This window comes from Porites lutea, chromosome 9, assembly GCF_958299795.1.
Source record: "Porites lutea chromosome 9, jaPorLute2.1, whole genome shotgun sequence".
Classification (NCBI taxonomy): domain Eukaryota; kingdom Metazoa; phylum Cnidaria; class Anthozoa; order Scleractinia; family Poritidae; genus Porites; species Porites lutea.
This window is the reverse complement of record NC_133209.1, coordinates 11,367,691-11,484,664: the sequence shown is the minus strand read 5'-3', so window position 1 is coordinate 11,484,664 and position 116,974 is coordinate 11,367,691. Positions and strand designations below refer to the sequence as shown.

At 39.3% G+C, this 116,974-nt stretch overlaps 7 protein-coding genes, 1 long non-coding RNA gene, 2 other non-coding genes and 1 pseudogene across 10 annotated transcripts; 5 read left to right on the top strand and 6 right to left on the bottom strand.

The window, feature by feature from the left end:
• Nucleotides 1–4,201: 4,201 nt before the first annotated feature.
• LOC140948668 (rho GTPase-activating protein 24-like) lies at nt 4,202–23,699 on the top strand. Its single transcript, XM_073397937.1, has 13 exons — nt 4,202–4,357; nt 6,085–6,189; nt 9,341–9,443; nt 9,552–9,670; nt 9,751–9,871; nt 11,437–11,514; nt 11,811–11,945; nt 17,295–17,388; nt 17,916–18,012; nt 18,753–18,889; nt 18,980–19,089; nt 20,712–20,859; nt 21,792–23,699. The coding sequence occupies exons 1-13, from the start codon at nt 4,310–4,312 to the stop codon at nt 21,880–21,882; spliced, it is 1,386 nt and encodes a 461-aa protein (XP_073254038.1). The 5' UTR covers nt 4,202–4,309; the 3' UTR covers nt 21,883–23,699.
• A 202-nt stretch (nt 23,700–23,901) lies between these two features.
• Nucleotides 23,902–44,862, bottom strand: LOC140948667 (uncharacterized). Its single transcript, XM_073397936.1, has 11 exons — nt 43,971–44,862; nt 41,260–41,454; nt 40,293–40,383; nt 39,027–39,117; nt 38,011–38,123; nt 36,919–37,058; nt 35,503–35,733; nt 29,385–29,941; nt 28,352–28,644; nt 27,579–27,697; nt 23,902–24,406 (listed from the first exon to the last, which is right to left on the bottom strand). Exons 1-11 carry the CDS (start codon nt 44,136–44,138, stop codon nt 24,347–24,349), a joined length of 2,058 nt encoding a protein of 685 aa, XP_073254037.1. The 5' UTR covers nt 44,139–44,862; the 3' UTR covers nt 23,902–24,346.
• A 1,838-nt stretch (nt 44,863–46,700) lies between these two features.
• Nucleotides 46,701–64,712, top strand: LOC140949267 (uncharacterized). Its single transcript, XM_073398491.1, has 9 exons — nt 46,701–46,835; nt 50,772–50,930; nt 52,600–52,809; nt 53,782–53,886; nt 57,773–57,957; nt 58,777–59,148; nt 60,173–60,633; nt 61,158–61,336; nt 61,653–64,712. Exons 3-9 carry the CDS (start codon nt 52,626–52,628, stop codon nt 62,000–62,002), a joined length of 1,836 nt encoding a protein of 611 aa, XP_073254592.1. The 5' UTR covers nt 46,701–46,835; nt 50,772–50,930; nt 52,600–52,625; the 3' UTR covers nt 62,003–64,712.
• A 144-nt stretch (nt 64,713–64,856) lies between these two features.
• Nucleotides 64,857–66,916, bottom strand: LOC140949269 (vesicular inhibitory amino acid transporter-like). Its single transcript, XM_073398493.1, has one exon. The coding sequence runs from the start codon at nt 66,676–66,678 to the stop codon at nt 65,362–65,364; it is 1,317 nt and encodes a 438-aa protein (XP_073254594.1). The 5' UTR covers nt 66,679–66,916; the 3' UTR covers nt 64,857–65,361.
• Nucleotides 66,917–71,973: 5,057 nt separating this feature from the next.
• Nucleotides 71,974–74,463, top strand: LOC140949268 (vesicular inhibitory amino acid transporter-like). The gene has a single exon (XM_073398492.1). It carries the CDS (start codon nt 72,329–72,331, stop codon nt 73,643–73,645), a length of 1,317 nt encoding a protein of 438 aa, XP_073254593.1. The 5' UTR covers nt 71,974–72,328; the 3' UTR covers nt 73,646–74,463.
• Nucleotides 74,464–79,619: 5,156 nt separating this feature from the next.
• LOC140948616 (vesicular inhibitory amino acid transporter-like) lies at nt 79,620–81,437 on the bottom strand. Its single transcript, XM_073397882.1, has one exon. It carries the CDS (start codon nt 80,958–80,960, stop codon nt 79,620–79,622), a length of 1,341 nt encoding a protein of 446 aa, XP_073253983.1. The 5' UTR covers nt 80,961–81,437.
• A 1,292-nt stretch (nt 81,438–82,729) lies between these two features.
• Nucleotides 82,730–84,815, top strand: LOC140947951 (uncharacterized). The gene has a single exon (XM_073397177.1). The coding sequence runs from the start codon at nt 82,975–82,977 to the stop codon at nt 83,710–83,712; it is 738 nt and encodes a 245-aa protein (XP_073253278.1). The 5' UTR covers nt 82,730–82,974; the 3' UTR covers nt 83,713–84,815.
• A 1,622-nt stretch (nt 84,816–86,437) lies between these two features.
• Trnag-ucc (transfer RNA glycine (anticodon UCC)) lies at nt 86,438–86,509 on the top strand. The gene has a single exon. It is a non-coding gene; the product is annotated as a tRNA-Gly (tRNA).
• Nucleotides 86,510–87,265: 756 nt separating this feature from the next.
• Trnas-cga (transfer RNA serine (anticodon CGA)) lies at nt 87,266–87,347 on the bottom strand. The gene has a single exon. It is a non-coding gene; the product is annotated as a tRNA-Ser (tRNA).
• A 14,213-nt stretch (nt 87,348–101,560) lies between these two features.
• LOC140948894 (uncharacterized) lies at nt 101,561–106,122 on the bottom strand (annotated as a pseudogene).
• Nucleotides 106,123–113,013: 6,891 nt separating this feature from the next.
• Nucleotides 113,014–114,196, bottom strand: LOC140947323 (uncharacterized). Its single transcript, XR_012166957.1, has 3 exons — nt 113,917–114,196; nt 113,439–113,509; nt 113,014–113,233 (listed from the first exon to the last, which is right to left on the bottom strand). It is a non-coding gene; the product is annotated as an uncharacterized lncRNA (long non-coding RNA).
• Nucleotides 114,197–116,974: the final 2,778 nt, after the last annotated feature.

Below are 116,974 nucleotides of genomic sequence, written 5' to 3'. Positions count from 1 at the left end.
GTGCGCAATTTATACGGACTCTTTAATTGTGTAAATAACAATATAGAGGATTTTCCACTTGCAATCTTAAAGGTCATCATTTATTATACTTTATTTACAGTTTAAACGAAGTACCATGTTTCTCAGCTAAACTATTTTATTGTATTTAATACTCCACAACATTTAACTCCTTAGTGTTCATGTTCATAAGCGTCGCCAGGAACGTATGACCTCTGAACTTTTGCGAAGAGTGATATTTGTGTCCAGTTATGTAAGTCTGGATTGTTCAAGTATTTATTGGGTTATTTTTAAAATTTACTGTATACAACGTATGTACCCTTGTATACCAAACTAAACACCATGTGCCTTTGAGGACGAGATGTACGTAACGAATATAATGACGAGGAGGGAACGCTGCAGAATGATTATTGCAGGTGTCTGAAGCGAATTTATTGCCTTTCTCTTTTTTTCCTTTTTATTATATAAAACATTATATTTATACTTTTTACTTTATTAAACAACAAATATAGTACACTACAAATGTTTGGGTTATAAGCCCCACTCGATTAAGGATAGAAGCACTCTCCAGTTATTATTAGTTGATAACTCGAAAAGTTATGAGAAACCCAAAGCTGTTCAACGCCACCGTGAAAAGCGGTTTAAACTGTGCTTAGTTTTTTTAGTAATCTTGCCTTCCTTGTTTGGAAAATTCACTTGGCGCCGGCTCCTGAAGCCTGCTGGCCTAGGGAAATGTTGAAGGGGACTCTTGGCCACCGTGAAAGGGATTCAGTTCATCTTATTCTCCCTGCCGGCCCACCTAGGCGAGGCCACAATTCCTTTACAAACTATATCTAATCTAACTATTTATTTGCGTTCGCTGTAGTTAATACCTGAGCTTTGAGTATTTGTCACTGTTACTGCAGATGTTTGTTCTCAATAAAATATAACCTTTGAGTTAATTCAGTTTTTGTTGACTTGTCTTCACGTTTGTGTAAGACCGACAAGAAACTTTTTTGCGTTCGTTGTAACTGAAAATGAATTGATAAGCCAAAACGTTGGAAGATGGTAAATTCCTCCATCTCTGGGTATAAGTTGTTTTCTTTTATCCCCGGAATGAAAGGATCCATAATTTTAAATTTTGCTGTTACATCTTTTAAAACAACGTTTCGTGAGATCTCGGATGGTTTGAAGGTGATTAGCCCTTGTTAGGCCTGTCTCAAACGTCGTGCTACTGCCGTGCTAAGCTGGCTCGACTGAAGCTCGACTGCAGCACTACTTGGTTTCAGACGTCGAATTTATTTATTTATTTATTTATTTATTTAATTCAGTCGAGTAGAACGGCTGTTGCTGAAAACAAAACGCAAAAATAAAGAAACGGTTAACAAAACTTTAAAATGTATTCTAATGTTTTTATAATTTATGAATTGAGTTCGGCATATGACAGTAGCGCGACGTTTGAAACCAAGTCAAGCTACTGCCCTGTGGCACGGCAAAGCTTGTCGTGCAACATAGCAGTAGCACGACTTATTTTCAAACGTCGCGCTACTGCCGTGCTAAAGGCGAATTTGATTCGATCAATTTATCGAAATTTAGTTCGGCACAGCAGTAGCACCACGTTTGAAGCGGGCCTTACATAGAGACATCAAGGAATAAACTAAAATAAAAGTTTGTGCACATTGCTTTTTAAAGCGATCCTATGAGCATCTAGTCTGCTACACAGCCGTTTTTAGTGTCGTCACGCAACGCTCCTCCCCACAAGGGGAGGAGCGTTGCGTGACGACACTAAAAACGGCTTTGTAGCAGACTAATGAGCATCGACCATTAGCGAATGTAAATGCCTAAATTTTATTCCCGGGCTATTCCGCCGTAAAGTGCTAAATTTTGTTTGCTGTGAAATTTTTCTAAAGTCCGCCGTAACCGCTAAAACAAATCCGGGACTCAGAACCTCTATTCTTTTCAAGAGGATCTTGAATGATTGTTGACTTTATTTGCCTAACTTGTACTGAACATTTTTATATGAACCTGTTTCAAATTGTAGGCTAAACAGGTTCTTGTATATAGAAATGGCCTTACTGGCAAATTTTAGCCTAACAGGTTCTTAGTCGCGGTGTTTTACATATAACAGTCTTATTTTAGTCCAACTCATGAAAATCTCGTACTTTCATTTTGTTAATTTGTGAAAGACGTCTAGTAGTAGTACTGATGAGCCAAAGATGCATATATTACCACTTACGAAACCAACAAACAGAAGCCGGGAGGGATATGGGATGTTGCCATGGATTATGCGGCTTCGCTAGTTAAACGTTTTAGTTTCCTTTCTATTTACGGTGGCGTGACGCTGTTTTCGATTTTTTTTGGTTGCTTTCCAAATGGATTTCCCTACACCAAGTTTTGACTGTATCTTGCGAAGATTCTCGCACTGCAAGACAACTTGTACTAATCTTCAGTTTTTCCGCCAGAAAGAAACGCCGTACGTCGGTTGGTTTAATGTTGTTCAAGTTTCGGTAAGTAAACGTTCCTTGCCATCTGACTCTGGCCGGCGGCCGAAGGAAAAATTATACCACAATGAACTAACTATTTGTCTCAGAAACAAGGAAGAATATACCCCTAAAATCCTTCTCACATTTAGTTACAGCCTTAATAGCTAGCTTCAGCCGTTTTTTAATTACACGTGGTACAATACTTGTGAGATGCAGACCGTTTTGCGCTGAACTTATATGGTGCGTTTCTAAAATTCAGGTTTACTTAATGGTTTAGCCTGTGCCAGGCTCTCAGATAGTATAGTGGGAACATATTAAAACGAACAAAGCGAAAACAAGACGTGCACGACTTGTCTCTCCCCAGCCCCTGCGCGTTTGTTTGCATTTCTTATTACTGAACGACTTTCCACCACCATCTCGGAGCCTGGAACAGGCTATAAATGGTTAAGAGCCAATAGCACTAATTAAGCGACATCCACAGTCGGTCACAGTTGTGCGCCGATCAATTTGAGCCCCCAGGCATTTTCCATCACTGGTGCCAGGGGAGTGGGGAATTTGACCATTGCCTGGCTGGGTGGGGTGGGGAATTTCAACTTTATCTACGTCTGACAACCTCGCTCATTTTAAAGGTAAAGAAACAGCTTTTCTAAACGAATGGCTTGTCCGGCAAAGACTTCAACAGCTACATGTTTGCATTTTTGAAGGTATAATGAATGGAAACGAGATCGAGTGTTCAATTTTTGTACTTCCTGATTGCCGATCAACAAGTGAAGTTTGAAAAACTTCATTACATGAGTCTATTTTTTGGAATTCACAATCAGCAAAACATGTACATTTCTTCTCTGAGTGAGACATTAAGGGCCTGTTTACATGGAGGTGGGGGACCCCAGGTAGGTGAGGTAAACCGCTTTGGTGTGTAACTCGCCTGTCCACATAATCTCTCATTTTAACTTGATCACGTTTACATGATAGGTGGGGTGACTCGCCACACGTTACCTCAATTAATCGCCTGCCTCGAATAATCGCCCCCCTCCCTGTCAAGTTAAAGTGGAATCTGATTCAGCAAAACTTATCAGTGACGATTCAAGTTCTGAAAATTAATCACTAGGAACCAACTTTGGAACACTTAAAAAGCCCATGTTCAGTTCATTTGATGTAATAATTTTTTTTTAATAAAACAAAGTATTTAGGGCACGACTTCCAGTGAGCAAAATTTGAACTAATCGCCCCCTTCTGATGCGAAAAAAGGAAGTAATCGCCTCCGGCTATTATTCGAGGAATAATTAAAATTGCCTGGAGCCCATCAAACTGAAATTGCTCATTTGCCCGTTAATAGTTGTCATTTCGATATGGCAACAGTAAGAGTAATATTGGAAGGTTTTTGTCAACCGAAGCAAAAAATAAGGAATTATTCAACCTCGTCCCCAAGGCTTTTGGCTAAAAAAATGAGGTTGGGACTTATTAAGATAGAGATAGCCGTACCCTCCCCTGACAAAGGAAAAACGGAGAGAGGGAGCTCGGTTTTTTCTTTGTCGGGGGGAGGGTTCGACTTCACGTAGACATTGTACTCAGCCCAAAATGCTAAGTAAGGGGGGTGGCGAATCATATAATTAAAGACAAAGTGCGAAATATTTTCAATTCAACATACACACCAGCGTGAAAGTGACCTTTCGAAGTGCAAGCCCCAAGGTTGTGAAACACTTTCTCGACTCTACTGGGGGAAAGTCGGCCCAGTGCTCTAGCGAGAAGAGGCGTTTCAAAATGGCTGACCATTTCAATTCTCCGGGAAAGAGCCGGAAAGCGAAGCTTGAGTAGTTTGCAATCTATGGAATAGTTTATTTTGATTCACCATGCAGAAACAACCCATACCACCAACCAGAAGACCCAAGCAGAGGATTGTAAGTTTTATTTGCTAGCATACCATTTTATGTGTGGTATCAAATGACGCTAAATATTTCGAGCCGGCTGGCTATAATGGTTGGTTTAAAGTCCTTTCTATGGTTAAACCAGAGTTTCCTTTGTCTACTGTGAATAATTAGAGCTAAAAAACAAAGGAAATTCTGAATCAAACTAGACTGAGTGCTGATTTAACCTGAGAGCGGATTTTACCTACGATGTTTCCATGATAAACAAATCATGCATGACTGCAGAGGAAGTGCCCAGCTCGCAGCTGTACTTGCCCAGCAGGAAAATCATTTGGAAAATCTTCTGGTCCCGGACAGGACATTATTAGGATCCCTGTAATCTTTTGTAGTTTTTTCTCCCTGAAGCATGAAGGTGCTTATAGACATCCCCAGTTACTTTAGTGTACTTCTCGATGCATCTGGTCAACTAAATTTTATCTGCACTTCTTCTGTAACCATCTTCTATTTAGACGATTTTCTTTAATATTATGTGTTAATAATGGTTATGTTGAATTTAGGGGTTTCTAAGGTTTGCTGTGAATTAAGTGAAAAAATATAAGTTCTAGAATATGTTATGGCTACACTGTAGGTGACTAGACCAGCGGCTGATTACTGCTGTGAGACAGTCACCTTGACCGTCAGTCTATTGTGACACAGCTTTATTGGAAAATGAATCATGTTCAGTCCACAGTGCCATTTTGGACGAATGAAAATAAAGTTCTACTGACTACTGCAGACTACTCCAACAGAGATGGATTCTTGTGGATAGACAAAAATGAGTTTTAAGTGCAAAGTGTACTTGATGATATCATTAGTAAAATAATAGGACATGTCGAAAAGGCTGCATTTGTTATGTATTCAATTGTAACTTCAATTTTCTGTGTAATGCACCTGCAGTCACTGTAAAATACTTGGGACAAATGTGCATTTAAAGTACTTTTTAGACCTCACATGCCATCTGCTTCCCTCACCCCACATACAAGCCATAGGTCATGTGTACCCTCTATTTTTCCACGCTGTCAACATTGTGTAGGGTGGGGGGAGGGGGAATTACAAGGCATTTATCTCTCCTTACAGGCTAATCTTTGCTGACGTCGTCGTTTGCATTTTTCCTCATTAGGGTATGACCTAGCTTGTAGAAGCCGTGGCCGTATATATGAACTAAATGCAAAAGTTGAAAGAGCTGATTAAGTTGAGCAATTTGTTCAATTCTCAGCTCTTTGCAAGCAATATTGAAGGAAATATCAGCCATCAAAAACTGCGAATTTGCTGTGTGGCAAAAAAGTTAATGAGCTATACATTCTCTGTAAAATTTCAAGTTTTTAGAAGAGAATTTCTCTCAAACCATTTGGTGTATTGAGCTCAAATTTTCAGGTATAACTGAAACTGTTATGCCTTTCAATATTCAGAGTTTTTATTTTATTAGCATCATCATCATATACCGGTAGTGATAAGCATATGTTAATGAGGCAAAAAGTATAAACAAAGATTCGGCTATAGCTTTGCTTTAAGAAGGCCTTCTTAAAGTTACAGGTAATTACAAATAGGGCATGACTGTCCCAAGGAGCTTTTGTCCAGGATTGCAGGTCTCATATTTATCAGCAACTTCAATGCAAATGTTCACAGGCTTGAATAAAAAAATGCAGAGGAAAAAGTGTATGCTTTAACACAATATTATTATCTACTTTGAAGAACACTTGAAATCATTTTGTTTTGGACAGGAACATTGTGGTTGGCTTCGTAAGCTTGGTGGCCGATACAGAAACTTGAGATCAAGATGGTTTGAACTTAAAGGGGATCAGCTATATTACTTCAGAGATAATAATGTAAGTAAACACAAAACAATTATTTCCTTGTATCATTACCTCACAAACCAACAGTGCAAAAAGGGAGGGCTGAATATTTTGGATTATCATAATTTTTATATTATCAGCTTGAATATACTCACTTTGTCATGTACTTAAATCCTAATGAAGTATTGGTAGTTGTGTACATAGTAAATATAACAATGTCATATCACTTAACACTTTTATTGTACACTATTGATGAATACTATGGGTAGAATGTTCATAGAGGGTCCACAAAATAATGTAGCCTGAGAAAACAGCCAACATTTTGCGATGCCACCACTGGTTTCCCGTGAAATGACGTCTGACAATCAAGTGCAGAAATTCCAAATCCCAATCCTGCCAAAATGTTTTCACAAGCTTCTTTGTTGAATATTGAACTACAGTCTACATAGTGGGCAGCTTCTCAACATTGCCACTAGTGCCTGTAACCTTTTTTGTTTGTTTTGCTTGGTTTTTTTCTATTTTGAAAATAAAAATTTTTTGCTTCCATATTCTAAGTGGAGCTAGAAAACAACAAATGAAATAGTACCAAGCCAAGAATAATTATTGAATAACTCGGTTGATGGTTTTGAAAGGAGACAGATTTGTAGAGAAAACGTCCAAGACATCATAGCTCAGTTAAGTCCAACCAAAACCTTTCAGTGTATACATGTTGTAGTTAATTTTTTATCTTAGGTAATTTTTCTTTTTCCTTTGTTTCAACTTCATTAGCATAGATTACCATACCCAAAAACAAAAGAAAAACAAAAATTACCTGAGATAAAAAATTACTGTGAAACTCGCAAAACTGTGAACACCAGAAATATTTATGGAATGTTATTGTTTTGTAAGAAATAAGCCAATAAGGCAAGTGATAACCGCAACAGCAATGGTAATTAGTTTGTGGTTTTGAGGTTTGTTCGTGTGTGCTGAACTTTATGGTGGTTGGCCAGTACACAATCAACATTCCTGAAATTTGTCAGGTGTTCACCGTTTTCTGAGTTTGACAGTAAATACAACATACACATTGTATTTCCCTCCTGGGGCAAAAACAGAGTTTCTATTAAAGGCAAAGTGATAAGATTGCTTACAACAAACTCTTTGAAAACAACATTTAAAGAGTGTCTTACGAACTTTGAATAATGCATCAGTGTATGCTGGTATTTTTTTTAGCCTGGGTGCCAGAGACTTTTCATGGGCAGTTATCAGTTTTGGTCAAGTCTTAAAAATAGTGAACTACGTTAAAATTCTTTCTTGTTCCCTGCTTGTGGCATTGGCCAGTGGTTGTGACGTCGAGGCATCATCCTTTTGCTTACAAGGAGAAAATCGGAACTACCCAGGGTGATATCTAAAAGCATGTTGAAAAAAAGAGAGCAGGGCAAAATCTTAAAAAATCATGATGGAAAATTGGAGCCTGGTAGAAAATCAGCGTCTGCTGAAAACAATTTCTAAAACGCCTAGCTCTGCTCATATCTTGTGGAAGAGGTAAGTCTCTATTAAAGACATGCTTGTGAGAGCAAAAACATAACTTAAAGGCTTTGATAACTCGATACAACCAATTAAACATGATGTTGAAAGTCCTTGTACCCCTATTTGTGACTTCCTTTAAACTTCCTTTTAAGGCAGTCACAAAAAAACTGAATTCCTGAATCCCACTACTTTTCCCGTTGATTCCCACATCTCAACCCCATTAAAAAAAAGGAAATCCCACTCTCGCTCATTATTGAAATTCCCACTTCCCTGATCCCGCTTCTGTTTTTAGCACACATCCCGAGTATCACAACAAAAATCGCCAAATCCCCCATCCCGCTAGAGCTACTGAGGACCCTCCTTATTGTGGCCGACGAAAGGAGCGTGCCACCTACTCTTGGTCAGCAGCACTCGAGATTTTACCCAATTCTGTCCACATTCTTGGAATGCTCGTGTTGTACTGACTAATTTGCATGGTTTGTGGCCGCAAAGGCTTTGGTATTGAGTTTAAGGTTTGTCTGATGTCATGGTAACCATGTAAATGCACTTGCAAGTGATGCAACAGTCATTATAATACATTTGATTCGCAAGCACACATAATTCAGGTACACAAGGGAGACTGTTTGATTGGCCTTGCCGACCTGGAATCTATTTCCCCAGGAAAATGAAAGTAGGCCCTGATCTCAGCTTTTAATAGTGCAGGACAAGTTTTTGGTAAGATACAAGTGCTAGCCAAGTCTAGAAATCGATGTAAATTAAGTTTATTCAGGTTTCACTACAGTGAATGGTTTTTATATATTTGTATGTTTCCAAGCATGTTTCGTTGCTTGTCATCCGAAAGCTTCAATAAGCTTTAAACTCAAGTGGTAACTTAAGTTTTTTCATTATTTTCTATTGCATATCAATGGGCTTTGGTCATTTTTTTGGAGTAATTTATCAAGCATGAGATGTAGTGTTTCATCACCAGATGAATCAATGACAAGAGAGTTGAAAATATGACACCCAGGGGAATATTTTTGACGAGCTTCGAGGTGTTTCATCTGGTGATGAAACACTGTGTTGAATGCTTTATATTGCTTCTCAAACAAAAGGATTTTAGATGGAGAAATTAAGGATGCAAAAATGAGCAGTTTTTCATCTGATTTCCAAACACTCATTGAACATTAATTTCCTTTGTATTTTCTTTATGAATTATCAATGAATTATTAATGAACATGGATTGAATATTTTGTTGAATAATAAGACTTCGTGCATTCATGACTGTATACATGTATACTTTTGTCATGCATAACTGTTTCAATATATCTTTGCAGGCAAATACACAGCCTTTTTCATCGCTCCTCACCATTCGCAGGCTAATAATAATTTTGTGCCTCAACTGTGAATAAAATCATGATCGTTGAAATAAATATGAGTCTTGTTTTCTGTGTTGTTCAATCCAGCTTTCATGATCTGAAGTGATTATTCCTTTTGTTGACACTGGAACTAAAATTCACCTACACAATTATGAAAGTGCTTTTCATCAATCTCATCTCCAAGTTATGACATCAACATGTTCGCACTTCCTAGCTAAAGGCTACTGCTAGTATGCTAATTAAATATTGAATGAACTGAAGTCTGGCTGGAACTGCGTAGCTGTTATTTTGTGCAAAATCTTAATTCTGTTCTTTCAATTCAGGAACCCAAGACACCCATTGCTGCCATTCCTTTGGCAGGAAATGAAGTTATTAGACATCCACCCGAGCCAGGAGAGCCTGGAAAATTCAAATTTGAAATCATTTGTGAGTAATTCATACAATGTACATAAAATACTGTTAGATTGAGATGATGGAAAAAAGTGCCAGTGTCAGCGTAAACCAGACTGATCTTTTAAAAATGTTTTATTTCAGCTGGGAAGGACAAGGAAGGGCGACCAGTTTCCAGCAGCCATGATACCTTTGTTCTAATTGCTTCTTCTCAACAGGAAATGGAAGAGTGGATACGGGCCATAAACAGAATCATTTATGCAGTAAGATGATGTATTTAACTTGATGAATTTTACCTCAACACATGAATGCTGGTAAAGAAAAGTTGTTTTTTTTATTGCAGCCGTTTGGTGGTGGAATGTTTGGTAGAAGTCTGGCTGAAACAGTAAAGTTTGAAACAAGACGTGGTGGAGGATATGTACCACTTATTGTTCACAAATGTGTGGACTTTATTAGAGCTCATGGTAAAAGTTTTCGTTTTTGTTGCTAGATACTTTAACTTATTTTTCAATGCATTAAGCTGCCTACTTTTTTGTGCATTTCGCATACATGTATACATGTACTGCAATGGACTTTACATTGTTCAATATACAAATATAATGTTATTTTACAATGGAGGGGCATTAACCAGGATGAGCCGTAGTAAAAACTGTTTTGAATTGCAGTCTCTGACGGAAAAAATGAAATGAAATTGGGACAAAAAAAATTCTTAATTATGTAAAAAGGCATGATTACAAAAGAAGTGATTATGAATTCTTAATGAAAAAGATGTTATTTTGTCAAAGGAAGTGGGAGAGATTAACAGAAAACTGTTGTTTCCACATTGAATGATGGCAAAGTTCTTAGGCCTTCAAACTGTACGATATGAAGTTTATTAAATTGTCCCTGTGGTAAACACTCTAGCTCAGTTATTAATTTTTGAGTGCTACACATCAAATTTAGTTTGTGATTGGAGGGACAAAGTTGTATATTGCGAATGACGCACCATGGACTATGAAATGCATACATTTAAGGTGGCCGAACACAATTTTGCGGGCAGTCAGCGGTAACTTGCCTGACGGCGCTTGTTTTAAATTAGAGGAACAAACATGGCAGCAAAAAAAGCAATGGAACACAGAAGACGATTTCTCAAAATCTACTCATTAAAATTTTGTGACATTTGGCAGAAATTTTACTTTCATCATATTTTAAATAATGAGAACTTTGAAATGGAAGTTGAACAAACGAATTTTGTGACACATTTAATAATTACAGTACAATTATATTATTGATTATGTAAAAACCAGTCTGTTAAACTTTGGTCAAATAAATTTCAAATGGTAATGATTAATAACAGAAACTCATAAGGAGTTGAACAACCCCTTATGGGTTTCTGTTAATAATTAATCATACTATAATTATTATAGTAGGCTGTGTGCAACTAATGAGTGAATTTTAAGTAAACTGAGCAAAAGTGAAATTTTAAGGTTGTATTCAGTCGTTCATGTTGCCACAGAAACTACGAAAACGTCACATTTTACCTGTCAATAAAAATCTTTCATCAGTTTTTTTTCACTTGGCAAGTTTCACTTGTGAGCTGCAACCTTTCTCTTGCTATGATTTGGCAAATGTCATATACTCACAAAGTGCCAAAACTGTGTTCAGCCACCTTAACGGTATGCAATTGCCACATTCAAGTAACCTTACAGTGAGCACATTAATACATTTTTTAATAGGCACTGACGTGAAGAAATTCCCTGTGTGAATTTCTTGTCACACAATGTTATCCAATGTACTTCTTTCATGATATATTCCGATCATCAGGTGCTGGTTGTTCAAAAGGTGGATAACACTGTTCACTAGATAAAATATATTTCCAGTGGAGACTGGAGAATGCAATTGGTTTTCCTAGTACTTACTGTCACCTGTTTAAAGCCCATTAATTTTTTATACAGCACTTCTGTAATGAGAGACTGGGGCAACAGTCCTCAACCTTTTTGCAAGAACAATGTATCTCTTTGACCAAGATAATGTTATGTTTTACTTTTAGGTTTAGTAGAGGAAGGATTATTTAGATTACCTGGACAGGCAAAAAATGTGGCAGACTTAAAAGATGCCTTTAATAGAGGTACTAACAAGCTAGACTTCTTAGTTAACAATTTCTTAGTTAACAAACAATTTCTTAGTTAACAAATTCGTCTTTGTTAGTTGAGTACCATAATTTCTGTAATAGATCTTTCGAAAATCTGAGGGCTTATTTTTTTCAGAGATTTTTTAGGTGGGGTGAGAGTTCTTACTGAAGAGGGGAGCTTCTTTAAAATTGTAGAGGGAAGGCTAGGGTTTGGTTTTTATTTCATACTAAAAATAACTGTGTAATAAAGGCAATCAATATCTTGTACTAAACCTCTGAGTTTTTGTTATCAGGAGATATTCCAGAACTTGGGGCCAATAAAGCTGAGGTTCACTCTGTGGCATCAGTGCTCAAGTCTTACCTTCGAGAACTTCCTGAACCACTTATTCCTTACGACTACTTTGAAGTGTTTCTTACTGCCGCTAGATGTAAGTCATACTGAACTAGTTGGTCTCACTGTAGCCGGCTGCGCCGTGCAGGCAGTACCCTGGGTACCAGAGGCTTTTCATGCCCGGTTTCCGGTTTCGGTCAAGTCTTGAAAGTGACCCGCGCGACCGCCGCTTTGATTGACAGATTAGAGACAAGGCCAAGGTCCATCTAGCACGGTAAATCAAGGCGCTCTGCTTCGCCGCTCGTGTCTTCGGCCTTCGGCCGAACACGTGTCGGCCTGCGGCCGACGAAACGAAGCTCCCCGTCGCACGCGAGAAAAAACCTCTGGTACCCAGGGTATGCAGGCAGGCGTTTGAAAGGGAAATAAGGCCCATTAATTAAATGCCTGACACACAGACTGGCTGGACGAAGCCAAATTAAGTACAGGGGTTGAAAAGATGATGTTGATAGTGATGGCGCCCGTACGATAGCAGAAACCTCGCAACCTCTGGAAAAAGGCTTATTTTAAGGCGCTGTAGATAAGTTTGGTTTTTCTAAAATCTAAAGTGGCTTAATGTGTCAGTTAAGGGGGCGTTACGGTCAAATGCCTTGTTCTTTGGATGTACATAAATCACGCCAATACAATATTATTTCCTTTATCGAAGTTTGGATGAATTTAAGAATGTTTCTAAAATGACGAACAATGGAAAAGGTATTACAAACAGCTGTACAAATATAGATAGATGTGAAGTGAATAATCGCCTGACAAGACCAGATGTGAATTGAAATATATGAAATTATTCATATTTTGAACTGCGGAGAAAGAACGGCTTGGAAACTAAAATTTCGAGGACGTTTTTGGACTTTTTACATTTAGGGCATGAATTTTTCGTCATTTCAGGCCATGGAACCTAAAAATGAGCCTAGCTAGCTGTAAAAAGGGGCAATACGGAGGCAATACGTCCTAGCCGGCATGATCACATGCTGTTTACGGAAAATTTGCTCATCCATGTCAGGAAATTCTGTATTTTAAAGCCTCCTCTAGGGCATGACTCAGCAATTGAGGACATTTCTGCTACGTTTTCAATGTTGGTTAGCATGCAAGGATTTTTGCCATGCCTATCGTCAATGATTTGCTCACTGGTAATAGAGGGGGTGGCCCCAGAGTGGTTTTGCATTGAAATTGGCATGCAACTGAATTTCGCCTGCCCTGTAAGCATAATTTGAGGTTCTGTGACCTTCTCACCCAGGCCGCGAGAAGCCTAGGTTCTAGTAATAAGTAATTCATACCCAGCAAAATCCCCGGCATGCCGGGCATGCCAAATTTTCTGACATGCCCGGCATGCTAAATTCTCTGGAATGCTGGGCGTGCCATAATCTGGGTCAATGCCGGGCATGCCAAAATCGGTCTCTGGCATGTTTCAACGCACAGGTTATAATTCCTTGAATCTTCAGATATTTTAAGCCTGGCTAAAGGAAAAAATAAACAGATCACAGTGCTTATCTTTTGATGTACGGTTACTCGATGACGTCATTGCTATTCCTTTCACTTTCATAGATTTGGTTGTCCCAGCGAAGTTTAAATAACAAAAGCTCTAATTTTCACAAGAAAGTAAAACCCTGAGGGATTCTGCCGAAGTAATAAAACAGCGTCATCGTGGAGATGACCTGTTGGGGGATTGTAAAAACTCCTCACCCCTTTTAATGAGTCTTTAATAGGATTCCCATTTCACATTGCGAATAAAATAGAATTGACTGAAATCAGTAAAAAGAGAGACAGAGACTATTTTCATTGTATAATAAAATACATCTATGTTCCATGAAAGCTTTTAAAAATACAAGGTTATAGAATATCTTTCAAAGTTCATTACAAACTGAGCTAAGCCCCAAAATCACTGTTCATTATTCAGTAAATTATGATGTTTGACAATGCAATGTGCTTGAATATAACGTTGCAATTACAAATCTCTCGAACGCAATTTTCCCTACGTTAGAAAAGCTCTTTTTATCTTGTTTCACATTTTGATAAGGAGTCTGAGTTCCTCTTTCTTGTTTTGTAGGCTTGCTAGGGATTAATGTTTTTTTGTCATTACCAGTGTCTGTGTTCTTCGTTTTTAACTCAAAGTAAGTCAGTAATAACTGACGGTATCAAAGGATTGCTCTCTAGAAAAGTAATTATCTCCTCGTCATGTCTGGAAGTTACCTGTAACAAAAAAGAAATGGAATCTTAACACATGCAAGGAAATAGAACATGTAGAGCTCAGCTTCTCTTAACATATTTTCATACTGGCTTGTTAAGTCTGTTAAAGGTCGCAACTAATTGTCTGAGGCTAATTTCACAAGAGTGTGCAATTGAGATAAATACATTGTAAATAAAGTGAAAGAAACGTGGTTTCACATTAGCCAATTTACATTGCGCTGTTCGATGATGTTTACAAGCTTTTCTACTGCGAAATAAACCTTTGCATTTGGATTTGCAAGTCAAGATTATACCGAGTTTGACTGACACTTAATTGAACAACAGTTTCATTTTTAAGCAGGCAATTGGGGTGTAGACCCATATAAAGCCGCAATATGTAAAGGAAACTCAGCGAAAACTTTTTCGCATCTTTTTGTGGCGATGTTCTTTCACGGCCCGTTAACTGATTAGGGGTTGCGAAGAAAAAATAAATTAGGACCAAAGGTTAAAGCCTGTCCGGTTACATCATTTCGTATGTTACCTAGAGTTCTAATAAATAGGTCATAAAATAGGATTTAACGAGAGCGAATTTGTTTCTCAATCGGCCAGTATAAAACAGTGAGGCTATCAAATGAGAAGTTTATAGAGTATCAAAATTATTAAATTAAAAGCTCATTTAATTAGGAAAATTCCTATACGAAAACAATGCTAGTGACATTAAATTGATCAGATAAAATTCTCAGAAAATATGTCCAATAAAAGCCTCATTATTTGCTTTTGTTTTTGCGTAAAGGTAAATTTTTCGGCCCACAAAGCAAAGTTGAAAAAGCGACTAAATCTTAGTTTTTTACATTGAACATGTTCATTAGCTTAGTTTTCGTCCGTTTTAAAAGCTTTATAACCCAATCATAATTTTCGGGTTAAAATATTACAAAATCATTTCAAAAACCATGTTCATTTAAAGTAGAGCCGGCAAACCTGAACATTTTGTAATTCAAAAGTCGGACCCAGCCAGGTTGTTTAAGCTTGGAATTATTTGCATTTTAGCGTCCTATAAATTTACCAGAATCGCCTCTCAGAGGCTTACTGTAGCAAAGCATTTTGTAGTACACTCGTAGACAAGCAATGTAAGCCTAAGTCTTTGCTTGGATGAGATGTCGAAAAGAAAAATTAGTTTTGTGGACCTAAACGCACATTCCCAGACTGCTTATATTGAGTTGTTTACAACTTTGCATTGACACGCGCAGCATGTTCATTTTTTTAAAGCGAAATCCAAATCTGATTTTGGCATTTAATTTACGGATATTTTATTTTGTCTCCAAAAGTGATTGTAATATCCGTTTGATTGTCTTTCAAACAACAGTCAAACTATGCAGCAAAAATAAGTAACTTTACCAGTACAGTGGAAAAATATGACCGTACGTGCCAAAAATAATTATACTCGAGCTATAAAATTAGAACTGACTTTTTTTAGCTTTGGTTTCTTATGCCGGAGTTCTTAGGCATGCTCAACAGCAAGATAAACTGAATGCCAAAAGGATAATTCACGGGATTTGTTCGATATTCAGGCTTTTTCTTTACCAAATTAATACTAAATTTGTACTTACAGTCTCTCGCAGAATCCATTTCTTGTCCAGCATTCACCAACATCTCAACCATGCACCGCAGAAAAAAAAGACAAACAAGTGCGAAGAGACATGACGACATCGTGACGCCACAACTGCCACGCTACAACAAACTAGATTCCTCGTCATCCGCGAAAACACTTCTGCGGAAATTCGGCCGATTTCGTGCGTGCTCGGGGTATCTTCGGATGACGCAGATGACGTTGCTCAAAGGACTATCGTCAGCAAGGAGTAAAACAGTTTGCGAGATTCGCATAGCCGACAAGGAGCGCACTGAAAAACTAAGCAAACTCTCTCTGAGAAGGCAGTCCAAATTCACCAAATCAGAACGTCTTTGCAGTATTAACGTCGTGCTCTCGTACTGACTTGAACGACCTGGTAAGCTTCATTTTCACCAGTCTTTTAATGCTGTTGACCGGGAAACATTCCGACACGATAAAACTTAAGCATGGATAAGTTTATACTGAGAAGATTTGTTATCTTATTGTTTAAGACGCTTTTCCGCGATCAAATTTAAATGTGGACCCAGAAATGTCAGTATCGGTTTGAAATAAAAGGATTAATCTTTGATTGCAAGTTAAGTATTCTATTTTATGTATGAATAATGTTGTTTTGTTGTGCTTTTTATTTATAAATCCAGGCTTCTGTCTTCAGTTTTGCCAGTCGATCCCGTGACACACATTGTGACAAACATGACTTTTTTTGTTATAATCTGCATTTATTGTCAGGCATGAAACCTGTAACTTCAAGCTCCCTAAGATATATTTGGCGATTATATGTGATTCTCAGGATATGATGCTGGGCTGCGAGGGCATGAACCCATTTTTTCCATGCCTATGAGATGTTATTTCTAAGTACCAATGTTCCCTTGAATTTTGTCATGCCTAAATATATAAAATTTTCCCTCTCTCATTAATCCTCAGACTGGATGCGATTTTTACGCTCGGTAGGCATGTTCAACTGAAAATCATGCCCATACCCTTATTCAAAACAAAATGCTATCAAATTTTAGTTTCCAAGCCGTTAAAGGTATTAAAGTGGAAATGATCCTTGCTCCAGCTGGCTTGAATAGCTTAATAGATAGAGCATTGCGTCCTGTCATCGCAAAGGTCGGGGTTCGATTCCCGGTCAAGCCTGAATTTTTTCAGGCTTTTTTTTTTAAACCGCTTAAGTTGTTTTGTCAACTGCGAGGATCACTTCCACTTTCAAACACCAGATTGTCTGCCACCATAATAAGGTGCCCGTGGCGGACTGATTAGTTTATTTGTTCCTTTTTTTCTTGCATCACCAATTTACTGCGGCTCTATTTCCATAAAAAAATTAAACTATAATGACCCTTTACTGAGTACTAGTGCAAACCATTCGCGCACTTAAAAATCCCCTCAGGCGAGGAAGATGATGCGCGGAATAAGAAGAGAAAATGAGGGACATTCTGCGTGTCACTTTCCTTGCGGGAGGCGATTTTCACGCGTTCTCGCGAATTTTGCCTGCTATCCCGGAGAAAATGAGGTTTACTACTCATAGTCTAACCAAAAGGCTGGAAAAAAAGGTTGGAATTAAGGTTGTACCAATAAAAACTCACCCGCTGTTATTTTTATAACCAGGTTATGAAATGTATGAAGAGGATGGTATTGTAGCAATCCAGAAACAAGTAACAACACTTCCTAAGCCTAATTACATTCTGCTCGGATATCTTTGGTATGCCGCTATGACTTTCTTTAAGTTCTGACTTGTTTTTTGAAGGTTATGTCGCATTTTTTCCTCTCGTGACAGGGTTCGTACAGGTCATGGAAAACCTTGAAAGTCATGGAATTTAAGAATTTTATTTTCCAGGCCTGGAAAGTCGTGGAATTTAATTGTCGGTCCTTGAAAGTCATGGAAAATTAAAGTTTTGTTTGGTAGTTTAGTTACTGCAGATGACAAAGCAAGGATAATATAAGATAGAAAGGAATAATTAAACAGCGCAAACGGCACGCATTTTGTTGGACCCCAGGGTTTGTCTGTTGAACATTTAATGGTCAAAAAATACCCCAAAACAAGGGAAATTTTGAAAATTTTTGGTTGTGACAACTAACCCTAAGGTCTTGGAAAACTTGAAAAGGTCATGAAAAAAATCATGGAAAAGAGTACAAACCCTGCGTGACCTATCCATAATGTTGATTTAGAGTAGAGAAGTGTATGGCAGGCTCCTCGTTACATTGATCGTTTCTTGTTTGTTGTTACAGCCGTTTTTTACACGAAGTACAGGAACACAGCAAAGAAAACAAGATGGGCGTTAGGAACCTTGCAACTGTGTTTGGTCCAAACATACTGCGCTCCGGAGTGAGTTAGTAGCTTTACTGGGATCTAGATCTGGTTTATTCCTCGGTGTTCAAAACGGTTACTTTCTGCTTGACCCTTGTCAGTTTTTCAACTGTATTCCAAAATGTTTCGTATTGTCATTGATTCTCCGAAGCATGAATGTAGATTGGGCGTTATATAATTCGTTACGATTGCGCAGATCACCAGGCCTCAAGAACTAATGACTGTTCACGAATCTAGAATCCAGTCCATTCACCTCCATCTATTCAGTAAGCGTGCTTAACATTTGTTAGTTTGATAAAGTTTTGAAGGCTGTGATAGACTTTAAACTTCAATCTAGGTAGGGTAACTCCTTGTTGATTCATATAGCAATTCAAAGTGGAAAGACTGCAAGTTGTAGTAGACTAGTTGCTAAAAAATATATCTGCATGTCGTAACTGTTCATCAGTAGGATGCCTAAAATGTGTGCAATTCCACAATTAGTTCCGGTTCCATTAAATCCTATACCAAAGTTTCTTTTAAAATACAGTATTGCATGGACAAAAATTGGGATAGAGTGAAGTGTTAGCCCCACAGTGGTGTTAATTTTATGGAGGTAAATGTAGGAGTTTTCTACCGTAAGGTTCATTTTGGAAACAAGAGAGCCGTCTGGAGTGAAAAGTTGTCAGTAATGAGAGGTTCGCCTGAGTGTTCTATAGTTGTGTCCAAACGAGCTGGTTCAACATAACCTGGACTGTTTTGCGTTTGTTTTGTAATTTCAGTCTGAGGATCCACAGGTTATGATGGAAAGTACAAACCTGGTAACAGAACTCATCAGCATTCTGATCAGAAAGCATGAGCTGTTTTTCTCCAAGGCTGACGATGAAGACGTTCAGTCATCTCGACTGCAGCAATTTGGGTGATTACCGTTGATTTTGCTTATTGAAAAGAAAAATTGTTGCGCTTACAGTCTCTGGTTGACAGGTATGTCTGTATTGTTCATTTGTAGCGGCGATCTGATGGACTTTGCTGAACCACCCGTGCGAATGCCTAGACCACAGCCAACAACACAGCTGAGTGATACCGAGCATGAAGAGGAGACTGGGACTGGAGGGGACGGTAATGATAAGTTCTATTTAACAGCAAGCCATGAGAAAGTGCGTGCCTGCCTAATATAAAGGAATGTTTTTTAGGCTTAGTCCAAACGTCGAACTTTTCATGAGACGAACTAAACTCTAATTTGGATGGACCTAAATTAACTTAAGATGGTGTGTTAAGTCAGACATTAAACTTATGACGTGTTGAACCAATCAACTGAATCAGACCAAAAAGCAACTTTAATGAATTTTCTCCCGAACGAGGCTAAATATTTATGATCATACAAACTTTTAAGTTATTAGTTTATTTCGTCGCATGTGGAGATCGACGTTTGTCCCGGAGACGATCTTCAGACGTTCTATAACTTTTCATGAACTTTGGTTCGTCTCATGAAAAGTTCGACTTTTGGCCTTGGCCTCAGCTCTTCGGCTCAAGCCATTTTAAATTATTTATGATTGTTCGCAAGTATAGATGGTTTTCACAGTGACGTCATCATATTGTAAAGTCAAAATAGTGAGGTTTTATGAATTCTTATTTACACTAGGTTGAAAATAAACAAAAAATTAATCTTTGTACAAGTTTCCAGTCCCGTAGCATGTTTCATTTCGAAATACAGCAATTTGAACTTCAGAGTTTTCACAGTGCGTGACACCAAAATAGCGGAAATGTTGTCTCGTTGAAAAAAAAGTCTCTCCTCTTTATTTTCAGCAGTATAACCATTTCAAGTATTAGAAGATCTGTTTATGTGCGCGTATGCCAGTTCTTGAGTGAAAAGAAAGAGTTTTTATATAAAAAGTGAACTCTAGATGTTTTTGTTGATTTCCGGCGGCCATATTGGTGCACCAAAACGGTGCACCAATATGGCGTCTCCATACAAAGCTCTACAAAGGTGCGTGAAACGTTTCGGCAAATAACTCAGAAACTGTGGGCCACAAAGACCTGAGACTTGGACAAAATGTTTACTTATTAGTCTTTTATAACATTTCATTTTCTTAGCTTCTTCCACTGGACGGTTTCCAATTTATTTTTTTTGTTGCGTGACAGTGAAAACGATCTATAGACGGATACGCAGAAGAACAAACAATCTGACATAAGTATCGAAAGTAAGGGTCATTGATAACATAAGTAAAACTGAATTGGATGAGGACCAGTATGACATAAGGGATTATTTCGATCGAGAGGAGGAGGGGGTGAGGGTGTTATTGGCGGAAAGTTCTGCCTAATTCTTAACAATATTTGATAAAGTATGGAAGGTTATTTAATATGTACTGATGTGGACCCATGCCGGCTATAGCAATACACAGCACAGCGGATAGATGTAGCCTTTCACCACGCCACCGGACTCTTAGTCCTCCCCGACTGAGGGTTAATTTAAAAGACTTTTAGAAAGTCTAACAATAACATCTCAGTTGATAAAGCCAAAACTGTTTGCTTAAAAAGTAATTCAGTGCTAAGTTTTAAGGATGTCAATAATTCAGGGTAACTTCATATTTGTTGCGACTATTTCGATTTAACAGATAGTGAGAAAGCGACAAATAAAAAGAATTCCGGGAAAAAATTAAAAGTGGATTTTTTCCCAGTTGGTGGACTTCTGCTGAGCGTTGTTTTCCTTTTTCTTTCCCTTTTTTTGTATTCCCTTTCAGGCGAAGATCCGCGAAGTGATATCCAAGAGTTGGAGAATGAATTAGAACTTCAACAACAACAAATCAAAGATCTTCAGTCAAAGCTAGAGCAGGAAAGAAAAGTCCGAGAAATGTTAGTACTACGTTTGACTGACGAACAAAGAGCAAGGTTAGTAAGTTGTAAATAATTGAAAAAGAATTAGAATGAGCCCAGATACTCTGAGTACAGTAAAGTAAAACTTAACTACATAACACTGTCGTGAGCCACCTTCACACCAGTTTTCCAGCTACATAAAATGTGAGGGTTTTCGTCCTTCTGCTCGTGTATAATGTCTGAGTGATACATCCATCGAGATCGCGCCTGGATCGAAGTCGAACAGGAAAATAAAACCCGAGCTATTCATAGTAGTATTTCGCCCACATTTTTCAGCAGTTTGGGTAGTGCTTCTGATTGGGTGAAGCAAATTTTCAACCAAACACTGAGAAGCACTCCTCAAATCTAGGTCGTGACACGTCATCAGAATGATACAAGTGGTAGCGTCGCTAGATGTCTGCTGTTTTTTTCAGGCTACAGGATTCGCATCCAGGACAGTCTTTACAACGCCAAAATTCAGCCTGAGAATAAGCCTGAGAAGTACTAGTATTGAAATGCTCCGGCAATAAATGCTTACTTGGACTGTACTGCCCAACGTGCAAGTGCGTGTTTCATTAGTAAACGTGACATCAGAGACTTATTTTAAGAGTTGCAAAACATTTTAGGCAAACAGCGGTCAGCGGAATGCTTCTTAAGACAAAGAATTAGAAACAATAAAAAATCCTTCAAACGAACGTGAAACTTGTAAAAGGTCAAAGTAGCGACTCAGACGTCATTTTGCGGTGAGTGTAGTTAGTGATTAGGACGTCACGTTGGTGAAAACAGATCCCAATAATAATTTGTTTGTCCTTTTTTTCTCCTTAGCTTTATGATTATATCTATACAAATACTTTAAAACTTGCGTGGTATAAATATTTTTAAATATTTATATAAGTGTTATCATCATTCGGATTTTGGAAAGGTTTCACGTTTCTACAGTTTGTGACTCGCAATTTTTGTTTCTGCAGGGAATCAGCAGAAGATCGATTAGAAAAGCTGCAAGCCGCTATGGAGGAGTTTTGTGCTAAATATGGAAGCTGGGAGCCAACTCAAAGATAAAAGATTTTTGGTATATAGTCGTAGAATATTTTAATACAATGCCAGCTTTCTTTGTGCAAAAGAAAGTTTTTAGAGGAAGACGTTGAAATTGCGCAAGAAATTGTCAGTTTTAATGCCAAATTAACAATATGCGTAGATATCACCAGGGTTAGAGTTCTTCTTACTAGGTCTGAAACGACCGCTCTTATTGACTAGATAGTGAGTTCAATTTTTACTATTGATCTGTTTAGAAACGTTTTGAAAAGTAGACACTTATTGCAGTAAGGATTGGTAAATCAAGTGCTGTAGAAGCACTGTTGTTGGTCACTTACGAACAAAACATGCTGCCTTCGAACGCAGTTTAGGGACTTGAAGAAAATCGCTACGGTGACCTCTACCACGGCGGTCATGGATGTGGAGTCCTGGGGAAAGTACGACACCGTAGGCTGCCAAATTTCAACTTAAAGAACAAGCGGCGTCCAAACAGTGAATACGGCGTTTCTCGCTCACTTGCTTTCGCTGTTAGTAAGTTGTTATGACCTCCTTTAGAGAATATGTTTTTTCTCTCTTATGACCAAGGATTAAGCAATGACGAGCAGTTTTGATGTTGTATGATTCGTACAAGCCCTAAAACTTAGATTTGCCGTACGTCGACTTGTACACAGCATTTGACCTGGGTTGAGGATAAGATTTTAAACTGAGAAACCAAGGAAGACGTAATTAGTGGAAAACCAGAAGCGTCAAATACTTTCTTGTTTAAGTGAAAAACAATCGATGATAGGTTTTAAAACCAGTGATTGTAAAACAAAACAAAAAAAAGGAAAAGTCGTCTGTTATACTCACTTAGTGGCGACGTTGTATTTGGCGCTATTTTATGGCGAAAGCTCATTTCCAAACATGCGTATTGCGTCATTTTTTTGACTCCCGGCCGCCGTAGCGATTTGCTAAGTCCCTATTGCCGAAGCTTGTTCGGTCAAGATGGGTGGATATTGGTTAAGTTATTTTTTGTGTTTTCATGGACGAGACTAACTCGAGATCAATAAAAACACAAAAAAGGAACGAGGCCAATACACAGCCATCTTGACCGAACAAACGTGGCCAATAAAGGACTTTTTCTTGCGTAGCCCGTGTACAGACGCCCCCTCCCCGAAAAAAATCTCTCCCCGATTTTTTTTGAGGTGGGGGGGCGTCTGTACTCAGGCTGTTTCTTGCTAGACCAATGCAGGAAATCCCGAGTGGGCAAGATGGGCGCATCTTGCCAATCAGAAGACAAGACTTACTTGATCTTGCAAGCAATATAAAAAAAGAACCGTACTTTCTTAAAGTCATGCGAGCGGATGTTCAAATGTGAATTCAAATACAACAAAAAAAGGCGAAATACTTTCAGAAGTGGTACACTTTGCTATGACCATTTACGTCAAAACCCTACCAAGAGTAGCCTCGCACGCATACGTTCTTAGGGCTTCGTCAGGCGTTCCTGCCCCAGGCTACCCAACCTGCGATCAGGCGCTTCTTTTTCCCTCGTGGTTTTGGCCGACTTTCGCGCTTTCTCCGGAAAAGAACGCCTGATCGTAGATTAGGGGATACCTAGTAAGTCAACCTAAGACCGAAATTTCCACAGCCATTTTTGTAGAAATAATTGTTAATTCAGTAGCAAAATGGTACAGCGGAATTTCTAACCTAATTTTCCATACATTTTCCTAATAATTTTTCGCATGTTATGTTGCTAATATAATAAAAAAGGCAACAAAGGGTATCTTGATGAAAATATAGCTGAATTTATGTTTTATATTGAAACTGATTTCAAACTAGAAAAGAATATATAGTTATTATTTGTATATCAATTTTTATTCTATGAGAGAGAAGGGAAGGAAAAAAAAAGACTGGTGTTTTACATTGTACCTATTTTTTGTGTTGGTCCTTCGTGAGATTTTTTGCCTACTTATGTTGTGTGGTTTATAGATTCCATCACTCACCAATTGGGTACCAGCCTCCTTCTCCAACACGCACACACACCAAAATACAAATACAAACGTTGAAAACAGTTTAAAAGAATTTAATTGGTTTGTAACTTCTTTACAACTCGATTTCATTAATAACAACTATACATACAAGTTTGCATACATTCAACCTGCACGTAGTTCTTTTTTTAAAAATAACTTATGTACGGGGAATACAGCGTTGGAATTTATCGTAACGGTCTGAATACAACAACAAATGTACAGTTTTTTCCCCCTTTCTCATGTATGGATAAAAATACGTGTGTTTCACGTTTCCGCGATATATGAATTGTGCCTCGGATATAAAACAAAGCTGAACTGAAAAACATGTACAAGTATTCTAAGTATGTTCTAAATATAAGCTACAATAATGATTACACACTAACATTATATGACTTACAATAAACCATAGGCAAACCCTATGTTGACATAATTATAGTCTACATTGATATATTAATTGATGACTGAATTTTTTTTCTCCTGAATCATACGGACGGCAGATTGGAATCGTGACTGTTTCCTTGATAATAACCTGGAGGTGTATTCTATAAACAAATAAAAACAATAACGTAGGTTTAAAATGCCGCACAAATTAGACCAGAAACACCAATACACAGTACAGAAGGTAACTGTCTAATCAGCACAAAAATTGTACGTTCGTTTGAGCTTATTGTGGATTAATGAACTTGACCATTGTTTTGAACAGGTTATTACTAAGTTTTTCAATACCGTAAATCCGGTTAACACTTATTTTCATCCGCCCACTTGACCTTGACAGATTAATGATTCGTACACAAAGTAAGGGTTAGGGTTGTTACTATACATATTCAAATCAAACCGTTGATTGTCAGCAAATCCTCGGTGGTGTAGAGGGTATTAAAGTGATGCACTGTAGAGCCGATGCTCCGAAATCGAATTCTACTCGTGCCTTCTTGAATTTTTTTTCCCTTAACAATTGAACAGAAATTTCAAGAGACAGAGAAATTTCATGTAAGAAAAGTGAACTGTCTTGTGAGAGCCACTGAGAGGAAAATGTCAGTTTGGCGGATGGAAACAAGTGACGACCCGTAAATCCTCTATTAACCACTCCTCTCCCCGCTTTTCAGGGAAAGACAGTTATAAAGCCCCTCCCTTCCCCCCCCCCCCCCCCTTATTCTTAAATAATACCGGATCAGTCCACGTAAAGTTTTACAGTCGTGGTTAATTAATACAAATTTTGCTTTTGAAAATTGGGCTACTACCATTATGTTTTTGGCACGAATTTTTTAGATTTGGTGTAAGTATTCAAATGTTTAGTTAGTCTATCGAACCCTTTTTTGTCAGTGATGAATTCCACTAGACCAAGGCGCACTGTCTTCTCCAAGGGTACGCTGTTGAATACGATTAGGGCCAACACCGTCACCTTTGAAAACAATTTTTACTGTAGAGCCCAGTGGCGCACTTTCAGAAAGACCTTTTTAATTACTACTTGTATCTCACGAAGTCTGTTTATGATGTCGACACCCCCAGACCTTAAAGAGTGTGTGTATTAAGTACCACACCAGTCGGCCATTGAACTGCTTGCTTGATCGTATGTGGTGTTGATTTTTTTTATCGATGTCCTTCCCAATTCTGTTTTTGCATTTGCATTTCTTTTTTTTATCGTTTCTAAAGTATTGTCATTCTGTTTAGTTGTATTACTAATTTTCCTTTTTTTTCTGGAACTCGTAGTGGAGCTTGCTCTGTGAGTGATCCAAGCCTCTTGGCGAAGTTTATAAATAAATAAGTATATATATTATACATCTTATGGTTTATTCTAGACAGTTCACAGTCCCTTATTTTTTCGTAAGATCGCCAGGATCGAGAGACTTGACAGTGGCCCGTAACGCCAAGTCTTCGAAATAAGGGACAGGTCACTGAAATGGAACAACGAATCGGGCTGATTCCTTCGACCATCATAGATTCTGACGTCATAGATTCGTCCTCCCCAACCCCTGGGGGAGTGGGTACTGAGCAATAGCCGTAGTGGGTCTAAGGGGTTGAAACATGTAACTCTCATATTTTTGCTTTGTCCGATGCTCGTGATTATTCATTTTCGAAAGTACCATATTTAGAACGAGAAGAAGAGATAACTGACCAATCAAACTTCGTAAACAACGTGACGTAATTTTCCTTCAGGTTCCCGCGCCCGCTTAAAAAAATGGCCGACAAACGGGGGAAAAACTCCCGAAAGCCGAGAAAGCTTTTAAAGGTTGAAACCAGGAATCTTACCGAAACACTGAGCAGGATATTATTGCCTTATCACCCGGGCCAAACGTAGCATTATGGAACCCACTGACGGCCTCGCAACTTCTTGAAGTTGTCACTTCAAAAACCGAGGTCTCGTTGACCCTATGCACAGTAAACTTATACTGCAAATAGGCTTTTGAAATTCTTATGTTAAAAGTCTGGAATAAACAGTGAAAAATATTTTCGAATAAAATTCATTAGCTGCGTATCGAAAAGTGTCCAAAACCTGAACCTGACATCTTCGCAAAAAGTGATGCTTGTAATGAATTTGAGAAGCATTTCAAAAGCTTAAATTAAACTTGGATGTTGTAGTCAAAACAATAGACAGAGAAGCCGTTTCTTGAAAATTTTTATTCGAAGTCCAAAAAGTTAATCCCTTAAGGCAATTCGGAAAACACTATCTGGACCGTGGATCCGTTCGAGCAAGTGAAATCGGCTAAGCACATGGCAAAATTTAACACAAAATCCATCTCACATCAGGGCACATTTTGTAATTTTTCTTTGGTTCTAAAGAGAAAAATTTATAAAACGTCTATAAAACATTTAAAAATACATAAATTCCCTTTCAAAAACGTAATTGTCTTGGTCATAGAGTGCAAAATGTACCTGAAAAACATCACTGCCTTGGTTGCATTTCAAAACAGACCATGCCCTCCGTCGTGAAGAGAAGATTGAATTCCTCGAAGGACGATTTCTTGATGAAAAGCTTCCCTTCCTCCACAAAAAGAAAGCTGAGCATTCTTTTGATCTTTCCCTTCCCACTTTTTGTCTTTTAACGATGTATTTTAAACCTTGAAATGCAGAACTTGTCTTAAAAACATCTGCATGGTGATCGCGCGGCAGCCATTTTGTTGAAAATGGATATCTGTCACTAAGGTTTGCAAATATGGTAAAAGTGAATATTCACGAGCATTGAACGCGAGTTACACTTTTCAACCCCTTATGAGTTTCTAATCTATTCAATAGACCTTATTTACGACACTCGCCATATTTGCACGCGCTTTAAGAACGTTAGGATAAAAGCTATGTCACGTGGTATTTCACGAGGCAAAAAAGTGATAAAATTTGCCGATACGAGTAATAGCGGCCGAGTCCGATTATTCTATCAAAACGAGACGACGATTTCATAATCATGCAAAATGTACATATCGAGTTTTGGCAGGATTTACGTCATTACTGATTGCCATGAGGACATCGACGGTCGCTACTGCATAAAAAAAAGGAACAATGATCACTTTCACCCATATTTTGACATTATCGTGTTTAAGACGAAAAGGTATTCATTTCCTGTTGTCTAGTATAGACAAACTCGACCGCGATTTCTTCCAATGGCAATTTTTTTTCACTTGTTTGCTCCCTGAGAAACCACGTGACATTGTTTTATCCCATCAGTCTTTAAGCGGGTGCTAAGATGGCGGGTATCGTGAATAAGGTGTATTACTACATTACCTGTCTTTGTGACGACGTGCCGTTCTGAAATGGAGTTAGGTTTGTAATGTGGGGCATCATCGATATAGAAGTTTTGGTGACGTTTTTGGAGCTCTTCCCTGTCTTGACGCTGTTCTTAGCTGCAAATACAGCAAAAAAAATACTTAATTTGAAGAAAGGTAAAATAGTTTCGATCATTGTGATTGCTACTGCAGTTGTACCGCTTCGTCACCATCTGGGTCAACTTCAAGATATGAGATATTGAGTAATCGTCAGTGACATGGGCAACAGTACTCGGAAGAAGAATTAGAGAGTTCTAAACTGCCTTTAATATTCCACAACCTTTACCATACATATGAAAAAGTTCTGACACCCCACACTATGTAAGTCTTTTTTGTACCTGTAAAAGCCCCTACATTGCTTCTAAATTCAAACCGCTTTATACGGACACCCGTTAATGTGAAAAACACTGACTCCGTACTCATTTTTGTTGTCGCTGATTATTGTTGTTGTTGTTATTATTAACGGAAATTAAAGTTGTTCGTCTTATCCTGGTGTGTTCCTTGCTCTCCAGCATGACGGTTTTGTACCAAATGAATGACAAGCTACAGACTGAGCATCTGCTAGCTGCCAATGGCCCATTCAGTCAGTATGGAGTAAACCCAGAACTTCTCTCAATGTGTCCAACATTTGACCTCTAGCAGTTGGTCATTTTGGAAAAGTACCACTTAAAACTGAATACTTGTTATAATCGAAGTGGCGTTTCACTTTGCTGTTGTGATATTGCACTGTACCTTCTGCTCCTGGTACATCGGGTAAATGTGGAAACTCGTTCTCTCCTCCTCCTCCTCCTCTCCCTCTTTCTCGTTCCTTTTCCTTGTCTTTATCTCTCTTCTTTTTGTAGTTTGACTCTAATGATGACCTCTCACTATGCCTGCTACCAAGGTCAAAATTGCTTGAAGTTCTCTGATCGTAATAAGATTCGCCCGTGGGATAAAGAGACGTACTGTGGTGATTTGGAGGAGGGCCACTAGTTTTTTTCGAGTAAGATGGAGGCGTTTTCTTTACTTTACTCTCATTTACGACCCTGAAAACAAGAACGCCGGAATACTAGTTTCATTTGCATGTGACTTAACCTCAAAGGGTACTGGACGCCGTTCGCTTGGTGATAAACAAGAATGATTTGTAAACAAATGAAGCTACAGGTGCGACAAACTTTTTATATAAATTGCTTAGAAGGTACTACTATCTACAGGTAGTTTTAAAGCTTTAACACTGAAAAATCTATTTAACAGTCAGTGCATGCTTTTTGGGCAGAGGCCAAAATAACCCAACTTTTACTTTTCAACAACTAAAACAAAGGAGATAACCAAAAGCGATGTTATGAACGATATTTTGTCAAGGAAAACAAACCAACTGCAACACAAATATTGCTCAATCGAAACAGCTTCGGTCATATTTAAAAATATATAACAAAAACAAAAAAGGACATGGCATTACATAATCAGTGCAGCTAGCAGGGTAAGAATGGGATACTGTGTTTTAGGCGGAAGGGCTACCGCGCGTAGCTAGCGGCAAAGCCACGAGGAATTCCATTCTTCTCGCGGCTTTACAGCCTAAGTAAAGGCAACAAAAGCACCCGTGGAATAAAGCAGTCATACGCGATGAATCCCGCCAGCTGAACAGGCTAGACGTTGAACTGTTGAGTGATGTTATGGGGCCAGGAGATGAACCGATTTCTTGCTCCGTTACATAGTACGATGACTGAACTTTCACGCAGACAGACTGGGAGAAGGGTCAAATATTAGCATACTGTAGTTTCATTACCTGAATGGAGGTGGTCCTGGCGGTGACTCATGCCGAGGTCCAACCACACCTAATCCAATGTTTGTCTTTGATAAACTCATAGCATGTGAACTAGTTCCTTTGGTAGACAATCCCTGTGATGTAGGGACAGAACCTTTTGATAATACTGTACCAGGGGGTTCTTGAGTGGGCGAGTTTCTAAGGGTACTGGCACTTTGTATAGGGGACAACTGTTTCCCGTGGGCGTGTCCAGTGACAAACGTATCGTGCTGGGCTGCCTGTGTTGTAGACGGGCCTGTGGTGCCGTATAACGTTGTGGGTATATTGGAAGTGGAAGCCCCTACAGTTGCATGAGGTTCATGAGGAGGTGAATTAGCTGTTGATGCAGCTGCCGTTACCTCTTGTGCTGACACAGACGATGTTGAAGGTAACAAAGGAACTTTTTTACTCGGTTTGTCTTGACTTGTACTCTCTTTATATTCTTTGGGGTCTTTGTGCTTTTTTGGTTCTCTTAACACTTCCTTCGTCTCCGATTTCTTAGACTCTCTCTCACGTTGCTCTTTACTCTCACGATGTTCCTGAATAAAGAAGAAAGTTTTTCTAGTTTTAGTGATCACTGTACAGTTTCCCCCTCCCCTCAATCCCGATCTCTTATGACTGCAAATTAAGAAACTCCTGAGTGAATCAGACTAAGATTTTGGGAAACTGCCTACTTACACTAGCCCCTCCCCGAACCCAACATTTTCAATTACGTGACAAGTTAGTGTTAACTTTGGGTCAAGGGTAGCCTACCATCATGCCCTCTCCCTTTGTCTCTATAATCTGTTTTCGAGAGGAGGTCGTTTTTTTTCCCTCTCGAGCCAAAGAAGCCAAGAAGCAAAAAAAATAATAACGCCTGATCTCAGGTTAGGTGAAGGGAGGTGTGGGTGGATAGTTTCCTAAAATCTTATTCACATCCAGATCAACAATCCTAACACAGATCAGGTACAATGTCACAATCTTGCAGGATATAAATACACACTGTCAAGAGTTCAATTTTTCTTGATACTGTAGATTTGCCAATAAGGTACATTATAATAACTTTTCTTTTATAAAATGGATCTGTAAGAGCGTTTACAAAGGCGCAAGTCATATTTTGTCTCTTGATTATGACAGAGGCAAATAGGAAGATCTGAATATTCAAATAAGATCACACACAGTGTTGTAGTACCGCGGTTAGGTTAAAACACACTTTATTCACGACCGTTACACTCCGAACTCAGAACGCTAACCGACCCGAATAAATTACAACACACGCTATCTATAGTACATGCAAATTACGTAATCCCCGTGTGTATCACATCACATTCATTCTCTCGCTTCTACGCGCTTGCATTAGCATTGTATACACTACATTCCCTTCTTTGATCAAATTTAGCAGGAAGGCAGTTTTAAAAGGCTGCAAAACCCTAAATGTTCAGCAAAAACAAAGTCTTTGAATTAAACTAGACAAAACAGGAAAAGAAGTCCTAAACATCCAGGACAAAGTCTTTATAGCGCGCAGGCTGTCTTATAGTTCGGGTCGGCCTCCGCACAGGCCTTTCCGCTGCGTTATCTTCCTTTTCGGTAGAATGCCCAGCTTGTACTTGGGAATTTTCAGATACTCCTGTAGTCCCTGGAATTCCGCTTGGCCCTGATACCTCTGTCGTCTCCGGAACTCTGCCTGGCCCTGGCTCATCTGTCTGTACTGTAGAACTTGCTTGTACCACTTGGTCTCCGTTGCCATTGGATACACCATCGTTGTACTTCTTTACGAATGCAGTGTTCCTTTTCAGTTGCACACCAGCTTCGTTCCTAAGCGTTACCTCTGTTCCTGTCCTCTGAACCACCTTGAAAGGAGCAGGGTTGAAGTTGGTAGACAGCTTGTTCGTTTTTTCGGCTTTCAAAAGTACTGTGTCACCAACACGTATGCTCTTGGGCGTGGCACCTCTCTTGAGATCTGCATAAGCTTTGCCCTTTAATTTACTTGACCAATCCCGCTCTCGCACTTCTTCGCCTGGCACCCCGACCGTCTCTCTCCTTAACTCTGGCAATTTGGACCTAACCTCGTGGCCAAACATCATGTAACAGGGGGTAGTCCCCGTCGACGTTTGCGGAGTGGATCTGTACGCCATCAACCATACAAGCAATTCAGTTCTCCAGTTCTTTCCTTCTAAATGTGCAATCTGTAGACATTTAAGTAACGAGCGAATTTGGCTTTCCACCTCTCCATTAGCTTGAGGCCACAACGGCGTCGTTTTCCTGTGCTCAATACCATTTGCGCGTAAATATGCTTCAAATTCTTCGGATACGAACTGGGGCCCATTATCTGTCCTTAAAGAGAACGGAAAACCGAATCTGGCAAACATGGGTGCAAGTGCTTCGATGACCTTGGCACTTGTAGTAGACTTCAGAATAGCAACTTCTAAGAAACGACTGTAGTAATCGATCACCACCAAAATACTCTCTCCTGTGGGTAGGGGTCCCAGCAGGTCTGCTCCACAATCCTGCCAAGGAGCACTCGGAGGAAGAACGCTGGACATCGGCTCAGGAGGGTTAAATCCAGAAGTGAACTGGCAGCCATGACAAACTTTACAAAATTTCTCAACTTCCTTGTCCATTCCCGGCCACCAAACTTTACTACGGAGCCGATACTTCGTCTTCACTATACCCTGGTGCCTTTCGTGTGCCAGCCGCACCACCCTGTCGCGCAGGAGCTTGGGAACCACAATCCTTGTGCCGCGAAGCAATAGCTCACCATAGACGCATAATTCGTCCTTGACTTGTGCATACGAGGGAAGTGTACACCGGTCCCAGTCCCCTGACCTCACGCAACTCTTTACTATCGTCAATTCTTCGTCAAAATAGGAAGCTTCTTCAATTTCTGTAGGTGATAGAGCAACGGGTTTACAGCTTATAGCAATGGCTCTGACAAAGTCGTAGTCTTCTCCATGGTCCACTTGATCCAAGGAGTTCAAACGGGACAACGCGTCGGCTATATTTGTCTTCCCTGGGCGGTACACCACTTTAAAATCGTACCCTTGTAGTCTTAAGACCCATCTCTCTATTCGGGCGCAAGGCTTTGAAGTGCGCGAGTAGACACGCTCTAAAGGCTTGTGATCTGTTTCCAACTCGAAGCTCTGTCCGGAAACGTACATGTTGAACCGTTCACACGCCCAAACCAAGGCAAGTGCCTCTTTCTCTGTTTGGCTGTAGCGTCGTTCCACGTCAGTTAGGCTCCTCGACGCGTAGGAGACAACTCTCCACATTCCCCCCTGCTGCTGGGTGAGAACTGCTCCTAATCCAACTGGAGATGCATCGGCAATGATTCGCGTTCTGCAGCCAACCTTAAAATAAGCCAGTGTCTCTGCCTGGGTGATTAGACGCTTCAGTTCCTCAAAGGCTGTTTGTTGCCCTTTACCCCAGTGAAACACGATGCCCTTCCTGGTTAACTCTTGAATAGGCTTGGCCACGGACGCCACGTCAGGCATGAACTTAGCGGAATATTGGACAAGACCCATAAACGATCGCACTTCACTTGCGTCTTTGGGAGATCTAGCATCTCTTATAGCAGCAATCTTCTCTTCGGATGGGTTTATGCCGTCACTAGTCAGCTCGTGACCAATGAACGTAAGCCTTGACAATCTAAACTCGCACTTGTCTCCGTTCACCGTCAACCCCACTTCACTCAGCCTATCTAACACCGCAAAAAGACGCTTGTCATGTTCCTCCACGTCACACCCATGAACAATGAGATCGTCCGCAATGTTCGCAACCCCAGCACAACCCCTTAACACATCTCTAATGATCTGCTGATATTTCTCCGGCGCCGACGTTACGCCAAACATCAACCGCTTGTAACGATAAAGCCCTCGATGCGTGGCAAAGGTAGTGATGTGGCGACTTTCCTCACTGAGTAAAATCTGGTGAAAACCCCACTTGAGATCTATCTTGCTGAACACCGTACTGCCATTCAAGTCGTGTAACAGCTCCTCAACGGTTGGAATTGGGTGACGCTCTCGGACGATTGCTTCATTTGCACGACGCATATCAACACAGACTCTTACGTCGCCATCGCTTTTGGGAACCACCACCAACGGCGAAATCCATCCTGACGGCCCCTCCGGCACTTCCTCTATAATGTCAAGCTCCAAAAGTTCATCCAGCTTTGCATCCACCTTCTCGCGTAACCCGAACGGTATCCTACGTACATGCTGCGCTACAGGCTTCACCGACTCATCAATGTGTAGCTTAAGCTCGTAGCCCTTCAAAAGACCAACACCACTAAACAAGTGCTTGTATTTCTCTCTGACATCCCCGTCCGATCGCCCACCGTCAACACTGTTTGTCTGAAAAGGACCAATACGCAACAGGTTTAGCGCCTCGGCAGTCTCTCGGCCCAACAGCGTGCGACCATCGCCTACAACCACCACAAAATCAGCATTACTTCCGTTTTCAAACCCAGCCAGCGTGACATCTGCCGTGAACGTTCCTAGGGTCGGTAAAGGTTCTGTACCACCATAAGCAAAAAGTTCCTTTGCAGATTTGCGAGATTCACAGTTAATCCCCTTTTGCTTTAACAACTCCCAGGTCTGCTGGCCCATAACATTACATGAAGCTCCCGAATCAATGAGAACATCGGGTACGTCTACACCACCAATGACCAGCGTTACCAAAGCGCCCCTTTGTTCCTTGCGATCATTCACCTGTTCCACTGAAAAGGCATAATCGGGACTTTGCGAATGACCTGATGCAGCGAAATCTCCTTTGTCTTCCTCTCCAGGGCTAGGTCTTCCAGTCACGAGGTTCGTCTCTCGCCCTCCGCGTCCGCGTCCACCTCGACCCAGTCCACCAGCACTCCTGCCTCCTCTGCCGCGTCCGCCTCTACTACTCTCAGGTCCTCTAGATCCCGAATGGGTCCTGCTTAGCTGATGGAGTCGAGGGCATTTAACTTTGAAATGGCCTGTTTCGCCGCACTTCCTGCAAGTCTGACCACGCGCCGGGCACTTTTTGTCTTGACTGAAGTGTCCTTCTTGTCCGCAGCTAAAGCACGTCTTTGCTTTCCTGGGATTTTTGTTTCCATACAGCCTGCCACCCACTGCATTGACCTGGTTATCTGCTTGGTCGGTACTGTATTGCTTCAGTTGTCGATCAACCGCTTCTTGGGATCTTGCAACACGCAACAATTCATCTAACGTAACAGTTCCTTCCTTTTCCAGAAATTTCCGGCGTAAATGGCTCGAATAACACTTGTCTATGAGCTGATCGCGAATGTAGTCATCCTCGCCGGCGCCAAAATCACAAGTCGCTGCTCGCTGACGCAATCTACAAACGAACTGATCAACTGTCTCTCCGATCCCTTGCGAAATTTGTCGAAACAAAATGTCTCTCAAAGGGAATGTTCGCCTTTGGCACGAAATGGTCGTCCAACACCTTTAACGTTGCTTCAAAACTTGCATCTCCACCCTCACCAGCTAGTGTGAAATAAATTTCTTGCACATCCATACCAGCGACATGCAACAGCAAAGCACGTTTTTGAGCGTCGTTCGATACACCTTTCCCGGTCACATACAAACTGAACGCTCGCTTCCACTTCTTCCATCGCTGACTTAAATTGTGCGCCTCTCCTTTTGGATTAAATGGTTCCAATCCACTGACATCTAAAGTAACAGAAGTCATCCCAGAACCGCCAACAGCACCGCTCGTAGTACCGCTTGTCGCGTTAGTTTCGCCCGATCCACCGCCTCCCGGCATCGCTGAAATAAATCCTTGACGAAATCCTCGACGAAATCCACAGCGAGATTTTCAACGAAACTCTTGAAACCCTCGGCGAAATCCTCGAAATATCCTCGAAATATCCTCGAAATATCCTCGTCGCCAATGTAGTACCGCGGTTAGGTTAAAACACACTTTATTCACGATCGTTACACTCCGAACTCAGAACGCTAACCGACCCGAATAAATTACAACACACGCTATCTATAGTACATGCAAATTACGTAATCCCCGTGTGTATCACATCACATTCATTCTCTCGCTTCTACGCGCTTGCATTAGCATCGTATACACTACAAGTGTGACTGGAGTAATACTCACATACGTGTATTTGTGTTCTTCTTACCTTTTCTTTTTCTTTCCTCTTTTTCCTTCGTGCTTTTTCTTCAGCACTTTCATCTTTAGAGTCATGTCGTCCATTAATTGACCTCAGAAGCGGATTATCTGCAGTTTCTCTTGTTATTTTGGCTTTCAATTCTTGAGCAAACTTCTCACAAAAATTGTCTTTCTTAAAAAAGTCATGTTTTAGTAGCTGTGAACATAGAGGCCTTTCTGCAGGATCCATCTTGAGACACAGCTGCAATAAAACGACTGCATATTAAAGTATACCATTTTTACTGCAAAAATAAATAGGTTCATGGTCTATTAAAAGCTACATTGTACCAACAAACTTTCAATCAATACTCAAGGCACTTAAAATACCAACGATTGACATCATGATGATTTTTTTTTTGTCGCTTACAATCAGCAACTATGATCCAGCTAGACTGAGGTATTACTTAAGAGCAAAATTGCTTTACTAGAGAAATTTGAGACTCTTTCTTAATTTGTCCTAGGCAAAGGTGGGTGGGTGGTGGCATATATGTAATCTGATTATTATTACATACTGTAGTGGTCAGGGATTTCATAGGATAGGACAATTCAGGGTAAAGTTCTGACGAGAGGAAATTAGAGTCCTCATTAGAATAGACCTGCAATAGGTTGACAGCAGGTAAATCAAAGGTAAAAATAAGTCACCCGGGCCCTAAAAACACAAAACAGAAACCAATGGGCGCTTTCCATTCAGCCCAAAATTCCGGAAATTTGTGTTCGAAATCAAATAGAAAGGACCATTTTGGTTTGGTCCGACCAGAATATTTGGACCACCTCTGAAGGTGGTTCACTTTGACCGGTCTGGTCATTTCGGTCGGTCAGACTGAAATGCCCCCCTCCATTTGATAAAAATGTTGTCCCCAGTACTGCTCTTTTGTATCATTCTTATAAGAACAATAACCAAATGCACAGTGGCTTGGGTCTGGTCTGTACAACCGGAATGTACCATTGCGTACGTAGAATTTCCGAAATTTCAAACCTGAATTTCTGTTGAATGGAAAGTGCCCATTGTTGACTATTATTATACATTGTAGTCACCATCTGTCTTCTCACTGGCTAAAAGCCTACAGTTAATTCTGGGAAACCGTGCAACCTACAGATTATTCACTAATCTGTACCTACAGATTAGTGAATAATCTGTAGGTTGCACGCGCAATGCATGATTTCCAAGAGCAATGTCAAGTGCACGGACAGCAAAGTAAGAATGGCTTCTATAATAAAAAAATAAGAATGGCTTGTATAGTAAAACAATTATTAGATTCAGTTTATGTGATATCCGGAATAAACAAGGTCTCGGTTACCTCGACCTTGATTATTCCGGATATCACAAAAACCTCATCCAATAATTGTTTATAATCAACATCTTATAACAGAATGTGAAAAAACACACCTTTAGTATGTCAATGGCAGCAGAAGAAACTCGGTGGAATCTTTTCTCAATAGGTTCTACTTCTTTCACCTCAGGCAATTTCATGCCAACAAAGAGTGGATTTCTTTGAAAAATTTCTCTGTGTCTGTTTGTAAGATTTCCTGTAAATAAATAATTACACCAATTTTAGTACAATCAATGTTAACTTGGAGTACAGCATTGAAACAACTCATAGGTCCTCAAATGTACATCAAACATCAGATGACTATTATCACCCATCACTGATCTAAACTTTGCAGACGACATTGCTCTTTTTAGTGATCAGTTTCAACAAGTACAAGAGCTACTCAGAAATGTTGAAGAAGCATTGGCCAAGGTTGGTCCTTGACAAAATGCAAAGAAGACAAAATGCGTGTTCTTTAACCATCATGTTGATGCTGGGCTCAAAATATGAGACACCAAAGTCATTGAACCTGTTGAGAACTTCAAGTATCTGGGTTCAGGTTTCAGCTTAGATAGCTTGCAACAAAATAAGAAAAGTGTGGACCTCAAAGCTGCCACAAAGATCAGACTGTTTAAAGCAATTGTGGAGTCTGTCTTACTCTATGGAAGTGAAAAGTGGACTGTGACTGTGTGAAAAGTGTCAATCGATGCTACACTAGAATGCTGTGAACAGCCTGAATGTGCACTGGCAACAACATAAGAACTACTAGGAACTATACAGGAACCTCCCAAGAGTTATTGAAACAATTTGCGCGAGAAGATTAGGATAGCTGGCCACTGTGCTCATCACAATAAAGAGACTGCTTCAAAAGTCCTGCTTTGGGAACCCCAACATGGTCATCACCCAAATCGAGGTAGACAAAGAATTACATACAGGTTGTGTGGAAAGATTTTATTATCTAGAGCAGTTTGGGATGATTCCTGGCCTAAGTAAGTTGGTAAGTATTATCACCTCACCATGCCCAGCGATTATTGTGGACAGAAATAAGACTGTCAAAAGAAGGAAGAAAATATTCTGGAGATATCATTTTGTTATGATAAGATCATAATTATTTTTAATGTGTGTTTATTTCAATTTGTATTTTCATTTTTTGAGGATTATCTACTTACCAATCTTAGTAATGATGTGATACAACTGGTCAATATCTGAATCCCCTGGGAATAATGGCTCCCCTGTTAACATCTCAGCCAATAAGCAACCCACTGCCCATACATCTACAGGCCTGTACAGGAAAAAAAAACATACATTATTTTGTATTTCAAACAGAATTTCTGGATAACAAAACACTTAACTCTACATAAAAATCAATTTTCAGTTTAATTCCTTCTTAAGAGGGCTTGACTACTATTTTAATTGTGATTTGCGATAAAAACCCCTTTATAACATTGTTTAGCCTGCGAGCAAGCTCTTTGGGGCACTCTGATGGTGGGGTGGGAAAAGGAAGGAGAGGTTGCAACTTACGTGTCTGGAATTTGAATATCTGCATTGAAAAAGTCAATATGAAATGCTGATTGGCAGAGATGACGTATGTAATGATGTCATTACCCTTGGCACCTTATTTTCAATGTTCGTTTATATTTGGGACTGTTTCCACTTTGCATGATTGGCGGAAATCTAACACCTCTGTCCTCAGTAAACATGGAGCTAAAGGGGAACTGAAGGTGGAATTCAGATTTCAGAGATGTAGTTGCAAGCTCTTCTTCGTTTTCTTGCCAGAGCGCCCCGGAGAGCTTGCTTGCATGCTAAATATTGTTTAGATTTATAGCACAAAGGCTAGAGAGGCCAATTGTCATCAAGGCTGTGCACTAAGAAAAATTGAAGGGAGTAACCACCATTCTAACCTGTGAAATCAAGGGTTTCCAGCATGGGATTTATTAGTTGCCCAAGAGCATAAGAAAGGCACCAGGGGCCATCAGGCACTGCTAAAAAAAGCCTGACCATACCCCAAAACAACTTAGGAAATGAACATTTCATTTCAAGGATCCATAACATATAATGATAATGGTCCTGATTCAAGAAATCAAACCTTAACCCACAATGATGGAAGAGAAAGACCCCTACTTTTACATTATTTTTACTAGAAATATAACTTGAATAAACAATTATTCTGTAAATTGATGTTTACCTTCCATATTTAGTATCTCCAACAAGGAGTTCAGGAGCTCGGTACCACCTGGTAGCTACATAGTCAGTGTAAACTTCCCCTGGGCCAGTAGCTACAAAAATTAATATTTATTGATACACTTTAAGAGAGACAACTCTGTAAAATGGACACCTAGGGTGCCTTTCTTTACTTTATTTGACTCTCTATATGACAGACATCTCTCTAAGATGGACACTAAATGCCGGTCCCAAAGGTGTCTGTCTCAGAGAGAGTTAAGCACTAATATTTCAAGCCACAACAAACATACCAAATAAAACGTAGATGTTCCATTCTTAAGAGAAAACTGAACCCTTTGGCTATTATATTTTAGTAAAATCCAACTAGTGGTCTATTATCAATGCTGTGCTCTGATTGGTCATGCTACTACTAGACTATATGTTACAGCCCACTAGTAGCCAAAAGCGCTGGCTTTGAAACCAAAACAATAGCAGCTGAATCGCATTTTGCTAGCTAAAGTTGTTATGTCTCCACATTTTTGACCAAATAGGTGGATTTTACTAAAATATAAAAGCCAAAGGGTTCAGTTTTCTCTTAAGAATGGAACATCTACGTTTTATTTGGTATGTTTGCTGTGTCTTGAAAATAATATTAGTGCTTAACTCTCTCTGAGACAGACACCTTTGGGACCGGCATGTAACTATTATTATTACATGTATTCTTCTCGCCCTCATGGCCTCTGAGTCAATAGTTGGCCTCATGGGCTATTAAATCAGAGCCTATTTGGGCTCAAGCTCGAGGAATAATTGTTAAATACACCTGCACATTACATGTAAGAAAACACACTTTACCACCATAAAATTTTACACATTATGAATAATTTTGTGCATCATGGAAGTCTCTTTTCATGAGTATACATATATTAAGAAGAACTTTGTCTTTTAACTACTGCAAATTGTTTTTAACTAAAACTTTGGTCAGTCTTATCAAAGTACAAGAATCCAAGGTTTCAGTGATGTCACCATCTGGAGATCAGTCACCGTGTCACAGTGACAAAGAGATTACCGCCTTTCAAGATTAGGCAAAACAAAAACAAAAAAGTTACAAACAAGCAGCAAAGGAAAATTTTCAGTGTAGTGCAAACTGCCCACTAAACATCCAGCAACTGGATGAACAACTAGTGCACATACACTGTACAAAGTGCATTTTAACAAATAATAATGTTAATAAAGTCTTACAAACCCCATTTGCCATTCATTATAATGCCTTTAACAGATATATACTACTCACCTAGTGTCCTTGCAAATCCAAAATCACACAACTTTACAACACCAGATTTGGATACCAAAATATTCTCAGGTTTTACATCTCTGTGGATAATCTAAAATTAACACAAGTTGTTATTTTTATTTATTCCTTTAAAAAGCAATTATTATTGTTTTATACACAGTGGAAGAATAAATAATATCAATATGTGGAAGTCACTTATGGCAGACAGTCATTTTTGAGAGCTGTAAAGCATATGGAGGTTCAACTATCTCTTATTGTGATACAAAAAGGCTATAAGGTTTATATAAATACAGCCTGTAGGGTGTAAAGAAAGTCAGTTTTAGGCCTTGCCATTTAGACAAGATGTAACTAGCATGTAATAGCCCAAAAGTCTTTTTAACTAGCCAGAAAAAAAAAATTTGATGACAAGGTTCTGTAACTCCAATTCCCCCAAAGAACTTCAACTACCCATAGAGCAAGTTACTCACTTATAATAAGTCAGATAGCAAAATTTGCTAGCATACAATAATAAAATCTGCTAGCTCCAGGTACCAGACATGACTATCTTTGGCTGCTGCATATGTGTACAAACAAAACTCAAACATTTAACCTGAAGATACAGTAAGTATTATACACTACACTGTACCTTTACTGAGAGCAAATCGTTGTTCTAGACTCCTCTAAACATGTAGCATGATTTACCTAAAAGGTGGTTCTTTTCATTGGGAACTGGGTATGCAAAGGAAATCTGCTAGGAATTTTGCATTTTGAGCAGCCTTATTTGTCCACTGGTTAATGAATGATCCTATGGCTGTATTCAACTTATAGATACATTGTACAGGTAAGTGGTGTTTTAAGAGAGGTACAATACCTGTAAGTTTATATAACAACAGAAAATTGGTTAACTATTTTAAAGGATATAAAAAAAAGTGAGGATGATCTTTGTGTTGGAATGTCCAAATGAGGTCAGGTATTTTTTTGTACTTACATAATGGTTATGACAGAATTCAATTGCCCTCAGCACTTGCCATAACACTTTTCTAACAGTGTTTTCATCTAGACCATTGGGATACCTCTCCAGCTCATCAAGCACTGTGTGATCCACAAACTCAAACACAAGGAACAAGCGTTTCTTGCGACGAAAAACTTCTATCAAGTTGACAAGGTTGTCGTGTCGTAATTGCTGAAATGTGAAATTGATTAGGTATTATTGAATCGACATAATGTGAACAATCCATTTTTGAACATACCTGTACAATAAAATTAACAATAACAACATTTTGCAACGGTTACAGCTGTAACCTTCGTTGAAAAGCAAGGGTTTTAATAGTTTGACCTCAACCTACAGTTATGAATTAAACTCTAACCACCTTGCAGCATTATTCAGACTGTACAGCAATGACCACAAACACTAGTGACCAGTTTGACGATTGCCAATTATATTTAATTGAGAATTGATTCAAAATTTTATCTGATAATCACAGCTAAGTTAAAAATAATAATAATCAGTGAGAGGTAAAAATACATAATGGTGGATCTTTTTCATTTCTTAAACTTTTACAATGGTGAGCACTACTCTGTAGAGTCTATTAAACCTTATAATCGGTGCTTATACTAGGGATATGAACAGATAATGCAACAAGCTTTCATGTATTTATATTTCAATCAGGATTCATTATTTAAGCCTTACGTAACTGTACCTAAACAAGATAAAAAAAACTTGCAGCAGTGAGGTTTTATAGAAATTTGACAGCTAAAATATATAACTAAGTTTACAAGAATATTTTCAACCTTATGTCGAAAACTCAACCAAAAAAACAATGAAGAAATCTCTCATCTCCTAGTACAGCTCAAACACATGTCAAAACAACAATGCACGTTGTAGCATTGGGGATGGAATTTATGTGTTCAATAAGAACGTATATTATTATTATTATTAGTAGTAGTAGTAGTAGTAGTAGTAGTAGTAATGTGGCTAAACCTAATTTGGGCAAAGTTAACCTGGAAGCAATGCTGATCAGCAGTTTCCCCAGCTATACTACGGGTGGCCCCATGCCTCTAGCAGGGGCACCTCGTGACTCATGTTACTTGCTTGCAGTTCTTCGCAAAGTGTTGTTGCAATAGCTTGCTGTCTGTGTGCCATTTTGTGCTTTGGTTTTTTGCCATCCCTCCCTCCCTCTTGACGTAAGGGCCAAGTAAGTATTGGTTGGTAAGTATTCCACCGAATTGTTCAGTGTGACGGTGCCTGGCGGGGGCCGCTTATTATTATTATTATTATTATTATTATTATTATTATTTTACAGTGACAGTATCAACATTAAATTAGCCTTCCCTTGTACCGTAAACTAATGTTCAATGACAGCATCATAGCTACATGTACTCATATGACTTCGAATAAGAAATACAAATAATTTGTATAGAACTTCAAAATACCACGCATATCATTCAGAAATTATTACATTTTACATTATTACTGTATAAAATTTACATTATGCATTAGAAAAGTTATTCCTTTTTGTGTTGAAAGATTATTAAGTTTTCCATTGAAAATTTTATTATATACTTTTTGCATCAATGTTATTACATTTTGCTTTAGTATGCAGCAATTCATATTGCATTGTACATTTTGCGTTGATGTTACATTTTGGAGTGATTATTACATTTTGTGGTGTAACATTGTCCTTACCATTGCCACAACTGATTGTCATTTCATAAGCTGCTCAATATACAGGTAGAGGAATTGATAAAAAAAATTGCCACTGATTATGCTTATACTGTTAAATGACGTTGAATCTGCGAAAAGTTACTTTTAATTTCTGTACAGAGTTTTTAGTGATGTTGGAGAGCATTGAACAGTAAACCTTCACTCCTCATTTGAAAAACTGTGTATGCAAACTGTTTTCATGCAACCATGTACATAAATATAATCATTTTGGCTTCCAGTATGGCCTCCATGTCATGTCAGTGAATTTTAATTTTTCAGTGTTGGCTTAAGATTTTTTACCTAATGACATTATATTTCAATACAAATTTAAGATTTCAGATAAGCTGACAATATCATAATAATACATAATTAATTAGTTTTCACTCAAAAAATTAACGAAAATAAAACAACAGACGTGTTCAGTGCACAACCCTCAATCGAAAAATTTTACGTCATCTATCAGATGTAAGAAAAGAAAATAAATGTTGTATAAAAACTGAGGTAGAAAAAATCTAACGTTTAATTTGACGAAAACGTTTGTATTGTCGTGTTACCTGAACTGATGTAAGGGAAAAAAATTAACCTTACTACTGTCATAAACTGATAAATATTAAGACAAGTCATAATACACAATCACCAAACTTTGGGAACAAACTGACAATTCCCTTTCTTAGCTTACAGCAACAAACCTTCCGCTCCATGACACTCAGCAATAATTAATTGAGTACAATGCAATATCTAAATAATAAGCAGGAAATCCACAAGTTTGAGGGGCTATTAACGATCATTACCTAACAGTATAGAGAAAAATTTTCAAAGCGAATCTTTCGCTTCAGAAGAAGCCAGAGATCCAAGGATTCAAAGGCAAAACACCTATGACGCTTAATAAAATTGCCAAGTTGGTAAACAAACAAGCTACAGTTCAAATATCGTGTATTTTCTTACAGTAAACACGGTTATGGATAGCTTAAACATTATGATCCCATTGAACTCACCTTCAGCGTTCTTATTTCTCTTAGAGCGATTTTCTTGACCATTTTATCGTCTTCAGACTCGATGAATTTCTTGATCGCCACAATTTGGTTGGATTCTTTATGCCTACACTTCATGACCATACCATATGAGCCTTCCCCGACCAAACCTAAATTCTCGTACTTTTCCATGGGACAAAAACAGTGTCAAGTCGTTTCCATGCACTCAGTAAAATCTCCACTCAAAAACTTTAAGAGGATGAGATAATAAGCCACATAAAAAACACATTTCTTGTGTACGAACAATCAGCAAGCTAGATGTGATTTCTGGTTTCGAATGACTGATGAAACCTTGCTAATGGCGCTAGCTTCTTTCGCTTAATATGCAGACCTTCCGAATACTTCAATAAGTCACTGTTTTCCTTTCACGCAGTTTCATACCGTATTTTAAGGACGAAACTAGTGGAACCATTTAATTGTGTCGTACGTCGCTCGTTTGAGAACAATGGCAACGACAAAATTCCTTAGTTAAGCAATACGCTTCCCGTTTATACGAGACGAAACGAATGCAGGCGGGCTCGTCGTCAGGTAAAATAACACTGCTTTAAACCTGTGTCTCTGAAACTTCTCCAAGGAGTGCTTCCCTATAAGCTTAATTAAGACACGATTCCAGCACCAAAAAGCGGCCAACCAAGAAAATGTTCGTAGTAGCTTACTACAACTGTCTTCCTTGTTTAGTTCTCATCCAACAACATAAGACTTTCCTACTGATAATCCATCGAAAAGTATATCCTGTTACTTTAAAAATTCCACTTTCGAATAACAATGATTATGAACCAAATGCAATGAAGAATATGAACAGTCTCTTTATCGATCACAACCTTTCCGCCATTACAAAGCTTTATGTTCCTCCGCATGACCCCTCAAAATGGCAATTTTTGCAATGTTGCCATGGAAACCCGTTTATTTGTCACTGCCTCGTGCCAGTCTCTGTAAGACAGCTCTCGCGCGCAAATATCTTTGGGAAGAAAACTATTCAGTTTTCACTAAATTCATCACGCTTAATGGACACCCCATTAATACAGACACTTTCTATTCCCCGTCAGTGTCTGTGTTAACGGGGTTTGATTATATGTAAAAATTCAACGAAAAAATTTATGCAGCTAACAACACTCCTGAGTCCTAACAGTAGTTTTGGAAGCGAGGACCTATTAACATTTCTGCAAAGTCTGTCCCCTTAAATGACATATTTCTCAACGCGACGAAAGGAACGGAACTGCAAAAAACGGAAGGGGAAGCTATTTTTCCCTTTTATTCTTGATTGATCTGCCAGAATGTTCACGGTTACTTCTCCTGTTTTCAGCCAATACTTATCTGCAGATGCTTAGGGGTAGGCCTTTCCTAATTCTGCTCCGAAAAAAGCTAAAAAGTTGCTAAGAAATATGCCAAAAAGTTGCTCAAAAGTTGCTCAAAATTGAAAAAGTTGCTCAAAAATTTTGTAAAGTTGCTCTAATATTTTTAAGACAGCATGTCTAATTTTAATAACAATTGCTTTGTAATCAACATTAAGGTACAACTAAGTAACTAGTTACAACAAATTAGGCAACCTTTAGTTGAATCTAAGTGGCTAGTTACAAAAAGGTTAGACAGTAAGTGTAACAGTCTGGTTTACCAACTGCAATAGCTAACTGTTGTTTTCGTACGTTTTCGCCCCCCCCCCCCACCCCCCCCCCCCGCCCCCACGAGAAGGGAAAAGCCCTGGGAACTAGGACCCAATTCTTGTAATTAATTATCACGTCCACATGATACCCATTCAAAGGGTAAAAATATGATTTTTTTTCTAGAAAGATGTTTAGAATTTTAACCAAGAGAAGTTTAACTTGTTTATTTAAAAAAGGGGGTTATTCAGCATTTTGGTTCAAAATGGTCCAAAAGTTACCAAAAAAGTGCTAGTTTTCCGAAAAGTTGCTAGAAGTTGTTCTCTGACAAAAAAGTTGCTCAAAATCCTAAAAGTTGCTAAAAAGTTGCCGAGCAGAATCTGGAAAGGCCTACTTAGGGGAAGGTTTCAAGTAAGTCTGAAAGTACGCAGTAGCCATAAGCCAATTTCAGGTTGATTGGCTGACACTTCAAACTTACATCATAGTTTCCTCCTATAACAAGTTTATTTACCAAGGTGCGAGCAATAACTTCCCCAAATTTTTGTTGTTACTGAAATATCTATAAATCGTAACTGTTCATCAAGATGCCTACAGTGTGTGAAACTCCACAATCGCTTCCGCACCATAATTAATTCCATACCAGCTGTCAGAAGCCTCTAAAGCGCGCCTGCAACTGTAGGATATAAGGAACTTGTAAAGATTTAAGACCCATAGACATTATACTTATGACTGTTTTTATTGTTTGTTGATTTATTTTTCGCTCTTATGCAGCATTAAAAAATTAAGAAACGCCGTCCTTTCTCTCGGTCACCGCCCTCCAGAACGGATCCACCCTCAAACTTCCTTGTCCCCACCCCTCACCTTGCTCTATCAGGCCATGGTATATGCGGCTAAATTAAGACAACAACCGAAAACTAAGGGGATTTTCACTAAAATGAGGGTAAGGGGTGAGGAAGTATACGTAGTCGACTGAACTAAAATGCGGAAAAATCGGTCTCCACCTTCCACCCCTGTCAGGGCCTCTTTCTGGTTGAGCGTGCTGTGATTGGCGGATAAGACAAAGGACAGGTTTAACATTGTTCAGTGCTCAACTACTATTTGGCAGCCTGGGGACCGGTGCAGGATTCCTTGCAAAAAGGCGAAGTAAAATAGATGTTGCTTTTAATACCAAATTAAGAAGGTTGTTGATGCTTCCTTGAGATATTTCTGGCTCAAAAATCCAGCTGCTAAGGTAAGAGTTCAGGTTTTGTCAAATATGGGTGCCTTATTAGGTTTCGATCGGAGGAAGATGGCGGCGCTCTCGCGTGAATCCAAAAGCTTGATCACATGAGGTTTGATTTTGACTCTGTTGTTCTTCCATTCCTATCGCGATACTATTAGAGGCCAATTGTGTTAGCTTGTCTTCCGATTAAGCTCTTCTTTTGGGTCTTTTGTTTCCTAAGTCTTCATTTTGTACTGACCATCTAACCTAAGTCACGAAAGGCCATCGATTTCGACATCGATATGATGTCGTTGAATCTTCTTTACGCTTACTTTTTCTTATCCTTTCCATGTTTTTAGCGATCATAAGCTGTCACTTTCAAAACTTGCCGTTTTGCGTTGTTTCGACCTGATAGACCACTGAGGAAGTGACTTTTGTTGGGCTAAAAGGTGCTCTTTAAGTCGCGGTTGTTTTGCATTGGATTGTGATCGTTGTGATTATTTATACAATCAACTTTCAATGACACGCCTTCCCTGCTGAGTAGTTCCATCTATTTTTAAATTTATCCTTTTTTCGAGAGATTTGTTTGCCTGTGACAGGAATAAGTAAATTAAGGTTCAATTGTTTGTTTTGTGTTCATGACAAGTGAACTTTTGTCCCATTGATTTAGCAAATTTGGCTTTAAAGTAAGCTTAAGTGAGTGCCGAAAAATGTCGATTAAAACATACCACTATAATGGTAAGAAGTGTTAAAAATGCGTTCACTGTGCTTTTACCCGGATGATCTTCCAGTTAATTTCTAAACTTAAACATCTGAAATCGCAACTAAAACTCACTGAAACTGCAACAATAATTATTTATATATAGCTTATACATTTTTTTCTGTGGTTGCCTTAATATTTTGATGTGCTTTGGCAAATTAGATAACAGACATACCTCCTAACAGACATATGTATTATATGCTGGCTTTTGCGGTACGTTTTTCCATGTAAGCTTATGCAGGAAGCTACACTTCAACATATTCAGCCGAGTGAGGCCTTGTCATGTAAACTGTTTTCACTCCCTTGTCATAAGGAAGTAATCCAGAATTAAAGCAACAATAATTTCATAGCCCATTTTGCCATGTGGTAAATGGCTTTTGCCCCCACGGATGCGATTTTCTAGTGTATAATGCATCTTCCCAGTGTGAAATGTCTACTGGAAATTTCTATCGATACATTACTATAGTAGTAAACAGACATTACCATATTTCCTTGAAAAATAGCCAGGGGCGATTATTTCTTTTTTCGCACTAAAAGGGAGCGATTATTTGAGGGAGGTGATTGTTTCAAATATTGCTCACTAGAAGTCTTTCCCTAAATATTATGTTCTATTTTCCCATTAAATCAAAAAAATAATCACATCAAATAAACTGAACATTGGCATTGAAAGTGTTCCAAATTTGGTTCCTTGATTACTTTTTAATGTCAATGTCTTTGGTGTCAGAGCTTGAATTGTCACTGATCAGTTTTGCTGGATCACACTCCATTTTAGTTTACCGCTTTGGAAATCCCTAGCGGGTAAACCTAGTATGGGTGGGAGGTGGGAGCGATTATACCACGGAGGTGATAAATGGAGGGATGGCTATTATTGGAGGAAATACGGTACTTCTATTAGATGAAAGAGTATCTTTAGTGGCATAAAATTAATATTGTGTAACATTTGCTTTTATGCATCAGTCATTTCTAGCTCAGGGTTCAAAGTTTAAATTTGAGTTTGGGAGCACTTGTGCTACCAGATGTAAATTTCTAGGCGCACTGCCGAAATGTTAGGCACACAGCTGAAAATTTTAGGAGCACAGCTTATAATGTTGGGAGCATCTGTTTCAAAAGAAAAAGTAAAAAGCTTAACAGTGCCAGGTTTATTTGTCATCTTCAGTTTGTTACTTTTACTTCAGTCCTGTGATTGATAAAACACAGCCAATTTGCTACGCAGTAATACCGTTGTCATTTTTAATACTAATTTCTCTTTTTGACAGTACAGTTATGACTAAAGAAAACTTACACTTGAAAAACAATTCAAAACTGACAACAATGAATGTGTCGAACGAGAATGAAAATTAATCTTTAATGAATTTGTTAAATGCGCAATGGCTTACATGTAACTGGAATACGACTTAAAAAACTTTCTTACCTGGAAAAAAGGCTCTTAATCCGCACTGTTTTTGTTTTGAATGACGTTTAAACTGAACGTTCAACATGATCGTCCATTGCGCAAAAAGTATGTGTTTCGTTTGTAGCATATATTTGCATGTGTCAGTGGTGTTTATTACAAAACAGAAGAGTCTGAGATGGAGTAAAACATCAAAATGAAAAAGAACATTCGAGTTCGTAGAATCCATTGGGAGAAAAGACCAATTAAACATACACCGACTTTCTAGTTCGAGTTTGTAAGTATAGTCGGAAGTAAGTCAGTCCCACTGTGCTTTGGGTTTTACAGCGCACAGGTGCGATTACACATGAATTTTTAGGTGCCCAACCAAAAATCAAGTCGCATATGCGACCAGTTAGTTGCTAACTTTGAGCCCTGTAGCTGCACCCATGCCCTTCTCAGGCCAACCCTTTTCATTAGCATATTTTTGCCTTGGATGGCAAATTCCTAGGGGTTGGGACACTTGAGCTGCCAAATGCCCCACGGTGGGGACAAAAAAATGAGGGCAAATGTCCCATCCTCAATCAACATTGCAGCAGTTTTCATTGATCACACAATCAAGTAGTGCCACTTACCTGGCATATTTAAAACTGCGATTTTTCACTTTAGTCCTTCGTAATACAGCGCTATTCTAAGACTTCATGCACAATGACATCACTTCATGATTCTTATTTTTTTGTTTTTTTGTATCTTGCTTTAAATACTGAGTTTGTAAGCAATGATAAATCAACATTAAATTAAAAATGTGCTATAAGGTTATCTGTTCTGAATAGTTTAATTATATGAAAGGGCGTTCATATCGATTTACACGCAAAATACACGCAAAAAACACATGTGTAAAATTTAACACAAACAAAAGAAATCGTAAGATCCTGATCGATCACAGTCTCTTCACATTTAAATTTCAGTAGGAACTAACATGTCTCGATTTAATACGGAAATAATTTTGAATCAATTTCATGTTTTTCACATTCAAAACAGCTTTATGAAAGGATCTTTTTGTAAGTTAGAACTGAAAGAAAAATTGCAGACTAATTATTCATACACTGTAGTCAACAGTGTACTTTGTGTTTTCCTTTAGTTTGTCATTGCGTGAACTGCGTGACCATTTGTTCGGCCAAATCAAATCAAAGGCAAATTTTTGCTGGATATTCATTCCAAAACATTTAAGTTTAACCCAACTGTAGATACATGTTTTTAAAGGTTAACTACAGCTTATTGATTAATAATGTCGCTAATTCCTCTTTGGCACGAGCTGAAGTTGAATGTGGGATGCTTTTAAAAATACAGCATTCCACATAAGCTTACACGCATAGTTCCCACTGTTGCAACTTCCCTTGTTTATTTACCTAAATTTATTTGCTCTGGCTATGTGCCCGGCAGCCGGGAAGGGTCTTGAAAAAAGTAAATGCCCGGCAGTCAAAAAATGTTGTAGAATTTCTGCGAAATCCCTTTTTCTAATCGTTTGAAAGTATTCTATTTCCACTTATAATTACATTTGTACCAAGTGATCAGGAAAACAAGAATGGCTTCAAAGCTGAGGGGTTGTGGTTTCTTGGGCATAGAGTAGATCGAGTGAATGCCCTTTCAACACTTCAAATGTCATGATAAGCGGTGCGTGACTAATGGGCACATTTTCATCCAGGCATCAGAGAGAATTTCAAAGAGCACACTAGAGTCCTAGAAAAACTGTGTTCAGAAACCATAATGACTTTATGATTAGACATTGTTTTATGTCCATTCTGACAGTTGAAACATGGACTTCTCTTGTTTTCAGGAATATGGTTGCCATTTGGAATGCATAACAATGTCATCTGCTGTTTATTGGTGTTTGGGGTTCTGTGTTTTGTGCTAAGCATCCTGTCAGCCATTTTTCTGTGTATTGGAATGTTTTTAAAACAAACCCATCCTTAAAACTGTGTTTACATCTCTTAAGGTAAGTAGCTCATTAATCGCAGTTGTAAAAAGTAGAAAATACTCTACTTTCTTGACTGTATTTCAATATTCTAGGTACACAGTAGATGGCATTCTAAAATGCATTTGATAACAGATCAAAATTAGGGAAAAAATATGAATAGACTTGGGAAGTTTGGAGAGCACTCAAAAGGCTAGAGTTACTCTTGGCTGGGCCTCAAGCAACTCTTAATAACTTATGCGGCCTCTTTCATGCTCTCCAACACTTTCCATGTGTTCAATATCTCGACATACACATGCTGACACATGAACTAATTGTGAATTGTGAAACTGGTCCACTTTGACCAGTCAGTTCGTTTCGACTTGTTGGACCAAAATGTCCCTTTCCATTTGACAAAATTGTTCTGCCCAGTACCACTCTTCTGCATCCTACTTACAAGAACAAGAACCAAATGTACCGTGGCTTGGGTTGGGTATGTGTAACCCAAATATGCTGTTCGATGGCGCACATGGAATTTCTGAAACTTCGAACTGGATTTTTTGTTGAATAGGAAGCACTTGATGTTTAGTGAAATATTTTACAAACTTGTAGTACTTGACTGTGTTCATTAATAGTTTTGTTTGATCATCCTTGACCATCAGTAGATACATTTCAAACAGCTCATTAAATCCCCTGGGTAAAATCAATTTTTGAGCTTTTTTGTGTTTTAGTTTCTAATTTAACCCAAATGTACGTCCTTAAAAAATGTTTTTTTAAAAAGTTTAAAGTATGGTTTCTGGAAGCATTTTTCCACATACTGGAACTTAATTAGCCTGCGAAAACATCCATTTCTCCTCGCTCCCCTCCGCAGGGGACGTTTCACGATGAGGAAAGTCTGCGACTCAGCGACAGAAATTCCATACTGATGATGTAAAATATGTCTAGAATCTGGTCAGAAGCCCTGATTGATCAACGGAGTAGTTACACATGTCTTAGCTATTGTTTACAAATGACAGACAATTAAAAGACAAAAGGCCACAAAGGTCAAATGTAAATGAGACGAATCTCTAACAAAACAGTCAATATTTGTGGAATTTAGTCTTCATTCGTAGATGAACACAGCACTTTACCGAAATCGACCAGGAGAAACGTAAAATTGAACAAATGTGCTTTTGAAACCCAATTACTTCCAGATTTATTTTTTAAACATTGATTTATGTCATCAGTATGGAATTTCTGTCGCTGAGTCACAGACGTTTCTCCACGCGAAACATCCCCAGCAGCAAAGAGTGAGGAGAAACGGATGTTTTCGCAGGCTAGCATTTAATCACTGATAAAGATTATTAATTTTCATTAGGTTAAGACTTCTTATAACATCCTAAGAAACGACCACATTGTGATTTGGGGGCTGGGCTAAGGTGGGTTGAGTTGATACATGTACATGTAATGGAGTCACACTGGGGGAGTACCACAAAAAAAGACAGTCTCCAAGTTTTAGATCTCTTGTGGTTGGCATCTCTGCAATAATGCAGAAGGTCTTAAAGTAAAGGGTGATGCAGTCTAAGTATTCTTGTTGCCATGCAGCCCAATTAGGATTTAGTTGCTAATGTGAAAAATTTAGATACATTTTCCCCTTAGTATTGGGAACAATTTCGTGCCCTGCATTTTTTAAGCTTTTTCGTTTGTCTTCCTCTGCTGTTTTTTGGTTTAGAAACTCTTATCAACTAAGTTGTCATCATGTTGGCCCAAATTCTGCGTGATATGTATGTTGACCCAGAGCTACTGGCAGAGCTTCCTGAAGAACAGAAGCAGATTCTCTTTGTTAAGATGCGAGAAGAGCAAGTGCGGAGATGGAGAGAACGGGAAGATGAGTTAGCAAAGAAAGAAGCACAGAACCCACCAAGACCACGTCTAAAGAAGTGTCAGTACTTTTCAGTGATCTTGTACCTTATCAGCACCGTAGCTAGTATGAGGCCAACCGAGGCAGTCGCCTCGGTAAAATTTTGACGCATTTCGCCGATCATTTTTATTTTACATAAGCGATCATCGGATATTTTTAACGCATCATGATATTACAAAGAATTCAGCAATTCAGTCAATATACTATGAAAAAATTACCATATCATCAATCTCAAGGGGCTACGTACGTTAACTCAAATTTTTTTTGAACAAATACTGATCAAAACCATTGGCGAGGTTAACGGTCACCCAGATTATGTAGCTTGTTTCTGATTATTGCTTTTTAAATTCCACTTAAATTAACTCGAAAAAAAGTTACCGAAAGGCCCAGAAAACGCTGCAAATCACATTTCCGAGAGACTAAAGTTCAAAATTTCTCGGGGGGGGGCATGCCCCCGAACCCCCCTAGCAACTCCCGCCTGCCTCGGTTGGCCGTTTGGTCTGGCTACGGCACTGCTTATGTTAATAAATAATAGATCTTGTCTGCTTTATATCACACTACCAAGTTTAAACAACCCTGATGGGTGGCAGCCTAGTAGTCATGCATGCAGGACATGTGGAACTGACTGCAGAAACCTAGCAACAGGCTTAGCTTGACATGAACTCATCTGGGTAGTTTGGCTTTTTTGTCTTTATTGTGTCCAGAAAGTTGCATTAAACTAGCTTCAGACGGTGTTATTTGGGAAGATGTCCTTGGGTGGATGGGTTAAGAATGCATAAAAACCATAACAATCAATAATTACATGTAGATGCAACCAACTAAAGACAGCATTCTTGGCCTGCACATATGAAGATTTCTTACCCACTGGGCCTCAATGTCTGGATGTCCTAGTTTTAGTGGGCCTTAATTCACGCTGCAGTAACTACTTTTACTGTGAAATTAATTTTAGTGGACCTACAGATAATAATATCATAACTCTTTTACTCTTCACAGCAAATACAAAGAGTGTAAGTTATCTGATTGCTGCTGATGGAAATCCTTGGGTTTGGGTGTTGGGGGAAGGAGATGACAAGCCAGATTCTTTTGAGATTTTTAGAAGTAAGTGGACCGGCTCTCTTGTTAACGACTTGTAAGTTATAGAATTCAAAACTCAACCATGATTGTATGTTGTGACGCATCCAGTTATTATTATTGGGTGTTGGGAGACCTGCCTTAAGTTACGTGACACAGGGACTTTGAGACATGGAGGGCTGCGTACACCAAAATGAAATAGTTTTTCAAGAGCCATGAAATTGAACACACAACAACAACAACAACAACAACAACAACAAGTTTATTTCAAATTAAATATAGCTTACAAAGCTTGTACCCGCAATTAGCGAAGGCTATTCGAGGCGGGTACAAGAGAAAAAAGGAAAATTGTATAAATATATATATATGTTAAACGAACAATCCTAGAAGCAATCTAGTTTGTCATGTGGTTTATAGCCAGAGTGAGACAGGAAGGCAGACTGTACTTCATACGGAAATACACCATGTTACGATTTTGAGAATTGCCCTGTAATATCAGAAACTCTAATATAGCCGTCCTCTTTTTCCAGTATTTCAAAGAGTTTTCTCTTTAGTTCGCTTTTGAATTGATTTTTTTTTTAGAGTGTTTTGATAGAAAGTGGAATGCTGTTCCGAATTAAATCGCCTGAAATAGAGAAGGCTCTCTTCATATTTTCAGTTCTAACTTGTTCAACATAGTAATTTTCATTAGTAACAGATCTAGTCCAGTAACTGTGGACAGAAGACAGTTTCATGAACATATTCTTCATGTTATCAGGAGCAAGATTATTAAGGACTTCATACATTAAAAGGCTCATTTGCTCAAATAGCAAGAACGATATCGGCAACTGTTTTGTTTCTAAAAACAACGGAACTGCATGAGTTCTTGGTTCAGCACACTTATCTTCTACTACAAAAATAAATGTAACTGACTTCAGTTGTACTTTGTACTTATTAGTGATTGGCTACAGAGAATGTAAAACTGGCAAAACAAAAGTAAATTTAAATAAACTAAAGGTGACAGGATTTAATTTACTATTAATTTCAAGCATTGTGTGTTCCGATAAAGGAAAGGCTGTCAATAATGCAAAGAAAAATTCCATTAAGGTCTGCATAGTGTATCAATGCAAGAGCTCTGTTAGCCATTGGGAAGCAGTAGCTGAGACTGGGTTGGTATATTATTGAGTTTTTGTAAGCCAATTCACCATTTTCACATTACCCTTAACACACCTTTGTTGTGTACCGCCAAAACTCTGCATAAGCATTGTCTTCAATTTCTCTTGGGATGACTTTAATCCCGAGGAGAAATTAGAAACAATGGTTTTGCAACATGTTGATGGGGGGAAACAAAATGAAGTATAGGCAATGTGAAAATGATGCGTGAAAGAAGGAGTCAAGTGTATTCCTGAGTACAATAAACAAATAGACGCAGTCTTATACATGACCTCAATATGGCCGATTAAGTTCCATTCCATGGGAAAACTGGAAATTCTGGGTGGAAAATCAAATTAATGGTTCGCATCCTTCCCTTTGGAGAACTTCAGAAGACAAGGGCTACGGTTTTAGGGGACGCAATTTTTCTGCTCGTTTTAGTCTGTTTAGCTGATTTGGATATACATTGTTGCCTGTCTTTCTTCTACCATGTCAAATTTTATAGTTTTATGTTTATGCACAAGATTTCTACTCGGGTGGTTTGTATAAATGGTTAGCACACCCCAGGTTTCCCACTTACACAATGTAGTTGGGTCACATGTTGTTTCACGATATTGAATTGGCCACTTTACAGTTATGGACGGAAGCGAGGCTAAGGGTGACCTTGTTTTGATACAAACCTTCCTGCTTTATTATGTAAATCAAGTTATTCTTATGCTTACTAGTATTTTCCAAGAACAATTTCCATAACAAAGCAAAGAAGGTTGTATCAAAACAAGGTCACCCTCACCCTCGCTTCCATCCATAACTGTAAAATGGCCTATTCTCCTTTCTGCTTCCTATGCATTTATTATGACATTTTAAGGGAACTCATTAATTAACAATTATTCGTCTCGGGGATTATTCAACAATATTAACTGAGCCTGAGGTGAATAATTGTTTTAGTATATTCACACGAAGTGATCTCAACAGAATCAGAAAGGAAACCATTAAAAAACCATTAGTTTGATTGACGGGTGAAAATTCATGCGTGAACACGAAGCCGTAAACACCTCAGTTGATGCGCAAAAGTTAGATCTTTACAGTATCTTCAAACATGGCAAATGATAGTTTTAATCCTTTTGTATCGAGTTTTGTAAGCTTTAGCATCAACGGTTTAAAAGAAAAGGCCGAAAATTTAAATTACTACCCAATTCTGAGAAGAAAAGTATCTAGAGCTTTATTTGTTTCTGTCAACTCACCGTGAATGAGAAAGTTTTCTTCGTCGCTTCTTGCAAATGCTGTCAACAGCGGCTGCGATCAAGGTGAGCGTTGTTTATCTCCAAAGTTCTTTGCCTTGTTAACTTGCTGGCACGTACAATTTTCGAAAATATTTGCCTTCCTCTCTTCTCCATAAATTAACCTCTATTTATAGGCAAAATTGGTCTTGCGAGAAAATCCCGAAATCACAAAACAGTGACAAAGCGACCTCGTTTTCCTCTGTAGTGGTAAACATAGCTTCGAGCGTACAAAAAGTCAGCTAAAGTAAACCACTTCACAATAAATCACGCTGTTTAAACACCATGAAGTCTTTTCTTGCCTTCAAAGTCATCAGCACTTGGATATTCGTGTATTTTCAAACAGGTTTTACTTTGAAACTTTGGCAAAACACCCAGTTCACGACAGCGATTTTGCTCGGCTTTATATTCACCGCCTAGCGCGGTGAATATAACGTCTTATAAAATAACTAAGATAGTACGCGCGCTCTGATTGGCCGAGAGCAGTGTTTGCATGAGAGTATGTAAACATGGTTGTGGCGTCAAGTTGTTTGGTTTTTCGCGCGCTAATCACGCAAGCACAAATTTGAAAAAGTTTTCGAGTTCAAAACTCAAAAAGTTTACTTTATTTACCCATTCCTTCGTCGGCTGAAACTTGGAAAATCGTTACAAAGAAGGTGTGTACATTTTTCTTGGCTTAAGCTGACCGTTTTAAGCGAGAAAAATCCGTATTTTGCAAAGCATCTTTTTGCAAAACAAGAACTGATTACGCGTGCAAGACTTCGTGGACAAGATTTTGCGACTGGTAAGAATTTCTCTTTTAATCAGTGCCTTACAAAGAGTTTTGCGTTTTTTTCTCGGGAAAGTTATTTTATAAAAGCAATAGAAAACTTTTTTCCTGTGTTTGCGTAGGCTGATATAAACACTTGAGGCGTTGGGAGAATTCTCGACAGTTATGCAAACCCTCGACTTCGTCTCGGGTTTGCATAACTGTCTCGAATTCTCCCAACCCCTCTCGTGTTTATATCAGACTATGCAAACATGGAAAACGTTTTCTATTGCTTAAATAGTCCGAGATAGCTAACCAATCAGATTGCTTGAATTACCAAGATCACTGAGTGTGTATATACTAAAGGAAGTTATATTAGGCTGAGTAATCATGTTTTTAACTGTCCTAGGGGCCGTTTCTCGAAAGTCCCGATAATTAACGGGCCCGGTAAGCTGTCTCCGTTTACATTTAAGATCGAGGTTTCAATAGTTTTGCATCTAACATGATAAAACTATCAGTGAATGAAACAAAATGGAGTAGTTTGCTAGCCAGGACCCGCGCTCTTATTCTTTATATTTCGATTTGAATATTTGAATTTCGGGCGCGAAAAGTTACCGGGACTTTCGAGAAACTGGCCCGGACAGCTGACCTGTAATAATGATCAAGCATTGATTTTACAGAGACAAAAGAAAAAAGGTAAAGCAAAGGCATCCATTTGTAGAGGAGTTGATGCTGATATAAAGCTGTTATTTTGTAGAAAAAGAGAAAGAAGCTGAAGAAGAGGATGAAAAGAGAGCAAAAGAACTTGCTCATAAAGAGATTGAAGAAATGAAAAGAAAAGAGCTGGAGAGATTGGAGGAAGAGAAACAGTGGAAAGAAGAGCAGGAAAGATTAGCAAAGGAAGCAGCGGCCAGGGAGGCTGAACGCAAACGATTGGAAGAGGTAAGCAACAAAAGTTCTTTATAGGTGGTAGAGAGTTTTAACATCAGTGACGAGTATGAGTTCCTGGCGACATTTTCTCATTCTTGTACTCAATGTCATAGTTGAAAATTGCTGGTAGAGCATGCAACAACAACAGCCACAGTTTATTGAATTTGCAAGTAATTTAGGATTATGTTACCCACAATCAGTGGAGCCATTCTAGGTGGGCAACAATACAATAATAGTCTCCTATAAATAAGTGCAAAGTTCAAGATTCAAAAGTCGGGAAAAAAAAGAAAAGAAAAAGCAAAAATAAAATGAAATAAACTAGATAAATAACTAAATACAAGTATTTAAAATGGTAAAACTATAACAATTTCGATACTAAATAAAACGTATAAGGAAGGAGAACACTTTAACTGAATAAGGAGTTCAGGTAGGAACTGGTAATGGCACTCATATCAACAAACACTATAAATATAGTCTATGTGGTAACTCCAAGAGAGGTGACTATCAATCAAAACACCGAGGTATTTCACATAATGTTTTTGTTCAAGAAAGGTCATCATCTTCAAGTCATGCATTGCAAGGCGTGCATTGATACACGTGAGGTTTTCGCCGTCAAACCACCCTAAAATCGCACTGTAGACTGTTTACAACTTCACAGAACCACTATTTGTTTTATTTTCTTTCAATCCCTGGTATTTTTAGTGTTCTAGCTCATTATCTATCCTACCATAACCTTTCGGGGTCAAATGACCTATTGGATTTGCATGAGATACACCTGAAGGTCATTTGACCAAATTACTAAAGCGTAATTGCATGTTTATGTTATTCTAGGAAGCACGAATTGCTGCTAAAAAAGCCGAAGAGCTACGAAAAGAGGAAGAAAAGAAGCGAAAAGAAGAAGAGAGACGGCAAAGAGAGGAAGAACAGCGTAAGAGAGATGAGGAAAAACGGAGAATGGAAGAAGAAAGAAAACGCCGTGAGGAAGAAGAGAAAAAAATCCAAGCTGAGCTGGCGCAGAAGCGCAAAGCAATCGAGGAGAAGCGGAAGGCAGATGAAGAAAAGAAAAGATTAGAAGAGGAGAAAAGAAAAGCTGGAGAAGAACTTGCTCGAAAAAAAGCGGAGGAAGCAAGAAGGAAAGCTGAAGAAGAGAGGAAAGCGAAAGAAAAAGCGTTGGAAGAAGCAAGAAGAAAAAAAGCAGAACAGGTGATGTCATTTGTGTAAAAGAATGTTAGTATTGAATAGAAAGAATGGACAATATCCGGTTAGTTAGATAAAGTTTACGCAGGTTGAAATGTTAAAGGAACGATACGATTGCAGCAGAGAGCAGAATAGCTGTTTATTGTATGAGAGAAACTAGTATAATCTAGGAAAGATTTTAAGATTAACCTTTTGATCAGATCGAAGGAATGCAAGCTGAAATCTGGTTTCCACTCGTCCTAAGTAAAGTTCATTAGTTCCTATATGGAACCAGGGCTAGGTTGCATAAAACCTTCTTAAGATAAGAGGACTCTTAACTTTTGTTCTGAAACAATAACCTGTTTATTTGAAATAATATTTAGGAGTTCCGTTTATCTTAAAATTTTTTTTGCAACCCTACCCAGACTCTCAAATCAAAATTGAAACTCTCCAAAGGATTCTTCCTTTTGCGTGACGGCATATCTTTAGAAATGTTTTTTTTCTTTTTTTTTGGTTGTAATTGAGAATTTATTGTACGGCATAAAACAACCTAGGGTAAGTTGCAATGTCGTTGACCAACCTTTTGGCATACTTTGCAGACACCTTTCTAGGTTGACCTCTTGGTGCGGTGGTCTGAAGATTGTCCGTGTTAGAGAGAGTGATTTCCCTGAGATTTAAAACTTAAGATTAATTCCAGAATCATTTTGTCAAAACACAAAGTAGAGAAGAGAGTAGCTAGCGCCTTTAAGAAGTTCTAATACTAGGATTTTATATGGCTTAGTGTATCTGCACATAATTTGGCCCCTCTTAGGCTAGATTTTACATGTACGCACAGAATTGACCGTGGGAGCCATACTGCACATTGAAAAGGCAAGACAAATTTTCACGTCTAATAACTAACTAACTAGATGATAACAATTACTTAATTAATGTTTAATGAAGAGGGCCGCATCACATAGTGGTTTACAAATACTATGAATAAGAATCCAAATTTGCGTGCAGAGAAATCAAGGTGTTAATTTGTAGTTAATAAGTTTGATATGTTTTGTAGGAGGCCATTGAAAAGGCACGGCAACTGGAAGAAGAGAAACGAAGAGTCGAAGAACAGCAAAAAGAGGCAGAAAGAAAACAGAAAGAAGTTATAGCACGCTTACAGCAAAGGAAAGCAGAAAAGGAACGTCGAGAAAAAGAACTCTTGGAGAACGAAACCAAACGGGCGCAAGAGATTTACATGAGCTTGAGAAAGGTTCGTGAAGAGCTTAAACAGAAGGAAGAGGATGAGAGGAAAAAAGAGGAGCAAGCGTGGATACTTCAGGAGGAGAAAGCGAAGGAAGAAGAACAACGAAGGCGCAGCTCGGTCAGTCTTGCGCGTAAGGAGGTGGCAAGAGAGCGAGAGGAAGCCAAGAGGTGGTCCACTATATTGATTGAAAAGGGGATGGTATCCGCCCCAGGGGAGAGGAGACAAACATGGAGTATAAAACCACAGAGACCACCACCACCCATCCCACCCAGGTAAGTACTGTAGAAAGCCTCATTCCCCTAGGTTAATGCTGTAAACTTTCCCACGCCCATTCCCTTTCCCATTCCCAAAGCACCCCCCCCCCCACCCCACCCCTTCTCCAAGAAAGCACCCAAAGGTGATCGTGATAACTCCAATCCTCAATGGCCTTGTGGCCTTGCGTGGTAAATTACTTACAACGTCGTGCATCAAGAAAACAATCTTGAAAACGGGAGTGACATTTTTGCAAAAGGTCACCATAACTATTTAGGTAGACCGTCATTTATCTGTGGCAGAAATCTGTGAAACACTTTAAGAAGTATTTTATAGAAAACCAGCTGAACAAAAAATAATCAGAGTAGATAAAGTTTTCACCGAAAGAAGCGAACGTATACATGCGTGTACCAATGTTTGACTTAACAGAAGCCAACGTGGTATGATTATTTTGTTTTTGTACAGATAGTTCGCCCTTCTTCTCTCTTTTGAAGCACAGTAATTCTAAGTTCCGTTCTCATTTTGTTTGTTTTGCAATCACCAGACCTGGAGACAAAACTTCGGAGGCTCCACCCAGACCACCACCTCCCGGCACCAGCCCAATGAGGCCCAGAAGGAGTGTCAAGCCTAAAAACCGAAAGAATGTCATCGATTGGTTTCAACAAGAAGAGCTCTCCAAGAGAATTTGCTATGATGGAGATAAAATATTGCCCTATTTTCACGGTGAGAGCCAACGTTAGTTAAAGAATTAATAAAACAATGGTTTTGACGATTGAAGTAACGAGAATAATAATCCTTTTGATTCAAAAGAAGAGGGACTCGGGCTTTTTAAGGTGTCTACGTAAGAGGCAGCAGGAACGAAAATCCAAGATGAAGTCTAAACTTGGATGATAAAGTACCGTAAGAGATTTGAATGCTGACATTTGGAGCGCTAACCCTCTGCTCGAGCTAATAAATGCGAAAAGTGAAGGACATGTGCGTTATTGGATGCGAAACTGTTAGCTTTGGGAAGTTAACGTAACTTTTCTTTTCTTTTCAGGTATAATCTCTCGACAAGATGCTGAAAATTTACTTGTAGACAAGCCTCCTGGATCGTTTTTGGTTCGTGTGAGTGAGCGTGTGTGGGGATACACCATAACTTACCGAGCTCCTGAGCGCTGCAAACATTACCTTGTTGATACCAGTGAGAACACTTACCAGTTTTTTGGTCATAATCAAATTGCACACCAGACGCTCAAAGAGTTAGTTGAATTTCATAAAGTAAGGCCAATCTCAGGGCTTGGACAAGAACTGTTAAAAATTCCATGCGGTCAGGAATGCGATCCACCTGATTATCAAGAGTTAATCACTTCTGTAGAAAGTGAAGAATCCTTTTCTACAAAGCTTTAATAATAAATGGCGCCGAAGATTTCTATGAAAGCTAAGTGAGTACCGACTAGTGTAGAAGAAAAGTAATGTTAGAGGTATGAAACATTGGTTAACGTCCCATCACGTCTGGGCCTGGTCGAATACTGCTTTTAAAACCAGGGACAATGTAGGAGTGGCTGTTCTGTTATGAAGCAAAGCTATTTTTCAGTTTTAGCAATCATTTAAAATCAGCCAAAGTCAAATTTTTGGGTAGGAAGAATTAACAAGATATGATATTTTTTTTGTTCGAAGTTTCTTAGGGTTACCTTATTTACTGGTTGCTTAGTCCCTGTAGGGCGTTTTCCCAGGTTCTCTCGGTCAATTCACTTCGGCGACGTATCCGAGGTAGACTGCAAAACAGTCCGTATTTTTGCGTATTCAAGTACGCGCGAGTGGTCAAGCAAAAAATCTGGAACGAGGCTGAAAACAGAGAGCTTCGCGCGCGTAAGACTCTTACGCCACGCTTTACCGATTTTTTTACTGATTTTGAGAAAAAAAAACCACTGTTTTGCAGTCTATATCCGAGGCGAACGGGCGGGAAACACATCTTTGCTTGGACCACGTGACCCGAAACGCTTTGGCCCACGAAATAATGAGGCCTAGGGACTAGGCAAACCGAAGTGAATTGACCGAGAGGGACTGGGAAAACGCCGTACAGGGACTAGGCAACGAGTAAATAAGGTAACCCTAAGAAATTTTGAGTCAAAAACGATCATAAAATTCTTCACATCTTCGCTTGGACCACGTGACCCGAAACGCTTTGGCCGCACGAAATAACGAGGCCTAGGGACTAGGCAAATTTCCTCCAATCGAATATGCAAGTTAAGCCTCACGCCTCAGTGTGATGCTTACAGGGCCATGTTTATTTGAAAGTTTGACGCGACAAAGAATTGTTTAAGCTACGGTTTTATTATACTAACAGAATTAACGTCTTTTGATTTTTATAAATTCCCGGAGGGGCGTTTACTTAACTTTTTTATCCTAAATCACCAAATGCGGTGCTTAATTGGGGGCGGCTCTTATTCGAGTAAATAACGACTTAAGCGTGCTTTGAATTGGTTTACTCAGCCTTGGTCACGCCCTATCAAAATTAGTCCGTTTGGTTTGTCCTAAGAAATCAAGTAATATTTTTTCAAGGAAAAAAAAAATGAGACAGATGAAGGTAAGGCTAGTTTTATGCAAGGTTTTTAAGATGAGAGTAAGTAGCATGAAAACGTCTGCCAGACATGTTTAAGATAAAATCCATTTCTAACCTGATGTCGTGTGTTAGAAGCCGAGCGATAATCTGCGCGCAAGCTCTCCGGCACGCTCCAGGGTGGGGTTGGGTGACGCCTGTCAGTATTCAGTCTGTGAATTTTTGTCTCCCTGCAGGAAGGGCGGCTGTTTTTTTTTTATCACTAGTAGCATTCACAAGCCACATAGCCCAAGAAATGCTTTTCGTTCAGTTGCCAATTTTTTCAATTTTGTTTGTCGTTGTACTTGCGCAGCTCTGTAATTAGCACGTAGTTGTCGGAATTCCTGGCCTGTAACAGGAAACACTCACTGACTTCCGTTCCTTTTCTGCCGCTTTATGTTAAACATAGACTCTTGATCAACCCATCACGTGATTGGACGGTAATCTATCTGTTATCAATTTATGGGATGCTGTTATGTTAATTTGATCGTAAAGCTAAATAGTAATGTTAATCTCAACTTAGGTCAGGAGCACTCTTTGAATTGTTTGAAGTTTGCACTCTTTTTAAGTCTTTTGTGCCTGTTTAAGTCTTTTAGTGCCTGTGCCAAACACAACGGCGATAATTGTCTTCAACAACAAGAACGGGAGATACAGTATCGTTAATCACTAATTTGGAGTATAATAGATGAATTGGCGCACTCGTTTTATAACGTAATAGCAAAAAAAAACCTAAGAAGAAATTAAAAATATTCTTAAATTCTATTGTTCACGAAAAGAACAAATTTCATTTGGGAAAAGTCCAGTAAAGCTGGAATAAATTTCGATGTAAAGAAATTCAATCACAAATGTGTGTATTTTAGCTTATTTACATTAACAGTGTAAAAGTTTACTAATGTCCGGTTGATCCCGCTGACTTCATTGCTTGTAGCTTAAAACAGACTACCATTTGAAGCTAATGAAGTGGTTTTTTGATCACCACTAAGACACCTTTCAGTCAAACTGTTACAGATGCACACACTTATGACAGCATTGTTGTAACACTTCGTCTGTAAAGACGGGAAATTTTTTATTTTCCTTCGAATTTTCGTCGTCAAATCAATATTATTTCTTGCTTGTGTTTTAATTCTCTCTTCATTTAGTCACACTCATTTGGGGCACGCTTTGAAAGATGTCTCCGTTTATTATGACTTGTCTTTTTTAATAGGCAAAGGTTTCAATGTCAGGTTGCATCCTCTGAATATGGATTCTTCTTACTGAGCGATACAAGTTGCTTGAATTAAGCCCCAGTGAATCTCAAGTCAAGAGATCGTTGTTAATTTCCTCTTCTCATATAATATTGTAACGGAAATTAAGCTTAAAAAAGGACTTAGAAATCGAATATTTCGTTCATTATATGATACCCATTATTCAGGATTAGAATTAAGCTAATTTCGAAAAGGTGATGTTGCTTAGCAACGGAAAGGGTGGGAAATTGGGATCAATGTTCAAATTATTTAATAAACTGAATAGCATTTGGTTCTTTTGTTGTGTGTATTCTATTACCTTTAAATCAGGAGGAAACTTTATAATAATAGTTTCTTTTACGAGACCCAGTCAACCTAGAGCGCGTTGCACCCGTTAACCCTATATCTTCCTTTTTTCTTTGCCATCAAAGTTCCCTTCTGGAACCTAGTTGATGTTTTTATTGTCCAAGTCAGAATTATGAATTACTTTTGCCAATGTACAGCGTCGAGTCACGAGTATTACCTTGATTAATATAGGTTCAACCATAGTAGAAAGGTTTTTTTAGAACTACATTTATTGATTTTTGCTTTGATTTAAAATTACACCCTGAATTGCAAGGAGACTTGAACAAATTTTCTGGTGACGTTTTTTTTTTCTTTTGGTGGGCTTTAAAAACGACAACAGCCACTAAACTCGACATAACTATTAACGATCGGCAAGCAATTGTTTACCTTTAAAACGGAAACAAGATTTAATAAGTATGTTACCCTAGCGGTACCCTGGCGGTTGCTATACTTTCCTCCAGTTACACTATGAGTGGGTCGTAAAGACGTGCATCGTCGTCACTGGAACTGAAACACACCAAGTCATTGATTTTATGCTTTGATTGTTTTGTAAATGCGCGTTTGGGTCTTTTCGAAGTTTGTACCAGTAAAACCGCGTTTCAGTAGTCTGAGTCCTGTTTAAGGGTTATAAAGAGCTCTCGTCCAGTTGAAATCATCCCACAAGCTGACATCAGTACTCCAAAACACATGATAAAAACATTTGGAATAACTTGGTACCACTTGAGCTGCCAGTAGAAAATTTTCAAGTAGAAAATGCAAGGGAAGATAACTGCAATGGCAGTGCCCGTACCGCTGCCGATAAATGCTGCGAACAACGTGAAGTGTGGAACGAGTATAGCCATGAGAATAGTAATGGCGGTCAGCGTCAACCGTAATAGAACCACGCATGCCATGCCAGGTCGGCTACCGTCATGATTCAGAAACCTTGCCGTCAAGCACCGTGGCACTGATCTCTCCGTCATGTCGAATACCGCAAACATGGGAAGGGAGTATCCCATGAAGGACAGCACTGTTACAACAATGTTCACGATGGTACGGTAAGCACCTTGGGGGAGGTTGTTAGATACCATGTCACTGACGCTGTCTGTGAAAGTTAAGTAACCAAATATTCCCACGGCAATTTTGAGGACGGTCATGGCAAGATAAGCGAAGTTTATGACACTGTTGAACTTTTCTGGGTGCCGCATGTTGCCCTCGAGAACCGTGAGGTAGATTTGAGACGAGTAACCAGCCAGTACTACACCAAGAGACAGTGGGAACCGTAGCGGATCGAAAACCAGCAAATCTTGGGATTTCCACGAAGCGCTTTGACCCAGACAGTACGCGACTACTATGGCGAATGTTGCGAAGGCAAAAGAGATGGTCACCATACTTATCTTGGAAAGCAACTTCACTGAGTTGAGAAAAACGTTTGGTAACATAGCCAGGCCAAAAATAAGGATCCAAATTTGTTTTCCGATTGGAAGAAATGGAAAAGTGTAGTAAACGGCCTCTCCACAGGCTATAGGATAAATTGTTGCCATAAATATAAGTTCAAGGAACTTCGTTACATCAACCATGTGCCTTCCGTATTTGGGCCAGAACGCGTCTCCGATGTCTGCAAACGTATTACGCACACGTATACGGCCTTTACCAGGAAATTCTTCGTACAGGCATTCTATCAATATCTTCGAGGTATGGTTAGAGATGACAGCCACAGCTATGATACCAATTATGAACCAATACCCTCCAAAGAGCGTTACCAAAGGCATGGATAAGATGCTGATACCTTGGACCGAGTTACACGCGTTCCAGAAAGAATCCATAGTTGAAATTTTTTTCAGGTCTTCTATGGTCTCATCGAGGCTCTTACTGCGTTCATTGCTTTCCAAGACTAGACTCTCGTCAAGTTTGTGGTATCCTTCTCTTAAAGGCATATTTCACACAAAAATCTGAATGCTTGGCCAAGCTGGTGTGAAGAACGTGCTCCTCAGTTAGGATGGTGTGAACGCAACGAGGTACAAATATGGTGCAAATAATGAATTTGTTATAAGATTTCAAAGACAAAAGCACGCAGGAATGCAAGTGCGTTGATTAAAGGCTATTGTACTCAGCCCAGCTGTATGGTTAATGTCAATGGTACGTAATTATGTATTTTCAGGAGTGAATAAAATTAATTTCTACGTTTGAAAAAAAGAAATTGTATAAGGACAGAAGGTAGATAGAGATAGATAAGGACACAATGAGAAATAGAATCAGTTGATAGTCTAAAATAAAGAAAAGCATGTATTTTGTCTAAATAATTTACGGAGACCGTAACACTGCGAAAATTTCTTAAGGGTAACTGATTCAATCGCCCCATGTAAGGGAATCCGGATTCCGGAATCCAGGAATTTTGTGCTTGTGGAATCCGGAATCCTGGGCTTTGGAATCCGGAATCCAGCACTAGGGATCCGGAATCCTACTAAAGATTGGAATCCAGAATCCAACTTACTAAAGATCCACTCCTGATTGGATTGAGCAACTCGCTCGAAAGAAAAACCATCTATGGAAAGCCTCCCCAGGGTGTATGCCTCAACGTGATGACATACAGTGTAATATCGGCATATCTGGTGTCAAAACCATAGTTGACGAGCTCCATATGAAAGGTCAAGGTCACGGTCAGCGAGGGAAACCTTGCTTATGAGCGGCTGACAGGATCCCAAAATTCGAGGGTTTTCGAGGGAATACAGCGCAGCCTTTTTAAGGTATAAATTGGATTGTTGTGAATAACTTCAACCTCTGGCTATGTTTGATTCTCTGTTGTTCACTGGCTTCGCTGAACTTAAAAAAATAAACCAAAAGCGATTTGACCTGGCATAGGACTGGAAAAGGTGCACCTGGGGTGAACCTTTTCTTGAACCTTCCTGGTCCACTCCTGGTCCTCCTGGTTCCCAATTGAAAATAAACGTCCACTTTCAACATTTTACCAAAAAAGAAATTCACAGTCTGCTAGTCCCTAATTTGGTCCTAGTAGTTTCGGTCAGAACAGTTTCATGGTTTCGATAATCTTTATTTGAGAAATAAGCTAGGTACTGTCAGAACCGTACCAATCAGCTGTTACTAGAGTAATCACGTGCAAGGCCGCGGTGGGTGCCTTTTTCATTCATCCCCGGCATTCGAGTGAAATCTCGCCACCTCATCGATAAGACGAGCCTTTTGAAGTTTGTTGTCTGTTGGATTTTTCTTTTCTACTTTATTAAAAAAGAAAAAAAAAACGTTATGGGAAAGCACAAGCAAAAACAAAAGGCTGAGAGAGAAAGGCACGTGTAATACTGTGTTGTGAAATTTTATACCAATTTTTAGCTGACTGATAGATCTAAACGAGCCAAAGGCAAAGCTGCATGATTTTTCGTTTGTGTCGATCTGTGCACTGTAACGTGGCGGTAAGCAAGTCACAAACATGAACGAAAAATTGATTTTTTTCTCAATCATAATTGACATAATTGAATGTAATATGAAGTTTACGTCGTCCGTGGAGAAAATATCGTATAAATGAGCGCTATATGGTTGTAAAACGCTTAAAACTAGCCAACGCGTCAGAAACGCTTAAGTCTCTCTTCATCTCTCAGTCATCTCAGACTCGGTCGAGGAACAGAAGGATTTTTCATGTTTTCTTTCTACAGTTGTGCTCCTGAATAGGCCTCGTTCACATTAAGGTCGCTTTTGGAAATTAGACCGATCTGAGATCGGTTTAGTCCGTAACTTTTTTTTTGTTAAAAATGGATCCTAGAGACCCCAGACCATCTCAGAGACCCAGATCTCTTATTGACGAAGCCGAAGACGAGATCTGGTCAAATCCGATTATTGCCTGTCAGGAATGTGACAGGCGATGAAAGAGCGTATGCTCGAAATAAATCCTCAATTTTCGACGTCTTAAACAACGAATTTGATAGAGCCGTGAAGTTATTTTTCTAACAAAACGTGGTTATACGCACATCCTAAGTATGAACCAACTATTTTTTTGTTGTTTGTGTTCTTTTTATTTAACATCAAATTCAACGCGACAGTTAGTTTGAATTTCATTATCATTACGCGCGCTAAAACCTCAAAGCAGTACGCGTCAACTTCTACGCGAGAATTTTTTACCCTCAAGTCTTTATTGACACGGAGAGAGAGTTTTAAAAAGTCTTAAAGGATAAGATAAAAATGGTTTTCCAAGTTTTATTCAGACGGAAAACTACTCTTTAGTGAACGTAACCAAAGACTTTAATTTGCAAAGAATGAATTGCACACGCCACAGCGTATTTTTATTTGGCCAGTTACTAATAAAACGAGAAACCAGGCAAAAAGAGACAAAACGACCTAAACGATCCACAACGATCAAAAATAATCGACAAAAGATCCACAACGACCCAAAACAGGCCAAAACAAGTTCCACCCTCCTAGGAACGTCGGTTAAAATTGATTAAATAATAAATATTTCACTGCGTTTTCATACCCGGAGCGTAGGATGATCTGTATGGTCTTTTTATGCAAAAAGGGGTTCTTAGGGGTTCGTCACGGGAACACGTGACGAACCCCTAAGAACGTCTGCGTGGGAGGCTAGTAATTTTGTAATCGAAAAAGAAAACAAACTTGTTATGCCTTCTAATAACGTCTTTCGATATGGCAAGTGCGAAGAAAAGAATTAAAACCGGAAAAAAAATGAAATCCACCTCTTTTTGGAATCCGGAATCCACTGTGCTGGAATCCGGAATCCGGAATCCAGTACCCGGGATCCGGAATCCACAGCATGGAATCCAGAATCCAAGACTGTCCTGGATTCCCTTACATGGGGCGAATTCAACAAAGTTTTATTACACTGTTGACACTGTTGTCTCGCGCGGGCCCGTTTCTCGAAAGTCCCGGAAACTTTTCGGGCCCGGAAACAGTTGTTTTACGTTTGCCGTGTTTGCATTCAACATCAAAGATTCAATAATTCTGAAAATGATACAATGAAACTATCAGTTAAGGACTTGACTGATTGTGAGGAACTATTCAACAGGTTTTGATTTTAAAATTTTGCCTTCGGCCCGTAAAATTTTCAGGCCTTTCGAGAAACAGACCCCAGGAACGGAAAATCACCAAAAAAAACACACACACAAACACATATCGCTGGCCAAAATAATGTGAATAACTTCCAGTCATGTAATTACGTTTCTTGATCTGTTCTTCAGTATTCTTCTTCTAGTTAGTGATTGCTTTCATAAGTTTTCCGACGAGCAATCCATCATTTTTACCGGTTGGGAGCTCGCCGAAGGAGTTTCCTAGTCTTCCACAATGGTCGTCGTATTTTCCACCAATACGTCCCAAACGTTTCTACCTGGATCCAAAGTATGATTAATATTCTGGACTATTCTAATGTATGGTTGTAATTCTAGCACATAAATTTTGAGTCGCGTTGCCTAGTAAGTCCTCGTGCAATCCGGGATATTGACCATTTCGGAATCCCCCATAATACTCTCTTTATGTTTAGCCCCAAAATTTTGCATAATTTATTGTTTTCAAATGCTCTGGGGATAAGCAGTTATCCCACGAGAATTTGAAAATTAGCAATTAATGAATGAGGCCGAGTAGGATATGAAGAATTAACCAGATCGAGGAGGGTGTTATCCGTAGAGGCCGAAGGCCAAGGTTGGATAAAACATAGCTAAAACATGCTTACCTGCATCGATGTTAAGTTTATCTTCGATAGTGTACGTTTAGGTTTTTTCCAGCTCCGCAAATATTCTCCAAATAGCAGATGTCGTCCTCCGAGTTGTCTTCTTGCTGTTTTTGCAATGTTTTTAGCCATTAGTTCGCCTAGTTCCAGCTGTAGTTCTTACACTTGAAACGAGTGAAGTGTCCGCCATTTTAGTTTTGACAACGAAAACAACTCAATCTCGTCCCCAGGTCTTCTCGGTTAACGATGCATTAACCTGTAGAGGGCTGCATTTTTGACGTCATTTCCTCGTTAAACACAAAATTCTTCCAAAGTTGGTCATCATTAACTGCATGGTGAATTATGCGTGTGCTTTTAGCCATTCAGAATTGGGGAAATATTTTGAATGAATAATAACAATAGTTTATGTACAGATTGGTGGGCAAACAGAGTCTACTATGTGGAATTCGAAACTGACATGGAATTCCTATTTTCCGTACTGCATCAGGTCTAGAAATAACCAACAGAAATAAGGATTGTTGATTTTGACAGTGGGAGAGAAATGATAAATTTTATTCACAAAGTTTCTATTCACGCTGGGAAAAAAAGTGCTAAAAATCGGCCACAAAATGTGTCCAAAGTTTGTTTAAAAATATGCTGGAATGTTACAAATATCTCTTAAACTATAGAAGATAATGAGTTGAGACTTTCGCTTTGTATTTGTCTTAAGTTTTTCTTTCAAATTCTCCATTTTGGGGGTTAGTACTGCGCATGACCAAAAATCCCATTTTCTGACGTCATCAGTTGTGACGTCACAAAAATGAAATTTGAGATTTCAAATCGGATAAGTTCTTCAATTTTATGTGCACTATATTTCTGCCAAGTATCACACTTTCAGGTTTAATTCTCGTGGAGGAGAAGTCTTTGGGAGTTTTGATTTTTTAATTGGCCACTAGAGGGTCACGTCACCAACAAAACGCCTATTCCAAAATTTTTCTGGAGTCAAGTATTGTTGCCTGTATTAATTTCAGTGTCATGCCTTTAAAGGAAAGGAAGTTATAGCCCCAAGAACTCCAAAAATGTTTGTGCCTATCACCCCCCTCCCCCCCCCCCCCCCCCCACTCAATCTTTTGGCTGATTTTTACCACCTTTTTTCCCAGCTTGTTAGTTATTATTAAATGGCATACTGACATTGACAAAAGCTATCAAACACACCCAAAAACATTAAATCAGCCAATATAGATGTAGAAAAACCTCTCATTTTCGCCCGTGTGTATACAAACGCACCTGTGGCTACACCGTCACAATGGTTCCAGTATTTGCTGTGCTTCTTCCTTGCTTTCCTTGGCATTCATGTGTTTTGGTTGTTTAGATCCTTTGAACATTGAAACCAGTGAAAATTTGAAATCAACTATTCTCAATTACTTGCCTGATGTCGCTCTGTATTCGCTGTTTTTAATTTTATGCTTGTAATAACATATCTGGGCGAGTGTTCCTGTTTCCAAGACACTTGACTTGTGATGGGTGATCCAGAATTTTCTTTTTTATAATTCCTGTTTCTACTTCTTTGGTTTGATGCCACTTTCCTGAGTTTTTAAAATCGATTTCAAAATGTAGGGTTCAGTTAAATCAAAGTGAATTACAAGCAAAAGAGTTTACATTTGTTTTGTGTTTGTGCAACATCCAGATTCCCTGCGATTAATTTCGTTTCCACGGGCAATTTTTATTTCGGTAAACAATTTTCACTTGATTTACATGTTATACTCTTTTGGTTCAGCCAGATGAAGGGTAATCCACTGTACAGAATATGAAGACTTACCTTACAGTCTCCTGAATTCGTCTTTCAAGGTCAACGTTGACGCGGTCTAGTCTCCCTATGAGCAGTAGTTTTTCTACAAATAAAATAGCAAGCAAGGGATGGGAAAATGAATAGAGCAGGATACAAAGAACTTCAGCAAGAAGACCAACTAGACGGCTTGGATAAACAGACCACCGTGAGACACGGAAAATATCAAGAAGAAAACCTCGCCTCATCATGCGAAACCTTCTGGAATATATGCAATACAATTCAAGGGTTACCAATTTTGGTTATCCCTTATGCTTTCAAAGATGGTGGCTATTTAGCGCTTTCAACTCTATTACTAGTTGCTGTTGCTTCAAACTACACTGGAAAAACTATTGTTAACTGTCTGTACGAAGTAGACCACGAGAGTGGCAAAAGAAAACGGGTCCGCAATTCGTACGCAGATGTTGGAAACGCTTTCTTTCCGAATATTGGTGGTTATCTTGTCCTTGGTACACAGTTCTTGGAGCTTCTTTTTGTCGCCGCTGTTTATCCGTTGTTGGTTGGACAGTTACTAGCCAAGTCTTTTCCACACATCGCCATTCCCTGTTGGCTTTGGACACTGATCGGTGGCATTGCGTTTGTGCCAAATATTTTTCTTAAAAATCTTTCTCAGGTGGCCTGGACAAGTGTACTAACAGTGCTGTCAGCCAAAGTCATTTTCACTACAGTTCTCATATACAGTTTGTCGCATTTTCAGAAATGGGAGATTAGTTCCTTAGATCAGTTTGACGCCAGCACATATCCATCTGCTTTAGGAATACTGGTAGCAAGCTATTTATCACAACCATTTGTACCTCTCATCGAAGAAAGCATGCGTTACAAGAAAAGATTCAACTCACTGATGAATTTATCTTATGGCACAATGACATTACTAAATGTCATCATTGGGCTGGTCGCTTATCTCTCGTTTGAATCTAATACTCACGAAGTTGTCACTAATAATCTGCCAGAAGGTTCATTCCGTCTTTCCGTCAACGTTATGGCGGCCGTGTTATCCTTCACATCATACACGCTGCCAATGTTCACAATTTTTGAAATCGTGGAAAACTCTAACCTCCCTTGCCTACCGATGGATTTTGGTAAATCTGTGTTAAGTCCATCCGTTATTGTTTTTCGCTTGTGGATGGTAACGGTCAGTGTTTTATTTGCGGCTACTTTTCCCGCCTACACTTACCTGCTGGCTTTTGTCGGCAGCATTGCGGGAATTAGTTTGGAGTTTATTTTTCCTCCTCTTTTCCACCTTAAGATTTACTCGTCAGAAATGTCCTGGTACAGTTTTTTACTGGATGCTGTGATCCTACTTGTTGGGAGTGCTGTGTTGGTCACCGGATCTATATTTTCGCTGCGTTCAATAATTCAAGCCTACAGCAATCCTATCAGTGGTAATTGCGCCTGAGAACAAACAAACCGAGTTATTACAAATTTTTCAATTAAAGCGTCCTTAAAAGAACCCTTCGATGAAGCTCTAAGTTTGTTTTCATTAATTCTTGTCTACAAATTTCTCTTTACCATATCATGGTCTATCATAGGTTGGTGTGAATGACTGAATTGAACGGCACGTTTACTCCGTATATTTAAATTATTGTGTCTAAAGGAAAGGGGAATAATTGCGTTAAGAATTTTGCTTAGAACTTTTGCGGAACAAAAGGGAAAAATGCTGCTTTAAACTGTACCTATAATTATACTTGTAACTCTGGCTAGTTTCCTCGCCAAATATAGTGGTGGTAGTGATTAGACCCTACCACCCTACCCTAATGACTACTAACCGGTAATGGAAAGTTAGTCTAATCCATTCAGCAATAAACTGAACACGGAATAAACACTAATTTGTTTGCCCCTCGAAAATTCTGATTTCACTACTCATACTGTCTTGGTTTGAAATGTTATTTCCGGGCATTCAGTTTTGTGGGAATTTGAAAGCCATACGCTTTACTTGTTCTGCCTCGTACCCAGGCGAGTACTAGCGGATTCGAGAGCGACAGGTGCGATTTTGCGCTAACGCTTAACGTTCCCATGGTCCATTGCGCGATACTCCTTGAACGCTTCTACCAAACACTTTAGACGCTTAGGAACGAGGCAGTCACTTATTGCGATCACATGTACTTGAAAATGTATTATTGATAAATATTTAGTCACAAGTGAATAAATGTTCTTCTTTAAACTCAACTAATTGTGTTCTCATTTCCTCTGCGCTGTCTAGGTATTTATCGCCGAATAAGGTGTATGAATCGTGAAATTGAAAACAAAACTGATATTAGCATTCCACGGAAGTATTAAAAACAATCCTGAGAAAAAGAACATAAATCGTATCATTTGAAATTTGAGATCTTGATGGCACTTTTTTCATATATCATTAAATTAAAAGCAGCTGTTTTAAAAACATATCGAATGGAGTACCATTTGCATAGAAACGAATACTTTAAAATGCTTCTAAAAATAAACTGGTCTGTGATAACCCCGTGACAAGCGTCTTAACATGCTCTCTCAGAGTAATAGGCTCCTTTCCCTTCTTGATGACTGATGATGCCCGAAAAACATCAGGAATGAGCCGAGGACAATTGTAGTCAAAAACATTTAATCTTCGTCGTAGGGATAGGGTTTAGGTCATTTTTGATGTTAGCCTTTTGAAGCAGTCTGTCCATAATATACTTCTTTAGTTATTTTGCGTAAGAATAAGTATGCAGTAGGCAGATCGACAATGATGTCTGAATAAATAGCCTGCAGTTTCATATCTCGACATGAGACGTGGAATCTGAGAAAAAGATTGGACAATCCTGCCAATTCCCTAGGCCTCACTGTTCTTCACGTTTTATTGATAAGTTTTCACATCACGTGGTTCGGCCGACCTATCATCTCAGAGACATCATCGAAATGCATGACTTTGAAGCCTTGGGAAAACGCCATAAGCACTGGGTCCGATAAATTTCTTCTTAACGCCTTACCTTGGTAAAATATCTACCCTCATCGTTTCGCACAATAGCCCAATGCCGGTTCTTTATGGATCCATTTTGCGCAGATTTTCTGACTTCAGGACCTTCACATCTCCTGATCGACGCTATACACCGAATGCAAATATGGCGGACCTCTCGGCCGGCCCGGGTCTAGTTGCTTGAAAGCGAGGCTAGTGAGGCCTCAAGAGTTATGTTTTGACTGCGCGTCTTAGCGATTGAGTCGATCGATATGGTTTGCTTCGAATTGTTGCATGCCTGAGGGCCACCAAAAAGAAGATTTTACTCTAGCTGGTATAGCCTTTACTTTCCCGAGATCTTTTCACAAAGAAAGTTAAGGATTCATGCGATTCAGCGCGGTGATCGGAAGCACTTTACAGCGAAAGTGTGCTCGCTTTACTTGCTTTAGATGAGAGGACTCACGAAAGTATTTGAATGAAATAATTTTCACAAGGGATGATGCTGTTTTAAGATGTGTTTATGGTCTGTTATTTATCCAACAAAACGTAAACATTCTCGAGGACGCGAGCATCCGCTGTGGACTGTATGATCTTTTAGATTTCACGTTGAAAATATAACAACAACAATAACAATCGCCTGTTAATCCTACAAGCGTGGCCTGTGAAACTATGTAAGAACCAGAAGAAAGCGACATATTTCAAGAACAGTCCTTGACCAAAGTGCACTGAAAAAACTGTTGTCAACTAAGAAAGTAAGAAGAAGGAAAAAAGGTTGTGGCAGAGAAAGAGCGTACAAGTATTCGAGCATTGTATTTGACCTTGCGCGTGATTTATTTTAGCAAATTGTCGAATGGTTTCGAGATAAACTACCAGCGATTTTCCAGAAATTGCTTCTTTTATGGCACTGCTCAAACTCTTGAACACAGGATCGTGAGGACTGTGAAAACATTCGGCCTTGTTGTCTGTCGTTGTGTCCCTGAGAGCGCCTTAAGATTGGTAAGTCGCGACGGCGGACTCACTCGTTCTCGAGGATATTTACCTTTCCTTGGTAAGAGAACGGACAAAGCAAACTTGAAACAGAACCATGAATCTTTCAGTTATTCACCCATTCTAATAGTTTCGTAAGTCTACTCTTCTGAAGTGAAGCAAGCGCACTTTCGTTCTTTTATTTTTAAACTCCGTGATAGTAAAGTGCCTCCATTCGCCGCACCGAATCGCTTTAATCCATTTCTTTCTTCGTAAAGAACCGTGCCAAAGCGAAGATAATAAACTTTCGTCTCTGCTGGAGTTAAATCTCCTCTTTGATGGCTCTTAAGCACGTAACAACTCGAAGGAAACCATATTGATCGACTGAATCGCTAAGACGCGCAGTCAAAACAAAACTCTCGAGGCCTCACTAGCCTCGCTTTCGCGCAACTAGACCCGGGCCGACCGAGAGATCCGCCATATTTGCATTCGGTGTATGACATTTTGAAAAGAAATAACGTTGCCGCTTGCTTTTTATCATTTTATTCTTGGGCGCAAAAGCCGTTGCCCGAAGGCAATGGCGAAATGCGGAGCATTCCAAGCGAGGCACGACGGTCGCGATCTTTCATGCATCTTACCTAATACGAGCCCTCTGTCCTTAGGCCGCAATGTTATCTATGCGGTATTATGTTGCGTAACGAGACTGTAACGTGACGATATTTCGGCTAGTTTTTAATGTTCGTGCGACGTTCCCTTGGTTTGGATCCTGTGCCATAAGGGACTATGCAATGGACGATCTTTCTTTTGCTTCTTTTTCCATCTTGGTAGGAGAAGTGCACAGCTTTAAATGGATAAACCTTTTTGCGGTGGAAGAATTCCCGATCATTTGCGCCACACACTAGCCTTGGATACGGTACCACTGATCCAAGGGCTACGCAATGTCATCAGTTTCACCCGCGTGTACAGAAAACCAACCCCCGCTAACCAATAACCGGATCTTTGGTGTCTAATAATCCTTTACAATTATATCATAAGGGATGTGGTACGTACCCTGTAAACTTAAAATGGGGTGTATTGTGTGTTGTGTCCAACCATGTCAAACCACCTTCAATAATTGTCGCTTTAGCTGTTTGCTGGGTGCCCCCCTCCCTGGTCACCACCAGAGTATTATGCTTAACCCGAAGCAACCCCATCCGAAGAGCAAAGCAAATCCACCAAATGCCCAGAGCGGATTCGTTTTATATCCCCATATAGACTGCACGTATATTTTAGAGTTATGCAAGTCTAAAGCAGCTGACTGCTAATTAGATCTGAGTTTCACACCCAGCAAAAATCCGTGTGTAGATAATTAAGTCTGGTCAAGAGCAATAGTGCCATAAACGTTCTTCATAAGCGGAAACAGCAAGGACGGTGAACAGCCGGGGTTAAAAGTAAGTGACCAACTTTGGCCAATTAAGTTGTTCCTCGTGGAAGATTTCTAATAATCTTTGCTTGAAAATCAGCTACCAGAACGTCAAAATCCATTACAGGGACAAAGAATTGGTAGGGCGACAACCTTCCGAATTTACTACGGTCTTCTACACGTAAGTGGTGACCTCGTATGATTGTCACTAGATAAGTCTGAATTATTGTGCTTACTAAATGTGCCATCAAAAGCCTTAAAAAGCTTTACGAAGATCAGAGAAAGCTTTGACATTAAACTGAAAATTCCACTTAGAATAATTCATTGCATTACTAATAAACCAGTTTATAAAATACCTTCGATTTTCTCCTCGGGGGTATACCCTAGCCTGCGTAGCTGGCGGTATTGTGTGGGTGCGAGATTAAAATTTTGGCGGCGAAGCCTTGTTCCAAAAAAAGGGAGTAGGGACGAGGTTGAAATAATATTTCTCGCGGCTTCGCCGTCAAATCTCACTCGACTACATTACAACGGCTCCGCCGCAAAATGTCACTCGACTACTACACAATACCACCAGCTACGCAGGCTAGGTATACCCGGGAATTCGTGGTGGGGGTGTGCCGTGCGGCTCTCCAAATCCTGACGCTATTTCAGACCAATACGTATAAGGGAAATGTAAGGGAGTACCCCAGGGGATTTTCTCAGTCAAAAAATGAACACTATCAATTATTAACTTGATAACGATAAAGCAAGTTAAGTGAAGGCAGCCATTATAAATGAAGATGTGTTTGAAGCTAGGCAGCGTACTGGGCTTTTTCATCGCCTCCCACAAAAGATGCTACGATGAGTACCTTTTGGGGTTTTTCCTCACTTTTTGTTGAAGTTTAAACCTTTTGATGAGTTTTTCCCTTCTAAAACGTGATTCCAAATCTCTGTGTGTGTGTGTAGCATGGGAGGGTGTGTGTGTGTGTACATCCATTGAATAAAGACGTCTCTCAAGCTATCATTGGCACTTTTTTTCAGCGCTTTCTTCAAAAGATGGTAGGATGGGTCGCTTTCGAGTTTTCTCTTCGTTTTTTGTTGAAGTTAAAACCGTTTAAAATGTGACGGCCAATGTCTCTTTTTATCTTATTGCGATTCTTGCTCTGCGTGTGAAACGTCATTCGTTACTGGCGCGAAGGAATGTGCTCATTGTGGATTGTCACGTCAAAATAATATATATATTCACTTGGACAGTTTGAAAGACTTCAAACGCAATATCAGACAAAAACAAATCTTCAATTTAATTTTCCTTGTTAGTTTTAAGAACCAGAATAGAGAAATGTACTGCTTGCTAACAGTATAGCTGACCCTGTTGCGTTTTATGGCTAATTATAACGGAATTTCCGGTTAGGTCAAGTTAGTCAGAGGGATTGGGGGAGGGGTGCGTGTAAATCATGCTAATGAAATGGCTAACTTGCTTATTTATATTCATAATGGTGAAATTTAAAAGTTAATATACAGCCCCGAACTAAAAATAGTACTTATTTTTCTTGTTACGAAAGTCTTCCAAAAGGGTACAACTGTTCAAATGAGTTTTTGTTTTACTCTCAAAATATGTCACGCAATGGTCGGTGACAAGGTTTTGTGGCAGCCTGAGTGTGTACAGCCGCCCCCTCCGCTCAGAAAATCGCCCCTTGGCAGCACAGTTAAAATCGCCTTTCGGCGATTCTTGTTCTTTATGAATCACATCCCTCGTAGACGATTTCACTCGTCTTCAGTTGAATTACTAAACTGACTGCTGTACCGTGCTTGTAAATTTGGGATCTATGAGTGCCTTTAGCCCCATTTACACCAGTAACACGTTAACCCTGAAAGCTGTTTAGTGAAACACAGTTATTTTCGTTTAAAAAGCTGTAAACTGCACGTGCTTTTATTGATGGAAAGTATGTTGTCGGTGAAGTTATGTAACATCATTACTTTGAATTAATTCAGTGAATTCTGTGTTGAGGCCTGTGTTCAGGTTCTTCATTACTTTTTTTTAAAAAAAACCCATTTTAATTAAACTTGTTTAGCTGGTGTGAATACGACATAATCTCTTATAGATTTATACATCTACTATGCACAACGATTAACTATTGGTTGACTGTAGGTGTGGATCATTGACCGGCCGGAAAAGAAAGCTCCAGTCAGTGACACAGTTATGCCTACTATAAATACAAAAGTATCAACCAAAATATTACACCATGACATTTCTGACGAGTAAATCTTAAGGTGGAAAAGAGGAGGAAAAATAAACTCCAAACTAATTCCTGCGATGCTACCGACAAAAGCTAGCAGATAAGTGTAGGCGGGAAAAGTAGCCGCAAATAAAACACTGACAGTTACCATCCACAAGCGAAAAACAATAACGGATGGACTTAACACAGATTTACCAAAATCCATCGGTAGGCAAGGGAGGTTAGAGTTTTCCACGATTTCAAAAATTGTGAACATTGGCAGCGTGTATGATGTGAAGGATAACACGGCCGCCATAACGTTTACAGCACGCCGAAATGAACCTTCTGGCAGATTATTGGTGATAACTTCGGCTGTGTTGGGGTGAAATGAGATATAAGCGACCACGCCAATTATTACATTGAGAAGGGTCATTATCCCGTATGAAAAATTCATAAGCGAATCGAATTTCTCTTTATGACGCATGCTCCCTTCGATGAGAGGTACAAATGGTTGTGATAAGTAGCTTGCTACCAGTATTCCTAAAGCAGATGGGTATGTGCTGGCGTCAAAATGATCCAAGAAACTAATCTCCCATTTGTGAATCTTTGATAAGCTGTAAGCGAAAACTGTGATAAAAATGAGTTTCGCTGACAGTACCGTTAAAATACTTGTCCAGGCCACTTGAGAGAGATTTTTAAGAAAAATGTTTGGCACAAAAATAACTCCACCTATTAGCGTCCAAAGCCAACAGGGAAGGGCAATGTGTGGAAAAGACTTTGCTAGTAATCTACCAACTAATAAGGGATAGACAGAGGCAACGAATAGTAACTCTAGAAACTGTGTACCGAGGACAAGATGACCTCCAACTTTTGGAAGAAAGGCGTTCCCAACATCTGCGTACGAATTGCGGACCCTTTTTTGTTTGCCACTCTCGGAATCCTTTTCGTAAAGACAGCGAACAATAGTTTTTCCAGTGTAATTTGACGCAACAGCAACAAGTAATAATGTTAATATTGCTAAATAGCCCCCATTTCTAACAGCATAAGGGATCACCAATATCGGTAACCCCTGAATGGTGTTGCATATATTCCAAAAGGTTGCAAATGTTGAAGCAAGTTTATCTTCATATGAAGCCGAGTGCTTGTCCAATGATTTATCATTTTCCTGGATTCTTGGTATTTCTGTTTCTTCGCTATCGCCTTTGATCTTCGCTTCGTGGTTCTGTTTTGTTTCCACCATACCAGTACAAGAGCTAAGAGTCCAAACCTCCTGTTGTGAAATTATTGGCCAAAGATTGTATGAGTTAAGCTCAAGTATTGCTATATTTCGAAACTAATGACTTTATTTGATTTTCGTTCCAGAAAGAAAACTCTTGTTGTCAAAATAGTCGTTTCTAAAGGAGCATAATCCCAATTTCTGTTGATATGGATTGTGAAACTAAGTTTGTCTGGTAGACTCGGGATTCCCACTGAAGATCTGAATCAAAGATGCTGGATCAAAATACTGTTTAGCTTCTGTAGACGACTCACTGAGTTTGGTGTTTGTTGTCTTCGACTGATCACCGCGGAATCACTTGAATAAAATAAACATTCATTGATTACATGACTGCAACTCAAACCTTTCAGAAGGTGTTGTAAAAAGAAGTTCTCTCTGCTTCACTGGATAAGTAGTAGCTGGCTGTCGAGACGAAACTAAAGGCGGATTATTTCCTGTAACTTTAGCTAAACATACTTGGTTTGAAGTTATATTCTTATAACAGGTTGTTAGTTATTTAATAAATGAAACAGCTGGTACTGATCACATGGATCATTTGCTTCAAGTCAATCAGATTCCTTCGACTACGAAGTTTTATCCAGCGGCTGATAACCATAAACTCCGAGGCACGTGGTGTATAAGGGCGACTTTATTTGCGATCGTATGGAATCTATTTGACAATTATTCCTCGACCCCGAATGGGCTCTGAGTCAATAGCCCATGAGGACGAGAGGAATAACTGTTTTAGTAAAATCCAACTAGTTGGTCAAAAATGACGAGACAAAACAACTTTAGCTAGTTAAAGCTAGAGTTAAATCCTTTTTTGCCGCCAAAAAGCAGGCGCTTTTCGCTACTAGTGGGCTATAACATATAGCCTAGTAGTGGCTCAACCAATCAGAATGCAGCATTGATAATAGACCACTAGTTGGATTTTACTAAAATACAATACTGTCGATAAATTGTACGTCCCCATACACCAATCATCTGTTAACCAGTCTGCATGAGTTTAACCGATGACAGCCTACTATGGACCGTCTCCAGAGGTCGACAGAATGCAAAGCACTAAAGCGGTCAAAATTGTTAAAGTATTAATCGTTGTCACCTAATACAATACGACATTTCTCTTTCTTCAGTCTTTTCTGAGTCACAACCAGTGGGAGAAAACGAGAGAAATATACGGAAGTTTTTTTTTCAATTGTGTTTTCTTGCTATTTTCAAATACATCCAAAAAAAACTAAGAGATGTTGGTAGTTTCGTAACGTTTGTTTGGAAGATTGCCATTCACTTAAAGTAAGAATGTTAGTTTTTAAAGAAACCCGACTGTGGTGCAGTACGGACGTGGAAAAAAAAGCACAAACAACTGTAGTTGTTTGAAAAGGTGAATTCATTGTCACCAGCTCGACAAAAAGAATACTTAAAACCTCGGGTTTAGACTATGCCAGTGCTACACTTCTAATACATGACACAATTGTTGAGGGAAGCTTCAACTTTCCTTTTAAATGTGTGTTGGCAAATTGCTGAAACAAGGTACAATTAAAAACAACTGCAAACTCGGGTAAAGGCAGATTATCGTCTTGTAAACTGGGAATGCCACAACGTTAGCAGGTACTAAGCACGATGCTACCACATGATTGGTTAAGAGAAAAAAACAACTTATTTCTGGCGTTTTAACAAACGTACAGGGGAAAACCTTCTAAACACCTGTTGGCTCTGCGCATGGCAGATTAAGAATAAAGCTTTTTTCCAAGAGTCTGTTGTCCAAGGCGACGCGCCTAGCTGGAGAGGGCAAGACGAATTCATTTGAGCTGTTTGAAATTTGGGATTTTACCACCTAAAGAGACACCGGTAAATATTTGTACGTATGCAACAAGAGACGCGTTATATTTGGTGTGGGTTGGAAAGGATAGCCTTGAAAGTAGAAAGTTCCGTCGGCACAAATTCATGACAATGACACTTCCTGAGAAAAAGACGCGAGATACTCAAAGGACGCCTTCAAGACATGTCATTGTGTTATAGATTTAAACGATTCTGGTCTCTTCTTTTCGGTGAATTTTGGATTGAAAGAGGAAACCGGAATTCTTCCACATGTAGAAAATCTGAAGAAATAGGCCATGGTGGACATATAGAGCTGAAGCGAAAAGGGAAAGAAATTCTGGGTGCGGAACATAGCTGCCGCGATGCTGATGATAAGTGCTTCGAATCTCATGGAATAAATTTCTCCAGTCAAGAAGAAAAGGATCGTTTTGACACCAAGATGGAAGAGATGCAAATTATATTTTTAAAGGAACTTTCAGAAATAAGACGTCAGCACGAGCGACTTAAAGTCGGAAGGGTTATTTTGAAGAGACGATTTTCAGAATTGGAGCAAATTCTGCAAACAGACATTAGGAATTTTACAAGCACGGATATTAAAACTTTTAAGGAAGATTCGTCATTATCTAGTGAAGAGCTACAGCTTTTGGCAGAAATGGAAGAAATATTGGAAAAGCTTGAAAAGGAACAAGAAGAGCTTCTTTCCCTGGAAAAATATTTGGAAATTGAGCTCCACGAAAGGACGTTTTATCCGGAACCTGTTATGCCACGCCATAGAAAAGTTGAAGACGAATTCTCAAAAAGAATGAAGTTAGATGGTGGTTTAAAGTATAAAAGCTACGACGAAACAGTTCAGCTTATAACACATCGTTGTCTTCCACCTCCTCTATCTCTAGATGAGCTAATGAACACCGGCCGCAGATAACAATGGCTTGCCGCGCGGCTTCACCTGCCGTGACCATAAACATGTAAAGTTCCGGAACACAAGCTGCGAACTGCAGCAGGTGGTTTTAAACAGGTTTAGTTGAGGTCGTTTTTAATTAATACACCGAAATGTTTTGTTTTAGGATTATTTCTGTTGGCCTAAGAAGAGGCGATACTACTCATAAATTAAACTAGGATTCGTTGATATTAAACGGAGAAACGGGACAGCACTAAGCTGATTCGGAAAATGATGACCTGCATGATTTAATAACGCGACTAAATGACAATGAAAGCTAAATTCTATGGATTGACCATTAGCAATCCTATTTAGTTAAATGTTTATTATACTCTTTCAATGAAACAGACCTGAAACGGTAACCAAGTATCTATTCATTACACGAGGTTTAATATCAGTAAACTAAAATCACTTATAACACGCGCGAACACAAGTGATTGGAAATACCAGGTGTCATAGCTTTCACGCCAAGACATGATACCTCACACGCCGTAAAAATATTAAACATGTCGTCTTCACACGTGAAAAGCTTACCGTTGCTATAACTACATAAAAATATAATAGCGCCTTTCGCAGCAAAAAATATTAAATTGAAATGGTTTGGTATTTCATTGATGCTTATATCAATAATAAGTAGAACGTTACATGGCCGCTTAGACATGCGAAATTTCTCTTCTCGAAATGAAAATTCAGCGCGAGACGGAGAAGAGGAATTTCGTATCTCCACGCTGATATGTAATATCTCCTATTTAATGACCTTAGTGTATCAGTTAGTAGTAATTTTTAGCACGTTTCCATTGACGAAAATTTTGTTCAATTCAGGGACCTTTTCCTACTGAAATGATATACTATATATACTCGACAAAATGAAATTTGGTAGTGGCGCATCCTCTTTTTGTTGGAGAGCTGCGTAGGGTTGGAAATCGGAAGCTTTCATTTTTTTACTCATGAAACCTGACGTATCAAGCGATTATTAATTTAATTCATAAGGCTTAGTTTTAACACAATCATGAACATGTTGACTTATTGATAAAGCCAACATGTTATTGAGAAGCTTGTATTGGGGAATAAAAGTATGTGACATATAATTTCACTGATCAAGTATTTTTAATTATTTGCTGACAACTAACAAAAAGGGAATAAAGACAAAATAAAGGAGGAGAGAGGCGCCCCTCATGACAAGTTAAAAGAAAATTTGCTCCATTTTGGTTTTCGGTGAAATTACCTCCTTCTCTGTGCCCTGCCTCCTCGCGTGTTTCTCTGCACATTACTCACTCGGCTTGCAAAAACATGCGGGGTAGAGACCTTAAGATCCGAACACGGCGACAGCAACGAAGAGGTCAAAAAGTGAATTCGCGTTTTTCAATCTTTACTTCATCTTGATTATGTACTGCGGACTCTCCTGAAGTTGAATTCATAAGAACGATGTCTAAGTTCGGATAGCCTGTGGATTTCGAGTTGCTTACTCCCTCAGTAACTGAGGGAGAAGGTGACTCGAGGTAATGTCTAAAATTCAGGCTAAAGCTCAGAAAGGGAAAGACAATTTAGTCGTGGCTTGTTTGCGTCCTCCGTAAAACAGGAAATTAGTCATTTTGACGTCGTAGCCGCACAGTCAGCTGCACAGTACTATATCCCAGCCCATACTTACAGTAAAAGATAGGGCGAAAACCCGTACAACAAGCATCCCTGGATTCGCAGTTCAACTAAACTAAGCCTTATCCTATTAGAGAACCAATCCCATTCCCACTCCAAACCTCCGGGAAGAGTCCGGAAAGAAATTAAGACAGTGCTGTGAATTGTGCCTAAGCCTATGCATAGAGCTGAAATCTGGAAAAAATATATAGATTTTTTTTTTATTTCCTGAAGCAATTTTATCATTAAATCAGGATAAGTTTTTCGCATTTTACTGGTGTTTTTGTGTTAGGATTTCCTTTATCCTTTTAGTGACTAAGTGGAGTAAAATGGATCCGAATGTGAAGCCACAGACCTTGGTTGAGACTTTTGACCAAGCCAACTCCAATTCTATCCTGGAGTCAGTATGTAGCTCTCATAACTTTGTTGACTTCCGTTATCCTGTGTCAACATGCACGGCTGAGCGTAGCTTAAGCGGTATGAAGAGACTATAAACTCCTTTACGAAGGACCATGACAGACGAGAGACTGAGTTGTATGTTGCAATTCTGCACATACACAACTGGGAACAAGGACGTAATTGATAATGATGGCATTGGAACAGAGTTTGCCCGTTTGAAGGGTACACATCTAGCCCTTGTCTAGGCTTGCCTAGGCTTGGTCTAGAGGGAGGTGAAGGGGGGTGGGGGTGAATTTTAAAATTTGTTATTACCACGGGGGGTAAAATTTTCATATGTAATTATTTTTAGGGGGTAAAGTTTTGATACACCACACTTTTCCAACACCCCCCCCCCCCACCCCCCTTCCGCCGCCTGGGACGTATTAAACGATCAGTCCCTCGGAATGTTACAACTTTATGTTCTTCGGTGCGCCATGGACACACCAGGTCAAACAGGAGCCCATGGGCTCCTATTTACAATTCATATTTTTTTCAGAACAGTCGTTTTACGCAAACTTTCGACATTAGATTCTCATACAGACACCGTAATTTCTCACGCGGTCGCCTACCCGTATGGCTTCCAACACTGCGTGAAGTAAGAATGGTTTTTAAATTAAAATCAGCCGAATCTGACACGTGGGCGTTGGTGGTATAGTGGTGAGCATAGCTGCCTTCCAAGCAGTTGACCCGGGTTCGATTCCCGGCCAACGCACATATTTTATTTTCCTTTTTCGTTTGATTTCAACTATTTTTTTTTGTATTACATTAAATGATAAGTGTATTTTTCTTCTATTTCTGTTATTGAATTGAGAAATTGAGAATAAACTAGGCTCTTTTTTTCTTTTCTTTTTGCTTGATCGCAGACCGAGATCTGGGTACGAGATTACGTAGTGAGAGAAAGCCCTGGGAACTTACCTGGGAACAAGGTTGATTCTCGTCTCCAGATCAGCTGGTTCAGGAGGGTTCAGAGCTTTTCTAAACGTTGTGCGAGACCCTCTTTTCTAGTTTTGGACTGTGAAACAAAAGGTTCATTTCGCCGCTTTTTTTTACGGTAAAAATTTTTGCCGTTCGAAGACGGGAGTCGTCTGAATTGTGTCCTGTATCAATCTCTTCAAAAGAGTTACTGTGAGCCTGAGGGAGACCTTCATCTCTTCGTGTGGCCGTTTATTGAAATCTGAGCATCGGTCTTATGTACTCAATCAGGCTGACTCAACAGAAGAAATACAGACTGAACATTCAATTCCAAAACACAGATTTGAGCCAAAATGTTCCAGCAAAGTTAATTCAAGCAAGACGTCAATTTGATAGTCATCAGTCACGTTTTTTTTCACCGTCGCGAGCTGTTTAAAGCGTTATTTTGCGAGATGATTATCCGACTGACATTGTTTTATTTTTTTGCAATTTATAACCACAATAAGGAAAATAATATAAAAAGATAATTTCCTGTATGAGAAAAAGGAGACGTGATCGCTGCGAGCAGGATTCGAACCTGCGCGGGAAGATCCCATTGGATTTCGAGTCCAACGCCTTAACCACTCGGCCATCGCAGCAACACGTGATCATGTGTTGTTAAAAACAGATTTATTTCTTTGCCTGGGTAGCCTGGGTAGGATCCAACATGCAGTATGGCGGCCTTCAATCCAAAGGTGAGAAGCAATGACTTGTTCACCGCTTTTTAATTCTCGTTTTTTTAGCCATATATTTCACAGTTATTTTGTTGACAAAATTTTGCAGATGACAATCTCTATCACCTAAACACAGTCAGTCAGTGACACACACCGTTCAACATTTTTTTAATGAAAATCAGTTACAGCTCTTGCCCAACAAATGTTTATAAACAGCAGTTTTACCCAATAATCTCCATGAGGCAAAACTTAACCTAGAGATGGAAAACGTCATGATAAGGGGGAAAATGTCCCCAAATTCCTCTAGGGGAACCGGGAAGTTAAGAAATACGTTTTCTGGGAGGCCTCATGGGGGTTCTCCTGAGATTTCAGTGACGGGGATGATCGAATGGAGCCAAAATCCGTAGGGCTTCCAACAAAAAAAAAATCCCTGGACAAAAAATTAAATTCCTAGAAAATCCCATGCCAAATTTTTTTATTATTATTCGCTCATCATTGTAAAAATTAAGCCTTAAAGATTTCCAGAAAGCATTAAATGATATAGGACGAAAACTAAAGACATTAGAAATTGAATCGCCTATTGTTTAATTGCATTATAACCGGTTTTATGAAACAGAACAGATGCAATGTAATGCGTTAAATGCAAAACAGGTTTGGTTGTATTTTATTTGCAGAACTACAAGGCCGGGATATGATGACAATACCATTCGTCAGATTGTTTTGAATACCCCCAAGAAATCCCTACTTAAATCAAGTCACCCAAAAAAATACATCCCAAATTTTCCTAGCCCATAAAATCCTGGAAGCAAAAATTTCAAACCCGAAAAAATCCTTTGATCATCCGCGTCACTTGAATTCTGGAGTAGCCTGCAAGCAAGCAAAGCGAGCCTCGCGAGAACGCTTCTTTCCACTGCCCCTCGCGGCTTTGCCGCTTGCTCGCGCGTTCTTGCGAGACTCGTTTCACTCGCCTAAATAGGAGAGCTTGCTCGCAGGCTAATTCTGGAGTAGTTCCACCCCCTTGGTTGGGGTTATAGGCATAAGAAGTCACATGTCCATTTTAACCATAAAAGGAAACTTCCCTGGGAGCCTGCTGACTTGGACACCTTTGTCAGAGATGTAGGTTTATTTTAACAGCGAATGTGTGCATTTGGTGGCAGCAGCATGTCACTTTCAGGTTAGGTTTCACAATAGGTTAAAGCCTAAAGAAATGGCTGAATAATGTAAACAATGCAGCAAGCTGGCAATTCACACATTTACTAATCAAACAGGACTGCTAGGCATTTTCTTTAGACTACGGTATCCAATTTCCTATATAACTTGGAAATGAACTCTACAGATGCTCCAAATTATTGCTATATTTTTTTTTGTTGGGGGAAGGTGACTTTTCGAGAAACTGTGAGAAATCATTTGTTAATTCATGAGAGCATTAGATAGATGGTGAAACCATTGAGACTCATGACAAAAAGTCGTTAAACTTCGAACAGTGTATAATGCAATGTTGACTGCTCAAAGAGACCTTTTAGCATGTTGAACATAGTTGAACAAGGACTAAGATGGTTCCATTCTTATGGTCTCCAACCCTAGTTCCCAAGAGGGTTTTTCAATCCCAGCACCCCAACCCAAATTTTCACTCAATCCCGTAATTCTGTTGGTTATTTTTAGCGTCCCACATCCCATCCATACTGTGAATCCTTTATTAAGCCCCCTGAGGGGCTTATGTATTTCAAACCCATTTGGGGGGGCTAATAGAGACGGAGGGCTTATTTGGTGGGGCGGGGGGGGGGGGGGGTTATTTAATTTAGCAAAGACGATGGTATATCAGTTCTCCACAAAAAGCTAGAATACAAAGTTGAAAAGCTCAAGTACAAGAAGTTGGAAGTCATGTAGCCAAGGATCAGAAACAAATCTGAACTGTCAGTTGGTGAATAAACCATCCCAGATCAGTCCACACGAAGTTTTACAGTCATGATTGATTAATACAGTCAATCATTTAGTGGTGAAGATTAGTGGGGAAGGGTAGGGGGTCTCATTAACTTTCTTTCCCTAAAAGAGGGGGCTTATTAGAGGGAGGGGAGCTTATTTGAGAGGGGGGCTTGATAGAAGATTTATAGTACTTAAAATTCTGAATTTTGCCCCCATTTCATGTTAAAGTTTTGAATCTCTGCCCTCAAATAGGGCAAATCCCAGGTCTGGAAAAAATTGAGAACCCACCATTCAGAATTGGGTGAATGGGCTCCTTGGGGAGTGGCAGTAGTCTCTTTTCTTCATCTCATCTGCTTACACTTTCTAGCTTTCTCTTCATCTTACACCCCACAAGAGAGCCTGTTCATGGATTTTTGAGGCTAAATGGGAAATCTCTGATGTGTACATGGGACGAGGCATTTACCAGTTGTTCAGGAGTGAATGGGTTAATTTGTCATGTCACAAGAATTTAATCTTTATGAATATATGAATCATTAGTTCATCTTCATCTTTTCCTGGAAAGAGGAACCAAGTTAATGACCTGCAGGGGCCCGTTTCTTGAAAGGTCCGGTAGCATGTCAGGTTAAACAACCTGTTGAATAGTAGCACAGTTCTCACAAGCCAGCCAAATTTGCTTAAACTGAAAGTTTTATTGTATCATTTTCAAAATTATTGAAACTATGATCTTGAATGCAAACATGGCAAACATAAAATTGCTTTTTGGGCTCAAAAAGTTATCAGGACTTTCGAGAAATGGGCCCCAGCCCCCTGTTGGCCTGCTAACGCAACAGATTAAAGGGACCTTATAGTGATGCACTGGTATCGGAGAGGTTAGGGTTCAAATCCTGGCAAGCCTGAATTTTTTCAGACTTTTTTTGTAACTGCATAAGTTGCATCTTCAGCAGCGAGGATCTCCTTTGCATTTAAATTTAATCTTGGGTGGAACTGGAGTAATGAACGAGAGGTTTATAAAGAAATGAATACTGAATATTTGGAGATCAAAAATCTGGGCTGGGTTGTTCAAAGGTTGGTTAAGATCTAGGTTTAGTGCAAAATTTGAATTCAGATATAAAATTCAGTTTTGCTTACAATTTTATAATTTGATGCTATAAAAAGAATAGAGAAAATTATCCAAGAAAATGTTTTTGAAAAAAGAAAAGGAAACCTGAAGTATAATTTAACCCCAGGTTAGAGGTAATTTGCCTTTGAACAACTGGGCTGTGGAATTATGCAAAGCCAATAATCTAGCCTCTCAAACTCGTAACGCAGAAAACCCTCCGTTAAATCACCCCTCCAAATATAAGCCCCCTTGGGGGCTTGTACTTGGAAATTGCCCTCAAATACAAAGTAAAACAAAGCAAAAACAATAAATTCCCTTCCAACTATAAGGCTAGCCCAATCGATTTTGAAACGCAAATTTCCCTCCATATATAAGCCCCTCTGAATATAGGCCCCTCCAAAAATAAGCCCCTCAAAAAGGGCCTTTGAAAAATATAATCCCCGGGGCTTATTTTCGGAATTTTACGGTATCTGACTTTGTGAAAACGGAGATAGCAGATTGAATCCCAAGCTTCTAATTACCTTGACAGAGATCCCAACCTCCAGCAATGAAATTGTGGAAACTGTCTCCTTTTACAGTATCAACCACCCTCCCCACCCCCCACCCCGCTGATACACACAAATCGACCCAGTCTTTAAAGTGATTAACATGGGTGTAGCTCTGGGCATTATAGTTTCGTACATAAAATAAAGAACACCAGAAGTCACTTCAATGACCATAATAAATTAATAATCTTTCTCAGTGATGAAATATGGGCCATAATACTGCAGAAACTGTATGATAAATTGAAAGCATTTTTTAATTTTGGAAAAAAATGAGCTTTTTTGAAACTAAAGCACAGAAAATCTTAAAAGTTGATTTTATCGAGGAGATTTAGTGACCCATACAGGAGACCGGGAGATTTGTGCCATATCCAGGAGACTAAATCATTAGGAAGAGGAGAAGGGGCTGGCTATCTTCAGTCAAGGCATGTTCTCAGTCAACATTAGCTTCCTTTTCTTTAAGAGAAGATGAAGATCTGATGACAGATAATCTTAAAGACGAAACAATATTTTTGAAATCTCTGAGAGACTGGCATCTTAATTGAGAAGTACTAAGATGATTACCAAAATTCACCTTAAAAAACTTCTTCCAGCAACAGCAAAATATACCTCCAAAAAAGGCCTTCTTGGGGAAGCAAAATAGGGTAAGGGTAAGGTAAGGGACAAGGTTCAAAACATTTTTGGATGAAATGCCGGAAAACTTCTGTTTCAAATTTATTAATCCAACTGAAGTGTGAGAAAAATTTCTGATTCTGCTTTGTTTTTCTTTTGCTTGATGAGCCCAAATATCGCATTCTTATTGGTTCAATATCAAAATCAAAGAAAGAATCAGCATCAGTTTTCATTTAGGTGAAAGAAGATAACTTTAACTTCAACAGTTAATATTCCCTCCTTAACACAAGACCCACTTACTATTACAATGGGCATTTCAACAGGTTTGGGTTTTAAGGGTATTTATAGACAACAAAACAGGCTAGCGACTTGTGCTAAATTTGCCAGTCACTTTCTTGTCTTAATTACTTCATTTTACTTATGATCTTACTATCATCTATCGTCTACTATTTTGAGATCCATCAGTACTGATTAGATTCTTACTTCTGTTTTGTTGGTCTCAAGTTTTTGTCATATTAAGAGATGAGGCCCTGCCTTCCTGAGAGGAATTCTTTTTCAAGGCTGGAAGTATGAAAGGATCCCACTTTCACAAGTTGGCTGCTGCGTGCCGATTCATTCATCATCACAGTAACAGATGAAATGCACAGCATTGAGATACGTTATTTGACCATCGAATACGTTTGCGAAAAAGCGTATAAAAGGGTGATCCCCTTCTGTGAGTGTCAGGGATGGCAGATGAAATTTAAGCCTTTACGCTGTGCTTAACTTTTTTCAGGCCTTCCTTGCTTATAGTTAATCAGAGCCGAATAGGGGGTTCGTACAATCACAGGGGCGGATCCAGGATTTTTTTTCGGGAGGGGGTGCACTCGTCTCTTGCTCTATTTCAACACCAATAAACCACATAGTTTTTTTTTGCAGAATACCAGCTGTATTAGAAAACTGCAGGTCATCTCGGGGGGGTGCGCACCCCCTGCACCCTCCCCCTAGATCCGCCCCTGAATCATAAAAAGTCATTGAATTCTTTGGAAAGTCCTTGAAAAGTCCATCTGTTTCTACCGTAGAGTGGCAAGAAGAATGGAGGTGCTTCGTTGCTCTTCATTCGCTGACTCATCTTCACCAAAAGTCCCAAAACAAAAGCACTCCTGGAATGAGGCACTTGGGCGCACAACACCCAAGGGATATTCTGAATAAAAACTTCCTTATTTCATAATAAAGCTTTAGATAACTTGTTTTAAAAGATCAGCGCTTTTCTGTTAAATCCTTTAAAGGCAAAATGTTAGATACACTTTCTGTTTTTAATCTTCTGAATGTAGTTAATGCCAGTGCCCCCCAATTTTTTTTCTGATAATTTTCAGGTCTGTAGCTGTAGATCTGCTAGTTTGCTATTGGCATCGGTAGCCTGCTTAGGCTGTCAGTTAGATGAGGTTTGTTCACTAAGGTAGATGGACAGATGAATGCATAGCAGAGAGATGGCGGTTCTCGTTTCTAGCCTTTAGACTCTAGCATTCACCAACAGGCGTGACTTTCATTCAACAAAAGGATCATCCCGCAATCCCCTCGCGGTTACTAACATGACGGTTATGTTTTGGCTTAGTAACCACGTGTAGCAGACGCAGACTGTGTTCAACCATCCCGATCTCGTCGGGATTCTCCCGATTTTGTAAAATCGTGAATCCCGACCAATCTGCGGTCGGGATGGTAAAATTTCGATTTTGACATCGGTTAGGATATTTTAAAATAAATCTTAAGGAACTTAATCACGCATCTAAGAGAGTATACTTAACTGAAACTGATATCCAGAAAAATTTAAAGCATAAAAATGACAATCGATTTCGCCAACATTTTAGCCAAATTGTACGTTCTCAAAAGGTTGGACAGTCTGGACTACCTTCTTTTCTTGTTTAATTTGTCAGAAACTTGTTTATGAAAACTATTATAGGAATAAAATAGCCTGTGAGCTGTGAGCTCTCCGGGGCGTTCTTGAGGTGGGGCGAAAAAGAAGGGCCACAGCGCCCTGGAGAGCTTGCTCACAGGCTAGAAATAAACTTTTCGAACTAAATCCTTATGTGATTGATTACTAAAACGATAACCAGAGGCAAATGACAGTTCCTGTTTCGGTTCAGAAGATCATTCCTGTCCCTCTAAGTTAATAGTGGACGTAAGGAAGTAGCAAATGTGACAAAATGTAACAGAATGTTTCACCCTTTACCGCAAACACTACCGTTTCATTGATTCTATACAACGGTTAAAGAAAGGCAAGTGGATATGCAGAACCGGGAAGAAGTGGATCAAGTTGAACTTTGTGCGTTTATTTTCTTCACGATATACGACATCATTGACATCATGTATAATTGTTCTTTTAGTCCTTCTTATGTTCCTGTTTCAAGGTTAGCAATAAATGCATGCACATAATATACTTGTCATGATTGCAGATTTCTTCTTTTCCTTCCTCCGACTCACTCCAGTCCTCAAAGCTAGTCAGTAATGATGCGGAAAACTTTGTACAAAGCATTTATAGTGTCAGGAGACCAATGAAAAGTAAAATAACTCTCAAGTGGAAGGTAGTAAAGTTCAAAGCACAGTTTTATTTTGTGGCGTTAATGCCGAGGAAGCGTGAACTAGTGGAACTTTGCCACTCTGATGAGTCCAACACAAGCTAGAAACTCATCTTTAGTCATTAGGTCTCCTCTGCTCATCAGGATGTCAACATCTCTGTAAGCTGTGACTTTAGTATTCTCCACTTTTTTCCTTTTGCTTCTGCGAGCATTAGTCCCCATATCTCCTCCGCGCTGTCGTTTTGTCGGTGGGCGATTTCCCTTTGAAGATTTAGAAAAATTCTTTACTTTCTCAAGAGACGCTGATGCTTGATTGTTTGTTTTCTTATAAGCATCAGGCCTTAATTTATTGACAGCTTTTTCTTGCTTGCGAAGAAGCGCTTTCAAAGTTTTAATTTTCTGTTCTCTAGTTTCTGTTTTATCCTTCTGGTTTCGTTGTACAATAGTGGTGGAGTTACAATGTTGTTCGGTCCCTTGTGCTGAATTTCCCTTTTTTCCCATACTGGTGGTACCTTCGGAAGGTTTATTCGTGTCCTGGATATCTGTGCAGGTTGAGTTTTCATACACGAAGTCATATTCGTATCCACTTGATGTTTCTATTATCCAAGCCTGTTCGGCATCAAGAGGCAAGCTAAGGTGGAATAATTAGAAATTTTACTTCGGTTCTTAATGGTTTCGTATGTAAATCTCAAAGTTGAAGAGAGCCGCGAGGTAGAGTCTTGTTGAGGCGGCGAAAACAAAAAGGTTAGTCCGAGCCCCTAACAAGTCAGTCTCCCACAAAGACGTTTTAAGGGGAGCTCGTATGGGGAGGGACGAAATACGAGCTCCCCTAAAATGCCTGCGTGGGAGGCTACTAATGCAACCGGGGCAAGTAATCTAGTTAGGGTCTAGTACCCACGCGTCCGTAACACTAAATAAACATTCAGTTCAGAACACACTATTCTCATGCACTATGATTTTATATTCATCTTTTAATTTCAGTCAAGTTTCCTTTCTTTTTTCCTTTTTTTCTATTCCAGTGGCTTTAATTATACCACACGCTCTGTGATTGGTCAATTTAGTCGGAGCCACGTCCTATCCAATTTCGCCAGTGGATATGGAGTTCAAATCCACCGGTGGTTTGGACCGGGCCATTTCCGGATTTGCGACTTGTTTTTAATAAATTTTTACGTTTATGTATATAAATAATACTCCTGCTTATATCTAAATGCAGTAACTGTTCACTACAGTGTAGTACGGTTATTGAACTTGTTTCTTTGCGTATTGCTTCCATTCAGCTGGACACTGACAGTGGTGGATCCAGACCTTCAGTTAAAGGAAGGGGCGGGGGGGGGGGGGGGGGCGGTCATCCAGACCCTGAGATAAGGGGGGAGCGGTCTCAAAGAAATTTTTTTTCGGCCCTTCGGGCCTCAGTTTGGTCTAAAACTAAGGGGGGGGGGGCCCTCCCCTGGATCCGCCACTGACTGATGTGTATGTGTTTCAAATGTACATTACGCGCGTGCTCCGGCTTGTTTAGCCAACGTGTTCATCTACAGTATACTGTTGCGGATTGCATTATATGATAGTGAAAGCAATAAAGATGAACAAATAAGTCATGCTTTTCAACATTGGACTACTGGTAAAACTCCGGTGGCGTAGCATGATTAAATATTAGCATTCATGTAGACGGTCGACGAATAACATAATTGCAACAAGAAGAGTCCATTGTTTTAAAGTCGCAACACAGGTGGCCCAAGCATAATATGAGAGTTTGTATGGGAAATTTTGATGAAATAAATGAAGTAAAAGCCATAAAAGTTATCAATTAAGTGTAAATATTGTTACCCGGAGTCGTTGTCTTTGTTTTTACGAAGTTGCAGCGCGATTTGAGTACTTTTACATCATCTGACCTTTTTTGGCCGCGCGACACGACTCGTTGAGTTGTATAATTTGAGCATCTAGTTGAGCAGATTCTTCACAAAAAAAAATCATTTCAGTCCACTTACCCGTGGTCTTGTTTTCTGATTTCTTCAACTGGAACTTTCGTTAAACCCTTGTTACGTGTTACATCTTTTGTAAGCTTAAAGTGTTGACCTGATTTTTCTCCATTTTCAGGCGGCTTTTCGGTGTTTAAAGACATAATTTTCTTTTTCCCTTTGTGGCCCTTTCTCATATTATTACAGGTAAATTAGTGAAACCTCCTTGTTAACAATACTTCTTGTTATTTCAAGAAATGGTAAAGTAATTTGGTGGTTCGTGTTTGCATCATTGCTGCTTGTATGCGGTATGCATTGCAACGGTAACGTATTTCCAAAACAGCGCGCGGACTTCGTCGTTTAACTATTTCGCGTTCAAAAAGATGACGACAACAATGGCTTTCTAAAATAATTCTAAATAACGGCTTTTTTGAACAATAGAGACCATAGGGCAGAGACCTTAAGATTCTAAGATGAGGACGACCAGAGTTTGACTAATAGTAGTCGCGGGTCGCGGGTCGCGGGTCCAAAGTCGCGGTCGCGGGTCCAAAGTCGCGGTCGCGGGTCCAAAGTCGCGGTCGCGGGTCCAATGTCGCGGTCGCGGGTCCAATGTCGCGGTAGGGGAAAATGATTTGGGGTTCGAGGTAACAGCTGAGTGAAAACGACTGATATGAACACAATATAAAGGGAAAAAATCTTTTTTATGCACGGTACCCTACGGTAGCCAATTTACAGGTTACGGATGTCGGAGTCAACAAAATAATGTCTCAAGAAAAGACCTAAAAGAAAAAGCTGGCCGACTTTTGTGTTCACCGCAAGTTTATTTTGTTTTTCTTTCCTTCGGGCTCAGTTATGTGTAAATTCAGCTTTGAATATACTTAGGCATAACAGTATCTGATTAAAAAGTTACCATAAGTTACCATTGCTTTCGTCTTGTCGATGAATTGCTCACAAATGCTTAGGGGTTCATTTACTGAACAATATGCGATACACGTCATAGACTACAGATTATAAACGTTACAACAAGTTAAAGCCTTTTTTTTAAAAAAATCGAACGCGGGCTGAAAAAGCTACGAGTCTGTCGGTAGAAGAAACGAGAACTCTTATATTTAACAAATTTTTTAGGCAAAACTGAAAGAAAATGTAAATAGGCGCATGAAACTTCATTCAAGCGGTATTCAAGGCATGAATTTAATATGGAAACGAGTAAAAATCCACAGAAAGGAGTCTGTTCCTCGAAGCAAGATTTTCGCTTAATGCTTTTATTTTTACAACTGAGACAGCAACCCAGAGTGTTCAATATAACTTCTTGTTCTCTTCACCTAAATGGCAACCAGGACAACCTGACAATAGGAAGCCATTCAATGTGCGTCTCAGTCAAATCTTGAAAACATGCATCGTAATATAACTAAGTGAGTAAGTAGGTAAGGAATATCATGAAGCTGAAAAAGAAAGTAAACCAGACACTGAAAACGGTAAGTTATCAACTCCACCAGAGCTAAGAAAAGACAAGAAATTAGGTAAGTAATTCCAGATTCCAGGTACTGGATTCAACTCTTTTTCAGTAGAACCAAGAGACTATGATCTATTCTCTCTTGGTAGAACTTGGATTCCGGATTTCAGTCGTTAGTGAGAACAAACTCCTATCTGTGGACAAGAGAGGATAAATCTCGAGCTTTATCCCCTCTTGCTGTGGATTATTTCTTGTTTCTATATTAAATTCATGCCTTGAATACCCACTTGAATGTACTTTACTGGCACTTCAAGCCCAACGTCTCTCCTCCTCTTTCCAGTTACTTGTGCAAAGAGTTTATTTTGGGAGTTTGCGGCCAGGAAGTTTTTCCACAAGCGTTTTCTTTATTTTTGCCGAAAACAGTTGTTAAAATTGAAACAGTTCTCGTTTCTTCTACCGACAGACTCGTAGCTTCTCGAGCCCGAGTTAGCATTTTTTAAAAAGGGTTTTAAGAGGCAGTCTCCCTAAAAGCGGTCCACTCGATTTCGCGACAAAAAATACTTTTCCTTTATTTTTTGTCGGTGTAGAGGCTTTAGTAGGTATATACTAAAATCGCTACTTTTGTTTTCAAATTCTTATTCTTAGCTCTGCTACAAGCCAAAAACGAATTGAGTCCGTCTCGCCTTCTCAGAGAGTGTTTCAAAGACTGAAATTGATGGATTTTGAAAAGCGCGGTGTAAACAAACGAATGCCCGCACAAAAAATCTGTTCGATTCAGTTTTTTTAGTTAACCTACGATAGTTCACAGGCTAAATAAAAATATCTTTGATCAAAACGTGTTCAAGTTACAGTGGTTCAAAGAATACCTATTTTGCAGCTTAATCCAAACCCTGAAAGTAACAAAGATTTGAGGGAAAATATCTCAAAAGTTGCGGCCTAAATCTGGTTTAAAAATCATATCAAAGTAAAGTTTTAAGACTATTTTTTTGGTTTATAGGCTCAGACTTGTGGGTATCTTCTGGGATTGCAACCAACAGTAGATTGTAATCTGCCATTTTGCGTATTTGCATAATTATTGGCTGTGTCAGATGTCATGATTGTACAGATTAAAAGTTCCATGAAATTGCCTCTTTTGACACTTGAAATCGTCTCCGGCCTCTAAAAGAAAGTAATTAGGCTTCTTTAAGTACTTTTGAATCGAAAGAGATATAGTAACAGGGATTATCATGCATGTTACTGATTACCAGGATCAACTGGCGGGCGCCGTCGTCTACCTGCACGGAACAGTAAACAATGTTTTTAATAGAATTCTCTAGATCAGAAGTTGATCCAAGCTCTCTAAGTAATGAAAATAATATCACTACCCCGGGATACAAAACATGTACAAGAAAGGCGACGTAGAATTTTAAGTTCTTTCCGCAATTTCAGAGTGAATTTCACCGCGGTGCATAAATTATTGTAACAATCAGGCTGTTTAAAAACGTTGGACGCACAACAAAAACAATTAGTCATTTACCGTTTTATCTGTTCTCGGTAAATAAGACGCTTACCTTTACTTTAGATTCTTGATGGAAGAAGTCTATCCGGCCAGCTGAAGTTATGCAGTTTCGTTAATTTTCAAAATCAAATCATAGCGTGATTTGTCACGTAATATTATGGTCACGTGGCTACGTAACCAGTCGGCGGCCCAAATCTTTGTGATAAACGAAATTTCTGTTTCTCTCCAGAAAAAAAAAAGCCCTAATTGAATGAGTTTTTCCTCCTTAAATTGCACAAAATGCGTATCACCCGGTCGAGGAATTTGTATTGGTAATGAATCATTATTTTCACGGCATGGACTTCACCCTTCGATATTTTCCGGCCCGGCCCGCATAGACGGAGTGAGGGTGGGGGACAGTGGGATACCACTGATACCCGCTTTTGTTCTCGTAAGATACCAATATAGCTAAAGATTTGTAAAACGTTTGATACTGAATGCCTGAAATTACTTTGAAAAAGAATACTATATACCTAAATAAGTATATCAGGACTGAGACAGACCGTACAACCTTTTTTATTTATCAAAAAAACTAGTATTAGCGTCCAAGGACAGGGAGCGAGCCTGCTACGGGCGGGGTAAGGCGGCATGCTCCCCCAGAAACGCCACTTCTATTATGTTCTTAGCCTGCGTATCAGGCGCTTGGAAGTAGTGGGCGCAAGAAAGAACGGGTGTCTCCGCGTGTCTCCCTCGCGCGCGCCCGTTCTTTCTTGAGCCCACTACTTCCAAGCGCCTGATACGCAAGTTATGTGTTCTGAGAGAACAAATAAATATACAACTAAAATAAATAGATAAATGATCTTTAATCACAGGTTGACAAGGTCCTGCCTTTGTTTATAGTGCTCATACAGAGCCCACTGCGCCTGTCCTCAACTCTAACGACTCTAGCAAATTGAAAAGCTTACGAAGGTATATTATCCTTAAACCTCGCATTTGGACCCGCTCTATTATACTAGGCAGATGGGCAGGAAAGGCGTTATATCAAGCCATGCAACATTGTATTCTAGGACGGAACGTAAAGGAGCGACGCAGATAGCCGCAAGGTCCACTACACCGATTTCCTGGGAGACACCTCCCCCCTCCTCCGCCCCCCCCCCCTGCCTAGAACCTTGTGCGAACGAACTGTTTTGAGTACTTGTTGATCAGTTCGTAAAGGGGGTAGCTGAGGGTCGCTTTACGAAACGCACCCGTGGCTCTTTACACTTTGTACCATAGCTTCATCAAGAAAAAGTTTGGGACGCAGATGGAAATTGACAGTGGCACTTCTTAATTCTTCTTGGGCTTAGGTGGCCCATCAGATCCTATAACAAGTACTGGAATATATTCTTCGATATTTTGACACACTGAAAGCCACTTGAACTGGCAAGCAATATTGGTGCAATTTGGAAGAAATCGGGAGACACACCCAGATAAACTGATAACTTTCGGTTGACTGCAATTCGGTCATGCGAGTCTAATCCGGTAGATGCTTTTGGTCAGCATATTTCGATCTCTGTGACAACGTTCATTTACATAAAAAAACTGTGTCTTACTATCAAAAATTTAGAAAAAAAGATCATTTATATCCTTATCGTGGCACTAAAATTCCTGAACAAAATTGAGCCCGGATACCTGAAAACCCAAAACCGGCGGCCAGGCCACTCCTTTAGAACGTCAAAATTACGTAACCGCGATGTCAGCAAGATGTCACATTAAAATACATGGAAACTACAAGATTCCCTGTAGGTGCATTTTTAAAGACTATTGCATCCGTTCTTTGGAAACGTTTTTGTCGTACTAACTATTTTGGCCTCTGATATGGGACATTCTAAGTTGACAGCATAAGGGATTAGAGACCAGGTATCACAGGCCACCCAACCGGGTTCCTAATCTCAATTGTTGCACATGCGATTTCACTTCTTTAAGCAACAAACTTGAAAAACAGGAATCAAATTTTGCTCTAAAAATTATGCTTTGCCAAGCCCGAGAAATGAATTCTCATGTGCAACAATTACAATTAGCGACCTGGCAGGTTGGGGCAAAAGGGTTGGTAGTTCACCTCTCTAATCCTTTATACTATACGTGAATTTTAGAAATGTACCATATAAGAGGCCAAAATAGTCATTACAAGAAACTGGTTTGAAATGAACGGATAAAAGAGGGTTCAAAAAATGCACCTAAAGCCAACCTTACACCTCGTTGGCCTGCTGCTTACGTGATTTTTGAAAGCGTTTTAAAGGAAGGGATTAATATAGCCTGCAAGGCGTATTTTGCTGTGCGATCGATTTGAACTGTAAAAAAGTGATTCCAAGGAAAAGGTTGCCTGCCCATCCTCATAGGGTCGCACGTTAAAAGAAAAAAAAAAACCTCTGGGCTAGGGGATTAATAAGGCCAGTGGTACCATGCCGTAGAAAATGATCCATTACCAATAAAAATTCCTCGGCCGGGTGATACGCATTTTGTGTAATTTAAGGAGGAAAAACTCATTCAATTAGGGCATTTTTTTTTTCTGGAGAGAAACAGAAATTTCGTTTATCACAAAGACTGTGGGTAGCCTGGTTTCCACAGGAGTTGGTGTCATCATGTAACCCACCAGTACCAAACCCAATTCTAGAGTCACAGGAATTGCAATGGTTTTCCTGGTTACTAATGATACCGATCCTGGCTTTGGAATGGACTCTGCCGACCACATGACTGTTGAACCCTTCTTTGTTACACCCAACCTGCAGGGACGCCTCAGGACCAATCAACAATTTCCACGTGTCGCGACCAAGAGAAGTAGCGCGAAATTGTCCGTCAGCGATCAAAGAGTGTAGAGAACTGGCGCTCCTGTTGATTACAATGAAACTGATCTGCTGACCGATCTTCATGCCGAGGCAGATCTTGGAGAAGGATGTGTTCCAGCAGGAGGGCAGTTTGGTCTCCTGGGAGTCAAATCCGGTCTTCCCTCCATCAAGGTTAAAAGTTTCGTTGTTCCTCCAGAGGGAGGCATCGTAATGAAAGGTTTGCTGTGGAAGAAAAAACACAGTTCAATGGCCTTTACCTGTAAGTATATTTCATCGTGAGATCGTCGAGATATAGTAGGCTGCGAGCAGTCTCTTGTTTTTCTTTGCAAAGTTACTGCAAGAGAAACCCAAGCAGGCGAGCCGCGATAAACGAGGGCGAGGTCTTTTCTCGCCTGATCCTAATCCCTTATTGTAACATAAGGTCGTGGTTTGCAATCGCGCTGGCTGAGAACTAGACGGATTTTAAGAGAAAAGGCGGACTGCAAGCAGTCTAAGATATAGCGCGTCTTACCTTTAATGGCGGCCATGTTGATTTTCAAATGTACCGAGGGGGCGGGCATCGGGGATTATATCTGTAGAGGCAAGGCGACGAGAAAAATATTTTTCCCTCTTCCTTCCAAACCGCCCCCGCCCCCTAAGTAGTTTTGACACTCATGAAGATGGCAGCCCGTAACGCAAAGCACTCGATCTCGACGACCTTACAGAAAAATATAGGACTTTGAACAGTCTAAGCTTAGCTAAATTGTAAGCATTCGTTTCTTAGCCTGAGAAAACAGCAGACATTTCACGACCTCATTACTGCGGGATTCCCAGCGAAATGATGTCTGAGAAAAGCGTAGAAATTCCACTGCTGATGACGCGTCACTACCCAGATCTCGATAGTCCCTCTGATTGGCTGAAGCAAATCTGCCATGTAGTAGGACCAATCAAAAGCATTACCCAGATCTTGACAGTGATACGTCATCAGTATGGCCATTAGTTTGCAATACCATAGTCCCCCTCTACTCGCTCAAAGCAATTCTAAAACCCCAACGACGAGGTGTTTAGTCGACCTAAATGCACGACACAACCGTAGAACAAGTCTGAACATTAAATAACATGTTGCCAAATAAAATTTCACACCTTGCTACCGTTCATCTTCATGACGGGTGTCCATCCTCCATCTCCACATCCAAAATCTCCCATGTGACAAAGAATTTGAGTAGGTCTTGAATCAAAGATGACTGTTACTACCTGGCTTTGGTTCAACCTACACACAGAGGCAGTTTTTGTATAGAAAATCATGCGACATTAATGACACGAGAACACTAGTGATCCCTTACTCCAACTGGACCCAACAGTTAAAGCTTTGTCCCCTTGTTGCTTCAAACCCTCCAAGCTACATCGTCCGAAGGCAATTAAACGGTAGTATTCCTAAAGTTAGACAAAAAATCTGAGATGACAATTTTGCCCAAATGACCTATTATGATAAATGAATCAACTGAGCCTCACCTCAAATCAGGCTCTACTTTTGTTTTGCTTGGTAAATAATATTCCGAGGGGCGAGGCAAAACGAAATAGAGCCTGATCATTGCTCGACCATGCAAGAGAAAATGTATGAAAGTTGCTAAAATTGGGCCTGATCTCTAGGTAAATGAGCCTAGCGCTTTTAGAAGTTACATGATCTAATAGTATTCATTACTGAGCTTATGAAATATAACATGTCGGTTGGAACTGTATGTAATATACAACTCTTTTACAGCCTCCTTCTCAGGCTCTCAGCGGCAAATCCATGGGCCTGGGAATGAGTTTGCCATGTCCTCCCCCCATAACCCGTAGTTAATGTACTTATATTCGTAGAGGGAATCTTTCTGTTTGTAAGCATTTGTCGTGAATTATATAAGTAGATGTTGAAAAAGACGTTGATCATGTTACCTACTTTTGTGGCTCAAAATGATACAAGTCTTGACATCACTTTATAGCTGAAAAAGAAATAACAATCCATTTTTCCTCTTTAAATCGGTTCAATTTCCTCATCTAAGATAATAGGAGACGATCTTCGCAATCCCAGTCGGCATGCTGTTCACACTGGCTAGGCAGTTCGTCGGTTCGCGATCGTTACACACAGTACCCCACGAAATTGAAAAGGGAACCGAGGCCGGAAAACTTAGTTAGCACACAAGCTCGAGTTACTGATAAGGAACAAACTGGACAATTTCAAGTTTGTCTTTCTTGTCAAATAACATTGCGGATAATCGACTGAGTCGCGGTCATGCAGAAACGCAGGCTGCTGATTGCAGACTGTGCAGACACTGCAGACTGTCCTGATTGTGCAGACTGCAGAGTGTAGGCTGTGCAGACTTCGCACCGCTAGACTGCAGCCTGTTCAGACTGCAGACTTTGCAGACCTTACAGACTGTCCAAACTGTGCAGACTATCCGGACGGCAGACTGCGCAGCCTGTGCAGACCACAGACTGCCCAGACTGCAGACAACGAAGACTGTTGATTGTTCAGACTGCGAAGACTGTCCAGACTGGAGACTATGAAGCGGACTGTTTTGACTGCAAAGACTACGCAGACTTTTGCAGGATGTGCCGACCGTGCAAACTGTGTGTGTGTGGTTTTTTTTTCACAAAAGCGTAACTTAACGTTTATTACCTACTTCGCAAGATACTCCAACAAAACCTTCTCTGCAATTGCAATAAAAAGTATGATGGTAGAAGCTTGACACACACGTACCTCCATTGCGGCACGGCGAGGAAACGCAAGAGGTCTGAAATAGTAATATTTCGAAATATCATCGAACATTTTCTACAAAAACAAATCAGTTATTTAGAGTAGATTATCACTGAATTTACAACTACCTTCAAGAAGGAACTTAAATGATGGGAGGTCTTGTTTCTTTTATACTTCTCGGGGTTGCTGTTCTTTTCAGAGGACAACAACTCGCACCAAATCTTTTCATCGGCTGCAGTTTCGATGGCGGCCAGATTAACAGACAAGCAAGAAGGATTTCTCAAGCAATTAATGTTGCAGGCAAGCTTGTCGGAGACAGTGAATGTTTCAAGTCTAGGAACATTTAGATAGTGATGATCGTCTTGCATGAAAAAATCTTGGCGAAACCCGGAGTCCAAACCTGTAGAAAGGACAGTATTTAAAAAAATTCGAAAAACAGCAGAGTATCGAAAACGCTGAAAGTTATTAAAATATATTTTCAAAGCAAAAACGCCTTTATAGCGCAAAATGTTTTAAATCTAAAAAGAAGTTAATATTACAACTTTCTTTAATTTTCCAGACATGTTTCGACGGTACATCCGTCATCTTCAGTGTTACATATTTTGAAATCGCCGTTGAATTTAAAGCGCGCGCGATCTTACAAAGTTCGTTACATTGCGTTGTCAATATTGCGTACTAAAACAAAGTTAAATGAGTGACGCTTAGTTCTTTACAGGGAGAGAGTCAGGTTAATGTGTTTCACCTGCTGGTTGAGATCGGGCTTCTCCCATTTTATAAACATGGATTCCTTAAGCTTCACTTGGTACTTAGTGGCTGCAGAGTCCAGGATCTCGAAGCAATCCGGTGTGTAGGATGCTCTACAAAACTCTGAACCCTGCAGATGTTTAAAAACGTTCGAAGACCTGTCTGAAAGTAAGTGCTCGCGCACTCGTGTGGAGAAGTGTCGGCTGGTTTCACCAACATAACAAGCATTACAACTTGCACACGAAAATTTATAAACCACACGCGTGCGTAGCCCCTCAGGGACAGCATCTTTCACATTAAAAAGATTCCTGACTTTGAAAGTAGTAAAGACTAACCTTAAATCAATAGGTTTACATAACCGGTTAGCAAGTTTGCGTATACTCTTCTGTGCCGTGACTGAGGAGTGCCCAACGTAAGGGATTTTGAAGAAGAACTTAGGCGTTTCCTGGGGCTCGACTCCTGAATAGGGCTGTGTTTTCCCTCCCTTGACTGCTGTCTGAATATATTTAGAAATATATTTGTTGATAAGGTTTTCAGGGAAGAGATTCCTCCGCAGAATGACAGACAATTTTTGAAGGTCAGTATGGAACCCCATCCAAGTGTTGTTTATCTTAAAAGTTCTATGAATCAAGGTTTTGATTAACCCCAATTTGTAGGTAAAGGGGCAAAAACTCAGATAACTAGTGAGCAGACCTGTGAAAGTCTTTTTCCGGTAAACGGTGGTTGCACTTTGGTGTGGGTCAGTGTTGTTGATTAGAACATCTAGGAAAGGTAGAACATGGTCAGTTTCCCGCTCCATTGTAAAGCGTATATTGGGGTGTTGATTGTTGATGTAATTGAAGAAAAGGGTTGCATCCCGTTCAGAGTGGAAAAGGCAAAATGTATCGTCTACGTAGCGACGATAGAATAATACCTCTGAATCCCCGTATTGATCCAACCATATATTCTCATGGTGACCCATAAAGAGATTGGCGAGAACAGGGGCAAGGGGGGACCCCATGGCTACACCACCCACCTGATCATAGAAGTTACCTTTGAACAGGAAGTGAGTTTCCTTGGTAGCAAACTCAAACGGTTATGTAAACCTATTGATTTAAGGTTAGTCTTTACTACTTTCAAAGTCAGGAATCTTTTTAATGTGAAAGATGCTGTCCCTGAGGGGCTACGCACGCGTGTGGTTTATAAATTTTCGTGTGCAAGTTGTAATGCTTGTTATGTTGGTGAAACCAGCCGACACTTCTCCACACGAGTGCGCGAGCACTTACTTTCAGACAGGTCTTCGAACGTTTTTAAACATCTGCAGGGTTCAGAGTTTTGTAGAGCATCCTGCACACCGGATTGCTTCGAGATCCTGGACTCTGCAGCCACTAAGTACCAAGTGAAGCTTAAGGAATCCATGTTTATAAAATGGGAGAAGCCCGATCTCAACCAGCAGGTGAAAAACATTAACCTGACTCTCTCCCTGTAAAGAACTAAGCGTCACTCATTTAACTTTGTTTTAGTACGCAATATTGACAACGCAATGTAACGAACTTTGTAAGATCGCGCGCGCTTTAAATTCAACGGCGATTTCAAAATATGTAACACTGAAGATGACGGATGTACCGTCGAAACATGTCTGGAAAATTAAAGAAAGTTGTTTTGTTTATACGACTATCTATATTGTTGCTGCTATCTAGAAGTTAATATTAGTGTTTTGTTGACACTTAAAAACACCAGGACAAGATTTTTAAAATTAATTCCTAAAATTTTTATAAAATTAATTCAATTTAATTTAGCAAAGAAAACCACGTTATTAAAAAACTGTGTTTTCAGATTTGTTATTTCAATTTGAGCGACAAAGAAAAGGGGCAATACAACCAGCAAAAAGAATCTTTTTTGGGCTCCAGTATGGTACGTGTATGAAAACCATAATCAAAAGCCCCTCCGTTCCATTCGGTATACTTTCGAAGCAAAAATCACTCGGAGAATTTATTAGCTTAAATATCACGCATCTCTTGAATCAAATTCGGTTTCTAGGTATCACTTTTATCATGAATATCGACTGAAAATAGTTTAATAATGTTTGTTCTTAGACGCCTTTAGACTCCTTTTGTTATCCGATGTATTACCTAGTTTTGTTGTGCACTGCACAGAATACAAAAAACTGAAAAGTTACTGACACAAACTTGTTGTGGCCGTTAAAAATGCCTGAAAAATAACAACTTCATAACAATAATAGGAACTGAGATAATCAAGCAAAACTGACCTTGTGTATAAGCTGTCTCAGCAAGTACTGACAGTAAAACTTTGAAAAGAAGAAACCAAGTGAATAATGAAGAACACATGGCCGGCGTCTAAAGTTACATTTTTGATATTACATTTATCTTAGACCAAGACTCTGCTGGAGAGTGGTTTGTTTTCAAATGTTAAAAACAATTTTTTGTCAGCACCAGCCAATGGCAGCTCAACCGACCTTCGTCAATTTCGCCAACCCTTAATATCATTAGTTTCCAACCTAGTCAAACCTTGCTTGCAAAATCTTAGTAGGTACGTAATAAAAAAATATAGAGGATATTACACGGTGGCGAGAAGATATGAATTTTATGTTCTAGTGGCAAGAACAATATCTCACGAGTGAGATATTGTTCTTGCCACTTGAACATAAAATTCATATCTTCGAGCCAACGTGTAATGTTCTTTTTATTATATGGAGAAACCAATTCAACAAAAGCAAAAGGCGGGAATCGTGACGTCATTGAACGATACGACACTCACAAAGGTGACATACGGAAAATACGTCTCTCGGGTCCCGGATGAAGTGGCGTATGGAATCTACGAGTGGTTTAGTTCCCAGTAAAACACTCTCCTCCATATAATAAATAACAATATGTGATGGTTATCTTTTTGCTGTAATTATTGAAAAAAAGGTCGTAGTTTAGAGTTTTAAAAATCGCCAGTTTCCTTAGAAAACAGCATTGTCTCGGAATTTCTATGCATTAGAGACGGGGAGGAAAATCGATGGGAATCGATATTGTTCTTTGCTACCAAGAAGCGATGATTGTAGGAAATCGTTGTTGCTTTGACAGTGGCCGTGTATTCTGATAAGATTGTATCTGATGTGGGTGAAATTTTTCGACTAGAAAGAAGTTATGTGAAAAATAAGAGGGAAAAAATGAAGTAAGGACCCTGCAAAATGGAAGTGGAAAGCACACTGTCTAATTTCAACAGACAAATAACGTTGGTAGGTTTAAAGGTGGCTTGTGGGAAAAATATATAGCCCACGAGCAGGCTCACTCGAGCAATCACAGGTGGCCCAAGCGTAATATGGGCCACCTGTGGCGTAATATGAGAGTTTGTATGGGAAAAATAGAGTTTGAAACTTAGATGAAATAAGAAGTAAAAGCGATAAAAGTTATCAATAAAGTGTAAATATTGTCTCTTATTATTACATTGTCAGGTCAGATGATGTAAAAGTACTCAAATCGCGCTGAAACTTCGTAAAAACAAAGACAACGACTCCAGGTAACAATATTTACACTTTATTGATAGCTTTTATCGCTTTTACTTCATTTATTTCATGTAAGTTTCAAACTCTATTTTTCCCATACAAACTCTCGTATTACGCCACAGGTGGCCCATATTACGCTTGGGCCACCTGTGGTGCGATTTCGGGGAAAATGTTTGCCGTGGAGACGACAGGCAGCGTCAGCCGGGGAGAATAATAAGGCGAGGAAATGGGCGAGTAAAATAATGGGGAAGGAATTTCCCCGAAATTTCACAAGTGAGTCTGCTCGTAGGCTAGTAGGAAATTAAAATGCCTCATCTTTCAGCTAGAGATGATACGTGGAGGGATACGATAGGAAATTTGGGTGGGCTAGTGGCACATCATCCTATTTCAAACCATTCTTAAAAGATGAACAGTAAAAGAGACGACCTTGGTTCTAGTAGACAAAGCTGTAGACAGGACAAACCTTTACCCTATTTCAGACCCAAAAATTTCGATAGTCGCATAAACAAAACAACTTTCTTTAATTTACCAAACATTTTTTGATGGTACATTTGTCATCTTCAGAATTACATATTGTACTATGTGAAATCGCCGTTGAATTTAAATCGCGCGCGATGTAACAGCTTAGTACCCATTACACAAACTAATACGTTATTAGACAAAGTATTACTTACGCTAACACACTCATTACAATTTTGATTTTATTACAATTTAAGACAGGAATTGTTAAATACACAGTATTGGATAGATAATATTAAATACAGGTTGTCGACTTAACCGAGTTATATCTACTTTGCAATAAATTTAAAATGATGTTAATTTTTAAAGAAATTCAGATAAACACTTCAGACAGCGTTTATCAAAAACCTCCCCCTTACCTCCCCCTTTAAGAACGTGCATTGTTTGGGATGATTTCCAAGGAAATAAGGAAATAAGAAGACTGAGACAAGCAACGATACTTTAATAACGAGAAAAAACAAGATGCTGATTGCCAGCTGCCTAATCTGGAGTTAAACCGTTGGGAGTTAATATTAAAAAATTGTAACTGCATGTCATAAGAATTCCATGCGCTTGCATTGCTTTCGAGGCGAACTGGATCTGGTGGAGCGAACATGAAGGCCGAAGAAGACGCCAGTGAGCGGACGCGAAATTCGATAGTAACGAGATCTAGAGAAGCTATTGAATTATAAAACCGCATAAAGCCATTGTGGTTCGAAAGCAAACCAGAATAATAAGCTTAAATCGAGTGAACCATCTATTTCTCAGATCTATCAGTTTCTTTCTTTTTTTCTTAGACTCCTGCGGGCAAAAAATGGATAGCGCTCGAGAAGCAACCTTTTAATTCTCATTACTGTGGTAAAATTATTTTACAAGCTTAAATTCAGATTAAAACAATTGTTATTTAATTTTCTCACCAGTTTATCACTACAGTTTCTTTAAAAGTCAATCCCTTGATTAACTCAACAGTTGCAGCTTGGTATAAATTTATAGAATCAATAGCTTACAACCCACTATTCCACATTCTTTATGTGGCTTATCCATTATCAACTCCTTTATATTACATATTGGGCTTATTATGTATAAAGTTATATACATTAACCAAATACCATTCACGTTAAACGCAAAGCAAATCTCTACCCTCTACCCTCAAGGCAACCGAGACCACAGTTGAGGATCGAGAATGAAAAGTTACAAGATCGGGTAACACTACGTGGAGTTAACGAAGTTGATGCACGTTCGGCAAGTGTACGGAATCGCGCGATCGAAAGCGTATTAGTCATGGAAATAAAGGTTACTAAAGCACTCTATACATAACAAAGCATAAAATAATTGATAACGGCGACGGAAGGTTAACAAGAGCGCAAAAACATTCATGTGAATACTTAGTGTTAAAACGAAGATGCACCTTTAAACAAGTCGGTATAAATTTGGTTTACAACATCATGGTGACAGCTACATTCCGTTTTTAGATTTACAGGAGGTCGGTTTTGCGCGAAGCTCGCAAAGACATTTAAGTGTTTGCTATAGCGCACGTTCCAAGTAATCAGTAGTAAGTTTATAATGAAGATTAACGCAAGCAGAAGTAGTCAATGATAGTGGTCGAAAGTTACCGAAAGTACCCCGAAGGATTGCGAGGGTGTTCATTCACAAGTTGGCGATAGCGCGCGTTCCAAGTAATGGTATAAGTCTCTATGAAGATTGACGCCAGTCGAGGTAGTCAATGATAGTGGTCGAAAGTTACCTAAAGTACCCCCGAAAGATGGCGAGAGTTTACGATAGCGCCGGTTCTTTGAAATGGCAAGTAAACATGAAGATTTAACGCAGGCCGAAGAAGTCAACGATAGTGGTCAAAAGTTGTCGAAAGTAACCCCGAAAGATGGGGACAGTGTTCATTTCACTGAACGCAATTTTGTAAAGGCATTTTTACGCGAAATTCGATAGTAACGAGATCTAGAGGAGCTACTGAATTAAAACCGCATAAACCCTTTGTGGTTCGAAAGCAAACCAGAAAAATACGCTTCAATCGAGTGAATCATCTATTTCTCAGCTACCTGCGGGCACAAAATGGATAGCGCTCGAGAAGCAACCTTTTAATTCTCATTACAGCGGTAAAATTATTTTACAAGCTTAAATTCAGATTAAAACAATTGTTATTTAATTTTCCCACCAGTTTATCACTGCAGTTTCTTTAAAAGTCAATCCCTTGATTAACTCAACAGTTGCAGCTTGGTATAAATTTATAGAATCAATAGCTTACAACCCACTATTCCACATTCTTTATGTGGCTTATCCATTATCAACTCCTTTACATTACATATTGGCCTTATTATGTATAAAGTTATATACATTAACCAAATCTCATTCTCTTTAAACGCAAAGCAAATCTCTACCCTCTACCCTCAAGGCAACCGAGACCACAGTTGAGGATCGAGAATGAAAAGTTACAAGATCGGGTAACACTACGTGAAGTTAACGAAGTTGATGCACGTTCGCCAAGTGTACGGAATCGCGCGATCGAAGGCGTATTAGTTATGGAAATAAAGGTTACTAAAGCACTCTATACACAACAAAGCATAAAATAATTGATAACGGCGACGGAAGGTTAACAAGAGCGCAAAAACATTCATGTAAATACATAGTGTTAAAAAGAAGATACACCTTTAAACAAGTCGGTATAAATTTGGTTTAAAACATTATGGTGACAGCTAGAGGCCCTTTTTAGATTTACAGGAGGCCGGTTTTGCGCGAAGCTCGCAAAGACATTTAAATGTTTGCTATAGCGCGCGTTCGAAGTAATCAGTAGTAAGTTTATAATGAATATTAACGCAAGCCGAAGTAGTCAACAATAGTAGTCGAAAGTTACCGAAAGTACCCTGAAGGATTGCGAGGGTGCTCATTAAGATTATAGTGTTCACAAGTTGGCGATAGCGCGCGTTCCAAGTAATGGTATAAGTCCCTATGAAGACTGACGCAAGCCGAAGTAGTCAATGATAGTGGTCGAAAGTTACCGAAAGTACCTCATTAACATTATAGTGTTCACAAGTTAGCGATAGCGCGCGTTCCAAGTAATGGTATAAGTCTCTATGAAGATTGATGCAAGTCGAAGTAGTCAACGATACTGGTCGAAAGTTGCCGAAAGTAACCCGAAGGGTGTTCATTAACATTTTAGTGTTCACAAGTTGGCGATAGCGCGCGTTCGAAGTAATGGTACTCATAAGGTTCTATGAAGACTGACGCAAGTCGAAGTAGTCAATGATAGTGGTCGAAAGTTACCGAAAGTACCCCGAAGGATGGCAAGAGTATTCATTTTGACAAAGGCATATAGCCATTTACGATAGCGCCGGTTCGTAGAAATGGTAAGTAAACATGAAGACTTAACGCAGGCCGAAGAAGTCAAAGATAGTGGTCAAAAGTTGCCGAAAGTATCCCCGAAAGATGGGGACAGTGTTCATTCAATGAACGCAATTTTGTAAAGGCATTACTGTAAGCGTTTACCATAGCGCGTGTTCGAAGTTATCGTAGGTCTAGTATATGAAGATTAACGCAAGCCAAAGTAGTCAACGAGTACCCCCGAAAAATGGCGAGAGAGTTCATTACAGTCATTTAAGTGTTTAGGAACACGAAGATTAACATTAAAGATATTTTGAATAGACCTATCCTTAATAATTTCAGAACACACAAAAAAAAGCCATTGTTGCCCAGTAGCAGTTGTTTCCGTAAGAAGGAAAGTCCTCCTTCGAAAATGTTGACTGCTACTGTAGCAGAATTCTACAAAGTTTTATTTAGCTTTTATATTACTGGAAAAAAAAAATTGTTAGATTAATTTTCTAAAGTATTTCATCTTGATCGCTACATCTTCACTTTAGCTGTATCGTAACACGCAGGCATTTCTTCAGATGTCCAACTTGAGAAACACGTCCTAAAACAGAAGAAAGTGCAATGTTTATCAGTAGACTGTAGAAATAGAGAAATTTGAGTACTGGTTATTTTGTGCTCTTGTTTTTCGCGTTGGTTAGTTATTTAAGTGATTTACAGTCTAACAGCCCGTTATTTTTTGGACCGCCCCTGTTCGAACCCTGTTGTAAAAACTGGGGTTATTCAATTCTTCTCAAGAGATAACGTACCTTTCATTGTTGGTGTTGTTTCATCAGCTAGTACAGGTTCCACCAGATGACGATTTTTCAATCTTTGTAAACTATAAAAGTGCAATTTAAAAAAGGAACCTGAACTCAGTAAATATAACGACCAAAGTAAGTATCTGTTAGCAAAATATATATAAAGAATCTCAACGATAAAAAATTCAGGTACTTCTGCCAAACCCAACACCATTTTCGGGTTTAAACGTACTTTTTGCAATAAGCACATATAAGAAACTTATTTTTCTGGCTCCCGTTTGCTATAGAGATAAATGAGTTCATTTCAGTCGTTCACTTCTTTGTTCTCTATTCTCTCACTAGCAAACGACGCCGGGTACTACACATACGATGTTGTGCTCTTATTCTAGAGTATATCAATCCGAACTCCTCGAGCTCCTCGTGGTGCTCGATATCTAGGCCTAAGGAGAAAACCGGGGATTAATGCAAAGAAACATATCCATTATACCTGAAGCGTAGAAAACGCCTCCCCACGTGATGAACAAAAATAACCGGGTAGATTCAATCTAGAAAATAAAAAAGCTAAAGAAAAAGAAACAAGCGCTTAGAGGATGTTACCAACAGACTTAAATTGAACTAATACAACCTATTTTGGTTTGCACCGATAAGGGATATAGATAAGAAATGAAGTTTAACGCCCACTAAAAATATCTGACCATCAGCAGATATTCTTAGTGGGCCGAGACATAAAAAATCATATCAATAAAGACAAGTCGACTCTCACTGTACCCTCAAATAGCATTTTCCCAGTAACAACAACTGCGCAAAATCGTAAAGTTACACTGTAAATACAATAAATTCATTTCCGACGTCTCCACTTAGATATATTTAAAACGTCCAGCAAAAGCCTTGTTATAACCTGCAAAGATATAACAGTGGAGAGTCAAACACTTAAATAATTTCCAGGTTCAAATCTATGTTTACTAAGTGAAATATACAATTTGAATCATTACAGTTATTATCTTTTTATGGTATCTAATCATCTAATGGTATATCAGTAATAATAATAATAACAATAACAATTATAATAATAGTAATAATTCTATTAAAAGTTTATTAACAGATCCATGAAGTGTCTCTTCCATGTTCAGTGAATGAAATTATACGCAATTAAAAATAAATTAAATTAAAGTGAAAACAGTTCTCTCCTCAAATAAAATGATAGTGACTGAAAATCCCATTGGCCCTAGTTAAGAGCAGATATCAGGCAAAGACATTACGGGAGTTCTCATATCTTCTCAAGTGGAAACTTTCTAAGGGTATATCTCATTGGTCCTAATTAACAGCAGATTTCAGGCAAATGCAGTTGGGTGTTCTTCTTCTCAGGCTAAGGAGCTCCAGTCTCCCTTGATTGCTGGGTTGAAATCCCAGTTTATCTAATTTTAATAGTAAGTAATAACTACGATAGACTGAAGTATCAGTCCAGGGTTGAAATCCCAGTTTATCTAATTTTAATAGTAAGTAATAACTACGATAGACTGAAGTATCAGTCCAGGGAACTCCTGACTCCATTGCTTGCTGGGTTGGAGTCCCAGTTTATCTAATTTTCATAGTAAGTAATAACTATGATAGACTGAAGTATCAGTCCAGGAAGCCCCTGAATCCCTTGCTTGCTGGGTTGGAATACCACTTTATCTAGTTTTAATAGTAAGTTTCATCTATTATTGACTAAAGTATCAGTCCAGGGAGCTCCTCTCTCCCTTGCTTGCTGGGCTACAACCCCGGACAAAACTGTTGAGACAATTCCATCTATTTTCAAGTTTTGCGCCCTACTCCCGTCTCCCCTAAACACAAAAAGTCAACCCCCTCCCCACCCCTATTCAAAGTTGCCTTGGTCTAAAAACCAACGTGTATAATTGCCATGCTATCCTAAACAACTTTGGATAAGGGGAGGGGGGAAATCAGGCATTCATTTGGCGGAGGTTTCAGTTTTTGCCGGGATGACAGGAAAAAATAGGCATTTTCGCGATTTGTCTCAACAGGTTTTGTCCGGGGTTGTAGGATCCCAGTTTATCTAGTTTTAATAGTATTAGTTTCATCTATTATTGACTGAAGTATCAGCCCAGGAAGCACTTGTCTCCCTTTCTTGCTGGGTTGGAATCCCTGTTTATCTAGTTTTAATAAAAAGTTACATCCATTATTGACGAAAGTATCAGTCCAAGGAGCTTCTGTCTCCCTTGCTTACTGGGTTGAAATCCCAGTTTATCTAGTTTTAATAGTAAGTTTCACCTATTATTCAATGAAGTATCAGTCCAGGAAGCTCCTGTCTCCCTTGCTTGCTGGGTTGGAATCCCAGTTTATCTAGTTTTAATAGTAAGTTTTATCTATTATTGACTGAAGCATCAGTCCAGGGAGCTCCTGTCTCCCTTGCTTGCGGGATGGAATCCCATTTTATCTAGTTTTAATAGTAAGTTTTCTCTATTATTGACTGAAGTATCAGTTCAGGGAGCTCCTGTCTCCCAGCTTGCTTCCTGGGCTGGAATCCCAGTTTATCTAGTTTTAATAGTAACTTTCATTTATTATTAACTGAAGTATCAGTCCGGGAGCTCCTGTCTACCTTGCTTGCTGGGTTAGAATCCCAGTTTATCTAGTTTTAAAAGTAAGTTTCATCTATTATTGACTGAAGTATCAGTCCAGGGAGCTCCTGTCTCCCTTGCTTGCTGGGTTGGAATCCTAGTTTATCTAGTTTTAATAGTAAGTTTCATCTATTATTGACTGAAGTATCAGTCCAGGAAGCTGCTGTCTCCCTTGCTTGCTGGGTTGGAATCACAGTTTATCTAGTGTTAATACTAAGTTTTATCAAATATTGACTGAAGTATCAGTCCAGGGAGCTCCTGTCTCCCTTGCTTGCTGGGTTGGAATCCCAGTTTATCTAGTTTTAATAGTAAGTTTCATCTATTATTGACTGAAGTATCCGAGTCCAGGAAGCTGCTGTCTCCCTTCCTTCTGGGTTGGAATCCCAGTTTATCTAGTTTTAATAGTAAGTTTCATCTATTATTGACTGAAGTATCCGAGTCCAGGAAGCTGCTGTCTCCCTTGCTTGCTGGGTTGGAATCCCAGTTTATCTAGTGTTAATACTAAGTTTTATCAAATATTGACTGAAGTATCAGTCCAGGGAGCTCCTAACTCCCTTGCTTGCTGGGTTGGAATCCCATTTTATCTAGTTCTAATAGTAAGTTTCATCTATTATTGACTGAAGTATCAGTCCAGGGAGCTCCTGTCTCCCTTGCTTGCTGGGTTGGAATCCCAGTTTATCTAGTTTTAATAGTAATTTTATCTATTCTTGACTGAAGTATCAGTCCAGAGAGCTCCTGTCTCCGTTGCTTGCTGGGTTGGAATCCCAGTTTATCTAGTTTTAAGAGTAAGTTTCATCTTTTATTGACTAAAGTATCAGTCCCGGAGCTCCTATCTTCCTTGCTTGCTGGGTTTGAATCCCAGTTTATCTAGTTTTTATAGTAAGTTTCATCTATTATTGACTGAAGTATCAGTCCAAGGAGCTCCTGTCT

Excerpts from the sequence above, each read along its gene's own strand:
- LOC140948668 (XM_073397937.1), top strand. The coding sequence starts at position 4,310 with ATGCAGAAACAACCCATACCACCAACCAGAAGACCCAAGCAGAGGATT. Across the intron at positions 9,872-11,436 it reads GGACTTTATTAGAGCTCATG|GTTTAGTAGAGGAAGGATTA; the intron begins GTAAAAGTTTTC and ends TTTTACTTTTAG. Across the intron at positions 11,515-11,810 it reads AAAAGATGCCTTTAATAGAG|GAGATATTCCAGAACTTGGG; the intron begins GTACTAACAAGC and ends TTTTGTTATCAG.
- LOC140948667 (XM_073397936.1), bottom strand. The coding sequence starts at position 44,138 with ATGGAAAAGTACGAGAATTTAGGTTTGGTCGGGGAAGGCTCATATGGT. Across the intron at positions 37,059-38,010 it reads TCACATCATTACTAAGATTG|GAAATCTTACAAACAGACAC; the intron begins GTAAGTAGATAA and ends ATTTATTTACAG. Across the intron at positions 35,734-36,918 it reads CTGCCATTGACATACTAAAG|CTGTGTCTCAAGATGGATCC; the intron begins GTGTGTTTTTTC and ends GTTTTATTGCAG.
- LOC140949267 (XM_073398491.1), top strand. The coding sequence starts at position 52,626 with ATGTTGGCCCAAATTCTGCGTGATATGTATGTTGACCCAGAGCTACTG. Across the intron at positions 52,810-53,781 it reads AAGACCACGTCTAAAGAAGT|CAAATACAAAGAGTGTAAGT; the intron begins GTCAGTACTTTT and ends TACTCTTCACAG. Across the intron at positions 61,337-61,652 it reads AATATTGCCCTATTTTCACG|GTATAATCTCTCGACAAGAT; the intron begins GTGAGAGCCAAC and ends TTTTCTTTTCAG.
- LOC140949269 (XM_073398493.1), bottom strand. The coding sequence starts at position 66,678 with ATGCCTTTAAGAGAAGGATACCACAAACTTGACGAGAGTCTAGTCTTG.
- LOC140949268 (XM_073398492.1), top strand. The coding sequence starts at position 72,329 with ATGAATAGAGCAGGATACAAAGAACTTCAGCAAGAAGACCAACTAGAC.
- LOC140948616 (XM_073397882.1), bottom strand. The coding sequence starts at position 80,960 with ATGGTGGAAACAAAACAGAACCACGAAGCGAAGATCAAAGGCGATAGC.
- LOC140947951 (XM_073397177.1), top strand. The coding sequence starts at position 82,975 with ATGTCATTGTGTTATAGATTTAAACGATTCTGGTCTCTTCTTTTCGGT.